Source organism: Budorcas taxicolor, chromosome 20 (genome assembly GCF_023091745.1).
Source record: "Budorcas taxicolor isolate Tak-1 chromosome 20, Takin1.1, whole genome shotgun sequence".
Classification (NCBI taxonomy): domain Eukaryota; kingdom Metazoa; phylum Chordata; class Mammalia; order Artiodactyla; family Bovidae; genus Budorcas; species Budorcas taxicolor.
In genome coordinates this window covers 12,305,651-12,449,829 of record NC_068929.1, presented here as the reverse complement: position 1 = coordinate 12,449,829, position 144,179 = coordinate 12,305,651, and the positions used below count along the sequence as shown (strand labels likewise).

Sequence of the window (144,179 nt, the reverse complement as noted above, 5' to 3'; positions counted from 1 at the left end):
CCTGCCGCCAATCCCTCCCAGCATCAGAGTCTTTTCCAATGAGTCAACTCTTCGCATGAGGTGGCCAAAGTACTGGAGTTTCAGCTTTAGCATCATTCCTTCCAAAGAAGTCCCAAGGCTGATCTCCTTCAGAATGGACTGATTGGATCTCCTTGCAGTCCAAGGGACTCTCAAGAGTCTTCTCCAGCACCACAGTTCAAAAGCATCAATTCTTCGGCACTCAGCCTTCTTCACATCCATACATGACCACTGGACCATAGCCTTGACTAGACGGACCTTAGTAGGCAAAGTAATGTCTCTGCTTTTGAATATGCTATCTAGGTTGGTCATAATTTTTCTTCCAAGGAGTAAGTGTCTTTTAATTTCATGGCTGCAGTCACCATCTGCAGTGATTTTGGAGCCCAAAAAAATAAAGTCTGACACTGTTTCCACTGTTTCCCCATCTATTTCCCATGAAGTGATGGGACCAGATGCCATGATCTTCGTTTTCTGAATGTTGAGCTTTAAGCCAACTTTTCACTCTCCACTTTCACTTTCATCAAGAGGCTTTTTAGTTCCTCTTCACTTTCTGCCATAAGAGTGGTGTCATCTGCATATCTGACGTTATTGATATTTCTCCCGGCAACCTTCATTCCAGCTTGTGCTTCTTCCAGTCCAGCGTTTCTCATGATGTACTCTGCATAGAAGTTCAATAAGCAGGGTGACAATATACAGCCTTGATGTACTCCTTTTCCTGTTTGGAACCAGTCTGTTGTTGCATGTCCAGTTCTAACTGTTGCTTCTTGACCTGCATACAGATTTCTCAAGAGGCAGGTCAGGTGTTCTGGTATTCCCATCTCTTTCAAAATTTTCGACAGTTTATTGTGATCCACACAGTCAAAGGCTTTGGCATAGTCAATAAAGCAGAAATAAATGTTTTTCTGGAACTCTCTTGGTTTTTCCATGATCCAGAGGATGTTGGCAATTTGATCTCTGGTTCCTCTGCCTTTTCTAAAACCAGCTTGAACATCAGGAAGTTCACAGTTCACGTATTCCTGAAGCCTGGCTTGGAGAATTTTGAGCATTACTTTACTAGCATGTGAGATGAGTACAATTGTGCAGTAGTTTGAGCATTCTTTGACATTGCCTTTCTTTGGGATTGGAATGAAAACTGCTCTTTTCCAGTCCTGTGGCCACTGCTTAGTTTTCCAAATTTGCTGGCATACTGAGTGTAGCACTTTCACAGCATCATCTTTCAGATTTGAAATAGCTCAACTGGGATTCCATCACCTCCACTAGCTTTGTTCGTAGCGATGCTTTCCAAGGCCCACTTGACTTCACATTCCAGGATGTCTGGCTCTAGATTAGTGATCACACCATCGTGATTATCTGGGTCGTGAAGATCTTTTTTGTACAGTTCGTCTGTGTATTCTTGCCACCTCTTCTTAATATCTTCTGCTTCTGTTAGGTCCAGACCATTTCTGTCCTTTATCAAGCCCATCTTTGCATGAAATGTTCCCTGGGTATCTCTAATTTTCTTGAAGAGATCTCTAGTCTTTCCCATTCTGTTGTTTTCCTCTATTTCTTTGCACTGATCGCTGAAGAAGGCTTTCTTATCTCTCCTTGCTATTCTCTGGAACTCTGCATTCAGATGCTTATATCTGTCCTTTTCTCCTTTGCTTTTTGCCTCTCTTCTTTTCACAGCTATTTGTAAGGCCTCCTCAGACAGCCATTTTGCTTTTTTGCATTTCTTTTCCATGGGAATGGTCTTGATCCTTGTCTCCTGTACAATGTCACAAACCTCATTCCATAGTTCAGGCACTCTATCTATCAGATCTAGTCCCTTAAATCTATTTCTCACTTCCACTGTATAATCATAAGGGATTTGATTTAGGTCATACCTGAATGGTGTAGTGGTTTTCCCTACTTTCTTCAATTTGAGTATGAATTTGGTAATAAGCAGTTCATGATCTGACCCACAGTCAGTTCTCAGTCTTGTTTTTGCTGACTGTTTAGAGTTTCTCCATCTCTGGCTGCAAAGAATATAATCAATCTGATTTCGGTGTTGACCATCTGGTGATGTCCATGGGTAGAGTCTTCTTTTGTGTTGTTGGAAGAGGAGGTTTGCTATGACCAGTGCATTTTCTTGGCAAAACTCTATTAGTCTTTGCCCTGCTTCATTCCGCATTCCAAGGCCAAATTTGCCTGTTACTCCAGGTGTTTCTTGACTTCCTACTTTTGCATTCCAGTCCCCTATAATGAAAAGGACATCATTTTTGGGTGTTAGTTCTAAAAGGTCTTGTAGGTCTTCATAAAACCGTTCAACTTCAGCTTCTTCAGTGTTACTGGTTGGGGCATAGACTTGGATAACTGATATTCTGACAGAATGTGGTCCACTGGAGAACGGAATGGCAAACCACTTCAGTATTCTTGCCTTGAGAACCCCATGAACAGTATGAAAAGGCAAAATGATAGGATACTGAAAGAGGAACTCCCCAGGTCAGTAGATGCCCAATATGCTACTGGAGATCAGTGGAGAAATAACTCCAGAAAGAATGAGAGGGATGGAGCCAAAGCAAAAACAATACCCAGCTGTGGATGTGACTGGTGATAGAAGCAAGGTCCGATGCTGTAAAGAGCAATATTGCATAGGAACCTGGAATGTCAGGTCCATGAATCAAGACAAATTGGAAGTGGTCAAACAAGAGATGGCAGGAGTGAACATCAACATTCTAGGAATCAGCAAACTAAAATGGACCGGAATGGGTGAATTCAACTCAGATGACCATTATATCTACTACTGCGGGCAGAAATCCCTCAGAAGAAATGAAGTAGCCATCATGGTCAACAAAAGAGTCCGAAATGCAGTACTTGGATGCAATCTCAAAAACGACAGAATGATCTCTGTTAGGTGCTTAGTTGTGTCCTACTCTTTGTGACCCTGTGTACCGTAGCCTGCCTGGCTCCTCTGTCCATGGAGTTCTCCAGGCAAGAATACTGGAGTGGGTTGCCATTCTCTTCTCCAGGGGATCTTCCTAACCCAGGGCTCAAACCTGGTCTCCTGCATTGCAGGCAGATTCCTTACCATCTGAGCCACCAGGGAAGCCCACTGACTATTACTGTTACTATTAAATGTTACGATTTAACTGAAATTTTCAAAGAGAATATTTTGCTAGCCACTTCAATGGATTGTTGGAAAATCAGCTGAGATAATAGAGTAAGGATAGAACAACTTTTAGGAAACTATGTATAAATTATTATCATTACTATCTTGTTAAGGTGGGAGAACGGTAGATAATGGTACAAATGGCATTTAATAGATGGCCTGTGACAATGAATGGTAAGAAGACGAACTCATGTGTATCGAGACTAATTTGGCAGTTAAGTATATCTTAATCCTCACAACCAATGTATGATATTTCTATTTTAAAATACTTAACTGAAGATAACAGAGGTTAAATTACTTGCCTTATAGCCACAAAGTTAATCAAAACCTGAATGGGGCTTAAACACAAAAGAGAGGGCTTAGGAAACATAAGCAGAAAAGTAGCAAGAAAAGGACTGGCCAACCTACATCCCACAGTTGCCTGTCTAACTTTGCCTGGTTCTCTCTTAAGTAAAGAATTTGAGAGTTGTCCTTCTCTAGCCCTTGCAGTTCAGCCTCAGCCCCAGAGACCACCCAAGCACTCTGGACCCTGGCAACTCGACTGTGAGAGTGAGAGCTGGCACTTGGAGGTGGTACCCTGTTGCAGGTCAAGTGTCTGGTGAATCTGCTCTCAAGCCCTGAGGATGCACAGACCCACCAGCTACAGCTTCCTCTGGCCTCCACCATTCTGCCCAGGTGATAAAACTGAGGTTCTAACTGGGCTTTCCCATCTGAGTTCAGGCAGGATGAGGCTTTGCCTCATATGAAGGTCTGTTAAGTCTGCCGTAAATGAAAAGTGCCCAAGGTGAAAAGAGGCTACATGCTGCAAATGCGCAAGAGGGCCACAATTTATCAAGGCATAGCTTGACTGGAGTTGCAGAACAAGAACAGAAGTCTGAGAAGAGGAAGGTACAATGAACTTGTTCCAATTGCTAACTCTGTGACCGTTAGCCGATGTTTTTAGCTTCTTTGGGCTTTACTTTCCTCATCTCTAAAATGAAGGTAAGGATATCCATATGACTAGGTTTTTTGTAATAATTAATTTAGACAATCTTTGTCAAGGATCAGGAACAGAACTAGTTCTGTAAAAGGCATAAATAAATGCCATATATCATAGGTTCTAAAGTGCACATTCATTTTCACATTTTAACATCTCTGAATTGGAATGAATTTTATGTTGTGTTACAGTTTAGTCAACAGGATTTTTCTGCCTTTTTAATGGTACATAATGGTACAGTCAATGGCATCTTAAGTTTGATTAAATATCAAAATATCAAAAAAAATCTTTCTCTTACCACAGACTTCAAGAACATATTTTATTCCCTCCCAAACCTGACAAGTCATATAGCAAAAATAAAGCATAAGTAAAATAATGGACAGTGCCTTATAACCATTTAGAACAATTGAGAGTAATTTTCCACTTATTTTTTGCCATAATTCCACATTTAGGCTTGTGAAAAGAGCAACTGAGATTTTTGTGAAAGGGTAAGATCTTTAAAGAGGGCTCTCTTTTGCCTTTTTCACAGACAGCCTTGGTTTAAAAAAAAAATTGCTAACTCTAGATAATGCAGTTCTATAAGAGGAAATATGTTCACCTTGTCTAAAAAAATGTTCCAATTAGATTATACTGGTTGATTCTTCCAAATCATCACACAGGATAAATTGTTTTGGTCCAAGTCCTGGTTTTAAAACTGATTCATGTGAGAAGAGCCAAGGGCAAATGAGTCTTGCAAACATACCTATACTCTCACTGGTCACTTGTCCCTTTGTTTCTGAGATGCCCTTTCTGCAGTCCTCTCAAAATTGTCATCCCCAAACCACCCAATAAAACAAGAGAGACAAATTTAAATAATAACTATATTTTAATGCTAATAACTATTGTTAAATTTGAGATGAAATAATGGTGAAAGTGAAAATGTTAGTCACTCAGTCATGTCCGACTCTTTGAGACCCGAGGGATGGTAGCCCACCAGGCTCCTCTGTCCATGGGATTCTCCAGGCAAGAATACTGGAGTGGGTTGCCATTCCCTTCTCCAGGGGATCTTCCCAACCCAGGGATCGAACCCAGGTCTCCTGCATTGCAGGGAGATTCTGAGCCACCAGGGAAGCCAGAAATAATGGTACCTAATTCTTTAAAGGTACATATTGAAATTTTTGTAGATAAAATGATATGTCTGGGAATAATCTAGAATTGAGGAAAATGTGTGAAGGTACAGATAAAAAAGTCAGTCATGAAATTATTGAAGCTAGATGTGGGTGCATAAGAGGGGTTCATTATACTGTTCTCTCTAGTTTTGCATATATTTGAAATTCTACATAATGAAAAGAGTTTTTAATATGCCACTGTGGAAAGTACTGCAACATGTTTTACACCTAAGATGAATGAATCTTATAGAATCTTCAGGAAGTACTAGAACGGCATACATGCACATACATAAACTCCCATTCTTTCAAAGTGGTCAAATATTTCAAGATAAAGAAATATCATAGTCTGGAGGAAGGACATATTTAAGTCAACACAAAAGTACTTCTCTCTAGTTTTCATCCAAAAATGCACCTTTGGATAGATTTGGCTCCAAACTCACCAATCTTCCTGCATCATTACTTCCGGAAGATTCGCAATCACCTATAACATTAATTATATTGTTAGAATATCTTGGAAACAATTGTGTGCATTCTCATGAGTCCCCCATGTTAAGGGTTCCCATTGGCACCAGGAGCTCTGTGTCTGCCACCCCATGATTTTACACCTACTAGTGCTAGCAAGTGATTTTATAAAGCTATGCATCCCGGGCTCCTCTTCTGCAGTATTTTGGCTCACGTTTTCAAGACCTTAGGTGCAAAAAAACATTATATTTTCCTAAACAAGTCTGCCAGGGCAGAACCTAGGCCCAAACTGGCAGCAATGATGGCAACTTCAGTGCAAAATCAGCAGCCAAGGCAGCAGTGATCACAGCCACGTGACAAAGGAGGTTTCTGCACACAGGTACCTCTGGGACCCATGGTGGGAGGCTCTCACCCCTTCATCTTTAGAGCCTGACTGGGGCATCTGCACAAATATTAACTCTGGCCTGAGGCTGGGACAGGAACTGCCAGCACATAGGCAGTAAGCTTTGTCAGTAAATTATTACAAAATAAAACTGTACACATGAACGCTGCAAGAAAGCACATCAGGGAGTCATTATAATCTTTTGAAGTGTTTAGAATCCCAGGTTTTCCCCGGAGAAGGAAATGGCAACCCACTCCAGTATTCTTGCCTCAAAAATTCCATGGACAGTGGAGCCCGGCAGATTGCAGCCCCTGGGTTCAGGAACAGTGGAAGCTACTGACCACACACACCCACACAAAGAGAACTGAAAGGGCCTTGTTAATGCAGAAGAGGCTGGCACTTACTTAAATATTTCTCGAATGTTAACTCTTAAGAAGTTGAAGTTATCTTGAAAGGATGAGAGCACTCTAAGTATCATTGGGGGAACACGGATAATCAGATTTTGGTGACTTCATCAGACTTTTTCCAAGACAAATATACTTTTATTTTGATAGTACAAGACTCTGGGACTCTAGGAATAAAATTGGCCCTATGCACACAACTCTGCGGAACTAGGTTCCTTTTATTTTGTGACAGCTGCTACTCTACAGAAAGATGTTGATTTAGTATCTTGTTTTTAATCCCCATTTTTATTTATTTGTGTTTGGTAAGACCTAAGTGTGACAAAAGCTATTCTTCTGCAAATATGAGGTGGTACTGTGTTCTGTTAGAATCTGAATTCATTCATGGAAACATTTATTTTCAGGTTTACCAACTATATATTCCATGCTATTTTATAAATGACAGGATTCCGGGGTGGAAATGGAGCGCTTTTTCTCCTTTTAATTTCTATTTAAAAAAATTATGTCAGTTAAATTCCACTTCAGTGTTGTAGTTTAGCAAACTTGTTTTGCTTTACGGAAGAAGGAGTGTTAAATTTGATATTTTAAAACATGTTTCTTTATGGTTAAACATGATTTCTCAATGTTATTTTTACCTGTATTTTGCTTTTGATATGGCCAGATAGTCAACTTGTTTTTCATAGTTCCTGATTTTCAGAAAAATCAAAATAAATTAGTTCCCTAAAAAAAAAAGAATCTCAGGTTTTGAAAACAGCTTCAGTATTGCAAAGCACATACCACAGACTTAGAAAACAAATTTAAAGATCAAGACATTTGATAGGAAGGTATAGTACTTACTATGAAGCTTCAGATGAACAAATTATTAATGAGGTGGCTAATTAAAAATTATTTTCTTATAGTTGAGCATGCATGGATAGAATGCATAAGCAATCACTTTAAATTTTATACAAATTATGAAGTCACATTTGGTTTCTTTGTACAACCTCCACAAGTTATAAGAAATGTCAGAGGAAATATTAAAATGCCATTGTATAAATTTACATTTTTAATTAAATTTCAACTTACACAAAAATATTTTGTATGAAGAATGAAATATTTTTAGAAAAAAATATTCCATGGAGCTCATTAGCTCTATAGGTGCTAAAATTTTTATTTCAAAATAATTTATCAGAAACTTATCCCAAATATTGTCTATAAAATAGACTACAAAATACTCTTATTAGCTTCAACAATTGCATCAGCAGAAGGATTCTTGTCAAAATTTAAAATTATCAAAAATTGTTTGCAACGTTTCATTTTTCAAGGGCAAGTAATGTTTCTTTGGATTGTATCAATTGAAAATAAAATTGGTAAAGGTATATATTTTAAGAACATTTAAAGTGAATTTTCCTAAAAGAAAGCCACAAAATTAGGATTAAAATACCACATTGATAAAGTATTATTATATTTATTGTCTTACATAAAGTTATGACATCAAAAACATTTTTTGTACTTTGTGAGTTATATTGTTCCTCATACACCACTGTCACCTCTGTTGTATTTTATAAGTAACAAAGTGTTTTTAAAGGAAAAGCTTTATTTGGAATACTTTTAATGGCACTTTTTTCCCGCCTTTTTCAACAAGAGCCTGCTTTTTCATTTTGCACTGGGCCCCTCAAATGATCTAGCTTGCCCTGTTCACAGAAAAGGATATTTTATAGGTTTTACCTGATTAAGGGAATAGCTATATTTCTAGATGTAATCAAGGCCATTAAATCTATTCATGGTGCTGTCATACGGAAGAAGAGAAAAGCTGTCTCTTACAAATGTTTAACCAGTTTCTGGGGTTTTTTTTAATTAATTAATTTATTTATTTTTTTACTTCACAATATTGTATTGGTTTTGCCATACTTCAACATGAATCTGCCACGGGTGTACATGTGTTCCCAATCCTGAACCCCCCTCCCACCACCCTCCCCATTCCATCCCTCTGGGTCATCCCAGTGCACCAGCCCCAAGCATCCTGTATCCTGCATCAAACCTAGACTGGCGATTCGTTTCTTATATGATATTATCCATGTTTCAATGCCATTGTCCCAAATCATCCCACCCTCTCCCTCTCCGTCTGAGTCCAAAAGACTGTTCTATACATCTGTGTCTCTTTTGCTATCTCACATACAGGGTTATTGTTACCATCTTTCTAAATTCCATATATATGTGTTAGTATACTATATTGGTGTTTTTCTTTCTGGCTTACTTCACTCTGTATAATTGGCTCCAGTTTCATCCACCTCATTAGAACTGATTCAAATGTATTCTTTATAATGGCTGAGTAATACTCCATTGTGTATATGTACCACAGCTTTCTTATCCATTCATCTGCTGATGGACATCTAGGTTGCTTCCATGTCCTGGCTATTATAAACAGTGCTGTGATGAACATTGGGGTACATGTGTCTCTTTCAATTCTGGTTTCCTCGGTGTGTATGCCCAGCAGTGGGATTGCTGGGTCATAAGGCAGTTCTATTTGCAATTTTTTAAGGAATCTCCACACTGTTCTCCATAGTGGCTGTACTAGTTTGCATTCCCACCAACAGTGTCAGAGAGTTCCCCTCTTGGCCTTGTGGCTAAGATCAAGTGTAGTATCTGTTCTTATCAGTTTAATCAATTTCTGTAAGCCAAGCATTATGGAAGATTCTAGTTCACTGGGATAGTGGGGACAATAAGATGAGCTATTGTCTTACACAGATAGCAAACCTGCAACAACAAACTAATTTTTTTCAGGGTCACAAGTAGTTTATACTTGGCATTAAATCTCAAGCCTCTCAAATCTACCTGGTATAGTTTTTACCACCAATTCTTTCTGACTGTATCAATAAAAATTCAGAAAAGCAGAAAGTGCTCTAGGTATTTCAAACAGAATAATGTGAGTAATGACCACCAAGGAAAACCCATTCAAAGGCGCTAGAGCAATGGAAGGAAACAGCTATTGCTGGAGGAGAGATACCCCTGCATTCTCCCTTCCTCCCTTCCTCCCTTCCTCTCTTCCTGCCTTTCATCTTTCACTCCAGGTTCCCATTAGCAGAACTGAATTTTAAGTCAGCAGATCGAAGAGCCTGGAAAACTCGGTCTGTAGAAGTCTATGATATTGAGCAGAACAGGGGAAGGGTGAGCAGGGGATTGAAAGCAAATGACTGGTGCACTGAATAAGCCAGGGCTGATAACTTCTTTAGGTCTGAGAGCTTCCTGAAAATCTAAAAAGGGCTGGTAGTCAGCTATTACTGGCAGTCCTCAGTTCCTGAGATAATGCACATAAAGCCCTTAGCGCAGAACAGGGGATAGAATAAGTCGAGCTTACATCCTCCTCCTCCTCATCATCATTACTTATCACTGTCACCACTATTAAATGGGAAGAGGTTCCCTGGTGGCTCAGATGGTAAAGAATCTCCTGAAATACAGGAGACCTGGATTTGATCCCTGGATTGGGAAGATCCCCTGGAAAAGGGAGTGGCTACCCACTCTAGTATTCTTGCCTGGAGAAATCCATGGACAGAGGGACCTTGTGGGCTATACAGTTCATGGGGTGGCAAACAGTTGGAGATGATTGAGTGACTAACACTTTTACTTTACAGAATTATCAAGGAAACAGGAGAGTTTGCCAAAGGATGCTGAGGCCACCATTCAATGTGTGAAATAAAAAGACAAAGCGGAATACAGTGCTGGTCAGCAGTAGTCTCTCAAGCAGAGCCAACTGTTGGCCTTATAAAGGGTCTTTGTTTGGAGCGAACACGAAGTGCCAGGAATTGTCAGATTTTCATGGGTCAAAGTTTTCACTTGTATGCATTGGAGAAGGAAATGGCAACTCACTCCAGTGTTCTTGCCTGGAGAATCCCAGGGACGGGGTCGCACAGAGTCAGACATGACTGAAGTGACTTAGCAGCAGCAGCAAGTTGGTTGACATCAACTGTATTCCATTGCTGCTCAGGTGAGACTGTTGTTGATTAGTCGGCACTCAGAGGTATGTTTATTGGAGTGATTCTGGCAATGATAAGTTGACTTCATGTGGGGCTTACTGAGGCAAGTTATTTTTGACCGAGTAAACGGGTTTAAAACTGGTTTTGTGGCTACTTGTTATCTTTGCTAATAGCAAAAATCAGCCTTTTTCTAAGTTTATGGGAACTTCTTAATTTTTAATACTTCCTTTTGATTGTCATTTAATCGAATCTTCATGGATGGCACAGATCTTTACCACTATTGATTTTCTTTAAAGGTGAGGTTTCATCTGTGGAAATTTTATTTTCAGTTCACATGTCTATCAGCAGGATTTTATCCTGTTCATTTGTTTGGTCTTTAAACAATTTCTTGAATCATCTGTAAGGACAGTGGCTGTACTAAAGTATCCAAGACTCTGGAAAATACACATTTAACAACAGTGAGACAGGTAAGTATAATTAGAAGAGACTGGAAGACATTTCAAAACCATGATCCCAAATTTCCCAGACCTGTTCATGAAAACAGTCTCAAAGATCCTCAAGTCTATTTCAGATAGTTAGGTTACCTTTCCTTTAGCTTAGATAAGGATTGTTACAAATCAATTATAGTACTTGGGTATAACATATAGTGTTAGCAATCTTCCCTGGTTGGCCAAAAGAAAATCCAAGGCCATTCTATTATCTATAACTACTGGGTTTAAAGAATTTAACCTGGTTTGTTGTGCCCCAGAGTTGGGGATGTACTGTTTAATATCTTAGCCAAAGTAATGGAACATATTTTTGATAAATGCCTTTAGTAGTTTAACTCCTCTGGATAGGATCATTATTCTCAGGATTGACTCCCCATCAAAGATTTTATACTTTTGTCCTCTTTTAAAGAAGATCTAGTCCATTTAGGATGTTTGGATTATGTTAGTTATCTATTGTTCTGTAATAAATAATCTCAACCTTGGCAGCTTAAAACAAGAGTATTCAGTTGTTAGAGGGTCAATCTCACATTGTTTGAGAGTCAAGAATCCAGGAGCAGCATATCAGGGTGATTCTGGTTTGCTGATCTACTTTTTTTAGTCAAAAAACCCATTGACAAATAATATTGTCAGCACTTAGTTTTTGAGCCACAAAGAATATTGAATCAGCAGTTGGTACTGAAGTATCCAAAAACTGTTGTAGGGGTGGGAGGTGGGAGGGGGTTCAGGATGGGGAACTCATGTACATCTGTGGCTGATTCATGTCAATGTATGGCAAACCCAATACAGTATTGTAAAGCAAATTTAAAAAAAAAAACTGTTTTGGCCATCAAACTTCAAAAACACAATCAGATACTTCCCTATTGGGTAAGCATTGTAGAGTTGCTGGAATAAGAGTATTTCTCTGATGGATAATAATATGAAATGAATAAAATATTGGTACTTATAACTTACTAATTGATGTATAAATATGAGTGTTTTTCATTAGCAACAAGGAGTTACTGTATACGATAACATCAGGTTTGAAGGTAATCATAGTATAAGATCTGAAGGTGTTTTGATATATTTAGTTGAGGTTCATGACTATTCTGAGGCAACTAACCTAGCATTGGCTACTGTAATAAGAGATTGGCCTTATAATAGGTATTAGGTCTTAAGTGCATGTCATGTTGAAGTGTTAAAACGCATATAGATGAATTTTCTCATGTTCATACAAAAAGAAAAGTTTATATAATCCAGGAAGATTTTTAAGGCCTCTGTTGAAATCTTTCTGTGTCCATGGAATTTTTCAGGGGGTGCTAGTGGTAAAGAACCCACCTGCCAATGCAGAAGAAAGAGACAGGCACTCTATCCCTGCGTTGGGGAGATCCCCTGGAGGAGGACATGGCAACCCACTCCAGTATTCTTGCCTGGAGAATCCCGTGGACAGAGGAGCCTGGCAGGTTACAGTCCATAGGATTGCAGAGTTGGACATGACTGAAGCAACTTAGCACACATCCATGGAATTTTTTTCCTGTTGCAATTCTGAGACCATAGTTATTCCTTCAGTGAGTTTTTAAATCATACATGGTATAAGAATATTATTAACAATATCAGCTATAATTTTATTGTAAGAAATTTTCTGTGATTTTTTAAAAGCAATCCTTTGCAGTACATTTTATCTGGTAATTTCATTTGCAAAGTAAATCCCTACCTACTACTTTCATAGGAATTGTGTCATAGAGAAGAAAGGAACGCCTTTCTGATAATGATTCCAAGGTATCAATAACAGGTTGGGACTTAGGGAAGGACTTAGGATTCTTAGACATTCCCATTCTTTTAGTGCTTCCAATAAATCCATGCTTCCATACTTTACTATATACACTCAAATTTATCTTTTCTTCTTTCACCACCTGGTACAGTCGGTCATTTTTAATTTAAGTGAAAATTTCTCTTTTTTTCTTATTGAAAATCTATTTTAGATTTCAAACAACTTTAAAATTTTATTCTCAGGGATCTGATGAGATTAATGGTAGATGTAGTGGCTCCATAGCAACAAAAAAAGCAATATTAGTCCCTTCAAGAGGTTAGAGAAAGGACAGGGAAATACTTAGGCTTAATGTTACCCTTGCAGTAACATCAGTGGACCAGTTTGGGATAATTATCCCTCTATTCCTTGTGTGCTAAGTCACTTCAGTTGTATCTGACTATTTACGATCCCATGGACCATAGCCCACCAGGCTCCTCTGTCCATGGGATTTCCCAGGCAAGAATACTGGAGTGGGTAGCTATTCCCTTCTCCAGAGGATCTTCCCTACCCAGGGATCAAACCCAGGTCTTCCACATTCCAGGCAGATTCTTTGCCATTCCTTAGCCATTATGAAACTTTGATTCTTTCAGTTACCATTGTATTTGCAATATCCACAGGTAATCCTAACCACAGGCTCCCAATTTTTCAGGGAATGGAGGCTTTTTTAGTTATTTTTATAGTTTATTTTTATTCATTTATTTGACCGCTCTGAGTCTTAGTTACTACACAAGATTCTTAGTTGTATCATGTGGGAGCTAGTTCTCAGAGCAAGGATCAATCCCCCACCCACACACAGACACTGAGAGCATGAGTCTTAGCCACCAAGGAGTCCCTTTAGTTATTTTTTAACTAGCAAGCCAAACGCAACTTTCAGCTCCTTTAGTTCCTAAAACTCTGGCAGTGTCTAGCCACAACTTGACTATTTTCTAGGTTAGCAATTTTACACTTCACTTTCTTTTTTATCATTAAATTACATATTTAAAATTTGACCCCATTTACAACAGAAGACTTGTCTCTACTTTAGTTGTGGGTTTACTCCAGCTTCTAGAATATTTCCTGAAGTATATTTTTCATGTTTGTTTTGTTTACAATTTGAACCTTTTTACAATTTTTTCCCTTAAAATATTATTTCTGAACTTGTCTTATTGTAGGCAGTTTTTAAATTTGCATAGCTATCTTGGGACAATTTTTTAAAATTTATATAACTGGGTGATTTAAATTTTTTCTTTCCTACCTTTCAGCTTATTAAGCATTTTCCATGAGAGGCTAAGCACTAGCCTAACTAATTGGTATAGATGTATAACAGAGAAAGTTAACTGTGTAATAAAATACTAAATTCTGAAACAAATTTCTATCTGTTTTCCAAAGTTTAAGAAAATCTTCAATTATATCCTTTAACTTGGCTCTAGATGATAATTTTAATTCATCTTTTTCATCTAGAAATTTTATAATAGAATTATTCTTTCCCTGAGAAAACCCTCAAAAAAGAACAGCTCATCTAGAAGGTCAAGTAAAACTGAGTAAAAAGCAAGAAAGAAATGCAAGATGAATAGGTTTCCAAAGGTTACAAAGTATTTGAAAGAGACTACCTTGAGTTAAAAATTTTTTGAGGTCTTAGCATGACACTTTAAGAATCTGACTATAGGTATTTTGTCTCCTAATATTATTAAAGTTCTCCTTAATGATATTAATTTAATGCTTTGGACATGTCAAACATGACATTATTAAGTCAAAATAATTATTAAGTCAAAATAATTTTTTGCTGTTTACCAAGAAAAATACAGAAGTTAGATTATAGAGCTTCTTAAAGGAAATAGAAGCTCTTCCAAAGAGAAGGATGAGATTTGGCAGAGACAAACCCATAACACACAAGGAAGACAGGCCACTACAGTCAGTTTACAGTGTGGGCTTTTGAAGGGTATTTGGGTTCCCCAACCAAGCAGAAACTGGGATTGTCAAGTTGACAAAAACCACACAATCCTTGACACTTGGGTATGGACAAAACAAAGTGAACAAATTAACAAGAGAGTACTTCGTGAAGGTTTTAAAGGGGACCCCAGATAAAGTGTTACAAACCTTTTTTTCCCTACAAATTGACTGTTGGTCTAACAGATCTCCAACAATTAGCCCTCAAGTCTGGCTTGCACTGAAAATGTATCAAGCTTATGCTCCCAGCTGTTCCCTATGGAACTCTCCCTTGTACTTCAAAAGCAACAAAGCTTTCAAAGCAGAAATCCAGTGGCAGCTGTAGAAAACAAGTTTATGGTTACCAAGGGGGAAGGGGACAGGGCAGGATAAACTGGAAGGTTGGGATTGGCATATACACACTACTCTTTGCAATTCCATGGACTGTAGCCTGCCAGGTTTCACTGTCCGTGGAATTTTCCAGGCAGGAATACTGGAGTGAACTGCCATTTCCTCCTCCAGGGAATCTTCCTGATCCAGGGATCAACCCTGTGTCTTCTGAGTCTCCTGCATTGGCAGGTGGATCCATTACCACTACTCCACCTGGGAATTGTATAGCATAAGGAACTCTGTTTAATACTCTGTAATGACCTACATGGGAATAGGATCTAAAAAAGAGTGGATGTATGTATGGCTGACTCACTTTGTCTACACCTGAAACTAACAGAACATTGCGTGTCAACTATGCTCCAATTAAAAAAAGAAAAGGAAAAAAACAAAGCAAACCAACCTAGGAGAAAGCAAAACACAAGAAATAAACAGCACCAAAAGCAAGGCAAGCAGCAGAATACGTAGGTTAATAGCAAAAACCATTTCTTAAATGCGTGCTAAGTCACTTCAGTCGTGTCCGACTCTGTGTGATCCCATAGACAGCAGCCTACCAGGCTCCTGGCACGTCTCCAAAACAAAAGGTATAATGATATTATACAAAGACCTCGGCTTAATTTAGTAAATGGTGCATCTCCAAACCAAAAGATCTAATTGCTCCATACAAAGATCTAGGCCTAAACAAAGACATATTTGGTTACAAATTCCTAGAATAACAAATTCAGTGATATAAACTCAGTGAAGCTACTCAGAGATGAGATGATTGTTGAAACTGGCTCACTTGACAACACAGCTGAAGAATAAATAGAATTTGGGCACAATGTGCCCAGTGAGTGTACCTGTTGGCCTCAGGGTTCCCTAGAATGCTCCTAAATGAGGATCTTTAAAAGAATCTAGGTGGACCCTCCAAAAGTGTCCAGTGAAATAAAAAGACAAAGCTAACTTATTGTTTGTGATACTAAGGGATGCTGGTCAGACACTGTGTTAGAATACATTGTCAATTTTATTATATAAGGATTTAGGGAAGCATCAAGTTCAAGAACTGGTGAACTCTCAGAGGTATAATTGGGTTACCATCATCTACAGAGGCATGGTTACTCAGGTTAAACTACTGTTGGTTGGGTACCACTCAGAGGCATGCTACTGGAGTGCATCTGTCACCAACAGGCTGACTTTCAGAAGTGAGAGATTGACAGGAGCATCTGGCTTGTAAAAGTTGTTGACCAAGATGAGTCCTATAACAAAACAGCCTTTAAATTAATTATGGTGGCTGCTTGTTTTATGGCTTTGTTATCAAATGCAAGTTCATGTGCCCAGTGCACAGTGAAGCCAAACAATACCAAAATATCGGAGTCTGGAGCACAGAAAGGTTTATGGTAGGGCCACGCAAGCAGATGGGTGGCTCATGCCTTAAGAACCTTGGAACTCTGCAAAAGCTTTCAGCAGAGCCCTCTTAAAGAAAAGGTAAGGGAGGGGCATGGTTAGTGGTTGCAAACTTCTTGGTGTCAGATCCTTTGTTCTTGAAGTCAGATCACAAGCAGGTCACGATGTTTCTGGACACTTCCACCAAAACAAATGTTATTCTCTGTTCTGACAAGAAAGGGCAAGGTCCCAAGGCTTTCTGAGGTCCACGCCCTAGCTAAAAGGAGAGGTTTCCAGCATCAGCCAGTCACCCTGCCCTGGACTGTTCAACCCACCCCTAGTCTGGGTCCTCCCACCAGTGCCCAGACCCTCCTGAAGAGACAGATCTCAGCCCTCAGTGCCAGGTGCCCAGACCCTGCCCAGCCATCATCACTGAGGGAGCCAGGCACCTGAGACTTAGCCTGCCCTCAGGCTGCCCAGACGGGGACCAGGTCCCAGGGACTGTGACCCGTGGACACTGCAGCCACTATTAGGTCACTGAGGTAGGGATGGGGCAGAGGTTCACTGTTGCTTCAATGCCTGGGTCCAGCCAGTGGGCAACCATGGCAAGGGCTCTGGCCAGTGCACCTCCGGCGCCTCCTCTCCGCTGTATTTTGCTTTGTTTAAAACAGAAAGAAAGAAAGTGGGGGAGGCCAAGGGGCAGGGGACAGAACATGAGGGAGAAACAAAGGTGGTCAGTCGGGGCTGGGGGGTGCCCCGGGCGGGGTTCAGCCCTCAGCCTGTCCCCAGGCCCTCCAACTCACCTGCTGGCCCTGATGATCTGGAAGGCCAGGGCAGAAGGCCTTGGTTGCTTCTCACTACACTCACGGCCCCCAGAGCACTGCCCTGCTGACTGCTGAGGGAGCGGGACCTCTAATGGCTGCTCTAACGGCTGCCCTGTCGTCCCCTCCGCCTCCTGCCCCCAATCCCTAGCAGCACCAGGGTCTTTTCCAATGAGTCAACTCTTCGCATGAGGTGGCCAAAGTATTGGAGTTTCAGCCTCAGCATCAGTCCTTCCAATGAATACCCAGGACTGATCTCCTTTAGGATGGACTAGTCAGATCTCCTTGCAGTCCAAGGAACTCTCAAGAGTCTTCTCCAACACCACAGTTCAAAAGCATCAATTCTTCGGCAATCAGCTTTCCTCACAGTCCATACATGACCACTGGAAAAACCATAGCCTTGACTAGACAGACCTTTGTTGGCAAAGTAATGTCTCTGCTTTTGAATATGCTATCTAGGTTGGTCATAACTTTCCTTCCAAGGAGTAAGTGTCTTTTAATTTCATGGCTGTGATCACCATCTGCAGTGATTTTGGAGCCCCCAAAAATAAAGTCTGACACTGAGTGATGAGACTAGATGCCATGATCTTAGTTTTCTGAATGTTGAGCTTTAAGCCAACTTTTTTACTCTCCTCTTTCACTTTCATCAAGAGGCTTTTTAGTTCCTCTTCACTATCTGCCATAAGGGTGGTGTCATTTGCATATCTGAAGTTAGTGATATTTCTCCCAGCAATCTTAATTCCAGCTTGTGCTTCTTCCAGCCCAGCGTTTCTTATGATGTACTCTGCATATAAGTTAAATAAGCAGGGTGACAATATATGAGTTGGCTGGATGGCATCGCCAACTCGATGGACATGAGTCTGAGTGAACTCCAGGAGTTGGTGATGGACAGGGAGGCCTGGTGTGCTGTGATTCATGCGGTCGCAAAGAGTCGGACAGGACTGAGCGACTGAACTGAATTGAACTGAACCTGCTCTAACGGTTGCGGTCTCCACTAAAGATCTGGCACTAAGAGCTGTACCCCTGTTCCACCTCCATTACAGCTTCAGAATAATCAGTCTTTTCTTCAATTTGTAACAGACTTTTTTTCCTCAAGTTCAAAAATAAGATAAAGTAGAGCTATTAGAAGCTGCCCCAAGTGGTAAAATTGCCCACTCTGAAGTGGGCAGGTGCCACTTTTTGAAGAAGACAGGTGCCAGTCCTTGAGTTAGATGACAGTCTTTGGTACAAGTGAGATCTCTGTGTGTACAGCTGAACTTTATATGGTTGAGCCAGCAGATGAAGGGAAAAAGGGATTCTTATGGAAGAAGAGTTGCAGCTGAAATTAGTACACATTTAATTTCAAATTTCCATTCCCTATTACCATTAACATTTATTGTACACAATATTCCTTTTTAGTAAACTTATGTATAAAAAATCCATGTAAATTTGTTGAGAGAGTATTCCACCTTTACATTCCTTGTTTTTTCTTTATTTCATCGTACAGCAAGGTTCTTTTCAAAGATTTTCATAACTCACCTTTTTTCATATTCAATATTGTAAGCCACTTCTAGTTTTAACTTATGATACCCTCTTCATTTCCAAGGCAACTGGTTATAATGTTATTTGTAACCACAGAGTTAGAACTTTATCATGGAATTAAACATTACAGAAAGTAAGTCTAAATTTATATTTGGAAGAAGTAAAGATAGTATCGGTATGATTCATTGCTTGATTTCTAGACTCAGACAAACCTGAGTTTAAGTCCTGGTTCTTCCATTTATGAGTTGTGTGAGCTGGGGTAAGTTGCTTAACTTCTTCAAGCTTCTGGGTTCTCATTTGTGACATGATAATACTAACTAAACCCACTTTATGGCTATTGAGAGGATTAAAAGCGATAAATTATGTAGAGTGGTTAGCATAGCTTCTGGCATGTGGTAGGTTTCTAATAAATGGGATGTATTATTTTTGTAATTAATAGGAAAAATATGAAGAGATGTTAAAATACATAATTTGTTTTTCTTCTTTTCTTTCTCTTGTTTCTTCTTTTGCCTCTGTGTCAATAAAATTAAATATTTTGAAACTCTTTTACTAACATTTGCAACACAAAACCATGCTTAGATCTTCACAGCCCTTAAGGCAAGAAATGTGTTGTTACTACATCAATATATTTATGGTTAAAAAAAAAAGCTTTATTTGAGTGAGGTAACAGGGGTGGGAACATGAAGTCAAAGAAATGTATGAGTTCATTAAATGTGGCTAAAGTATCCAGGGGAGATGGCAATTTACACTCCTAGGGAATTTCACTCTCACCACATTCAGGTCCATCTAGTGACAAGATAGATGCATCCACGGGCAGCTGCAACAGAAAATAATAGTGTCCAACTGGGGTAGAACCTCCTGAAATTTATGAATGGCTCAAAGAAATAGAGACACCAGGAAGGCTTCTAAAAGGACAAGTATTTGTGAAATTGATGTCCTGTACCAAGAAAAGTCCTGAGCACCTCTGGTTGAATAATTATCTATTGAATGAATGTACTACATTTAACCATTCCCCTGGTCGAACATGTTTTCTTCCAATTTTTTTTTACATTATAAATGATAATGCTGCAAATATCATTGTATGCAAAACTTCTTTTCTTTCATGATGTAGTGATTATGAGTCCAGTCCCAGGAGCTTCAAATATCAGTGATCTTAAGCAATTTACTTAATCTTGATGTCCCTCAGTTTCCTCATCTGTAAAATGGTGATAATAAAAGTACCTACTTCATATGGCTGCAATGAAAATTAAATATGTCAAGCACTTAGAAAAGTGCCTGGCATGGAATAAGCATTCTAGGTGGCAATCACTATTAAAGGTGAAATTTTGCCTTAGGCTGAATCTTCAGTTGTAAAAGAGTGTTTATATTTTTATGCTCTCAGTGTTTAATGCTAAGAATCTTTTTAAGAATTAAATTAAGAATTTAAGATTTAAGAATTAATTTATAGCAACAAGGACAATGTCTGGTTGCTTATTTTTCCATAGCCTCTTTTAAAGTTTTATGATTTTTCTTATGCATACTTTTAAATTCATTAACTGTGAGATTTTAGCTTATTGTTGTTTTAATGCAAATTTATTTAATTGCTAGTGAAAGTATTTTTAAAAGTTTCTTCTTATTCGAATGCTGTTAGTATCCTTTTGTTCTTTAGGGATTTGGTGTTAGGCTTTAGCTTCCACTGAAAACTGATGTATTTAACATTCCATTAGCTCACATATATTTAGTACAAGTACTTCCCTAAGTCTGTTTTCTTTTTTAGCTTCCTTCATTAATTTTCATTTTATAGATACTTAAAATGTTTATATAGTAATATATATCCATCTTTTTCATTTCTCTTTTGATGCTCTTTTTTTCCTTCTTATTTTCTTACACTTTGATTTATTAATACTTAACTTCAAGAAGTGTTCTCCTAAAGAACAGAGACTCTTAGCCATCATTGGATCTATATCCCCAGCCCAGAACGTAGTAGGCAACCAATAAATATTTATGGAATGGACGAATAAGTAAAGGAACAACTGAATTGGCCTCAGTAGTCCACAGACCACACAAAACATAATAAGATCACGTTTTCTTTAATAGTCAAATTAAGAAAACTATGAAGCTGCATTCCATAAGCTGTAAGAAACCCATTCTTCCTTGGGATTTCCCTCCCACAGACCTATCGCACATCCCCCTATTACACATCAGCTCTCCTGATGAGGCAGCATCACTGTTGGAGTCCAGCAGGTCACTCATACTGTCTATAACCAGTTTCTCCAGAACACCCGTCTGTCCAACTGGTTTCTCTCTTAGCATGGACACAGATATCTTCCTTAATTCTCCAAGGCACTAAGAAAATAATTTAAAAATTAACTAAATACACTGCAGATTCAAGAATGAAACAGTAATAACACTGCTAGAAGGAGTTACTATTAGAACACTCAGTACAGCAATGGCCAACTCATTCCCACTAAGAGAAAATCTCAGGCATCTCCACACTCTGGAACAGTGGCCCTATGAACCCCTGTGGTGGAAGTATGAATGGGATTGTGAATATATATGTGCTTGTATATGTGTACTTACACATCATGTGTGTGTGTGCACATATAGAAGAAAGAGAGATGGAGACTTTCCTCTTCAAATCCACGTCCTGTCTCATATGGCTGTTATGAAGATTGAGTTGAAACACTGACAGTAGGAACACCCACCCAGAGAGTAAAATTTGGCTCCATGGCTCAAACAAGGCTACGATAAAGGTCAGCAGTGCTTTACTCAGGTCTGAGTTATTTTGTCTTAAATAACACTATGTGAAAGGCAGTAAAAAATGGTCCAATCTTAATATTAGTGTGCCAAGCCCAGTTCTACTGATTTCCCCTTCACACTTTGAATCTCCAGCATAAAGAGATCAGGTCTACACAATCCTCTTGGCACCCTTCAGTGACATTGCGTACGTGTGTGCTATTGCTTCAGTCTTGTCCGACTCTGCGACCCTGTGGACTGTAGCCTGCCAGGCTCCTCTGTCCACGGAATTCTCCAGGCAAGAATACTGGAGTGGGTTGCCATCTCCTTCTGCAGGGGCTCTTCCCCACTCAGGGATCAAACCCATGTCTCCTGAGTCTCCTTCACTGGCAGGCAGATTCGTTGCCACTGAACCACCTGGGAAGTCCCACTCTGCAAGGACAGTTCAGGCTAAATCCAGATTCCAGGGTGCTATAGTTTGAATATTTGAATCCCCCCAGAATTTGTGTGTGGAAATCCTAATACCCAATGTGATGATATGAGGAGGTAGGGGGCTTAGGAAAGTGCTCAAATTATGAATAAGGAGCCCTCATGAATGGAATCAGTACCTTATAGAAGTTCTAGCAATAGCCTCAGCCCTTTCTACCATATGAAGATACAGTGAAACGTCCACCACACAGAGGAAGGCCCTCCCCAGATCATGTTGGCCCACAGTCTCAGACTTCCAGCCTCTAGAACTGTGAGCAATAAGTTTCTATTGTTTACAAGCTACTCAGTCTGGCATTTTGCGACAGCAGCCCAAACAGATGAAGACACAGATATATTTTTCCCCTCTGATTCTGAAAGGACATATGCCCACCAATAAACCTAAAGTTGTCAGCTTATGGGAGACTTCCATTTCCTCCAAAAGTAACAAGTGAATACTTGTTCTACATCTGTGTAATTAAAAAGAGCCATTTTAGTGACTTTCCCAAAACAAAGGAAGTCTTTCCCAAAGATGAATTGATAACTGCGCCCCTATAAGAAGCAAATAGCTGGAAACTTTTAAGTGATTTAATGCCAGCTTTCAAAAACAGTAAAGTCATAACAGGCAGCTTTTTTTGCAGAAGGGATAGAAATGTAGTGTGAGGTGAAGGTCCAAATTGACTTCTCTTTATATTAATTTGTAGTTTTCTTGAAGGTGAAAGTGTTAGCTGCTCAGTCGCATCCAACTCTTTGCAACCCCATGGACTGTAGCCTGCCAGGCTCCTCTGTCCATGGAATTCTCCAGACAAGAATACTGGAGTGGGTAGTAGTTTTTTCTACTAGTTCTTAAATCATGACGCCTCTCTCCATCATTTGGGTAGACTGAGTTCATGTATTAAAATTACATTATATGCAAACGAGGGCTCCTATTCCTTTCCATTACTCTTTCCTCCATTTTTGAACTAATGCCATGTCATTTCCATTCATTTCCTTAAAAATTCTAGTACCTAGCAAAGATAGTTCCTCTTCATTGTTCTTTTTCCCTCCACAGTCAGTGTAATATTTGCTAATTCTGCTGCTTTGTTTTTCCAAAACAGTTTTGGAATCACTTTATTGAGCTCTATAAAGTACACTTTGCTTCACTGGTGGCTCAGTGATAAACAATTTGCCTGCCAAGCAGGAGACATGAGTCCTATCCTTGGGTCAGGAAGATCCCCTGGAGAAGGAAATGGCAACCCAGTGCAGTATTCTTGCCTGGGAAATCCCATGGGGTTTTTAGTCCATGACTACAGTCCATGGGGCTGCGAAAGACTCAGATAAGACTTAGTAACTGGACAACAGCAGAAAGTTCCCTTTGGTTTTTAATGGCATGTGTTAAATCGGTACATTTATTCAGGAAATATCATTTCTGCTATCTACAGTCATGCTGTGTGTCTGCCTTCATTTGTTTTTCTGAATTGTTTCATTAAGGTTTTTTATAGCTTATTTTATGTTCCTTTAATAGTCCACATGAACGTCCACATATTTTGTAATTCACTGACATTGTGAATAAGATCTCTTTTTAGTTACCTTTCCTCGTTGTTTTTAATAATATTTAGGAAAGATATACGTATTTACACATTTATCTTGTGTTTTCCCATTTCACTGAATGCTTTTAAGGTCTTCAATAGTTTTGTGGAGGGTAGAAATGGCTTAATTAGGGTCTTCTATTTCTTGAAATAGCGTTTTTGTTTCCTCCCCTCCCCAATAGTTAGTTTTCATTCCTTCTGGAGATGCTACTGTGATAAAAACTATTTCTAGCATTATATCAGAAAATAATAGTGAAAAAAGCACCTTTGTTTTCTTCATTTTCTTTTTTTAAGGGAAATGTTCCTAGTATTTACTCCACCATTTACAAAATCAACTTTTAATTTTAAGTTCTTAGTTTTCCCTTTTTTATATCAAAAAAGAGCAACTTTGATCTCACTTTTAAGACTGGATGTTGAAAACAGATGGCCAACAAATACGAGTAAAGATGCTCAACATTGCTTATTATTAGGGAAATACACATCAAAATTACGATGAGGTATCATTTCACACCAGTGAGAATGACCATCATCAACAAGTCTACAAACAATAAATGCTGGAGAGGTGGAAAGGGTGTGGAGGAAAAGGAACCCTCTTGCACTGTTGGTGGGAATGTAAGTTGATACAGTCATTAAGGAGAATAATATGGAGATGCCTTAAAAAACTAGGAAAAACTTAAAACTACCATATGACCCAGCAATCCCACTGTGGGGCATATTCCCTTAGAAAATCATAATTGAAAAAGACACATGTACCCCAATGTTCATTGCAGCACTGTTTACAATAGCTAGGGCATGGAAACAAACTAGATATCCATCAACAGATGAATAGAGAAAGCAGTTGTGGCACATATGTATAATATTACTCAACCATAAAAAAGAAAGCATTTGAGTCCGTTTTAGTGAGGTCGATGAAACTACAGCCTTTTATACAGAGTGAAATAAGTCAGAGAAAAATATCATATATTAATGCATTTATATGGACTCTAGAAAGATGATACTGATGAACCCATTTGCAGGGCAGTAATAGAGGCTCTTCCAGATGTTCAAGCTGGATTTAGAAAAAGCAGAGAAATCAGAGATCAAGTTGCCAACGTCCGTTGGATCATGGAAAAAGCAAGACAGTTCCAAATATATCTAGTTCTGCTTTATTGATTACATCAAAGCCTTTGACTGTGTGGGTCACAACAAACTGTGGAAAATTCTTAAAGAGATGGGAATACCAGACTACCTGACCTGCCTCCTGAGAAATCTGCATGCAGGTCAAGAAGCAACAGTTAGAACTGGACATGGAACTACAGACTGGTTCCAAATCAGGAAAGGAGTATGTCAAGGCTGTATATTGTCACCCTGCTTATTTAACTCATATGCAAAGTACATCATGAGAAATGCTGGACTGGAAGAAACACAAGCTGGAATCAAGATTGCTGGGAGAAACATCAATAACCTCAGATATGCAGATGACACCACCCTTATGGCAGAAAGCAAAGAAGAAATAAAGAGCCTCTTGACGAAGGTGAAAGAGAAGAGTGACAAAGTTGGCTTAAAACTCAACATTCACAAAATTAAGATCATAATATCTGGTCCCATCACTTCCTGGCAAATAGGTGGGAAACAATGGAAACAGTGAGAGACTTTATTTTCTTGGGCCCTAAAATCACTGCAGATGGTGACTGCAGCCATGCAATCAAAAGATGCTTGCTCCTTGGAAGAAAAGTTATGACCAACCTAGACAGCATATTAAAAAGTAGAGACATTACTTTGCCGAGAAAGCTCTGCCTACTCAAAACTATGGTTTTTCCAGTGGTCATGTATGGATGTGAATGTTGGACTATAAAGAAAGATGAGCGCCGAAGAATTGATGCTTTCAAACTGTGATTTGGAAAAGACTCTTGAGAGTCCCTTGAACTGCAAGGAGATCCAAACAGTCCATCCTAAAGGAAATCAGTTCTGAATATTCATTGGAAGGACTGATGCTGAAGCTGAAACTTCAGTACTTGGCCACCTGATTTGAAGAACGGATTCATTTGAAAAGACCCTGATGCTGGGAAAGATTAAAGGCAGGAGGAGAAGGGGACAACAGAGGATGAGATGGTTGGATGGCATCACCGACTCAATGGACATGAGTTTGGGTAAACTCCGTGAGTTGGTGATGGACAGGGAGGCCTGACGTGCTGCAATCCGTGGGGTCGCAAAGAGCTGGACACGACTGAGCAACTGAACTGAACAGAGACTCAGACACAGAGAACGGACTTGTAGACTCAGACACAGAGAACGGACTTGTAGACACAGTGAGGGAAGGAGAGCGTGGGACAAACTGAGAGAGTAGCGTTGAAACATATGCATTACCATATGTAAAACAGCTAATGGGAAATTGTATAATACAGGGAGTTCTGTGACAGCATACAGGGGTAGAATGCAGGAGCGGGTGGGAGGGAGGTTCAAGAACAGGGGAACATATGTATGCTTATGGCTGATTCATGTTGTTCTATGGCAGAAACCAATGCAACATTGTAAAGCGATTATCCTCCAATTAAAAATAAATTTAAAAAAAACACTGGATATTGAATTTTATAAAATATCACTTGGAGCTCTTATTGATATGACTACAGTTTTTTTTTATTTTGTTATTAAAGTTATTGATAGATGTTTTTACTTTATAATTTTCCTTTCATTGAATCACTCATTAATTCAGAATTTCCCTGATTCCCTAATCTTCAGTAGTCTCCCATCACTCTTTATCACATCCCCTATTTTATTCTCTTCATGACAGTTATGCTTATCAGGAATTCTCTTGTTTATTTGTTTACATGTTTACAACTGTCCTTATGCATGGACCCTTACTAGTATTTCTGCTTTGAAATCCTTACTGATCAGATCATCATTGCCATATTAAATTGTGTTATACCCTGATCTAGCATTACAGAACTATCTTAGAGATGATGGACTTCAAATCTGCTCCCTAAATCCTGGTTTTCCCTGTGCATCTATTTGCAAATCACCTCGGGGTAGAAGTTGTCTTTAGTTCAGGAGAAAACACTGTGTGGAACTGATGTTTCTCAATTTCCAAGCTAAAGTTCTGAACTACTGTTAAGTCTTGCTGCCGCAGAACACAATGAGACCAGGGACTTATATGTACTTTTATTCAGAGATTTTTCAAATAAGAACCCATCATCTTTAAAATTTTTTAGCAAAATACAAGCTATTTCTAAGCTGCTGCTGCTGCTACTGCTGCTAAGTCGCTTCAGTCGTGTCCGGCTCTGTGCGACCCCATAGAGGGCAGCCCACCAGGCTCCCCCGTTCCTGGGATTCTCCAGGCAAGAACACTGGAGTGGGTTGCCATTTCCTTCTCCAATGCATAAAAGTGAAAAGTGAAAGTGAAGTCACTCAGTCGTGTCTGACTCTTCGCAACCCCAGGGACTGCAGCCTACCAGGCTCCTCTGTCCATGGGATTTTCCAGGCAAGAGTACTGGGAGTGGGCTTATTTCTAAGCAAATAAGATCAAAATATCAGCACTAGGTAAGAAGTAACACTTGGATTTCAGCCTAGATGTTTTTACTTATTTACCATGTGACTTTGGTCAAGTAATTTATTTTTTTATATTCCTCTTTATAAAATGAGAGGACTGCATTAGATTTATCAATGCCTTCCAGCTGCAATTCCAAGTGAAAAATTTACTAGAGAAAATTATAAAATAAATATGAATTAACTATTCTTTTTATATCTAAGTGGTTAAAATAAACCTTGGTAAACCTTTAAGCACTGCTATTTTACCAGAATATGTTGGTAACTTGGTGGGATTTTTGTGCCCGAGCATCAGATCATCTCTTCCAGCTAAATCTCATGAATCAAATGATTTGGAGATGTACTTTTCCAGTGGAGAACTCAGAAACAGTTTCCTTGGCCCATCTGCTTATCCTAGAAATTGCACTTCCTTCTCTCTTTTCTCCTCCTACTGTTATGCAGCCAGCGCAGGGACGCCATATTGCAAAATGACCCTTCATTCTAGCCACAGTTAATCATTCATGGTCCAAGTTGGGCTCCTCACTCAGTCAAGCCCAATAAGTCTCATCCCCAGCAATTTAGGTTTTAAACAGCAAAAAAAAAAGAAGAAAAAAGATGTAGAGTTGGTCCCAAACACTTGAAACGATAAAATGTAAACCTTGGTTATATCAGGCAGTCATGTTCCTCACAAAAGAGAGGTCCATAAAACAAGAGGCAAGCAGAGTGTCTGACATTTCTGTTCCATAGACAAGCTGTATTCCAATCACTAGAATGGGTAGTTTAGTTTTTTGGATTTTTTTTTTTTTTTTTTTGAGAACTATTCCAGTACACTTTCAATAAGTTCTTTTTGCCAAGCCAATCAAAATCTGGTTTTCTTGCCTTCCTCCCCAACCCCCAGATCAAAAGTGGCACAACTTCTCTACAAATAAATTGAACTCTCTCATCTTCAGCTAATCTCCCTGCCAGGGATGATCACTTCTTTCATAGCCCTGTCCATCTCCATGACTTCTGTAATACTGCCTTGAGTCTTCTACTCACAATCCTCCTTTCTTTTAAATTGAAAGATTTCCATTAGCTCAACTGCTAAAAGAAGTACATTCTCCAGCTAAAATTGACCTGTATGACTTAGAGATATTTTCACCTTATTTCTTTAGTTATAGAGCCTTCCTCCTTCAGATTCTGTTACACAGAGTATTACAGTTTCCTGTAAAAGAAAATTCTATAGACATAATTCAATGATATATATGTATATAACAATAGTAATATACATACTACAGTATATAATATATACTGTTGTATATAGGTACTTCCATCTACTCAGATCTTGAGGAGAGTAAATGGGGGGGGAAATGTGTGATACTTTATAAGAAATAATCCTTTGAACCTAATAAGATACTAGAATCATGGTAAATTATCAAAATAGCAATGTGATGACATCCTCTTTTCCCAGCAACCCAAATTCCATTTGTAAAAATGTAAATATGCCCTTCACATAGTATTGGAAAATCCTTCTGAGGAGGGAACACAAATTAGTTGAGCAAAAATATTGCTAACTGGGGTCTTCCCAGGTGATGCTAGAATAACCTGCCTATCAATGGAGGAAAAGTAAGAGATATGGATTTGATTCCTGGGTCGGGAAGATCTCCTAGAGGAGGGCATGGAAACCCACTCCAGTATCCTTGCCTGGAGAATCTCATGGAGAGAGGAGCCTGGCAGGCTATAGCCATGGGGTCACAAAGAGTCAGACACGGCTGAAGCGACTTAACACCCACGCACACACATTGCTAACTGGCATAGAAAAAAAAAAAAGCATTGATGAGAAAATGGGAAAGGTGGTAAGGGACACAAATTAACAGCATATCCACAGCTATTATTGAAATATTCCTTGTTTTGATTTTCTAGATGTCTTATCAGTTTATATGTACTTCATGATAAAATTCCCTAATGGTTTTTCTTTCTGATTTATGTGAATACATATCCTCACAGAAAAATCCAGTTCCAAGATCAGAAAGCTTTCCTTCTGTTCAGTCCTTAGGGACCATGAGATATGTTTACCCCCATAGGCAATACAAGTCTTGTGAAATGCAGGCAGAGCTTTCATGCCTTACAATTCATTTCTTTGACTGTACAATCATTACCAGCATAAGCAAAGCAAATCCAAATTACCACTTCTACTTCAAGCTAGCTACAGAAGAGACAGCCCTCATTTTTAGAATTCTTTAAATCTGTCCCAACAGAAGTGCTAGGAAAAGCATAACACACGGAATCACACATTGGTCTTTTGACAAACTGCCAATCTAGTGACTCTTAAAGGAAGAACAACAGTGAACACTAAGGAAAGGACAAAACAAAAGCAACAGCTGAGAGATGAAGTTGCAAACTGAACTAAAAATGCAGAAGGTGGGGGAAAGGAGCCAGTCCAGCATACATGTAATTTCAGAGCCCCAAGAGAGACCTGCATAAGGATACATTTTATTGCTTTAAAATTTATGAATAACTTTGTAGCAGAAAGTCCCCATGGTTTGGTGGAATTCTTTGGATGCTTGGATATTTTGACCCCAAAATTTCTGGTGCACAAATTAAAAGTTAGAAAAAGACTTTCCCGTTTTCTGTCTCAAGGGATGATTCATTTTCAAAGATATGCATATGTATTTAATCTACAAATTTTGCTATAGCAATCTGTGTTTAAAAATATAAATCTTTCTGAACAGAATGTCTGTGTTCTTTGAAAGCTGCTGATCCATTTGTAAATTAATCTTATGAAGAATTTTCATGACATACAGAACATGGAAAATTATACGGCAGTTTATTGGCATCAGTCTCCTGTACTATCCCATGGTCTATAGCAAAATCATACCACTGACTCCTAAAATGTCACTGGAATTAAACCTACATTTAATTTTTAAAATATTTAATTCCCAATTGCTAACCTACTGACTCAAAATTACATACATTAAAATAGTCTCTCTCTTACTCAAAATTAAAAATGAAACCATGCCCAGTGTAACATCTAATAGTTACTTTTTAAAAGTAGAATGAAAAATTCTAGTTTAACTTTTAGACATATTTTTCTCTTTTCTGAAATCTCCTGAAAATGGCAGCAAAGGAAAATGTTTCAAAGATCTGATTCACAAGCACAAGGACAGCTAGAAAGATGCTACGGCAGACAAGAAATGTTAAACTTTGTTAACAAGTTTTGTGGAGACAGAAAGCAGATGAAGAAGTGGAAACTGGCTTAAAAGAGAAGAGAAATGTGAAATCAAAATGCCTGACACCAAACAGAAACAAGCTGAGTCTCTCCACAGAGCTCAGGAAGGGCCGAGGAACCGAAGGCATGGGAAGAGGCAGAGACGCACTGACAGCGGGAGAACTGGCCGAAAAAATCCCCGGAACCCTGTCCTACCCCATGAAGCAACATGACAACTCGTCCTGGTCTCACGGTAAGCAAATGGCAGGTTTATTCTCTGCGGCAATTGAACCAGACAGGCCCCAGACGAGAGGAATCCAGGCACAGTGGAGCACAAGGATAAGGCACCAGAATGAAAATAAAGGACTAACCAGATTCAGGCGCAGTAAACAATGAGACCTCCTACTTCCACCCCTATAGCCTGTTCCAGGTCCTAGAACACCAGGAGCCATGCTTATCTCTCCCAATCAAGGCACCAGAGAAGTTGTGGTCACAAAAGTCGTCTCCATGCCTCATCACTGAGGAGAGGTCCATGCTTAGTTGCTCAGTCGTGTCCGAATCTTTGTGACTCCATAGACCGTAGCCCGCCAGGCTCCTCTGCCCTAGTGTTCCTCTAGGCAAGTATACTAGAGTGGGTTGCCATCTCCTTCTCAAGGGGATCTTCCCGACTCAGGGATCAAACTCGTGTCTCCAGTGTCTCCTACACTGCAGGCAGATCCTCTACCTCTGAGCCATCCAGGAAGGCCCCCTGTCCACAAATTCCTCCATCACAACAGCGCTTACAATCTGCTTTTCTGTGCCTTATTCTTATTAATGAAAATGTCTGAATGAAGAGACAGTCTCACCAGACCCTTAAGGAAAGCTCCCAAATAAAAGGCAAAGACAAAAATGAACAGAAGAAAAAGAACCTGCTGTGGGGCGGGGGGTGGGATGCAGGCAGTAGAAGAAAACTTTGTGTTGTTTTTTGTTTTTTGGTTTTTTTGACTCTGATTAACATCCTCCAAGAGGTGAGAGGAGTAACCTGTCTTTCCTATCCATGCCTTCCTTAAAAGAGCTGGCTATAAGATCACTTTGGGTAGCATTCTAGTTAAGTTTTGCCACTATTTGCCATTATTTCTGCCTTGTTGGGGTTAGACAATCTGCCCAACTCCTTTTTTGGAGAGTATAACACAAACACTCAGAACATTTATCAAAAAATAAACATTTTTAAAGAAAAAAGTTTACATTCCTCTATTACACTGTTAATAATGTTCCTCTATTACACTGTTAATAATGTTAGTATGTGTGTGTTAGTGTGTGTCGTGTACAACTCTTTGCAACCCCATGGACTGTAGCCCACCAGGCTCCTCTATCCGTGGGATTCTCCAGGCAAGAATGCTAGAGTGGGATGCCATGCCTTTCTCCAGGGGATCTTCCTGATCCAGGGATTGGACCCAGGGATTGAATCCAGATCTCCCACATTGCAGGCAGATTCTTTACGGTTTGAGCTACCTGGGAGGCTCAATGCTAGTATAATTAGAAGTATTTTCAACTCCCCTGGAAAAATTATTACTCATTCCAAATAGTGGGCATTTACTGAGTGCTTACTTTGTAAGGGCAGCTTGGTGCTGACAAAATCTTTACAAGGTTAATCCTCTCAACAACCCTAGTTAGATGGGCACAACTAATGTTTTCATCACACAGATAAGGAAACCAAGGATCCCAAAGGTCAACTGACATCTCCAAGAAGACAAAGCCATCTGAATCTAGATATGCCTGGAACTAAAGCTTCGCCTTTAACCTCTGTGATCACTATTCCTCAAAACAATTTTAAAAGTACATCAAAGTTGTAATGTGAGAGTACAGGAGAGGAAGTAAATGGTAAATTGGTAACATGTGTCTCTTGATAGATGGTTCCTCAAGTTTTATAAGTTGATAAAAAAATAAACCTAGAAATATTACAAGTGGAGCAGGGCTGTCCTTTAACAGGTCCTCACATAGCACCCTTAACTAGACAGGGTTTTGATAGGGTTACCACGGTCCCAGGGTGGGGTCCTTAGTGCTATTCCAGCAGAAGGTGCAAAACAAGATAAAGGGTCACCTGGAAAGACTCTAAACACAACTGTTCATCTCCCTTTTAGGAGCAAACTCTCATTAACAAAATGTGGGGAGAAACGTGCATTAGAACCAGAATATCAGCCAATGTCCAAATATGATCAGAATGTTGTTTCTCCAATAATCAAATTTTTCTGGGAAGTTAAGTTATAATCAGAAGGTTGCTCAGTGAGCATGGAAACAAAGCCAAGGAGTTGGCTTAGTGTTTCACCAAGTTAGTCATCCATTCATCCATGTATTTATCTACTCTCTACTTACTGAGAACCTACTTTGTATCTGGCATTCTTCTTTACACTGAGAATATGATTGCTGTAAGAAAGACAAAGTTCCCACTCTAATGGAGTCCACGTTTTAGTGAAAGAGATCCTTAAATGAACAGAGAATATGATTTTAGATACTGATACATGCAATGAATAAAATTAAGCATGGTAAGAAGATAGAAGTTTAATATGGTGGTCAAGGAGTAGTATCTAGCAGAATCTTTGAGACCTGAAGAAGTAAGAGGGATCATCGTGCTATGTCTGAGGGGATCAGCAATCCAGCAGAGGAAACAGCAAGTGTAGGGATTCTAAGGTGGAGATGAGCTCACTATGGTTGAGGAACAGTATAGCTGGAACCCAGTCAACAGGTAGAAAGTGTTAGTCGCTCAGTCTATCTGACTTTTTGCAACCCCGTGGACTGTAGGCCGCCAGGCTCCTCTGTCCATGGAATTCTCCAGGCAAGAATACTGGAGTGGGTTGCCATTCCCTTCTCCAGGGGATCTTCCTAATTCAGGGATCAAGCCTGGGTCTCCTGCATTGCAGTCAAATTCTTTACCATCTGAGCCTTCAGGGAAACCTAAAGAAGAGGTGGTCAGAAAGAGGAGGTCAGCAAGGGCCAGATCATGTAGGGCTTTAGAGCTATGATAAGGATTTAATTCTAGGAGTTATTGGAAGCCATTGCAAAGGTTTTGAGAATGATAGAACCCAACTTCTGGGAGTCAGGCTTTGGACTGGAGTAAGAGGAAAACTTAGACTTTTCTCTGGGAATGGAGTTAAGCCCAAATATTAAGCTAGGTATGTGTCATATAACAAGAGACAAAGTTCTAGCTAATGACAAATAAAAGTGGTATGTGAAACTTTTTGAAAGTGAGGTTCTTACATCTCTCCTTTTTTTTTTTCTCTCTCTCTCTTTCCCAATGACTGGATTGTGGTTGTAAATGGCTAAGCTGAAATCTGGTATTCCATACTAGACCATGAGAAAGGGGCTTCCTAAAAAGGATGGAAAAGTAGCAAGATGGAGAAGCCTACATCTGATAATTACGAATCTTCCAGACAAGCTGTGAACTGCCTTTATTGACATGAAAGATAAATCACTATCTTGTTAGAAGTTTTCTGTCACTTGTGGCTGAGTAATCCTAACATATTTCATTCTTAGCTTGTTTGAGATTGCATAATGACTAGAAATTTCAAGCCAGGACACTGACTCGAGTTGTCTCAGAAACCCTGATGGAACATACTGGTCCCTATTTATAGTTTATAATAGGTTCTTCATAACTTGGCAGAACAATTGCTCATTGGGCATCCAAACTCCACTTGATAAGCAGCTCTAGTCTATTCACTGAAGTCTGCGACTTTTATTCTGGTTGATGACTTGATTGGATGGTGTGTTTCTTTAGCCCTTAAGATATACAGATGAATTCTCCCTTCAACCACAAAAAGACTTTCAAACTTGATGGAATCTTGAATTCTTCCTTTACTTAGAATCCCGCAACTTTTATAAACATTAAAGTCATATCCAGTTAAATTTTGGAAAGGTTTTTGATCCAATGGAGAGGCAGAGATTGAAGATACAGGTTAGAGAAGGCAAGAGGAAAAGCAAGCAGAGGGAAGGAACTTTGCTAGGAGAAACCATGGATTGGATTTTTTCCACTTTTCATTCTCTGGAGATTCATCCAAGTTGCTGTGTATATCAATAATTTGTTTCTCTTTATTGCTGAATAGTATTCCACATACTGAGTAGTAGTATGAATATACCACAGTTTCATTAACCATTCATTCATTGAACATCTGAGGTGTTTCAAGTTTGGGGCTATTACAAATAAAGCTGCTATAAATGTACATGGACAGATTTTGTGTGAAAGTAAGTTTTTATTTCTCTGGGATAAATGTTCAAGAGTGCTCATATAGACAAATTCTCATACAGTAGTCGCATGTTTTGGTTTTTAAGAAAGTGCAACTGTTTTCCACAGGGACCATACCATTTTATATTCCCGATAGCAATGTATGAGTGATTCAGCTTCTCTGAATTCTCATCAGATTTTGGTATTGTCATGTTTTTTTCAGTTTCAGCCATTTAGATGAGCATGTAGGGATATCTTATCACCTGTGGTTTAATTTGCATGTCTGTGATAACTAATGTTGATTGGTTTCTGAAAACTGATTTAGCCTTGAATCCCTGGAATACCCATTTGGTCATGGTATATAATTATTTTTATATTTGTAGAATTTAATTTCTACTATTTTGTTTAGAATATTTGAGTCTATGTTGAGTCTATGTTTGAGTCTATGAGAGATACTGGTTTATAGTTTTCTTTTTTATACTATTTTTGTCTGATTTTGGTATCAGGGTAACTATACAACATGAGTTGAGAAGTGTTTTCACCTCTTTTTCTAGGACAGACTGTGTATTCAGTTCAGCTCAGTCACTCAGTCGTGTCCGACTCTTTGCAACCCCATGAATTGCAGCATGCCAGGCCTCCCTGTCCATCACCAACTCCCGGAGTTCACTCAGACTCACATCCATCGAGTCAGTGATGCCATCCAGCCATCTCATCCTCTGTCGTCCCCTTCTCCTCCTGCCCCCAGTTCCTTCCAGCATCAGAGTCTTTTCCAATGAGTCAACTCTTCGCATGACTGTGTATAGTTGGTATTAATTCTTTAAATGCTTGGTAGAACTCTACAGCAAAACCATCGGGGCCTGGAGATTTCTTTTGGAAGAGTTTTAAAATTATGAATTCAATTTCCTTAACAGTTACAAGGTGATTTCAAATAATCTGTTTTATGTTGGTAAGTTATGGTAACTAGAATTTTTCAAGGGATTGGTGTATTTAATCTACACTCTCAAATGTATGTGTGCAAAGTTGTTCATAATATTCCTTTATCATCCTTTTGATTTCTGCAGTGTCTGTAGTGATATCCCCTGTTTCGTTCCTGAGTTTTCAGTAATTTGTGTCTTCTTTCTTTTTCAGTCTTACTAGAGGTTTGTCAATTGTATTGATTTTTTTCCCCAAGATGCATTTTGTCTCATTGATTTTCCTTATTGCTTTTCTATGTTCAGTTTCAGTGATTTCTGCTCTTTATTACTTCTTTTTATTTTAAACCTGCTTGTATCATATTTGAAGTGAGTTTCTTGTAAACATACTTGGGTCATTATTTTAATCCACTCCTGCCAATCAAAATACATTTATGTTTAATGTAATTGATATATTAGGGCTGTCATTTTACTTCTTGTTTTCTGTCTGTTCTTTTTTATTATTATTTACTTTTCCTGCTTTCCTGTGGGTTACTCACACATTTTTTGAATTCCATATAGATTTGCCTGTAATGTTTCTTCATGTATCTCTTTATATAGCTTATTTACTGGTTGCTTTAGGTATTACATTATATATACATATATTTATTTAAATTACATACATATATGAAAGAAAGTGTATCAGCCACTCAATCCTGTCTGACTCTTTGCAACCCCAGGGACTGCAGCCCACTAGGCTCCTCTGTCCATTGGATTTCCCAGGCAAGAATACTGAAGTGAGTTGCCATTGCCTTCTCCAGGGGATCTTCCCTATCCAGGAATCAAATACAGGTCTTCTGCACCGCAGGCAGATTCTTTACCATCTGAACAATCAGGGAACAATCAGGGAAGCCCCATATATGCACACATATATGAGTATAATTAGAAATGTATATATATATAATTTATATATATATATGTTTCTATATGTAAGTTTTCTACACTTCACTTGAATGGTAAAATGACAGCACCAGTATACTCAGAAACATATATGAAGTATAGAAACTGTATTTCCCTTTATGTTTCTTTACCTTTCCATTAATAATACAATTGTCTTAAATATTTCCTCAAACTACATTCAGAATGACATCAGACCATGTTTAATAGTTGCTTCAGCCACCAAATAAAATTTAGAAAACTCAAGAAGAAAGGAAATTGATTACATTTACCTATATTTTTGTTTAACCTGTTCTTCTTTCTTACCAATGATCCTGTATTCCTACTTTTATACTTTCCACCCTGTTTAGAGTCTTCCCTTAACCATTCTTTTAGAAAAAAAGTCTATTAGTGACAAGATCTCTTAATTTTCCTTCATCTGATAATATTGTGATTTTTCCTTCATTGTTTAAAGAGGTATTGTTGCTGAATATAGGATTCTGGGTTGATAGTTCTTTCAACATTTGAAAAACAGTATTATTTCCTTTCAGCCTCCATAGTTTGTGGTGTGAAATTCACTGTCATTCATATTATCTTTTAGGTAAGGTGTCATTTCTTGTTCCCTAAGCTTTCAGTTTTTTCCTTTACCTTTTTAGAAGTTGAACTATGTGTCCTGACATGGATTTTCTTTTTGCTTGATTAATCCTATTTGGATTTCATTTTTATTTTTATAAATAACATAAAAATAAAAATATGTCTCTCTTACTGAGACATGATTTATATATTATGAAATTTCCCCTCTTAAAGTTTACCATAAAGTGTTTTATAGTATATTCATGAGGTTGTGTAACCTCTACTATCTAATTTTAGACTGCTTTCATCCTCTCTAAAGAAACCTGATACCTATCAGTAGTCACCCTTGATTTCCCCTCCAATTTTTGGAAACTCCTAATCTACTCAGTCTCTGTAAATTTGCCTCTTCTAGATATTTCATGTAAATCTGATTATACAATACACAGTCCCCAGTACTGCTTTCTTTTATTTAGCAAAATGTTTTCAAGTTTCACTCAAATTGCAGCATATATTAATACTTTATTCATTTTAAAATACCAATTAATATTCCATTGTATGGATATACTAATTTTGTTTATTCATCAATCAATGGATATTTGAATACAAATAATGCCGCTATGGATATTTGTGCACATGTTTTGTGGAGACATGTTTTCATTTCCATTAGGAATGGAATTTCTGGAAGATATGGTAACTCTTTTTGTTTGAAGAAATGCCAAACTGTTTCCTAAAGCAGTATTAGCATTTTACATCCCCCCCACTTCCCCACATCCTTGCCAGTACTTATTATTATCTATGCTTCTTACTACGGCTATCTTAGTACATGTGGAGTGGTATCTCGTTTCGATTTGCATTTCCCTAATAGCTAAGACTAGAGATCTCTTCAAGAAAATTGGAAATATCAAGGGAACATTTCACCTAAAGATGGACAGAATAAAGGACAGAAATGGTAGAGACCTAGCAGACACAGAAGAAATCAAGAAGAGATGGAAAGAATACACAGAAGAACTGTACAAAAAAGATCTTATTGAACTGGATAACTATGATGGTATGGTCAATTACCCAGAACCAGACATTCTGGAGTGTGAAGTCAAGTGGACCCTAGGAAGCACTGCTGTCAATAAAGCTAGTGGATATGATGGAATTCCAATAGAGCTAGTCAAAACCCTAAAGGATGATGCTGTCAAAGTGTTGCACTCAATATGTCAACAAATCTGGAAGACCCAGCAGTGGCCACAGGACTGGGAAAGGTCAATCCTCATCCCAATTCCCAAGAAGTTTGGTACTAAAGAATGTTCTAACCATTGGACAATTACACACATCTCCATGCTAGTAAGGTCATGCTTAAAATCTTGCATGCTAGGCTTCAGTATTATGCAAACCAAGAACTTCCAGATGTCCAAACTGGTTTTAGAAAAGGCAGAGGAACCAGAGATCAAATTGCCATCATTTGCTGGATCATAGAGAAAGCGAGGGAATCCCAGAAAAATATCCACCTGTTTCATCGACTATGCTAAAGCCTTTGACTGTGTGGATCATAACAAACTGTGGAAAATTCTTAAAGAGAAAGGAATACCAGACCATCTTACCTGTCTCCTGAGAAACCTGCATGTGGGTCAAGAAGCAACAGTTAGAACCCTGTATGGAACAACTGACTGATTCAGGACTGAGAAAGGATTACGACAAGGCTGTCTGCTGTCACTCTGTTTATTTAACCTATACACTGAGCACATCATGAGAAATGCCAGGTAGATGAATTACAAGGTGGAAATAAGATAGGCAGGAGAAACATCAACAACTTCAGATATGCAGATCAGTTCAGTTCAGTTCAGTCACTCAGTCGCATCCGACTCTTTGTGACCCCATGAACCGCAGCAAGCCAGGCCTCCCTGTCCATCACCAACTCCCAGAGTTCACCCAAACCCATGTCCATTGAGTCGGTGATGCCATCCAGCCATCTCATCCTCTGTTGTCCCCTTCTCCTCCTGCCCTCAATCTTTCCCAGCATCAGAGTCTTTTCCAGTGAGTCAACTCTTCGCATAAGGTGGCCAAAGTACTGGAGTTTCAGCTTTAGCATCATTCCTTCCAAAGAACACCCAGGGCTGATCTCCTTTAGAATGGACTGGTTGAATCTCCTTGCAGTCCAAGGGACTCTCAAGAGTCTTCTCCAACACCACAGTTCAAAGGCATCAGTTCTTCGGGGCTCAGCTTTTTTTATAGCCCAACACTCACATCCATACATGACCGCTGAAAAAACCATAGCCTTGACTAGATGGACTTTTGTTGGCAAAGTAATGTCTCTGCTTTTTAATATGCTATCTAGGTTGGTCATAACTTTCCTTCCAAGCAGTAAGCATCTTTTAATTTCATGGCTGCAATCACCATCTGCAGTGATTTTGGCACCCAAAAAAGTAAAGTCACCCACTGTTTGCCATGAAGTGATGGGACCGGATGCCATGATCTTAGTTTTCTGAGTGTTGAGCTTTAAGCCAACTTTTTCACTCTCCTCTTTGACTTTCATCAAGAGGCTCTTTAGTTCTTCTTCACTTTCTGCCATAAGGGATATGTAGATGATACCACTCTAACGGCAGAAAGTGAAAAGGAACTAAAGAGCCTCTTGATGAGGGTGAAGGAGGAGCCAGCTTAAAATTAAATATTAAAAAAAAAAACTAAGATCATGGTATCTGGCCCCATTACTTCATGGCAACTAGAAGGGGAAAAGGTGGAAGTAGTGTCAGATTTCCTCTTCTTGAGCTCTAAAATCACTGAGGATGGTGACTGTGGCCATGAAATCAGAAAACGATTGCTTCTTGGCGGGAAAGAGATGACAAACCTAGACAGTGCGTTGAAAAGCAGAGACATTACTCTGCCGACAAACGTCCATATGCTGAAGGCTATGGTCTCCCCAGTGGTCTCCCCAGTGGTCACATCTGGTTGTGAGAGCTGGACTGTAAAGAAGGCAGAGCACCAAAGAATTGATGCCTTCAAACTGTGGTGCTGGAGGACTCCTTAGACAGCAAGGAGATCAAACCAGTCGATCTTAAGGGAGATCAACCCTGAATGCTCACTGGAAGGACTGATGCTGATGCTGAAGCTCCAGTATTTCAGTCATCTGATGCAAACAGACGACTCATTGGAAAGTCCCGAAGCAGGGAAAAATTGAAGGCAGAAGAGGGCGTCAGAGGTCTCTGTTGCCCTCTTCTTCTGTCTTCAATCTTTCCCAGCGAGTTGGCTGTCAGGAGATGAGATTGCTGGATGGCATCACCAAAGCAATGGACATGAACTTGGGCAAACTTTGGGAGATGGTGAGGGACAGGGAGGTCTGGCATGCTATAGTCCATGGGGTCGCAAACAGTCTAGCTTGCCCAGTTGCCCACAACTGGGCAACTGAACAATGAGACTGAGTATCTTTTCAAATGCTTATTGGCAATCTATGTGTCTTATTTGAAGAGATGCCTATACAGATCTTTTGCCTATTTTAAACTCGATTATTTGTCTTTATATTATTGAAATATGAGTTCTTTATTCTAGAAAAGGTCTATCAGATATGTGACTTGCAAATATCGTTTTCCCATTCTATGGGTAGCCTTTTCACTTTCTTTATGTTATCCTTTGAAGCACAAACATTTTAAATTTTATTGAAGTCCAATTTATCTAGTATTTTCTTTTGCTGCTTACGCTTTTGGTGTCATATCTAAGAAGTCTTTTCCTAATACAAGGTACAAATATCTACTTCCATGTTTTCTTCCAAGAATTTTATAGTTTTAGTTCTTAAATTTAGTTTTATGATCCATTCTGAGTTAAATTTTGTAAATGGTACAAGGTAGGGGTCCAATTTTACCCTTTTGCATATGGATACTCAGTTGTCCCAGCACTATTTGTTGAAAACACTCTCCCTCATTTAGCTGTCTGGGGACCCCCATTGAAAATACACTGTAGATGTATGTCTTTTGTCAAATTTCAGAAGTTTTCAGCCATTCTTTGAGTATTTTTAGGCCCACCTTTCTTTTCTCTTTCCAGGACTCTGATGACATAAATGTTAGATCTTTAATTAGTCACTTAACTCCATGAAACTCTGCTCATTTTTTTTTTAATCTATTTTCTTTCTACTGCTAGATTGGATAATTTCTATTTATCTATCTACAGGTTCACTGATTCTTTCCTTCTACTCCTCCATTGTGTTGTTAAACCTATTCACTTAGTTTTCTGCTGATGTTATTCAGTCACCAAGTCACATCTGACTCTTTGTGACCCCACAGACTGCAGTATGCCAGGCCTCCCTGTTCCTCACCACCTCCCAGAGTTTCCCCAAGTTCATGTCCATTAAATTGGGATGCCATCCAACCATCTCATTCTCTGATACCCTCTTCTCCTTCTGCCTTCATTCAATCTTTCCCAGCATTGGGGTCTTTTCCGATGAGTCAGCTGTTCACATCAGGTGGCCAAAGTATTGGAGCTTCAGCTTCAGCATCAGTCCTTCCAATGAGTATTCAGGGTTGATTTCCTTTAGCATTGACTGGTTTGATCTCCTTGAAGTCCAAGGGACTCTCAACACCACAGTTTAAAGCATTAATTCTTCAGCACTCTGCCTTCTTTATAGTCCAACTCTCACATCCATACATGACTACTGGAAAGACCATAGCCTTGACTATACAGACCTTTGTTGGCAAAGTGATTTCTTTGCTCTTTAATACACTGTCTATATTTGTCATAGCTTTCCAAGAAGCAATCATCTTCTGATTTCATGACTGCAGTCACCATCCACAGTGATTTTCCAGAGCAAGAAGAAATCTGTCCGTTTCCACGCTTTCCCCTTCCATTTGCCATGAAATGATGGGACCAGGTGTCATGATCTTAGTTAAGTATTAAATTTTTAGTTCTAAAGTTTTCATTGGTTCTTTTTAATATCTCTTATTACTTTGCTAACGATTTTCTTTTTCTGTCTCAAGTGTTTTTGTAGCTGTTCAGAGAAGCATTTCTCAGATCTGTCTGTCTGCTTTAAAATCTTTGTCAGATATTCTAACAACCCTCTCATCTTGGTTTTATCATTTATTGTCTTTTTGATATACAGTTTGAAATCTTTCTAGTTTGTTAAATGATCATTGATTTTCAGGTGAAATCTAGATATCGAGGGTATTGTACTATGAGATTTTAGATCTTATTTAAATCTTTTATTTTAGCTGGCTTTTTCTGACACAGCATTCCAAGTGGAAGTGGGGGTGGAGAGCAGGTACCACCTCATTACTGCCAGGTTGGAGAAGAAGCCCAAGTTCCCTATTTGGCCTCCATTGACACCCAAGATAGGAGGCTTCCCATTACTGGTTAGTGGGATCAATGTCCTAACTCCCTACTTAACTTTCTCTGATACCAGAAGAGGCAAGGGGAAGTTGAGGTGAAAGTCTAGGCTCTCCACTAGACCTTTGCTAGCATGAATTAGGGGACAGGAGTCATATTTTTTTCATAGTTTTTGTCTGGAGTAGAACATTTATTGTCTAAATGTTTTCTGTCTGCTATCCTGCCCCTTTACTGGTCCTTCAGCTACAGAGAGGAATATTTTCTTGGGTCTTTCTTGGTCTGCACCATAGACGCTTCCAAGTAGCCAGCTTCTTCAGTCTCAAGTCTGGGATCTGAGGCAAAAAGAAAACTCAGGTAACTAATTTTTATATTCCTTGGGTTTCCAGGACATTAGCTAGTCTGTTTTCGCTCTTTCATGGATGTTTTATGTGTAACACATGTGTAACGTTTTATGTGTAAAATGTATGCTTGTTTTGTGTGTAGCGTTCAAGGATTTCAGCTGTACTTCGTGAGAAGAGCAAAAAGTAGGTCTGCTCCATCTTCTCAGAAGCAGAAGTCTAAGGAGACATTTTTATAAATAGAATCATATTTTAATCACTAGGAGATATTAATAGTTAAAGGAACTTTGAAGTTAATCTTTTCCCGGTTAATAATAATTCCCTTGTATATCTCTCTGTACAAACTATAAATTGGGTTTGCTTTAAGTGAGAAATGCTTATAGATTATTTACAAATATCTGAATATTGAATACAACTGTCCTTTTCCAACATTTGAATTAAATTCCTCTATATAATTACTTTTTAAATGTTTTTATCTTATTGCCAATCTGAACATATTGCAATGGAAGCCAATTCCTTAAACTACCTAGTGTTAAAGGATCTAGTGAGAATCCACAACTTTCCAGAAGTGTAAAACGGAAGCATTTCTCGGAAGTTTTCTATTTTAGAAGCTTCCCTGTATCTAATAGCTAGTTTCAGTTATCTTACTGAGTTTCTATATACTCACTAATAATTGACTATTAAAAATATTTAACAATTTCTGGATTTCCAGACCTATTCTTTTCAATAACCATTCCTCCTCAAACATCTGTTCTTTTATATGTGTTAATACCTAATAATACTATCTTTTATTGCCCTCCAACTATCTGTCAGACACTCTGCTAATAAGCTCCTAATATACTTTATCTTATTTAATCCTGTTTAAGACAAAGTGAAGCTCAGAAGGACCACACTGAAAGTGTCTGTAAGTGCATACAGAGCCTCTGTTTCTGAGATTCATGCTTGTTTTGACAGTGCCACAACCTACAGAGTAAGCATCTTTTCTTTCCAAGGTGAAAGCTTATAGGTATGTTTTCTCCCTTAATACTATTTTGTAACTTCTATCATGCCTTGATTTTATCTTGGTCATGTTTTTACCTAAGAAAGAAATTTTAATACAGAAATTTAAACTATGATATCTGTAATGATTCTGAAGTTAAACTCAAAGTTTATTTACTATTTTTAATTTCAAATATGTCATTAAAAATACCAACAATTCTTAAAAGTTTATCACATGAGCACTGTTGTACTGTATTTGGGTGTGAAGAGAAAACACTCCTGGATTAGATGCTACTTCATTTGGCTAATTGTGCCAAGAGGAAATAATAACAGGAAATTTAAAATAAAATAAGCTATGTTAATAAATCCTTGTTAATGATAAGAAGATTTACTGTTTAAAACACATATTTTTAATTTAACCTAAAGGACAAATATTAAAAGCCTACATGTCTAAATATCTCTGTATCCAATAGAGAACTATTTTATATTAAAATTTTAATTCATTTTCATTTACATTTTATAAAAGAATGCATATTTAATTTGCCTAGTCTCAATTTCAAAACATTGATAATCAGTATTATTTCCTTTCAAAATATCTTGGTCAATAAATCTTCTCACATACATTAAATAATACTTTACTTCTTTCCAATTCAACTATTTCCAAACTATTAGGCAAATTCCTTAGTAATTGCTTAATCAATAAATCTTTACACCTGTCATTATTTGCTAATCCTACACATTTTAAAAGTATTCCTGTTATTTTTCTTTAGTAAAGTAGCATACAAGTACCACATACACCCTGATTTGTAGAGAACAAGGCTCCCTATTCCATGACAGGACTTCTCAAAAGCAGAAATATAATTTTGTTATTTGGATAAATATACATATTTTGGATAAATATCCCTGCAGATATACTGAAATACCAGCTAGGAAGGTTGACATTAAGATTTTTTTTCTTGGTAATCTATTCCTCTTTCAGGGGTCTCTTTTTGCTTCACACTACTGCATGCAACTGCTATTGAATTACCATTAGAAAATGTTAATCATAATTATAAATATTTTAGTTATTTAAAATATTTTTTCTGCTATGTTCAATTTCCTAATGATAGAAAAGCTCCTTTTATACTCAAAGTCTAAGTTAAATAAACATTTTTTCATAAAATGACTGTTGTTGCAAATGAAAATTAAGAAGTTTATTAACAAATAAGATGTCTCAGTATGAAAAACACACTTCTAGTATTGGTACTATACTTTAATCTAGACTATACCTGGAAGGCAACAACCACCACACATTTTCAAAACGTAATGTATACAGCGTTTGCAAGCAGGATAGTCAAAACTGCTGGTATTTTTACACACATTGACCACGTGAGGAAGAATATTATCAGCAGCATCCTCACCTTAGGAAATAATATTTTAAATATTCACATATAGTAAATTTATATGTTAAGAATAATGTGGAGAAGGGAACTATTTATCTACTCACTATCATTATAATAAATGAGTATATAAAACGTCTACCTTTATAGGCTCATTTATATAAAATATAAATATTTTTCTGTTCAGAAAATAGAACATTTTAATTTCTCATGATGGCCTGTTACGGAGAGAGCCTGTTATTTCTAACAGCAAGAAATGACACTTCTATATGAATACACGCCTGAAGACGTAAAACCTAATTTTAGAAAGCATTTAATTTCACCTACATAGCAGTCGATGTGTCAGACACAGCATACCTCAAAAGCTATCCTGTAACATTCGCGGACAAGCGTCCACCCTATCTATCCATTGAAGACATTTCTGCTTTTTACCAGCGGCGACGGAACTGTATTATTGTGGAATATGCGGCACATTCGGTATTAAATAGGCTCCCGGGGAAGGGCTGTCACTTTGGAGTTGGTCCCCGGGAAGGGCCGTTGTGTTCGGAAACAGCCACCCTTGCAGGGCCATTTTGTCCGAGGCCTCACAGGGCAGAGCAGCGTCAACAGCGGCTCCTCTTTGAGCCACAGGCTCGGGCCCGCGAGCCGGCCGCAGGAGGCGCGAGCTGGAGCCCGGCAGCGGGCCGAGGCCCGAGGCCCGAGGCCCGAGCCTGCAGCGCGGGCTCAGAAACCGCTGCCACGCGCCGCCGGGCTCAGGTCCTTAGGCCCCGCAGTCGCCCGGCCGCGGTTTTCCCCAGCCCCGGCGCCGTTGCCAAGGCGACCGCCGCCGAACGTTCCCGCGGCGGGCCCCGCCCCCCGTCCAATCGGACCGGCGCTCGCCGGAGCCCAGATTCTCTTTGTTCCGCAGCCATTTCAGGCCCCGGACGGGAGGCAGCGCCGCTTCGGCAGAGGGCCCGAGCGCCGGAGGCCTCTGGGATGGTGTGGGACCGGGTAGGTGGCGTGAGGGTGCGCGGCCCCTGACTGGAGGGCGGGAACTGGGGCAAGCTGTTCGCAAGCTGCCTGACGGCCGCGGGGAGAGGCGCCGCCGCCTCAGCGGTGCCAGCCTGGCCGTTTGGAGCCCGGCGGCGGCGGCGGCGCGGTTCTAAGCCCAACAGCTGCTGGCCCAGGCGTTCTTGGGGATCCGGACAGGGGGCGGGCGGCGGCTCTTCAGGTGGCCGAGGTTAGGGCCCGTAGCCCCTAAGGGGTGGCAGGAAGAAGGTCTGCGCCTCAGGGAGCTGACTGACTGAACCGCGGCGTTTGAGGGCCCCGGCACAGCTGCTCCCCGCGGGTTCTGGGCACCGTCGGGCGCTGCCCCGGATGCCCGCTCTTTGTCCCGGGCCCGCACCCACCACCGCCTCCACACTCCGACGGCTGATCGCTGTCTCCAGGCGGCTTTTTTCCCCTTGGGGATTCGTGGTTTCACGACATGTTTACATAACTGTACGGGTTTTGCGTGGGTCTGTGTTTTTTGCACTTCTGCCCTTCTGTACTTCTCCCACGCGAACACGCCCCAGGGAACTGCTGCTGAGAAGCGGACCCACGCCACAAGCAACCTGTTTGGGGAGTGGTTTTCTTCCTATTGAAAGCAATCGCTTGTTAACTTGTTTTCAGATTTTAAGAATCAACTGGATTTTACAAGGATTGCATAGTTTTAAGCACGTTACCTTAACCATCACTAATCAGTTCCGTTCTTCCACAGATAAAAATATAGAAAATTAAGTTGGAGATTGTCCACAAATTGATTTTGACAGTTGTGTTAAGAAGCTCAGTAGCAATCCTGCCTTGAAGCTTGTAGCTTGAATGATGAGTGTATAAATGGTGCTTTTTTTTTTAACCTAAAGGAAAGATTTAAAAAAAAAATACAAGTTGCATCGTGTAGTAGGTATTTGAAAATGCAAAACTGTAAAATGGCTGTCCTGACATACTCGTTTTTAGGATAACAAAAGTTACATTTGGTTTTAAGTTTCTCTATTTTGTCAAAGCTTTCGTATTAGAATGGTAAATCAGTTATACTTAATCAGGGGAGGATTCCGTTTTTTTGAAATCAATTCTGTTTTCCGTTTTTACCCTCTCCTGCACCTATTCTTTTTAGAGAATGACTCTGCCAAGTTGAAAACTTGCAACTGCAAAAGAGAAATACTAGCTTGAAGGTGCAGATTTCTTTTTGACTCTGCACTGTATGCAATGCATAAATGCGTAACAGTTTGGCAGTTCACCTAATTTAATAGGAGCCTAATGAACTATTAGTGATTCATTTTCTTTTACCTGAAAGAGGCCCCTACCAGATCAGCCTTGATGTTGTTACATTTTCATCCTAGATATTCAGGGAATGACTGAATTCCTCCCACAGAAGTATCTTAAAATATTTTAAAGATGTATAGCTTATTATCATTGTATATTGTGAGCAGGATAAGATTTTGGTAAAAATATATATGATTCCAGTTGTAAATCTTTCCGTTATCAAAACTTTTTATATCCATTGTTTTTATGACTAGTTTTTTTATATAATGTTAAAGCCATCTCATGAATTCTGTTTTTCTAAATCCTATAAATGAACTGCATTGGGATATAAATGTATTATGTTTAGAGGAATTGCTTGCAGTTAACCATGTTGGATTACTGCAGACACTGTTTTTAAGAAAAGGAATTTGGTTATACAGGAAGCCAAACCAAGTGACATATATAATGAAATAAATTTATCAAATGTAAACTGCAGAGAAGAACACAGCAATAAGTGGGAGTTATTTGTTTTGCCCAAGATATAAATTATGAATTTTTTCCTAAAATTGATATTTGAATACATGTTGGTGCCAAAGAGATGTTGTTCCTAAAAAACAAAAGGGTGAAAAAGCTGAGAAAATCAAAGTGAAAAGTTTTCAGAAACAGTGTAGAGTGATTCCACCTTCAGAAAGGTAGGATCAGAGACAGCTAAGAGACAGCTAAATTCCCCAGGTGTTGAAAATCTTTCCTAGTTGGTTCCATTCAGCCAGTGCTATGATAGCGCTCTGGTGAGTGCTGGCCGGCAGGAGAGGTCTCCTGGATTGTAGAGGGTGGGGAGTTTACAATGGAAGACAGAGATTTGCAGAAGTGGTAACTGTAGATGTGTAGTTCTATAGATGGATGTTGGGCTTCCTCGGTGGCTCAGTGGTAAAGAATCTGCCTGCAATGCAGGAACCTCAGGAGACTCAGGTTCAGTCCCTGGGTCAGAAAGATCCCCTGGAGGAGGGCATGGCAAGCTATTCCACTATTATTGCCTGGAACATACCATGACAGGCTAAATCCATAGGGTCCCAAAGAGTCAGGACATGACTGAAGCGACTTAGCACACAGATGGGCGTTAGGGTGGGAAAGAGTTTTCAGAAGCCATGTTTGCTTATTTCACGACTTCCATACTAGAATTATTTGAGGTACTATGTAATAATGTTAAGAGTTCCAGAATCTTAATGGTTAAATGAGATACTAGAATAGGAGATTAGGGTGCAGATTTGTCTTAGAATTTTCTGCAGTAGATAAAACCAATACAGGAATGGTGGCTACATCTTATTCCAAAATGGCACCTGATAGCTGAGCAAATATTTGAATTCAGAATGGAAGGAAAGCTGAAGGAAATCTGATATCTGAAAGACTATAAGATTTGAATCAACATATGTCTTTTTAATGGTAAAAATTTTAAAACAAAGCAAGTCTTTTCAGTGTAATACCATAAGTTCTTAGAAGTGGGCCTGTCATGTAGTAAACACTTCATAAATAATAACTGTTATTATCATCATCTTTGACATGGTCATTGGTATTTTAGAAAACTATTGAAAGCAACCATAAAATAATAATCACAAATATCAGGACCATGAGGTAATTAAGCCCTTTGATACATTTCCTTCCAATATTTTTTCTCAGTTTATTTGATTTTTATACAGTTGAGACCTTTATGTTAATAATTTTGCTTTTTTCACCTAGCACCTAAGCATTCTGACATGCTGTGAAATTATTTTGTCTGCATCTTTTTAAATGACCACAAGATGTTTTTATGAGTTTCTCATAATTAAACATTTTGCTCTTGGACAGTTAGCAAGTTTCTTTTTTTATTATATTTTTGCAGTTATAATAAACACTACAGTGAACATCCTTATACATAAAACAATTTCTGTGTTTTAGATTATTTCCCAAAGTGAAAATATTGGGTCAGTATATATGAACATCCAAAAACTCAGTTCATATTGCCAAACTGCTTTTACTTAAGGGAATTTAATAATGGAATTAAATTGAGGAGCACAGCATTTATTGCCCTTTTGCTTGAGTTGAAAGGGAAGAGAGAGTGAATTAACATTTTTTTCTATTGTAGGATGATGTAATATGATACTCATCATTTGTAGGCATTTGGCATACATTATTACTTTTACATACATTATGCTCATTATACTAGCCCCTTGTTGCTTTACACATGATAGTTACTTCCATTTTACTTATGGGAGAACTGAAATATCAGTAGGTAAGTAGTTTGCCCAGAGACTCAAGAGTGTTCTTGGCTGAATCTGAATCTAAATCTGCATGATTATGAAACACGTATTCTTTTATTTATAAAATTTTATGACACACATATTCAGAATCTTATAATAAACATGTGTATACATTGAATGAATGCAGAATCTTAAAATGTGTTTTATAGTTCACTCTAACAATGAATCTATTAACTATAGATCATAGACCACATTTTTTTAAAATTTATTAATTATTTATTTTTGGCTGCTCTCAGTCTTCAGTGCTTCTCGGGCTTTTCTCTAGTTGCGGGGAGCAGAGGCTGCTCTGTACTTGATGATGTGCGGGCTTCTCATTGCAATGGCTTCTTTTGTTGCAGAACACAGGCTCTAGGGCGTGCAGACTTCAGTGGTTGTGGTTCCAGGGCTCTAGAGCACAGACTCAGTAGTTGTGGAGCTCAGGGCTTAGTTGCTCTGGCATGTGGGATCTTCCTGCACCAGCGATAGAACCCATGTTTCCTGCATTGGCAAGCGGATTCTTTACTGCTAAGCCACCAAGGAAGCCCCATAGACCACGTTCTGAAGATAGTAAACTGAGCTGGAAGTAATGAATGAATGACTTGCAAAGTTTTAAAACAGGGAAGGTTTAACTATTCTGGTGTATTTTAAAAAGGAAAAAAAAAAAGAACTCCTTACCAGGATGAGGTGTAATTGGTAAGGAGTATATAAAGCTGGTTTCTAAAATGATTGCAGCAAGCATTTGTGGGTTAAATGCTCTTAGTAAAGACCTCTTAGAGGAGGAGAAAACAAATCTATCAAATATGGGGGTTAAGAGAAATGACAAAGGCCCATTAAATAACTAAATTGAAAAACATGTTTAGTGAAATCCCTGGCAAAGTGTCAACTGAAGTCTTAATAGAAAAGAAAAAAATATATGTTGAGGAGAGTAAGAGTATCAACAGGTGTTTGAGAATAATTTTATACTGAAAACTGAAGCAAAAAAAAATTTTTTTAGTTGCATTTTGTAGTTGACTTTGAAGCACTCTGAAACCATTAGTGAAATTATTGGGGAAGTCCCTGTAACCTCAGATACCAAAGTAACCACTACAGTGAAAAGATTGAGCCCAGAAAGGTCAAGATTCCATTGCTTTTGTCTTTACTAAGGAAGGAATTAGGGGAGAGAAATACTTCACCAGATTGTGAGTGTACAAAAAAGGTGCAAATAAATAATTAGGGATAGGTGGTATCCATCAAAATTGTAAGTAAATGAATATAAACATGGATCATTATACTGCCATTAGAAATAATGTTTTTTAAAAATACTTAATGAAGTAAAAATATAGTTTATTTTAGCTGGCACATAGGAAAATGATGGAAAGGTGCCAAATTATGGAGAACTTCATGGGCCCTTTATGCATTTAATGAGCATTTTTAGTGCTAAGATTGTCCCTTTTTCTCAAGAGATTTAGATCCTACTGTGGAGAGAGAGCTGTAAATCAAAAAAGTGCAGTGAAGTGTAGGTAAAGCTTTTATGATATAAATCTGATGAGATCCTGTAAATAGTTTCTGCTTTGTAGACAAACCAAACTCAGCCACTGTAGTGCAAAAGCAACCATAGACAATATGGAAACCAAGGGGTGTTATTAGATTTGATTGGTAGGCTTTAAGGAGAAGAAGGGGACAACAGAGGATGAAATGGTTGGATGGCATCACCTACTTGATGGACATGAATTTGAGCAAGCTCCAGGAGTTGGTGATGGACAAGGAAGCCTGGTGTGCTACAGTCCATGGGGTCACAAAGAGCCGGACACGACTGAGTGACTGAACTGAAGTAGGATCTCTAGTATATAGTAGAAGGATTTTAGGAGGAGATACCTGCTGAACCTTGTATTGCCCTAGCATGAGCCATTAAAAGATTTGAAACAAGAAATTTGTAGTGTTGATTTGTGTGATTCATTAAGAACAGAAAAATAGGTTATTTTTAGGTGCTCTAAACTAATAAGAGGATTCATTTTTTAAATGGGCAAATTCATAGACAAGGAAATACAGCTAGCCAATAAACATGAAATTAATGCTCTACCCCACCAATAGGAGAGAGCAAAGTAAAACAGTGAAAATTTTTTTTACCCATCAGATTGGCAAAAGTGAGAAGAATGTAGAATGTATTTTCCTAGAATGTATTGGTTAGATTGTAGGGAAACTTAAACATTGAATAAATCAGTACAGCCATTTTAAGTTTCAAGTAAAAACTTTTTTTGACTTGAGCAGTTTCTAAGAGAAACACATGGGTATATCAGGAATCATGTATATTCAAGGAAGTCTTTGTCAGTAGCCACAGAACCTCCAGACTTTCAGGTCACCTTATCTCCTCTACTCTCAATCATTTAAAGGTCTATATTTGGCTCTGTTTTTTTTTTTTTTACCCCGCATCCCAGCTCTTCATATTCTTCTCTGTGCGTTCATCTACAAAATCCAAAGCTTGAAAAAGCTACTGTTCTCCCTCCCTTCTGCCTAAAAATCCTTATGTTTTGGATTATGTCCTCGGACTATGTGACTACTTCCCTTTATGATTGCAATCAACTGCTAACATTAAGGTCATTCCTCCTCATTTCTCTTATTTTTGCTCCAGGCTTTTGCCCCTCTCTTCAATACCACTCAGTCTTGATACTGGAATTAGAATGAGCATACCTGATTTTTCCTCCAGTGTTCCTTTCTGCTCTGCCTTATCTCAGTCACTCATTCCCAAAGTGGTTCCCTCTTGCACTGTCAGTGACTGCAGTCCTGTGGTTGCTGTTTCATGCTGTCTGCTCTTTGCCCATGGTGATGGACAGGGAGGCCTGGCGTGCTGCGATTCATGGGGTCGCAGAGTCGGACGCGACTGAGCGACTGAACTGAACTGAACTGAACTCTTTGCCCATGCTTCCTATCTAGTAGTTCACTCCAGCCCTGACTTTCTCTTTGCCCCAGTGGAATCGCCAGTTTGTTGATCCTGTTACTGTCCTTGCCACTCACCCTCTTGATGTTTCTACTTCCTTTCTTACTCAGTTTAAATTCCATGGTTAATCACTCCTTTGGATGACTCCCTTGCTCTTCGCTTGTTTAGTAGAACCACACACTGGTTGAAACCAACTCTCTGCTTTCTTTGCACCTGCCCCGAGGTATCTTAGTATGGCTAGAAGAAAACACAGCCACATATGACCACATGCCTCGTGGGGATTGTTATGCTGCCTGTTGATTATACTGTATTTTCCTAGTCTGTTCACTTTCCCACTTTTCTCAATAACTATTTTGTATCTTCTTTTCTTCACACCTCCAACATGTCTTTTCCCACCCTCATTTTCAGTTCATCACCTTGCTTCCTATTTTGTTAAGGAAACTGAAGCAGTCGGCAAACTTCCACACACTTCCACCGCCCCGTGAACTATGATCATCTGTGTCAATACATGCTGTCTTCTTGCTTGTTATCTTAGATGAGCTGTTCTATGTTCTTGTGTCTGCTTTTGTATTAGATCCCATCCTTTCTCTTCTATCATCTGCTCAAGGAATTCCTTCAGCTTCTGTCCTTCCACATTAAATTTTTCCTTTCCTGGAATATTTCAGTCAGCAAAGAGACAAACTACTATTTCTACTATGTAAAAAAAAAAAAAAATTGATCCACTCTTTACTACCTGTTTCCCCATATTTTTGGTTTCCTTTTGTGGCATTATTCCCTGAAAGAGTTGTCTATATTTGCTGTTGCTGTTTTCTCCTCCCATACTCTGTCAAACCCATTCCAGTCAGGCCTTTGCACCATTCTGAGCTGAGACAGTTCCTTCATTTCTCCAGTAACTTCCATGTGGCCAGATGCCATATGTTATTGAGTCTGTTCATCTTACTTGACCTGTCAGCAACCTTGGATAGAGCTATTTCTCTTAATCTTGAAACTCTTTTCTTCTTTGCTTTGCAGGATAACTCACACCCCTGGTTATCTCCTACCTCAGTGCTGGCTCCTTGTAATTCTCCTTTGCCTTTCTTTACACAGACTTAGTGTTGGAGAGCCCCAGAGCTCAGGCCTTGTTTTTTGTGTTTGGCACATACTCACTCCATTGGTAATCTCATTCAGTCTCATGGCTTTAAATACCGTCTAAATGCAGTATATGCTCAGTCACTCAGTCGTGTCTGGCTCTTCTTAACCCCATGGGCTGTAGCCCACCAGGCTCCTCTGTCCTTGGAATTTTCCAGGCAGGAATAGTGGAGTGGGTTGCTGTTTGCTTCTCCAGGGGATCTTCTCCACCCAGGGATTAAACCTAGATCTTCTGCATTGCGGGCAGATTCCTTACCAGCTGAGCCACCAGGGAAGTTTCCATCTAAGTGTGAGCAGTGCCCAAGTTTAGATCTTTTTCCTCTCTCTCTAATTCTTTACATATTCAACTCCTATTCGACATTTCTACCTAAATGTCTAATGATAGGCCTCAGGCTCAGCTTGTCCGTAACTTACCGCCTAAACTTCCTCCCAGTACTGGCTCTACCCACAGACTTCACCATTTTGGTTTGTCAATGGCAACTCCATCCTCCCAGTACCTCACACTAAAATACTGGAGTTGTTCTTGACTGTGTTGTTTCTTTGACACATCCATTCCATCAAGACAACTTTTTTTCTTTTCCTAGATCATCAAAATATATCCAGAATTTTCCCATGCTTCACCCTCTTCACTCCCCTTATCCTGGTCCCATCCACAGCCATCATATCTTTTTGGATTACTTCCTAGGAGTCTATCTGATCTCCTTGTTCTGTCCTACCCTCCTGCCCGCAGTCTTCCTTCAGTATAGCAGCCAGAGCAAACCTTTTACGGTTTATATAGTCTCGGTCACTTCTCCATTCAAAGCCCTGAGGTTCCCCGTTTGACTCAGAAAATCTAGTCCTTAGGATAACTTACAAGGCTCTACATAATCTACCCAACCCGCTTCCTTTTCTTCTTACCTCCCTGACCTCATTTCCCACTACCAGTTTCCCTTCTTACCCACTGGCCTTTGCTCAGCTCTCACGTTCTCTAAACACTGTTTAAGACTGCATCCTAACCTCCTATCCCCCTTATCCTGGATTCTTTTTTACTTTGTGCATACTACATACCACCTTCTAACACACAATTAGGAGTCAACAGGCTAGATCTCCATTGCCCTGTGGCCTGTTTTTGTACAGCCTATGAGCTAAGAATGGGTTTTTTTTTTTTTTTAATTTTTAAGGATTGTAAAACAGAAAGACTACATAACAGACACATTCTTAGTATTTGGCCTGAACATGGTCTGCAAAGTGCAGAAAATTTGCTTTCTAGGCCATTACAGAAAAGTTAGCACTAAATACTCTGTTTATTGTCTTTCTCTTCTTACATGAATGTAAGCTCCAGGAGAGCAAAGACCTTTGTTTTCTTTATTGCTCTATTTGCAATAAGAACAGTGCCTAGAATATAGACAGTCAGTAAGTATTTGTTAAAAGAATGAATTGCTTGTAATGGTATAAAATTAAAATGAAATGGCAACCCACTCCAGTATTCTTGCCTGGAAAATTCCCATAGACAGAAGAGCCTGGCAGGCTACAGTCCATGGGGTTGCAAGAGTTGGACATGACTTAGCCATTAAACCACCACCAAACCAGAGCTAAATATAATGAGTAGGAAAGTGAAGGCATATTTTAAATGCGTTCTTATAGAACCGAAGTAAAATTCATTTTATTTTGACATAAAGATATGTATTTAAGTGCCCCCAAAACAGCTCTGTAAGGATACAGCATCAAATGAATATTAGAGTACCTAGAAGAGACCAGGATTAGGAGAGGTACTTGAAGGGAACTTGAATTTCATCTGTATTGTTTACTTTAATACAGTGAGAAGCAGCAGATACCAATTTTTCATTTAAAGATTCTTCTAATGAAGAGAAAGGGGGAAAAACAGGTATTGACTAAAGCAGTGAGAAGAAAGAGAGAGTAAGCAGGTAGAGAGAGAGGGAAGAAAACATTGCTGGCCGAATATGACATTTTAAAAAGGCAGTCTGAGAAGTGGGCAGTATCAATATTTGAAGATAGAGCAAGCAAAAGTAAGACTCTTAAGTAGGAAAAAGCATAACATCAGGGAACTATAAGAAAACTGGTGGGGAGCATAGTGGGAAAAGGGGACAGAGTCTGCTAGGAGATTAGTTCAGAGAGAGACAGAATCCCACATTAGGAACAATTTTGTAGGCTACGGTAAGAGTAAGGTGAAAGTTGCTCAGTCATGTGCAACTCTTTGCGACCCCATGGACTGTACAGTCCATGGAATTCTCCAGGCCAGAATACTGGAGTGGGCAGCCTTTCCCTTCTCCAGGGGATCTTCCTAACCCAGGGGTCAAACCCAGGTCTCCCACATTGCAGGAGAATTCTTTAGCAGCTGAGCCACCAGGGAAGCCCATGCTAAGAATATGAGGCTCTATTTTTAATTGTGAAGAGAAACGATTGGACAGTTTTGATAGAGAGAAGATATAATTGCAACTTTAACTTGATCATTTTTGCTGCTTCATCTCAAAAAATGGGGCTGGAAGTGAACAAGAGGGAAGGCCGGGTACTACGTTTGTAGGAAATGGTATCTGGACTGTGGTAGACAGTATAGGAGAAAAGTGGTCAGATTCAGAGAATATTTTAAAGGTATATTTTAAGAGTATACTTCGACAGAACTGACTGATGGTTTAAGTGTAGAATATAAGGAAAATCAAGGATGACACCTTGGTATTTTGGCGTGAACAACTGGATGAGCACTAGGAGCGTTTACTAATAATAGGCAACTGGAGGAGGAACAAATCTGAGTGAGATGAAGAAGGAAATCAAGTTCTGTTTTAGCCAGCAAAGTTTGAGATATCCATTTAATAAACAGGTAAATATATGTCTTACAAGATGTTAGATACTTGAGTCTGCAATTCAAAGGGCTAGTCACTGGCACAAACTGGATAGATTATGTAGACAGGAGAAAGATGCCTGGGATATTTAGGGGTGGGGCGTCAGCAAGGTAAAATGAAAACCAAAGGAGATATATTGCCACAGGCTAAGAGGTGAAAGAATTGTAACCTGTTTTCAGCACTGTGGAGAAATTAAGATGAAGCCAAGAAGAAACCATTTGGTTTGGCAACAAGGAAATCTCAGTCTCATGGAATATAGTTGAGGGGCAGGGGGGGTGATGGGCGGGGAACAGGGTGATTGTACCCAACTTTCAAGATGTTTCTGTGAATGGAAGGGGATAATCGAGCATTAATTGGAAAGAGTGGGTAAATGGAGTCAAAGCTTGTTTTTAAAGATATTTTTAGATAATTTTAAACTTAGAGAAAAGTTATGGGGGGAGTAATTGGGAGAACTGTCATATACCCTTTACCTGCATCAACCCATTTGTAACATTTTGCCACATTCTTCCAGCCACTGCCACATGAGATTATTTTTTTGAGTAGATTGCATACATCTTGCTCTTCTACCCTTTAATACCTTAATATGTACTTCTTAAGAGCCACAGGATATTCTCTTCTGAAACCACATATAGTCATCAACTTCAGAAAATTTAGTGTTTTAAAGTCTGTATTACAACTTTTGTCACTTGTTCTGGTAACATCCTTTATAACATTTTTTTCCTGCAGTGCAGGATCCGGTCTAGGGTTTTATATTACTGTTTGTTGTCATCTTTTTAGACAATGAGTTTTTTTAATTGAATGTAGCCATTTTTCCTCATAATAGCCCCATGAGGTAGAAGTACTATTAATTATCTCATTTTGTAGATCATAGGTTAATTATTCTTCCCATGACTAATAAGTGGCAAAGCAAGAATGCAAAGTCAAGCTAAGGAACAACAGGGTTTGGACTCTTAAGCTGTATACAACAGTGCCTCCCATGTAGTGCATGGAAAAGTCTGGAATTCCTCATTTGACGTGGGCAAATAAGTCAAATATAGAAATCAGAGACAAAGATTCTTATATCAAAAAAGTGATTTTAAATTTCTAGATCTAGGTTATAACTCCTGCAGTGGTGGATCAGAGTGTAATGTCACCTTGATGAGCATCAGGACAGAAGGAAACAAGGAAAGAAAAGTGAAGATATTTAAACTTTATATGTAAATTTTACCAGTGTGTGCATGCATGCTCTGTCATGTACAACTCTTTGCAGCCCCATGGACTGTAGCCGCCAGGCTCCTCTATTAATGGAATTTTCCAGGCAAGAATACAAGAGCAGGTTGCCATTTCTTCCTCCAGGGGATCTTCCTGACCCAGGGATCAAACCCACGTCTCCTGCATTGGCAGGCAGATTATTTACCACTGAGTCACCTGGGAAGCCCAAATTTTACCAGACACATTGTTGGGCTATTGCTGGTTGTTTAGAAAGGTAGAATAAAGTACTTGAGTTCATTCTTTTGTGGTAAAGTTTTAATTTGCAATATATATGGGTATGAACTGGAGAACCCTGACATAAGTTTTGGCTCATAAAATACTGCTTATCAGACCTTTTCTAGAAAATATTAGGAGAATTAATTTAGGAAAAGAGCTTTAAACCGTGAATCATTAAAACCACAGGTGATCCAATGAGCAGGAATTAGAACACTACATTGGATTTTTAGCTCAATAATGTTTTATACAGTTTTTGGTACACAGTTTTGAGGATATAATAGGCAAAGACTTCCATTGGGTAGAAATCCAAGTTATGATGAAAATTTTTGCACATAATGTTTTCAACTAAAGAATGAATTCAATAAGAACTGACCTAAGCCTGGTGCAGTCAGTTCACAGGAGCCCAGGTATTTGCTGAAAGAATCACATGACATGAAATTCTTACTCAAGTAATTTAGCAGTCCCAGAACTACAACTGAGTTGAATACAAATTTCTGTGAAAACTTGGAGGATTTCAGTAGCAAGTATAAAGTAAGGCTGGCTTTGGTATGTAGAATATGACCAGATTCATTATTTACTAAATGTTTTAACTTCTAGAACCTGAAAAGGAGCATGGTCTTTAATTGCTTTGTAAGTAAGGAAGTGAACCAAACAAGTGTAAATGACCTGTACAGGATTGCCCGGCCAGTTCTTTGTGCAGAGAAGAACTGAGACACGCCTTTTTCACTGATGTTATTTTGGCTTGTCATGGCACAGAGGACTTGAAAACCCAAGCAGGTGAAGACCCAAGCAGGTTGTCTTAATGCCTGGTGAAATTACAGTGTCTGGGAGCTGAAGTGTCCGTTTTGCTTCCCCAAATTTCATCCTTCCCTTAGTCTGACACCACCCCCACCATACATCAAGGATGAAACTGGAGAGACTGTAAAGGAAGGAGGCTTTTCTGGAGTCTTGTTTTAGCATAGATAGTAAGCTCAGAAACAAGAGAGTGATACAGTAGTTTCAGATTTAATGTAGGAATTTGTTGGGGAAGCTTAAAAGCCAGTAAAAAAAAATAAAAATTGAGTCATTAAAAAGGAAAAATCTCTAATAAAAAGCCTAGCTTTGTTTTACCCTTACATTCCAGTGGGCTAGAGGCTTTTGTGTTGGTGTTGTTACTTGCTGATCAGGTACACAGCAGGCATTTTTATTTGTTAAACAGAATCTACACCTTCACACTCCGGTGAGATTCTAGTAGAGTTTAAATTGCTCAGCAACTCAGACAAAACTGTGATTTCAGATCAAATTATTATTTGGGAATTATTATTTATTTGAGAAATAAAAACTCCTGTCCATCTCAAATGCTATGGGATCAAGTTCATCAACTGTGTAGCCACATATTGAGTTGTTGAATTGAGTAACATAAAGAAATCTTAGGAATTTCCTAGTTCATCTCTCTTTCTAGGCTTTTATTGTATTTGTAGTTTCCAGATAAAATATCCAGCATATATAAGTGCTGAATACAAGTTTGCTTATTGATTTGATTTCTGGAGTTTCTTCTTTCTAGAACATGCGTGTTACTCCTGTAAGAATGTATAATGAAGAAGTGAATGAAGACTATTTATTTCATTAACTGTAAATAATATGGATTAGTGACTTAATGACAATTTTTTCTTAAAATTAAAATATGACTTAAAGATTTTGCTTTCTGTGTCCCCAGTCCTACTCCAGGGAAATGATTCAGGAAAAATTTGTTTTATAATAAATGAATTTCTCTTTCTAAGGATCAGTTTAGTGTAATAGAAATAGTGTGCACTCTTAAGGCAGTTCATTAGATTCCTGTGTCTATCAATTTTAAGTGTCTGATCATAGCTGTTATCTACCTCATAGACTAGACACAGAACTATACCATTAGTGTCAAGTTATAATTTGTAAGCATTTTTTCCACCCCCATCTTACTACATTAGCTTCCTTAAGGAGAAAAATATATTAAGAATCTGTTGATGAGTATAACATCTTTTTTATCTTAAATGAACAATTTTCATTTACTGTTTTTCAAAAGGTCTTAATTTTGTTTAAAATATTTAAAATTTTTTCTGTTCTTTTAAATTGGAGTATAGTTGATTTACAATGTTGGCTTAGTAATACTTAGAATACTCCAGTATTTCATGCCTGGAAAATTCCATGGACATAGAAGTCTGGCAGACTCAGTCAGTGGGATTGCAAAGAGTCGAGCATGACTGAGTACACATACACTTCCTGTTTGTATTTCTGAGAAATCCGATTGACTTGCTTTATCTTTTTGTGCTGGGATTCATCATATTGACAGTTGAGTGCCCAATCCTGGTTTAATCAGTTGCATTTAGGAAATGCAATCACAAAGTGTCAGCCTTGCCATTAGAACCATTGGTTAGACATGGGCTATAGGCTTCTCTATTTCTTTAGGAAAGACCTTTGAGTTTACTATAATTATCAGAAAATCAGTGCACTGTGCAAAAACAGAGAGAGAAAAGAGCCTCATAATATAGAACCAGATGTTGTTACTATGATTTTTTTTTAAATTTTTTAATTGAAGGATAATTGCTTCACAGAACTTTGTAGTTTTCTGTCACACATCAACAAGAATCAGCCATAGGTATACCCATGTCCCCTCCCTCCCATCCCCCTCCCCATCCCACCCTTCAGCCTGTCACAGAGCCCCTGCTTGCATTCCCTGAGTCACACAGCAAATTCCCAATGGCTGTCTATTTTATATATGGTATTGTAAATTTCCATGTTACTCTCTCCATACATCTCACCTTCCCCCTCCTCCCCTCCTCCCATGTCCATAGGTCTGTTCTTTGTGTCTATTTCTCCATGTCTGCCCTGAATGTTACTGTTTTAAAAAATAGACATCAAATTATTTTCCTTAATTAATTTGTAATGTTGATTTCTGGGTCTTGATTTCTCCATTAAAAAAAAAAGTTAGATACTGTTTATTGCTGTTTTCATTTTGATGATAAGATGTTGGAAGATCTATTTTCTAATTACAGTTACAGTTTAAAGTGATTAATTTCCATTTCATGAGATGAGGGGGATGAATGGTGACATGATACTTATTTGGCTGATGTTTATAAGACACTAATAAGCTTTTTAACCCAGGGTTCAGTTTTAAGGGTATATTCTTAAAACTAAACACTTTCTTAGTATGTATAAGAGATGAACGTTATCTTTTATATGTCTAATATAATCTCAGATTTCCTTGCCATCACACGTTTTGTTCTAGGTTTTGTATTCGTTAATTTTTTAAGGTTTCAATCTTGATTGAGGCTTATTGTTTCTTTGTCATGGTAATAAAACAGACAAACACAGAGTATGTGCTGTTGTTTGTCATACTAAACAATTACTTGTACATACCATGGGTTATACAGCATTATTGCCTGGATTACACAGCATTTTTCCATTGTGGATTATCTGTAGAATTTACTTTGTGATACTCTTTTCCTGTCTCCTTATATACCACAAAGACTGCCTGTGATCACCTACTTAGTTTTCATTCTTGTGAAATTTTTACAAACTGGTTATAATACATTTATATCTGATTTAATACTCACCACTTGATTTCTGTTTCTTTTCTTTGTTCCTGTATTCCTCCAATATTTTTCTTTTGATTTTTCTATTTCTTTAGAATATCACCTCATTTAAATGATGAGTCAAAGAGCCCATTTTCTTATATATTCTCTGCTCATACAAATATAGTTTAAGTAATCGTCATCTTAATTCTACCTGATGATATAAACTATCCTCATTAAATCTGTTTTTTAAATGATAATTTTAATGGGGAGTTAAGTGTGACGGGAATGAACATTAAGTGCCTACGATTGCATCATTTTTTACATTCTCAATTAATCTTCTCTTCAACCCCATTTCACAGATGACTAAACTGTGACTCAAAGTTAAGCTACTTTCCTAAAAAAGACAGTTGGTAGAACTAAGATTGTGTGTATGATTCTGGATCCCATGCTTTGCCTCTATCCTCTTGCTTAGCAACAAAAATAGTGTAGAATAATGTTCAGCTCAGGCACTAAAATTATAAAAATTGACTTCCTTTCATAAGTTTTTTCTGCTGTGTCTTCCCACAGCTGAAATCTGAATAACATATGCCCCTATTATGAGTGAGATGATAACCAACCTACAGGCTGCTTACCATTTGTTACCTTTCTGTTGTACTGTCTAAACTGCTCTGACCCTTCTACCAGTTCAGCCTTGGCCAGGGAACACTGTGCTATGTTCCTTTTCCTGTTTATGCTTAAAAATGTGAAATACTGAATCAACCCATTACCCTTAACAATCAAAGATAGTTTGGGGCATGAATGAGAAACTCACAGGGCCCTCTCACTTGAGAACTTTAGGAGGAATCTTAACTGTAACAAAACAATATACCTGTAATCACTGAAATGATCTGTAGTGGATGTCCCGTGTGCTACCTTGTTTTTCAAAGAACTATCAGCTTAGCTCCCAATCAACTATATAGATGTGTGTCCCTTTATAAACTAAATTCTGAAATATTGAATCATATATATTTTTTTACTTTATAATTTCAGATGTGTTATGTAGGAAAATATGTGGTTATTTGCATCATACCCTTTTTTACCATGTTTTTAAATACAGTAAGTATAGCTGTAATCAATAGCTTGCCTGGTGCTGATATATTTTAATCATTCAATGCCAGAATTTTACCAAGAGCCGACATAGTCTTGCTAGGGCATGTACAGATTTATCTCCATCTTGCATATATGTCCACACATAAACCATCAAGCAAATAATCTAGCAGTGTAGAGTAATGTTACTTTAATCCATTTTGAGTTTATTTTTGCGGTCCTGTTTCGTTCTTTCACGTGTGAATATCCAGTTCTCTCCCTAGGTTTTCCCTGGTGGCTTATATGGCAAAGAATCTGCCTGCAGTGCAGGAGACCCAGGTTTGATCTCTGGGTCAGGAAGATCCTCTGGAGAAGGGAATGTCTACCTGCTCCAGTATTCTTGCCTGGAGAACTCCATGGATAGAGGAGCCTGGTGGGCTACAGTTCATGGGGTCGCAAAGAGTTGGACACAACTGAGAGACTAACATCTAGTTTTCCCAGCACCATTTATTGAAGAGACTATCTTTTCCCCAGAGTAGTCTTGGCTCCTTTGTCAAGTATTATTGACTGTATATGTATGGGTTTATTTCAGGGCTCTCAATTCTGTTCCATTGGTCTGTATGTCTGTTTCTATGCCAGTACTGTTTTGATGTCTTTTGCTCTGTAGTACAGTTTGAAACCAAGAAGTGTGATGCCTCTAGCTTCATCATTTTTTTTGCAGGATTGCCTTGGCTAATTAGGGTCTTCTGTGGTTCCATATGAATTTTAGGGTTTTTTTTTTTTTCTATTTCTGTAAAGAAAAAAGACATTGGAATCTTGAAAGAGATTGCATTATCTCTGGATGGCTTTGGGTATTATGGACACTTTAATAATAGTCCTCCAGTCCATGAACATGGTATATCTTTCTGTTTGTTTCTTCTTCAGTTTCTTTCCTCAGTATGTTATAGTTTTCAGTGTACAGACTTTGGTCTCCTTCATTAAATTTATTCCTAAGTATTTTATTATCCTCTTTGATGGTACTGTAAATGGAACTGGATCTTTTTTTTAGACAGTTTGTTGTTAGTGTATAGAAGTGCATTGGTTTTTGCATGTTGAATTTTTTTATCCTGTAACTTTACAGAATTCATTTATTGGTTTTTTGATAGAATCTTTATAATTTTCTATGTGTAATATCATATTATCAGCAAACAGACAAATATACTTCTTCTGTTCTAATTTGGATGCCTTTTACTACTTTTTTTCTTGCGTGATTCCTCTAGTATTCCGCTGAATTGGAGTTTTGAGAATGGGCATTCTTATCTTATTCCTGATCTCACAGAAAAAGTTTTCAGTCTTTCATTATTGAGTATAATGCTACCTGTGAGTTTGTTATATATGGCCTTTTTTTATGTTGAGATATGTTTCTTCTATATCAAGTTTGTTGAAAGTTTTTATCATTAATAGATACTGGATACTGAATTCTGTATGTTTTTTCTGCCTCCGTTGACATCATTATTCATATCTTTCATTTTGTTAATGTGCTAAATCAATTGATTTGTGTCTGTTGAATCATCCTTTCATCCCAGGGATTAATCTCACTTGATTATGACATATGATTCTTTGAAAGTGCTGTTGAATTTGGTTTGCTAGTAATTTGTTGAAATTTTTTTTCCTATATCCATCAGAGATGTTGGCTTGTAATTTTCTTCTAGTGTTCTTATCTGGTTTTCCTATCAAGGAAATGCTGACCTTATAAATTGTATTTGGAAGTGTTCTTTCCTCTTCATTTTTGGTAAGAGAGAATTAATATTAATTCTTTTAGTGTTTGGTAGAATTCCCCAGTGAAACCATCTGATCTTGATCTGGTCTTTGTTAGGATTCTGTCTGATTCAGTCAGCTTACTCATTATTGGTCTGTTCAGATTTTCTGTTTCTTCATGATTCAGTTTGGTACATCATATATGTTTCTGATAATGTATTTTTTCTAGTTTGTCCAATTTATTTTGTATAATGGTAGTCTCTGGTCATTGCAAGCACCCTCTTCCAACAACACAAGAGAAGACTCTACACATGGACATCACCAGATGGTCAGTACTGAAGTCAGGTTGATTATATTCATTGCAAACAAAGATGGAGAAGCTCTATACAGGCAGCAAAACAAAACCGGGAGCTGACTGTGGCTTAGATTGTGAACTCCTTATTGCCAAATTCAGACTTAAATTGAAGTAAGTAGGCAAACCACTAGCCATTCAGGTATGACCTAAATCAAATCCCTTATGATTATACAGTGGAAGTGACAAATAGACTCAAGGGATTAGATCTGATAGAGTGCCTGAAGAACTATGGATGGAGGTTCGTAACATTGTACAGGAAGCGGTGATCAAAACCATCCTCAAGAAAAATAAACGCAAGAAGGCAAAGTGGTTGTGTGAGGAGGCCTTACAAATGTATAGCTGAGAAAGGAAGAGAAGTGAAAGGCAAAGAAGAAAAGGAAAGATAAACCCATCTGAATGCAGAGTTCCAGAAAATAGCAGAGAGAGATAAGAAGGCCTTCCTAAGTGAATAATGCAAAGAAATAGAGGAAAACAACAGAATGGGAAAGACTAGAGATCTCTTCAAGAAAATTAGAGATACCAAGGGAACATTTCACGCAAAGATGGGCTCGATATAGGACAGAAACATGAACCTAACAGAAGCAGAAGATGTTAAGAAGAGGTGACAAGATTACACAGAAGAACTGTACAAAAAAGATCTTCATGACCCAGATAACTGCGATGGTGTGACCACTCACCTAGAGCCAGACATCCTGGAGTGCAAAGTCAAGTGGGCCTTAGGAAGCATCACTGCGAACAAAGCTAGTGGAGGTGATGGAATTCCAGTTGAGCTATTTCAAATCCTGAAAGAAGATGCTGTGAAAATGCTGTACTCAATATGCCAGCAAATTTGGAAAACTCAGCAGTGGCCACAGGACTGGAAAAGGTCAGTTTTCATTCTAATCCCAAAGAAAGGCAATGAAAAAATGTTCAAACTACCGCACGATTGCATTCAAACTACTGCACAATTGCACTCATCTCACACGCTAGTAAAGTAATGCTCAAAATTCTCCAAGTCAGGCTTCAACATTATGTGAACTGAGAACTTCAGATGTTCAAGTTGAAGTTAGAAAAGGCAGGGGAACCAGAGACTGCCTCATACCCCTTTTACCATCTTTTTTTTTTTTTTTTTTTTTTTTATTATTATTATTATTTTTTTTTAATTTTAAAATCTTTAATTCTTACATGTGTTCCCAAACATGAACCCCCCTCCCACCTCCCTCCCCATAACATCTCTGTGGGTCATCCCCATGCACCAGCCCCAAGCATGCTGTATCCTGCGTCAGACATAGACTAGCGATTCAATTCTTACATGTACCATCTTTTTAAATACAAGAAACAGAATGCCAACATCCGTTGGATCATAGAAAAATCAAGAGAATTCCAGAAAAACATCTATTTCTGCTTCATTGACTATGCTAAAGCCTTTGACTATGTGCATCGCAACAAACTGGAAAATTCTTAAAGAGATTGGTATACCAGACCACCTTATCTGCCTCCTGTGAAACCCGTATGCAGGTCAAGAAGCAACAGTCAGAAATGGTCATGGAACAACAGACTGGTTCCAAATTGGGAAAGGAGTATGTCAAGGCTGTCTATTGTCAGCTTATATTGCCTGCTTATTTAACTTATATGCAGAGTATATTGTGTGAAATGCTGGGTTGGATGAAGCACAAGCTGGAATCAAGATTGCCAGGAGAAATAGCAATAACCTCAGATATGCAGATGACACCACCCTTATGGCAGAAAGCAAAGATGAACTAAAACTCTTGATGAAGGTGAAAGAGGAGTGTAAAAAAGCTAGTTTAAAATTCAGCATGCAAAAAATGAAGATCATGGCATCCGGTCCCATCCCTTCATGGCAAATAGATGGGGAAATAATGAAAACAGTGAGAGACTTTATTGTCTTGGGCTCCAAAATCACTGCAATTGGTGACTGCAGCCTTGAAACTAAGACACTTGTTCCTTGGAAGAAAAGCTATGACAAATCTCTGCTTATTAAAAAACAGAGACATTACTTTGCCAACATCGGTCCGTCCTGTCAAAGCTGTTTTTTTCGAGTAGTCATGTATGGAAGTGAGAGTTGGACAGTAAAGAAGGCTGAGAGAGCTGAAGAATTGATGCTTTTGAACTGTAGTGTTAGAGAAGACTCTTGAGAGTCCCTTGGGCTGCAAGGAGATCCAACCAGTCCATCCTAAAGAAATCAGTCCTGAATATTCATTGGAAGGACTGGTGCTGAAGCTGCAATAATTTGGCTATTGGATGGGAAAAAGTGGCTCATTAAAAACGACCCTTATGTTGGGAAAGATCGAGGGCAGGAGGAGAAGGGGTCGACAGAGGGCAAGACGGTTGGGTGGTGTCACCGACTCAATGGGCCTGAGTTTGAGCAAGCTCTGGGAAACGGTGAAGGACAGGGAGGCCTGGCATGCTGCAGTCCATGGGGTTGCAAAGAGTCCAACACAACTAAGTGACTGAGCAACAGAGGATAGTCTCTTGGGACCTTTGTATTTCTGCGGTATCAGTTATAATGTCTCCTCTTCCATTTATAGTTTTAAGTTCTCCTTTGTTTAGGCTAGTTAAAGCTTTTTGTCAATTTTGTTTATCTTTTCAAAGAACCAACTCTTGATTTTGGTAATTTTTTTATTATTTTGTTTTTCACTGCTTCCTTTATTTCTGCTTTAATTTTTTAAATTCCCTTCTGCTAAACTGGGAGTTAGTTTGTTCTTTTTCTAGTATCTTGAGGCATAGGGTAAGGTTTTTTATTTGATATCTTCATTTTTTTCTTGATGTATGTGGTTTTGTGTGTAAACTTACCTCTTACAGCTGCTTTTGCTGCATCTCATAAGATGTGGTGTGTTGTGTTTTTTACTTCATTTTGTCTGAAGATACATTTTTATTCATTTTTAAATTTCTTTTTTGATCCATTAGTTGTTCAGGGATGTGTTCATTTCTATGTATTTGTAAATTTTCCAGCTTTCTCCCTATTGTTGATTTGTAGTTCCATACCGTTGTTATCAGAAAAGATGTTCGATATAACTTCTGTCTTGAGTTTGTTGAGACTGGCTTAGTTGCCTGCATGTGATCTAACCTGTAGAGTGTTTCAGGTGCACTTGAGAAGAATGTGTGTTCCATTCCATTTTGGGTGGAATGTTCTGTATGTGTTTATTATGGCCACTTGGGCCTCTATGGTGGCTCAAATGGTAAAGAATCTTCCTGCAATGCTGGAGACCTGGGTTTGATCCCTGAGTTGGGAAGATCTCCTGGAGGAGGGCTTGGCAACCCACTCTAGTATTCCTGCCTGGAGAAGCCCCGTGGACACAGGATCCTGGTGAGCTATAGTCCGTGAGGTCTCAAAGAGTCGGCCATAACTGAGTGACTAAGCACGTGGCCATTTACTCTATAGTGTTTATCAGCTCCACTGCCTCCTGATTTATCTGTGTGGATGATCTAGCCTTTGTTAAGAGTGGAGTATTAAAGTGTCCAACTATCACTGTATTATTTCTTCTTTTAGTTCTGTGGTTATATGCTGTATATGTTTAGGTGCTCTGATGCTGGGTACTATATATTTACAGTTGTTACATCTTTTTGATGGATTGATTACTTTATGATAATATGATGAACTTTTTTTTGTCTCTTTAGACCATTTTTAATTTCAAGTCTTATTTGTCTACTATAAGTATAGCTATTTCTACTTTCTTTTGGTTACCGTTTGCTTGAGGGACCTTTTTTCATCCTCATTCTCAATCTACTTGTGTCCTTAAAGATAAACTAAGTCTCTTTTAGACAGTATATTGTGGATCTTGTACCTTTAAAAAATTTTTTAGAAATTTTTCTCCACCATTCTGACTTTTGATTGGATAATTTACCTATTTATGTTTAAGGTAATTATTGATATGTAAGGACTTACTGTTGCCATTTTGAGAATTGTTTTCTAGCTGTTTTGTAAATTGTTCCTTTCTTGCTGTCTTGGTGGTTTGATGACTTTTTGTAGTGTTATACTTTGAATCCTTTATCATAATCTTTTGTGTATTTACTATAGATTTTTCCTTTGTGGTAACCATAAAGCTTACATAAATATAACATCCTATTTTAAACTGATAACTTCAGAAGCATACAGAAACTTTACACTTCCACATATCTCCCTATCACATTTTAGACTACTGATGTTACAGTTTCCATATTTTTATGTTCAATTCAGTCCCTCAGTCTTGTCAGACTCATTGCGACCCCATGAATTGCAGCACGCCAGGCCTCCCTATCCCATCACCAACTCCTGGAGTTTACTCAGATTCATGTCCATCAAGTCGGTGATGCCATCTAGCCATCTCATCCTCTGTCGTCCCTTTCTCCTGCCCCCAATCCCTGCCAGCATCAGGGTCTTTTCCAGTGAGTCAACTCTTCGCATGAGGTGGCCAAAGTATTGGAGCTTCAGCTTTAGCATCATTCCTTCCAGTGAACACCCAGGACTGATCTCCTTTAGGATGGACTGGTTGGATCTCCTTGCAGTCCAAGGGACTCACAAGAGTCTTCTCCAGCACCACAGTTCAAAAGCAATTCTTCGGCGCTCAGCTTTCTTGACAGTCCAACTCTCACATCCATACATGACCACTGGAAAAACCATAGCCTTGACTAGACGGACCTTTGTTTGCAAACTAATGTCTCTGCTTTTCAATATGCTATCTAGGTTGGTCATAACTTTCCTTCCAAAGAGTAAGCTTCTTTTAATTTCATGGCTGCAATATCAAACTATTGTAGCTGTGATTATTTTTAATACTTTGAAAAACACATTTAAACTAGAGTTGTGAATAAATACCACCATTAAAATATCAGTGAATCTGTGTTTCATAATATATTATGAAGCTAGTGGAGGTGATAAAATTCCAGTGGAGCTATTTCAAATCCTGAAAGATGATGCTGAGAAAGTGCTACACTCAATATGCCAGCAAATTTGGAAAACTCAGCAGTGGCCACAGGACTGGAAAAGGTCAGTTTTCATTCTAATCCCAAAGAAAGGCAATACCAAAGAATGCTCAAACTACCACACAGTTGCACTCAACTCACAATGCTAGTAAAGTAATGCTCAAGATTCTCCAAGCCAGGCTTCAGCAATATGTGAACCGTGAACTTCCAGATGTTCAAGCTGGTTTTAGAAAAGACAGAGGAACCAGAGATCAAATTGCCAGCATCCGCTGGATCATGGAAAAAGCAAGAGAGTTCCAGAAAAACATCAATTTCTGTTTTGTTGACTATGCCAAAGGCTTTGAGTGTGTGGATCACAAGAAACTGTGGAAAATTCTGAAAGAGATGGGAATACCAGACCACCTGACCTGCCTCTTGAGAAACCTATATGCAGGTGAGGAAGCAACAGTTAGAACTGGACATGGAACAACAGACTGGTTCCAAATAGGAAAAGGAGTACGTCGAGGCTGTATATTGTTACCCTGCTTATTTAACTTCTATGCAGAGTACATCATGAGAAACGCTGGGCTGGAAGAAGCACAAGCTGGAATCAAGATTGCCAGGAGAAATATCAATAACCTCAGATATGCAGATGACACCACCCTTATGGCAGAAAGTGAAGAGGAACTAAAAAGCCTCTTGATGAAAGTGAAAGAGGAGAGTGAAAAAGTTGGCTTAAAACTCAACATTCAGAAAACAAGGATCGTGGCATCTGGTCCCATCACTTCATGGGAAATAGATGGGGAAACAGTGTCAGACTTTATGTTTTTGGGGTCCAAAATCAGATGGTGATTGCAGCCATGAAATTAAAAGTAGCTTACTCCTTGGAAAGAAAGTTGTGACCAACCTAGATAGCATATTGAAAAGCAGAGACATTACTTTGTCAACAAAGGTCCGTCTAGTCAAGGCTATGGTTTTTCCAGTAGTCACGTATGGATGTGAGAGTTGGACTGTGAAGAAAGCTGAGTGCCGAAGACTTGATGCTTTTGAACTGTGGTGTTGGAGAAGACTCTTGAGAGTCCCCTGGACTGCAAGGAGATCCCACCAGTCCATTCTAAAGGAGATCAGTCCTGGGTGTTCTTGGGAAGGAATGATCCTAAAGCTGAAACTCCAGTACTTTGGCCACCTCATGTGAAGAGTTCACTCATTGGAAAAGACCCTGATGCTGGGAGGGATTGGAGGCAGGAGGAGAAGGGGACGACAGAGGATGAGATGGCTGGATGGCATCACCGACTCGATGGACGTGTTTGGGTGAACTCTGGGAGTTGGTGATGGACAGGGAGGTCTGGTATGCTGTGATTCATGGGGTCGCAAAGAGTCAGACACAACTGAGCGACTGAAGTGAACTGAACTGAGTGAGTTTTGTACATTTATGTTTTTAGGATATTAATTAATATACACTTCTTTAATAAGCATTCTTTACAACTTGAAGAATGTTGTTTTATCGTTTCTTATTCTGGTGGCAATAAAACCCCTCAGCTTTTTTGTTTGCGAATGTCTTTATCCTTTGTTTCTGAAGGAGAGCTTTCTGGGTATAATATTTTGGTTGACAAGTGTTTTTCTCCCTCAATATTGTGAATATGTCATTCCACTCTTTCTGAGCCTGCAAAGTTTCCGTTGAGAAATCTGTTCTCTGTCTTGTGGGGGCTCCCTTGTATGTCAAGAGTTGCTTTTCTCTTGCTGCTTTCAAAATTCTCCATTTATTTTTGACTTCTGACAGTTTAATTATAAATTCTTGATGTAGCCCTTTTTGCATTTAACCTATATGAGATTTGAATGTTCATTTCTCTCCCCAAGCTTGGGAAGTTTTCAGGCATCTAACCCAAGTTTTAGCCTTTACTAAACAGCTGACTTGTGGCAAGTTGCTTAACATAACTGAAGCTTTCCTTAACTCAGTAAACTCAGTTTAGTTTTGAAAAACAGAGATAATATGACAGTACTTTGAAAATTATTAAGCAGTCTGTTTACCTGAAACCAGTTGGCAATGATCAGTCAGCATTCTGAAGTAGAATTTATAATTATGTTGTTAAAAGAATTTTTTTCTTAAATTGATGTCATGGAAATAAAAACCATGCTGCTGCTGCTGCCAAGTCGCTTCAGTCGTGTCTGACTCGGTGTGACCCCGTAGACAGCAGCCCACCGGGCTCCCTAATCCCTGGGATTCTCCAGGCAAGAGCACTGGAGTGGGTTGCCATTTCCTTCTCCAATGCGTGCAAGTCAAAAGTGAAGGTGCAGTCGTTCAGTTGCATCCGACTCGTAGCGACCCCATGGACTGCAGCCCACCAGGCTCCTCCATCCATGGGATTTTCCATGCAAGAGTACTAGAGTGGGTTCCCATTGCCCTCTCCAAAAAAACCATGCTAGAGTACAGTTAACATGTTCATTGAGCATAGTCAGTTGAATGTAGCAATGGGAATATCCTTAGTAAAGCTCATTAATGAATATACAATGCGAAAAGAATCAAGGATCTAATTTACTTATTTTGTATATTTGTATTTTCATGTTTGGGCTTATTATTTAGAAAGATTTTCTTTCACTTTTATAAATGTCTTAATATTGCCATCTGAAGAATGATGTGATTATTATTTGCCAGATAAGTTGATTTGATATATGAATTTAAATCATATTTGGCCAGTCAAGAACCATAATTGTCCAGTATGTTTTACTTAGTAGTTTAATGTATTTAATTTATATAATGACAACTTATTTGTCCCCGTGTATCTTGACTGAAAAGTTTCCATTTCTAAAAACCTAAATGCAACTCCTTACTAAACTCCTTGAATAAATTATGAAGTAAATGACCATTGTACTTCATAGCTTCCAACACATACAGTCCTTACCAAGTAGTGGAAACTGTCATGTGACTTTAAACAGTATGTTCTTATGTTTTGGTTTTCATCAAAGACATTTTTCTGGTGGTTGGAATATTTTCATATTAATCAGTACAGCCTGCAGGCTCGCTCGCTCTTCTGTTTCCTGTCATTTATGGTACAGCCAGGACACTGCTGCTCATTAGGATAAGAAATTCATAAAAATTGCCAAGAGCAGATTTATTAAGTTAATATAATGATTCTCAACTGGCTGTATATTGGAACCACCTGGGAGTTATTCAAACATACCCATGCCTGGGTCTTAGGTCCCACTCCCATGTAGAATCATAGGGAACAGGCATCATATTTTATTAAGCTCCCAATGAGTATAATGTGCACTTAGGACTGAGAACCACTGGTTTAAATAACATACATGGAGAGAGAGACCAATTGTGATATAGTTAAGTCTTGTTTTAAAAATCAACAGGGAATTGGTGTTTTAATGATGAAAATTATGTAACTGAAAGTTAAATATATGGGAAGTATTACTCCTATCAGCCTTTTGTTTTGTTGTGTAATAAAAAGTTTGTATTGAAAAGCAATGTGTAGTTATCATACCTGAACTTAAAGAAAGGAGACCCTTAAGTAACAGAGCTTTTGAGTTCTTGAGAATTCATGAAATAGAAAGAAGAAGATAAGCCTTCCTATGAACTCTAGACCCGAGAGTTCCGTTAAGGGTTAGTCACATGTTCCTGAGGTGGCAGAATTAGAATAATATGGCAGCATGGTTCAGTGCACAGGCTCTGGAGTTCGGTGGATCTGAGCTTGAGTCTCGCCTTTGTTCTTTGCTATCTTTATGACCTTGGACACATTACTCAACTTGTCTGAAGTCTGTTACTCTTCTACAAAATGGGGGTGAAATAGTAATCCCTACTCATGGAATTAAATGAGATCATGCATATATATCATTTAGTATATTTAGTGGCACACAGAAGTGCTCCATAAATGATAACAGGGTTGCTTATTACTAGACACAGTCCATACTTTGGTTTGCCACATACTGGCTGGGCAAGCTACTTAACCTCTTTGAACCTCAGTTAACATAAAGTGGAGTTAATGTCTACCTCATAGTGCTGCTGTGAATATTAAGTAAACTGAACTATATATAAGAAGTAACTGATTGTAGATTACAGTGAGTTTTGAGATCAAGTTTTCCTTCTTGTCACCTGCTCATTTTGATACTAGTCTTTTTTAAAAAATGTTTGTTTGTAAACTTTAGCCCTTGAGTTGCATGTCTAGTCATCTTCAGAGGTCTTCCTGAAAGGGCACTCTAAGAATACATTTATTTAAATCTTCCATAATACTTATCTTCCATTTCCTTTTTCTTTTCTGTTAATCTTTCAGCTCTTAGATGACAATATATTGTGAAGTCAGAGGACTGTAATTTTAACCTCTTAGCATAATTCTTCCAAGTGGTGAACAAGAGCCTAGTCAGTAAGTCAGGAACTGTTTAAACCTACTATGTATCTAGCACCATGTAACATCAGAGGGTCCATATGCTGTGATCCCTGCCCTTTAATCGGGTTGAGCTCATTTCCTCAAGTAGCTTGGCCTCAGTGGTTGCTTTTACTTTTTCCTCTCTTCTTTTTTGATCCTTAATCTCTGATTACTTTATAGAATCTCTTAAAGAACCTTCTAGTTCTACTGATATCTTTTATTTACCAAGCCTGTTGATATTTCATTCTCTGACATAAAAAAAAAAAACCTCATTTTTAAAAAGTTTTAATAATCAGCTACATTTAGACTTTTCCTTTGTCCCCTTCATACCTGAAATTTGGTTCAATTTCTTCTAAAAGTTTTTATTAAATAACTTTTTAAAAAATAACATGATCTTTTTAGCTCTGTAGGCATCTCTGATTTTTTTCTTCCGTGTTCATCGTAGTATTTTTTTTGTAAAGAACCAGTATGAGAGACATTTTATTTTGAAAGATCTGATTCACATTCAGCAAATGATTCAGCAAATTACTTAAGCTGTATTTTGATTTATCTGCTTGTCAAATGAAGATAATACTTGCCACCTACTTACAAGAAAGGGATGTTGTGAAGATTAGACTTAGAATGTTCTGAACTCATTTACTCAAGTGCTATTAAAATATCTCATTTTTATTTTCACACTATATACATACTGCTTTTTTAGATTATTTTTATAATAGTGAAATATGATTTTTACTTTTCTCTTTCACCTCACTACTAGGATATCAAATGGTTCTTTAGTCTCCATGGATTGTAGCCTGCCAGGCTCCTCTGTCCATGGAATTCTCCAAGCCAGAATACTGGAGTGGGTAGCTGTTCCCTTCTCCAGGAGATCTTCACAACTCAGGGATTGAACCCAGGTCTCCTACATTGCAGGAGAATTCTTAACCCACTGAGCCACTAGAGAAGCCCAAAGATATCAAATGGTTCTTTAGTATACAAATGGTTTTCTTTATTATTAGTTTCCAGGTTACAGAAATTGATGTTTCTGTTTAAAAGGCAGTCTTATCAGGTGCCTAGAGACTGAACTCTGGAACCAGGTTTAGTTGGGTTTGAGTCATGGCTTGTCATTTGCTGAGTAACCTTGGGCAAGTTACTTCTCTGTGCCTCAGTTTACTGATCTATAAAATGTAGTTAATATCTTACAGACTTCTGAGGAATAATTAAGTTACATAGTTCTTAGGGCATTGCCTGGCAGTCAAAGAAAATATTAGCTATTACTATAATAGACAAAATAATAAGATATGATTAATTTTGGCTCCTTCTGAAACATGACAGCCCTTCATCTAGCAAACAGCTCCATTTTAAATGTAAATTGGACAGTTAGATATTCCTGTGACTCCTCCTGCCCCTCAAGTGATTTTCCTACACTGCAGCCTGATGGGTTTTTTAAAAACTGATTTTTATTCTGAAAATATTATGCTTATCGTAGAAATTAGCATAATACTGCACAGCAGAAGACCCTGCCCTTCCCCATTTCTACTTCCTAGGAGGAGGAGTCCTTTTCCATATTTTTATTTGATCATATCTTTTATAACTAGTGGTTATGAGTTTATAACCATCTTCACAAGTTTTCTATTAGCCTTAGGATAAAGTCCAAACTTGCTTACATAGTAGTCTGTGAAGCCTTCCTAGCCCTGCCTTCATCTCGCTTTCTCACAGTCTTTTGTTAATTCCTATTGCTGCTGCTGCTAAGTCGTTTCAGTCGTGTCCGACTCTGTGTGACCCCATAGACGGCAGCCCACCAGGCTCCCCCGTCCCTGGGATTCTCCAGGCAAGAACACTGGAGTGGGTTGCCTTTTCCTTCTCCAGTGCATGAAACTGAAAAGTGAAAGTGAAGTCGTTCAGTCGTGTCTGACTCTTCTTGACCCCATGGACTGAAGCCTACCAGGCTCCCCTGCCCATGGGATTTTCCAGGCAAGAGTACTAGAGTGGGTAGCCATTGCCTTAGATCTCAGGTAAAAAGTCACTTCCTCAAGGAATTCCTTTCCTGACCTCTAACTGACCTCTTGGCATAAGGTCCCCACAGCCCTTTGTACTATCCCTTACTGTGTTCATTCTCCACTGAGGCAGTGCTGCTCTCTGGGGGGAATGGGCTAGTAACTAAGGGGCTCCATCACTTAGCAGGTGGAGTTGAGGAGTACTTATGTTCATCTTTAAGAATTGTCTAGAGCCTTGAATGACTTCTGAATGTTCTATTAGGGAATCACATAGGTGAAAAAAATCTGTTATAGCTGTCAGAGCCTAAAACCTAACTTAGTTTCACATTTGCATATGGAATTTTTTTGCAGGATTTTAATTAAATGTTGAGTTTTCCAGGAATAAAACTAGTATTATTTGAAGGAAGATTACACCGAGAATTGAAACTCTACCAAAGAATTGGTCACCATTTTGGGAAATCCTGTCACTGATGGCAACATTTATCACATTCATAGTGATTCTCCATATTAGGTAGAAACATCTGACTGCTCAGTAAATATTTGTTTGAATTTAATTGAAATTAGGAGAGAAAAATACGGGAGAAAAGTACTTATATCTTCCTAGCAAAATGTATTTTCTTTCCTCTCTTTTCCTGTTGTTCATAATTCATATACTTCATTTGTAGACAGTACATCTGACTCTGCCACTGAATGAGAACTTAGAGCAAGGACAGTATTTTACTTACTTTGAGTCTCTAATGCTCACTGAGTACATGGTCGTTGCTCAGATTAATTGAATTAATGGACAAGAGTTCTATTTTAATAATTAACAGCAAGAGTATTTATTTAGCAAATACTTAATAAATTACCATAGTGATTCAAAAAGGGCAAAAAGATAGTCACTGCTGTCAAGGAACACATGATGTGTTGCTAAGACAGACCTGGAAATAATTATAATATGGCTGTTGGTAAAATGGAAATAGCCACAAACTATAGATATGTGATGAAAAAAAAAAAATCAGTACTTAAGTCTTGTGGAGAGGTCCTACAATAATGTTACAGAAAAGAAATAGTATCCAGTATCAATCATAGTGCCAAGGAAGACACTCAGTAAATACTTGGAAACTGAGTAAATGAGCGTATCTCTGATGAGTGAGATGGAGTTTGCCAAATGGTCAGATGTAAAGCGGGCATTCGAGGGCTTCCCTGGTAGCTCAGTGGTAAAAACAAAAATCTGCTGGCCAATGCAGGAAACACAGGATTGATCCCTGGTCCAGGAAGATCTCACATGCTGTGGAGCAACAAAGCCCGTGCGCCATAACTCAAGCCTGCACTCTAGAGCCCAAAAACTGCAGCTGCTGAGCCCATGCACTCCCCCACAGCAAGAGAAACCACCACAATGAGAAGCCCACGGGCCGCAACCAGAGAGCAGCCCCAGCTCCCCACGGCTAGAGAAAAGCCCGTGGAGCCACGAAGACCCAGCCTGGCCAAAAATAAGATTATTATGAATAAATAGGGCGCTCCAGAGAGGCAGTCCCCATGCAGAGTCTTAGAGGTACCAGAGGTGCAGGTGGTATTGCTGGAGCATGAAAGTTGGACATTGAATTGTAAGAAATAAAGCTGTCCTTGGAGGTGATGGGCCAGATCATGAAGGGCCTCGTCCATGAAAAAGAAGAAGTTAGATTATGTTGCAGGCAGCAGAAAATCATTGATGTAACAAACAAAACTGCTAAATTTCAAACCATACTGTATGCCAGGCAAGTACCTATAATCCTATTACAGAGTCAGTATATTCTCATTTTATAGTTGGGACACTGAGGCTCAGAGAGGTTAATTATCTTGCCCAGGTTTTCACAGCTACTAAGTGAAAGAACTAGGGCTTAAATTTAGGTTGGTTGAGTCCAGACCTCCTGTCTGCTTTTTAAACTATATTTTATAACCCCTGTAGCAGGGGAAAAAATAGATATTTTTACTTTTAAACTAGTGTAACTTCTTTACCTCCCATCAACTCTAGTAAATTCAAGTTTTTAATGTAAATTCAAGTTCTTAACAGTTTAGGACTCAAGTAAGTTTTAGTCTTCTGAAGACTACAGTTATTTTACAGTTATTTACCTCTTGCAAACTTTTTATTCTGGTGCCATCTTCTATATAGATAATTCAAATAACTGTCTTGGTTTTTATTGAAATGCCATTTGTGTGGGAGGGGGCACTCACCATTGAATGTCATGGACCAGTCAGCATGGTGGCATCTGGTCCCATCACTTCATGGGAAATAGATGGGGAAACAGTGGAAACAATGTCAGACTTTATTTTGGGGGGCTCCAAAATCACTGCAGATGGTGACTGCAGCCATGAAACTAAAAGACACTCACTCCTTGGAAGGAAAGCTATGACCAACCTAGATAGCATAGTAAAAAGCAGAGATATTACTTTGCCAACAAAGGTCCATCTAGTCAAGGCTATGGTTTTTCCAGTGGTCATGTATGGATGTGAGAGTTGGACTGTCAAGAAAGCTGAGTGCCGAAGAATTGATGCTTTTGAGCTGTGGTGCTGGAGAAGACTCTTGTGAGTCCCTTGGACTGCAAGGAGATCCAATCAGTCCATTCTAAAGGAGATCAGTCCTGGGTGTTCATTGGAAGGACTGATGCTGAAGCTGAAACTCCAATACTTTGGCCACCTCATGCGAAGGGTTGACTCATTAGAAAAGACCCTGACTCTGGGAGGGATTGGGGGCAGGAGGAAAAGGGGATGACAGAGGGTGAGAGGGCTGGATAGCATCACGGACTCAGTGGACACGAGTTTGAGTGAACTCCGGGAGTTGGTGATGGACAGGGAGGCCTGGCGTGCTGTGATTCATGGGGTCGCAAAGAGTCTGACACAACTGAACTGAAAAGAGAAAAATTTGAAGTACTAATTCCATTTCGGAAACATTTCTGAATCTTCAATATGTAAAAAGAATAGTAATTTTAAGAAAATATAATATTAATCTTGATATTCTATTTAATTTATATAGATGTAGTTCACTGCTTAAGTAAATGATTTCTACCTCATAATCCTGGTGTACACATTTAGCTTGAAATACTTCAGATGTTATCCAAATAACCCTGAGATATCTCTGGCTACCTTAAGGTATTATTCTCCTAATTTTAACGACTGTTACTGTAGTAAGTCCTGGAGATAGAGATGGCAGTGGTTGCACAACAGTGAAAATGTATGCAGTGCCACTAAACTGTACACGATGAATGGTTAAAATGCTAAATTTTGTATTACGTATATTTTATTATTGTTGCTGTTGAGTCACTCACTCGTGTCTGACTCTGCCACCCAAGGGACTGCAACATGCCAAGATTCCCTGTCCTCACTGTCTCCCAGGGTTTGCTCAAACTCATGTCCATTGAGTTGATGATGCCATCCAACCAACTTATTCTGTCACCCTCTTCTCCTCCTGCCTTCAATCTTTCCCAGCATCAGGGTCTTCCCCAATGAGTCAGCTCTTAGCATCAGGTAGCCAAAGTATTGGCTTCAGCATCAGTCCTTCCACTGAATATTCAGGATTGATCTCCATTAGGATTGACTGGTTTGATCTCCTTGTAGTCCAAGGGACTCTCGGGAATCTTCTCCAGTACCACAATTCAAAAGCAACAGTTCTTCAGTCCTCAGCCTTCTTTATGGTTCACCTCTCACATCTGTACATGACTACGGGAAAGAGTCGTGTCTGACTCTTTGCAACCTTGTGGACTGTAGCCAGCCAGGCTCCTCTGTCCTTGGGATTTGCCGGACAGAAATACTGAAATGGGTTGCTATTCCCTTCTCCAGGGGATCTTCCCGACCCAGGGATTGAACCCACGTCTCTTAATGTCTCCTGCATTGACAAGTGGATTCTTTACCACTAGCACCACATGGGAAGATAGCTTTCACTCTATGGACCTTTGTCAGCAGAGTGATGTCTCTGCTTTTTAATATGCTATCTAGGTTGGTCATAGCTTTTCTTCCAAAGAGCAAGAGTCTTAATTTCATGGCTGCAGTCACCATCTGCAGTGATTTTGGAGCCCCCAAAATAAAGTCTGTCACTGCTTCCATTTTTTTCCCCCATCTGTTTGCCATGAGTGATGGGACAGGATGCCATGATCTTTGTTTTTTGAATGTTGAGTTTTAAGCCAGGTTTTTCACTCTCCTCTTTCACCTTTTTTCAAGAGACTCTCTAGTTTCTCTTCACTTCCTGCCATAATGGTGGTGGTGTCTACATATCTGAGGTTATTGATATTTTTCCTGGCAATCTTGATTCCAGCTTGTGCTTCATCCAGCCTGGCATTTCTCATGATGTACTCTGCATAGAAGTTAAATAAGCAGAGTGAGAGCATATAGCCTTGATGTACTCCTTTCCCAATTTTGAATCAGTCCATTGTTCCATGTCCAGTTCTAATAATTGCTTCTTGACTTGCATACAGGTTTCACAGGAGGCAGGTAAGGTGGGCTGGTATTCCTGTCTCTTTAAGAATTTCCCACAGTTTGTTGTGATCCATACAGTCAAAGCCTTTAGTTAATGAAGAAGTCAGTGTTTTTCTGAAATTCCTTTGCTTTTTCCATGATCCAACAGACGTTGGCAATTTGATCTCTGGTTCCTCTGTCTTTTCTAAATCCAGGTTGTACATCTGGAAGTTTTCAGTTCACATAATGTTGAAACCTAGCTTAAATGATTTTAAACTTTACCTTGTTAGCATCTGACTTGAACGCAATTGTGCAGGAGTTTGGACATTCTTTGGCATGGCCCTTCTTTGAAAACTGACCTTTTCCAGTCCTGTGGCCACTACTGAGTTTTCAAATTTGCTGACATATTGAGTCCAGCACTTTAACAGCATCATATTTTAGGATTTGAAATAGCCCAGTAGACATTCTACTACCTCCATTAGCTTTGTTCTTAGTAATGCTTTCTAAGGCACACTTGACTTCAACACTCCAGGATGTCTGGCTGTAGGTGAGTGACCACACCACATGGTTATCGATATAACCATGGATATAGTTCTTTTGTGTATTTTTATATAGTTCTTTTGTGTATTCTTACCTACCTTTTCTTAATCTCTTCTGCTTCTGTTAGGTTCTTCTGTTTCTGTCCTTTATTGTGTCCATCTTTGCATGAAATATTCCCTTGGTATCTCCCAAGTTTCTTGAAAAGATCTCTGTCTTCCCCATTCTGTTGTTTTCCTCTATTTCTTTGCATTGTTTACTTAAGAAGGCTTTCTTAACTCTCCTTGCCATACTCTGGAACTCTACATTCAGTTGGGTATACCTTTCCCTTTCTTCTTTGCTTTTCTCTTGTCTTCTTTTTTCAACTATTTGTAAGGCTTCCTCAGACAACTACTTTGTTCTTGCATTTCTCTTTCTTTGAGATGATTTTGACCACCACCTCCTGCACAGTGTTAGGAACCTGCATCCATAGTTCTTCAGACACTCTGTCTACCAGATCTCATCCCTTGAATCTATTCATCACCTCGACTGTATTCTCATAAGGGATATGTTTAGGTCATACCTGAATGGACTCATGGTTTCCCTACTTTCTTCAGTTTAAGCCTGAATTTTGCAATAAGGAGCTCATAATCCGAGCCACAGTCAGCTCCTGGTCTTGTTTTTGCCGACTGTGTGGAGTTTCTCCATCTTCAGCTGCAAAGAATATAATCAATCTGATTTCAGTATTGACCATCTGATGATGTCCACGTGTAGTGTTGTCTCATGTTGTTGGAAGAGGGTGTTTACAATGACCAAGTGTGTCCTCTTGGCAAAACTCTGTTAGCCTTTGCCTTGCTTCATATTGTACTCCAAGGCCAAACTTGCCTGTTTCTTCAGGTATCTCTTGACTTCCTACTTTTGCACTCCAATCCCCTATAATGAAAAGGATCTCTTTGTTTGGTGTTAGTTCTAGAAGGTCTTGTAGGTCTTCACAGAACCATTCAACTTCATCTTCTTCAGCATTAGTGGTTGGGGCATGGACTTGGATTTCTGTGATATTGAATGGTTTGCCTTGGAAACAAACAGATCATTCTGTCGCTTTTGAGATTGCACCCAAGTACTGCATTTCACACTCCTTTGTTGACTGTGAGGGCTACACCATTTCTTCTAAGGGATTCTTGCCCACAGTATTAGATATAATGGTCATCTGAACTAAATTCACCCATTCTGGTCCATTTTAGTTCACTGATTTGTAAAATATTGATGTTCACTCTTGCTATCTCCTGCTTGACCACATCCAGTTTACCTTGATTCATGGACCCAACATTCCAGGTTCCTACGCAATATTATTCTTTACAGCATCAGACTTTCATCAGACTTTACAGCATCAGACTTTACTTTCACCACCAGACACACCTACAACTGAGCATCGTTTCCACTTTGGCCCAGCCTCTTCATTCTTTCTGAAGCTATTTCTTCACTCTTCCCCAGTAGCATATTGGACCACCTACTGGCCTGGGGGACTTATCTGGTGTCATATCTTTTTTGCCTTTTCATATTGTTCATGGAGTTCTTAAGGCAAGAATACTGGAGTGGTTTGCCATTCCCTTCTCCAGTGGACCATGTTTTGTCAGAACTCTCCCCCAATGTGCATCTATTAAAAAATGAAAAGTTAAATCTATATGTAGTGGCCTGGAATGATGGCCATTCAATGTTTGTGTTTAAAAGTTGTAGAGTTATTTAATAATAGAGTATAGTATGTGGCATGATCCTAAAATACAAACCAGAACAATATATATGTTTGAGAATAGAGAAAGGTGTAGATGGATTCATATCAGACTAGTAAAACTGATTCTGTTAGGGCTATAAGTTTAGTGATGGACTTAAATTAACTTTTTGTACAACCATGTTGTTTGATATGTTGTAATATTGTTTTTGTAATTGTTTTTGAAATTTCTGAAGTAAAAAGGCCAGGAGAGAAGGGGGAGTTGTTTTTAACGATAGAAATTATAATAGGGATCACAGTATGAGTTGCTGACCAAGAATGGTACAAGAGAAACCTTGGTACTAGTAGTGGTCTTTATCTTGATGCAGATGTTGGTTACACCAGGTGTATTCACTTTATAAATATCCATCTAGTTTGTACGCTTATGATTTGTACAGGTTATTGTACGTATCAGTTAAACGTTTCTTAAAATTATGGCACAGAAATACAATGGAATACTGTTTTTAAAAATACTTTAAATATTTAATGATATATGGAATTGACCCAGAAACAAGTCTTATCATTATAAAATATATAAACACACAGAATGAAGACTCCAATAAAAAGATGACAATATTATTAATAGATATTATGTCCAGATACCAATTTTCTGTTTGGGGGTTAGGGGTTTGAGTCATTGAGGAAGTTGGTAAAATTTGGTAAAGAAAACCATATGACAGGATATTAAGCAGAAAATAAAAGTGAAGGAGAGAGGGAACGGTTTTTTTTACAAATATAAGAAAGAAAAACAATACTAACTATTGTTAGTTAGTATGTTTTTTTAAACTAACTGTAAGGTCAGGTAACTTTTTTTTAACCCCAGCTAGGAAGAGACTCCTACTAGGAAGGGACTAATTTCAGATTTCAAACTATCAAGTATAATAGTAGATAGTTATGAAAAAGCCTCTCCTTCAGCAAATTCATACTGAATTACAAATAATTCATGCTGGATACTTAAGTTTTGTTTCTGTTTAAGCATTTAAAGAAACTGTCATTGATAGGCTAGTTTCTATTGATTATAGTAGATGCAGCTCATAGTACTCCTCCCAGTTTTAACTAACTATTGTAATTTCCTGTGATCTTTTTGCTCTACAGTTACCACTCAGGGGACAAATAATATCCCCTCCAGCCAGAGTGATAATAAAATAAGAAAATGTATGTGAAAACACATTAATAGAATTAAACACTATCCAGTTGTAAAGTTACATTCTTTTTCTTGTTTTTTCTTCAGCCCAAAGTCATTAGTTATGAATGTCGTTATTTCAGGTGGAGTTTAAGTTCAAAAGTTGAAGTTTATGAAAGAATGCATTTTTTTCAGTCGTTTTGCAAATGTAAATGCCACATGTAGTGTTTATTCAAGTGTGAATTGTGATGCAATCCATTTTTAATATTTTAGACTAAATATTAGTATTTAGTACTTTATATATCAAATTTAACTATAAACATTTGTTTTTTCTTCTAAGTATTGTTGAGCCGTCAGGGGAATTAGCAGGCTTTTTTCCCTATTAACAGTCATTCTTAATTATTAACCATGTTAATTGAAAATGATTAAAATCCCAAATCAGATCTCCAGGTGTCTCGCAGGGGGGTTGCTTTTTTTAGATTAGCCCTTAAATCAGTAATAATCTGGGTGGAACTAGAGTTGGGTTCGGTTGGAGAAAACTGCGTGGCACTAGGACCCAGGGGGCTCCCGTGAGCGGATCTAGGGGCCAGATTGCAAATTCGCGGTGACTCAGTCTGGTCGGCTCCTTGCGCTCAGCGGCCGCGGCGGCAGCAGCAGACGTTGGCGGCCGAGCTGCTAGGATCAGTTCCCCCGGGTTTCACCGTCTGAGACTTCCTTCGGGGCGCCCCAGGCAGGTCCGAGGCGTCCGGGGAGCGCAAAGGGTCGTTGTGGCGGGGAGGAACGGGGGGTGCTCGGCGCGGGAAGCCCTCGGGCCTGTGCACGGGGAGTAACATTTGCTCCGTCTCTTCCTGTGTCTGGCTTTATTTGCAGCAAACCAAGATGGAGTATGAGTGGAAACCTGACGAGCAAGGGCTTCAGCAAATCCTGCAGCTGCTGAAGGAGTCCCAGTCCCCCGACACCACCATCCAGAGAACCGTGCAACAAGTATCCTTTGCGAGGCCTCGCCGCCGCCCGCGCCGCTCTGCCGCGCCGGGCCCGCTCTAGGCGGCCGGGAGGCTCCCGCCGCCCCTCCCCCTCCCCGCTCCCGGATCCCTCCGCCCTCCGCGCGCCCGCCCGCGAGCAAGGCCCGCCCGCCGCCGCCGCCCCTGCCCGGCGCCTCGCGCACGCGGCCCTCGTGCCCCGAGTCCGGGCCCCCGCCTGCCCCGGCGGCTTCCGGCCACGAGAGGCCGGGGGCGCCCGGCCGCTGCCCGCGATCGCGACATGTGCGCCGGTCGGGCGCCACGTCCTCGCTCTCGGCGGGCCGCTCGAGAAGGCGGAGCGGCTGGGTGCCGGCGCGGACCCCCGGCGAGCCGGCCCACACAATGCGCCGGGCGCGGAGGGGGCGGCGGGCGGGCGCGCTGCGTGCGCGGCGGCGCTCGCCGGCCTGAGTGGGGTGGAGCCGGCGCGGGGTTTGAACTCCCTGGGTGTGGGGCCCGGGGTTTCTTCCAGGCCCTGGTCTTGAAGAGCCGACCTAGGAATGCGGGCTCCCAGGACTCACCTCGGGGCTGTTCAGGCTAACACCTGTTGCGAGCTCCCTGCCTCCCAAGTGGGAAATCTGGCTGAAGACGGTCTGCTCAGTTACCCAAGTCTTGACCGAGTTTGCTGGTGTAGCGGTCCTGTTGCTAAGGCTTTACTGGCAGAAAGGCTTAACAGAAGAACCAGAACCTCTGCTGTGTGTGCTCTCTGCAGTGCCCTAAACTGCGGTGAAATGGAGAGCTCGTCCTGCATCTAATAAAGGAAACAAATTCACCCAATTATAAAATAACTTATTTTAAGATGAAGTTAATTGTTTAAAAACTTCAGGTTTGCAAAAAATGTCTCGATTTTTATTGTTAATAAAGAGGGAAAATTGATTAGTATGGAATTTGGTAAGCTCTTTTGGTGTAGTTTGGACTTAAATTTAAAATACGATAAACTTGGGGTTAAATCGAATTACTTGAGAAGCTCTGGTAAATAAAGTTTCTCAAAGTACTGCATTGCTGTAACTTAAAACCTCGAATAGGCGAGTAAATAGCCTTTTGGTTAATTAATACTGCTTATTTTAAAATGGAGGTGTTAATATTTAGGTCTGCTTGGTTTGGTTTGGTTTTTTTTTCTTTCTTAAGCCATTCTGCTAAATACTGCTAGTACTGAGGGAATAGTAGTTGGTTTGGGGTGTAGTGGAGCTTGTATTTGAAACGTTGCTGTTGCTCAGTCTTAATTTGTATTATCATAGCTTTAGAAATGATAGAAGTTGATTTTTGATGAATTATAGGTGTTAGTATGACAGTTAAGTTAGCCAAGTCCCAAACCACATTGTAATTTACTCTGTAGCATTGTATATCATAAGTTCTTGTTTTAGTGCGTTATTAAGTACTCTTTGTATGGTCAGTACTGTGTGTAGGCTAAGAATCAAATTTACAGTTCATTCTGTATGCCTGGAGCATAGTATACTGTCTGCATAAGGAACAATTTAAATTTCAGTAGATAAAGGTTAATAGTATTTTAAAAATACACACTGCTCTATATTTTCAAAGTGCCTAATGATGACCTTGTTCTTTGTTTCCTTAGGAGAGAATGTAATTACTGTTTTCGTATAGACTTGAGCACTTTTAGAAAGACTGTTACAATAATATGGATAGATAGCTTAAGTTCTAAGGAAGTAAACCTTATTAGGAAGTATTTATGAAAAATTATTAGTGTATCGGCATACTGTTAATCGTGGCTGTTCACTAAAGAAATCACTAGGGTTTTTTGGTGAAAGAAAGTACACCTAGAGAAATGTATGTTGACAGTTAATTCATGTCTGGCCACTGAACACTGAGAGTATTCTAGTGTATGATAAATAGCTTGATAGGTGTGCCTGGAGTTTGTATAGTGGATTTAAAGATTTAGGTCTACTGAGAAAATTCTCATGAAACCCAATTAGAGATGTTATTAAAAAGCGTATTAGGGTTTAAAAGGGCATGAAGAAAGACATAGTAGAGCATTATGTCATTGTTGCCTGCCAGCACGATGGAAACCTGCACATGTGTGTCGCTGGTGAGGGCAGATCTTGGCTGGGGTGAGTAGGGGAGAGGGGATAATTGTAGAACTATTGCAGTAATTTCATAATAGTGAAGATTTGATATGTAGACTTGTACATAAATAGCATTTTATCTAAATTTCTTGAATTCTGAAGAAAAAAGATTCTAATGAAAGTGTCTAAGTTAAAAGGCGATTTTTATAAGGTCAGTTTCCGTAAATGATCTCTGAAAGACTTGTTTTTGTTCATTTAGAATGCTTTTCATTTTTGTCATTATTTTATACTTTAACACCTTTCTGATTACGGTTTGGGGTTTTTTTTAAAGTTCAAATAAGTCAAAGAAATTGTTTTGAAAATTTTTTTCATACAGTGTGCACCTGTACTGAAGGTGGAAAGTTGACTTATTTGTATTGAAAATAATTGATGTAAAATAGTTTAAGATTTTAGCCATAAAGCTCGTAAGAGGTTTAACACAGCCATTGGTGTGTTCTAGGTATTGATGGTTTTAATAAGATAACTTTATTCTTACTGAAAAAAAAATGCAGGCCTAAAAATCACAAAAGAGATTCTTGATTTTAGATTAAAAATCCTGAATTCCTTCCTTAGAAGTTTCCTTAACTACTGTTTGTTCTAGAAACTGGAACAACTCAATCAATATCCAGACTTTAACAACTACCTGATTTTTGTTCTTACAAAATTAAAATCTGAAGGTAAGTAGGGTTTGTGTTGAAAGCTTTTTACATTTTTTTTAATAAGTCTTTGAGATGTACTAAAATACATGAAGAGTTACTCATTTTAAACAATTTCATTTTGTAGGAATCACTTGCTTTAAAGATGTGGAACGAAAGTGTTACTGAAGCATTTGGATGCTTTGATGAGCAGTCAGTTGTTAGTTGGGTGTTTGCAAATGAAAAAGCATTTTGCTGCAGTCCTTGAACATGAATGTCAGAAAGAGATTGATTTCTTTTATACACAAATTGAATGTAGGATTTACTAAAAACTTATATATATGTGTGAGCATATTTGTGTGTTAGAAAGTTGCTTCAACCAAAATGAAGTCATGTAGAATCCGATCACCAGGTCATTGTTAATCCCTTAATTCTGTACTTCGGTTATATGGCCATGTACTATTTTAATTGTTAACAAAAAGTAGAATCATTCTATTCATAGACTCTTGTAACTTTTTTAAACCTTCTGACAGTATACATGAAACCTTTTCATTAACTATTCTGCAACCATTTAAAATTACTTCTATAACAAAGCTTGAAAACTAATTTGATTTTTAAATGACATGGTCATTTGATTGTTTCCTATACATGTAATGTGTCTCTCTCGACTTTATTTATTACACGAATATTTATGGAGCACCACTCCTTGCCAGGAAGTTTGCTGGCTCAAGAGCAATAAAAGTGAACAGAATAATGAGAATCTCTGTCCTCGGAGCTTACACTGTACTGAGAGGTGTTCTCAGAGTTGAGTATTCCCTTCCTGGGATGTTGTCAGACACTCAGAATGCACTCGGGTAATTTTTGAGCGACTATTGGCCTCTAAATGAAAGCACTATACTTAGCCTTTTAGAAGTCTTGGTGCTTCATTAGTGCTTCTGTAGTTAGTAAAAGCACTACACTTGGAGTTGGGAAATAAGTCTTAAACTCTGACACTCATTTCATCTCTTTTTCATCTACAAAATGCCTGTGTTGGACTACCAGACCATATGTAAGGTTTCAACTCTAAGCACTAGTGAGCGGGTTAATGACCTTAAAATCTCACTAATCTTGTATTTATTCAGATTTTAATATTTCATGCCAGTGTATAGTGATTTATTTTAAATTATTTTAAAATTTTCTAGTTCATTTTAGGAATTTTAATTTGTGATTGAAGCATGTAAGAGAAACTTTAGAAATTTCAAAATTTAAATTGCAAAAAACTAAAAAGTCCTTTGGCATATCTTTAAATTCAGCAGTTAATATTCCTAGTTTAATAAATACATATTAATGTGATGTGTTATTTCTTAATACAGAAGTTTTATTTTTCCCACATAGAAGTTGTATCAGATAATGCTCTAAGAACTTTATATTTAGTAAAAGGATTTTTCTAAACATACTGTCTTACTTGAAAATTTTATTTTCACCAAGCCATCTATTCTCTGTCCTGTCCTCTTAAATTCTGAATGTTAAGATTTTTATAATGTTATACTCGTTCTTCAAACTTTCTTGGGATATGAGGATATATCAGAAGTATTTTTAAAAGCAGACAGATGACAAACTTAACAATTCAGATAGCAGCAAGAGAGGCTGGTGTGTAACTGTCTCCCAGAAGACCTATGAATTATAAAACCATGAAATGTTGGAAAAGGTTTTATGTAACATTTGCTATTTCTTCCTGTGTTTATTCATTTATTTGGGACACAAGATTGCTATATCTAGTTTTCTGTTTTAAAAAATTAGCATTGTGACCATCCATATTAGAGAAGGAGCATAAGTAGTCTTTAAATCAATATACTTATTTATTTAGGAACCTTTTTGCCTTTCCTGCGGTAAAAGACCTCAGAGGTCAGCTCATCTACTTCCCTCACTCTGCAGATGAGAATTGAGACCTAGTAAAGGGGTGTTTAAGAAAGAGGACATAGTTAGTTTTAACTCCTTTCACCTTGTGATTTTTTTAAAACTCTCCATGTTTTAATTATAGTTGTAAAAATGGCATAGTGTGTTCATTGTAAGTAAATACACATGCCATTTAAAATAAAATTACAAAACTGATTATTGATGGCTCACAAGACAAAAACATGAATTGCTTGAGGAAGTTAAATAGCTGGCTATTCTTTTATTTTATGGAAGTTTTAAACTTTGAAGAGAATTTAGAATTGCTTTTGTTTCTAAGTTACTGATTGAATGGTGGTAATTGAAACCAGGAAGAAAGTTTTAGAGGGTGACATAAAAGGCTCATAGGCTATGTTGTGGTGGTGGCTCTAATGGTTTTTTTGCAAAGAAACGCAGTCTTTTTGTCCCCCCCATGCTGTACCCTTGAAGAGTTCAATACCAGTCAGACTTTGGGAGCATGCTGGACTAACTAGAACAAGTTGGGTTATTTTATTTTTTAATAAAGTATGTAAAACAATAGTGCTGAAATAGCATACTGTGTTCAGTATACCAGCTCTACAGGTCTTCAGCCCTTTAAGACGGGTGATACTATACCATCATCGAGTAGAGGCTCTGGAGACGGACTCCTCAGGTTGATACTTAGGCTTCCACAGCTTGTAGTCTCTTCTGTGTGAGTTAGGCAAAGGCCTCAGTTTCCTTGTTTGTGCCGTGGAGATAAATTAATCTTGTCTCATGAGGTTGTGAGGATTAAATGCAAACTACTACTAAAAAAAAATAAATGCAAACTACTTGGAAAGCACTTAGCAGTGTTTGGTATGTAATGAGCATTGAGAACATGTTGACTATTGCTAATATTGTTGGTGATAATACAGATTCTTAAAGCATCAATTATATTCTACTAATATTAAATTGGTTCTTCAGAATTTGTTAATATCATCTACGGATTTAACTTCTTTTACGTAGATTCTTTTTTATTTAATCTTCTGGAAATTTAAAAATTGTTTTACCCTCTCCCCCCTTTTCTTTTTAGCTCAGAGGCAAGTGAAAAACATGATATAAATGAACGGCAATTATTTGTATGTGAAGGTGATCCCATATGTTCTTTGTCCACTTAATTTTTAATAGGATATCTTTGGTGACTAACACTTTCATATCTGTAATTTGATGTTTGTATCAGGTTCCAATAAAGCTTGAGTACATTGGCCATATGTAAACTTAAATCAGTGGTTCTCAACCAGGTGCAGCTTTGTTGTGTCCCCCCCACCCATCCCCTTCTCACTGCCCACAGAGACATTTGACATTATCTGGAAACATTTTTGGTTGTCACAATTTGGAGAGGTAATGCTGGCACCTATGGTCAGTGATACAGTGCACAGGACGGCACTCCTAAAGAAAGAATTACCTAGCCCAGAATGTCGATAATGCCAAGGTTGAGAAACCCTGACCTGTAAATCATGGAGCTAATCCTTTGTAATCATTTACAGTATTTTCTCCCCTGGTTATAGCAGATTAATGAAATATTACAATCAATTTTTAATATATTTTAAAAGTTACATTCTTGATATATTTTGAAATAAAAACTACTTTAAAACTCAGTAGTATTGTTATTTTATTACAGATGAACCCACAAGATCATTGAGTGGTCTCATTTTGAAGAATAATGTGAAAGCGCACTTTCAGAACTTCCCAAATGGTGTAACAGACTTTATTAAGAGTGAATGTTTAAACAATATTGGTGACTCCTCTCCTCTGATTAGAGCTACTGTAGGTAAGTAATCTGTTACAATTTTGCTCATCTTGTTTGTGACTGGGTTGGTTTCTGACATGACTGATCATTTCCATAGGAATTTTTGCCATCCAGTTCATGTTGAATTGTGATGAGGAAAATTTCTCATTGCTTCTTTTGATATAATGTTAATGGTTACAGTAAAAGTCCTCTTAATCCTATGAGACCAGGTTCACTAGTAGTTGCTTTATCAAAGTTCGTTAAAATGGGGCGTTAAAAAGTGATACTAGTGTAGGACTACTGTTTTTTCTTTGAGTTCTTTAACTGTCTTTCTTGTGTCATACATGGGGTATAATTTCCAGTTTGACTTTCTTTTACATATAAAGAGAAACTTCTTTGTAAGACAATTTATGTGTAGGACTTTAGGTTTTTACTATATCCCCCCTTGTTTTTAATATTTGCCTTGTATACACCTAATTAACATCAATTTTTGAGTCTTTTTAGAGTGTTTCAGCTTGTTTTTAGTGGAAGAACAAATTTCTATCGTTTTATGAAATACTATATTAAAATGCTTAATTACAGTAACTGAAATAAGTAGTTTTAGGAACCAACACAACTGCCTGTTGGTAAGCACACACATCCTCTGGTAGAAGCAGAAACAGACATGTACTATGAATAGCCCGCCAGTGGATAGATTTCATATGCCATAGCGTTTCTGCAGCCATATTTCACAGGGACTTGGAAAGCTGCTGTTAATCAGGTTGGTTAAATGGGATTCAGTTAAGAACTTCCATAATGAATCAGTCATTTTCATTAAAAGTTCTCTGTTTTTGTTATTTTGTCTCCTGGTGGGTTTGAAAAGCCACTCCAGTACTCTTGCCTGGAAAATCCCATGGACGGAGGAGCCTGGTGGGCTGCAGTCCATGGGGTCGCGACTGAGCGACTTCACTTTCATGCATTGGAGAAGGAAATGGCAACCCACTCCAGTGTTTTCGCCTGGAGCATTCCAGGGACGGGGGAGCCTGGTGGGCTGCCGTCTATGGGATTGCACAGAGTCGGACACGACTGAAGCGACTTAGCAGCAGCAGCAGGGTTTGAAAAGTACCTGATTTATCTCTTACTTATAAAACAGAAGCTCTTTGTAATTTCCCTCCAAATATTAAACATTGCCATTATTAACACTCATTTTAAATAGGATATGTAGAGGGCATTTATAATTTGAGAATTGAGGAAAGGGTCTCCCTCCCTAGGTTATTCATATGGACCCTCATGTATGCCTGATTTTCTACCAGACTCTTGACACTGGTTAAAAAAAAAAGATGGTGAATGTATACCAGTCTTAAATTTTTTTTTAATCTTAACTGTGTTTTGGAAATCTTGCCAAGGAAGTGTATTTGGAAGGACCACATTTCAGTGACTATGTGGTAATCCGTTAGATAGACGTAGAATTGTTTCTGTTGTTAAAGAGTGTATGGTTGGTTTGTAATGGGTATTGCTGAGTACTCAGTTTTCACACCCATCTTTGGTAAAACGACTGAGAATTACAGTTTTTCACTTTTTGTAACTATGGAGGCATTAGAATTTTTTTTGTGAGTGGATGCAATTATATGAGACCAGATTAATTTGAATTTGTCAGTCTGCAAACATTCTTTAATACTGTCTTAGCAGTCATACTGTACCAAATTTTATCTTGTGTTTAATTTTTATTATTGCTTGTTTTAAAACATGGCTTGGTTTCCTTTAGGCAGATCCAGAACTTTCTCGTTCCCTCAACTCTTTATGTTTTGACTTTGGGAAAGAATACATGGCAAGAAAGAACAGATTTACTGTTACTCTTGCTACTTTTTGATCTTACCAGAATGTAACTTGCTCTTTAAAATGCTATCAATACAGTGATCCTCACCTTACAGTTTAGTTTTTTCAGTGGGGAGTAAATCCTGGCCAGCAACTTTACTCTTAACATTTTTTAGCTCTTTACCATTAGGAGCAACTTTCTCAAAACTAACAATGGAAGACTCAAAGAGAATTTATGCACACAAACAGTAAAATTTGTTGTTCAGTTATAATTATTATTTTATGCTCTGCATTTTGTGTACATATCACTGAATTCTCAAAATATGAAGAGAGAACTTTTTCTCTTCTAAAAATTTTCTTTTACAGGTTAATAATTTGAAGTACATATAATTTGCCTACTGTCAGTTTATACTCTTTAATTATGGTGCTGAAAGATCTGTAAACACTAAGCATATTATGTTAACTAATATTAAATTTTCTAAGGCAGAGAAAAACACACAAAACTTCTTTATTATATATTTCTGTATTTGCATAATCCTTAACAGAGCTAAGTTACACAACACAGTTGAAATAATCCAGTCAGTCAGAGTGACATGATCACTAAGCCTATGTCACTCAGGCCTCCACAACCCACCATCACCTTGCCAGTGATTCATCCTTGATCCCCATAAGTGGGAACTGTTGTAGGGGTGTATGGCCTGTCTCCAGGAGAGGGATTGTTGCCAAAAGAGTGGGCGTGTAGAAATGTTCTTGACTGATGGTTCTTTGACTTTCTCTACCATGGGTCATGGCTTTGATACTAGGTTAAGTCAGAGAGCTGTTCTTAGTTCTTTGATGTGTTTTTATTTGAATCTAATAGTCATATTCATCACCCAGTACTAAGTGTTGCTGATAACGTTTTGGTGTATTTTCTTTCTGCTCTTTTGTATGTATTTTTTATAAAATAGGAGTAATTTTAATTAGTAAAAGTATTCTTGGCATTGGAGAAGAGCAAGTTGTCTTTTGTACAGATACTTGTTAAAAAGAGGGTGAAGTGTTGGAAAACAAGATTAGAAACGGCTCTGATTTCTGCTGGGATTTTCCACAGATACACTGTGGTGATGCAGGGATCCTTGATAAATATTACTATGGACATGATTTGCAAGTCTTACCATGATTTGGAACATTTAAATGTGTGTGTGTGCACGTGAACCCACTTGCAAGCACATGATGTAAGCACTTGGCATTGGCTTGTGGTTGCCCACGAGGCCATAATGCAGTCACATTTCCTAAACAGACATGTTTTCTTTCAAGGTATTTTGATCACAACTATAGCCTCCAAGGGAGAATTGCAGAATTGGCCTGACCTCTTACCAAAACTCTGCAGCCTGTTGGATTCTGAAGATTACAACACTTGTGAGGTAAGGATTTTTGCTTCATATATAGTTTTTCTTGTCATGTTGTGTATTAGTAATCTTGAGAAAAAAGAATTCCTCTGAAACAAAAAACATCAAAACTTAGAGACCTAAAGTTACCTTTTTGTTTTGAGTGAGTGATCATTTACCTTACTGTTTTCCATAAAGACCATTAAGTTATGAAACCTCTTTAGTATACTTCCTACAGAGAAAAATCTTCTGTTTTTGTATTTTAGAGCTATTCTTGGGTGTGTATATGTATCATCAGCAAAGCTGTTGTCAAGCTTAATCAGTTGTGATATTTTTTGAAGATGGACTTAATTAAATTCACTGAATTCCCAGACCATGGGTACATTTTCAGTGTCTCTAAGTTTTTTGGTGCCTCTTGTATGATACATCTGAGGTACATCTAGTATTGTTTTAATTATAAATTATAGTCTCTTGTTGTTTGCCACTGATCAGGTCAGTAGCAACCTTTCCATTTGGGGGGATAAGAGGGAGTCTGTATGGATTCGTTTTCCTGTAATTTCTCACCTAATGAGGATCTTAACCATCTCTTTCATTAGCAGGTGAAAACAATGTCTTAAATGGAAATCATTTTATATGTTTTGCCTCCTAAGGCAGTGACTCAATCTCCTCAAAAAAGAGCAAGGCTTGGAGGCAGGGCAGGTATAAAAATAACCTAATGTAAAGGAATCGAGTGGTCTTTCTGATTTACCGTTTATTGCCAGGTTGACTTGGGGAAGAGAGGACCAGGGAGAGGAGAAGCTAGCGAAAAGGAGTCTTAAAAAGTCACTCTTCTCCCTTCTTAAAAAAAAGGAAAAAAGCTTGCATTCTCATATATGTTTTCTAGTAATGCCTTGGAAATGCACTAAGATTATAGGAAAATAAAAATAATACTTAGCTGTAGGGTAACAGTTGATGAAAATTTAAATAGCGCTTTGGTATAAAGACAACATAAAAGACCAAAATCTTAAGCAAGCACTTCGCAAGAATAAAAAGTTTAAACTGATGATCATGAAATCGTGGAGCCACTGTCATACAGTACTGAGTTAACTGTACTGTGGCGAATAAGCACCAACGTACTGCTGATGTAATTATAAAAAGAGTAAATGAGGTGGTTGAGGTAACTAACAGGCTAGATGCTGTATACAGGAGCTCTCCAGATAAGCCGCTTGGTTGTAAAATGGTTGTAGGGAAATTGCCAGTTGAATACAGTTTTTATCAGTGAATGATTTATATGTAAATAATTATGATAATTAAGATTTCTTTTGGTATTTCAGAAAGAAGTGATACAGTGGTTAAATAGACTCATACATAAACGTAGAGTATTACATTGTTTTAACAAACCAGTATTTAATAAGAGAAAATTAGTGTTGATTTAAAATTGACAAGAATACTTCAAAAGTTGTTTTTTAACTAGATGACATTACTTACAGTCCCTGCCAACCAGAATTCTAATTCTGAGTCATTTAATGCTAAAATTAAAATGTGCCATTATGTTTAAATTACGGTTTTAAATCAGTGGTATGCTTTTTCTTAAAATTGATGATTAAGTATATGGATTTCATGATGCAGATTTTATGTGGGCTGAGAACATTAATCCATACAAATTAGTTAATATTCCTCAATTTGCTTTTAAAATAGCTTCATTTTTAATTCTAATCATTGAAATGTCTTTTACAGGGAGCATTTGGCGCCCTTCAGAAAATTTGTGAAGATTCTGCTGAGATTTTAGATAGTGATGTTTTAGATCGTCCGCTCAACATCATGATTCCCAAATTTTTACAGTTCTTCAAGCACAGTAGTCCAAAAATAAGGTATCTGTATAGCCAGTATTAAATTCATTTATAAACCCTGATACAAACCTGACCACTCCCTCATTTTGCATAACCTAGTACTTCTGTGATTGCCTGTGTGCTCCGTTGCTAAGTCGTGTCCACCTCTTTGCGACCCCGAGGACTGTAGCCCACCAGGCTCCTCTGTCCATGGGATTCTCCAGGCAAGAATACTGGAGTGGGTTGCCATGCCCTCCTCCAGGGGATCTTCCCAACCCAGGGACTGAACCTGCGTCTCCTGCGTTGCACGTGGATTCTTTACCAGTGAGCCACCTGGGAAGCCCTTTTGAAAGGAATGCATGCCCATTGTTTTTAAATCTAAAATAATTCTCATTACGTTCCCAGCCAACCTCCCACTCTTGAGAGTGAACATGTCCTTTCAGATACTTTTACACTTTCTTACACGTTATTATTCCACAACCTGCATTTTTCACTTGACACAGAAAGAATGTGAGGGATATGTTAATACATAGAGAATTTTGACTCGGTCTTCTTAATGGTGCGTGTGTGCATGTGGCTGTTTGTACACCATAATATTTTTATGGAGGAATTCTTAAATTCTTGCCAGTCTTCTGTAAATGGAAAATAGCTTCAATGAACGTACTTTAAATTCTGCTTCTAGGTCTCATGCTGTTGCCTGTGTCAATCAGTTTATCATCAGCAGAACTCAAGCTCTGATGTTGCACATTGACTCCTTTATTGAGGTAAGAGTTTCCTCCCCCCCACCCCCACCTTACTTTTGAGAAGGTTGAAAAGTGTTAACTGCGTATGGTTTTATAAATGTAGTAAGTTGTAATTATGAACTGGCAGTATTTAAGTTGCTTGTGATCGTATTAAAATTGGATACAGTTAAACTTTATAATTCTCATTAACTGGGAAAAAAAACTACTTTTCCTCTCATACTGAGTTTTTTACTTGTATAAACATTGTGATATATGTTTGTTTGATACCTTGATTATAAAAATTTCTGCTTCAGTGTACTGTTCGAATTGCATATGGAAACTAAGCCTCCAAGCTCATTTGTGATAGGAACATGAAGAGGTTGAATAAACTTACTTTGATAAAGAATCTAAAGGTTTAGACTGGAAGGATAGTACTTCTATTTTTTCCATTGGTTTTCAATGTAAAATGAGAGGTTTGGGAGAAAAATTGATGCATCTTAGTGAGTATTTCTGAAGTTACTTTTTAATAAAAGTGGAAAGACGACAGATGTAGTTTTTTGGCCATTCGGCTCTAAGCAATGGAGTTTCTTTTCAGAATTTCTGCTCAGTAACAGCGATTTTGAAAGGGTTATTAAAGTTCCTTAAGTATTTCACTTTTATTTTCATCATATGAAACTTAATTAAATAGTCTATTCCTTTCCAGCTGTTCTTTAAAAAAAAAAAGATCCTCCAGAGACCATACTGCTGGTAGTCCTGTTGGGAAATTACCAGAAAGAGCTGAGGAGAAATTGTCGTTTTTCCTTATCACTTAAACTGACAAACTTCTTTCTTAAACGACTGAGCGACTGAACTGAACCAGTGAACTACAAGTAGTAGCCATTAGAGTCCTCGAGCCATTTGAAAACTGAAACAAAATTATGCGTCTTCAGTGCATTTTGCTGAGTACCTACTGTGCTTAGTACTGACAGAACATAAATTTTATGCTTCAAGGTGTTTCAGTCCAGTTCAGGATAGAGCGTAGTGGACTACTTCTAATGCAGGTAGTAGTAGAAGTCTGGAGAGTCAGACTGCCTGTGTTCAGATCCCAGCTCCACAGCTTGTGCACCTCATTTAACTGGTATTTTCGGTTTTTCATAAACCTAATAATAGACCTACTTTGTTGGATTGTTATAAAGGTATTTGCTAAAAATGGAACAGTGTCTGATGGAAAGTAAGCACTCCGCATGCTAGCTACTGCCATCATTTTTAGAAGCAGCAGTAGTTTTTGTTGTAATTACAATAGTATTTCCACTCAGTAGTGTTCTTGCATAGCTCTTTAAAGAGCACAGTGATGGATACACCAGCATCTTATACAGAGATGTAATATAGAATAAAATTTTCTGAAAATAAAAACTCCACAGTACCATACTTAGCAAGTGGAACAAAAACATTTCCTGACGTTTAAAATTATTTTCCGTTAGTGTTAAATACCATTATTAACACTTCTTTGCTGCTTGATAATACAGTGAAGCTCACCTGGTTCTTCATCCTTTTCTTCAGTTGCCAGTGGTTTTATCAGGGGCTGAAGTCACACCTCTGAGTCTGGTGGCAGTGATGAAGAGCGGTGTTCAGCCGCCCAACTGTGTCCAGCTCTGTGACTCCATGGAGAGTAGCACACCAGGGTTTTCTGTCCTTCACTGTCTCCTGGAGTTTCCTCAAACTCATGTTCATTGAGTCAGTGATGCCATCCAACCGTCTCAATTCTCTGTCACCCCTGCTTCTCCATGCCCTCAGTCTTTCCCAGCATTAGGGTTTTTCCAGTGAGTTTTTTCACATCAGGTAGCCAAAGTATTGGAGCTTCAGCATTAGTCCTTCCAATGAATACTCAAGGTTGATTGATGAAAAGTGTATTGGTCACTAATAATGGCTATAACATACCTTGATAAAGCTGGGTATTCATGGGTAAGACAGCATCAAATTTAATGAAAGATTGTATATAAGGAGCACCTGCTGGAAAAACAGTACTGTTTCTGACTGTGTAAAATTAAAAGTGCAACTGCAGAGTTTTGAAAGCCTCAGAAATAGAGGCAGGATTTGGAGAAATTAAAGTTCTCAAAATGCAACATACTGTCACATTTGATATTTAAATTATTCTATTGTCTTATCCTTTCTTTGTAATAAGATTTCAGATTCATCTGTTTAGAGACATTTCTGTGGTCCTGGGAAGAGATAGTGGGGCACACTGGATTTTACTTAATTATTTTAGCTCTTTTTTTTGCTGCTTTTAATTTGTGTGTGTGTGTTTGTGTGTAACGTAAAACCTCAGGAGTGAGATGGGGAAGGCTTACTGTTTTTTCTTCTCGAATCTCCACTTGAACCCTTTCAAGAGACAACTTCTAGTGAAGGCTTGTTGGTATAGTGAACTGACTGTGGACTTACCCATAATTTTCCAAATTCAGGTCCCCCACTTGTATGCAGGTTACATGATGTCTAACCTGCATTTCTCTCTCAGTCTATAAAGTTGAGTAACAACATCTTGGAGTTGAGAACCATTCAGATTTTTTTTTCACTTTTAGAGAAACTTGTTGAGAACAGCATCAGATTGATTGCTACCTTTATTATTTTTTAATAGTTTGACTTAGTGAACAACAGTTGAGGGTTAGGTTGTTAGAAACTCTCTGTATATATGTCCCAATTGTTGATTTTTTTTATAGAACATGTGCCTGTTAAGAATCAGTGTTGGTAGGAATACTCTCTTGACAGTAATTTTGAAGGGTAAATCAGATTGTATTTTAATAATTATCTTTACTTCTGGGTGAACTGGATGAGTGCTCCTCTGTCCTAATGACATGGTTTTATTCTCGCAAACTAAAAAATTACTTCAGAACACAGCCACTCATACTCTTGTTTAAAAGAATGGTTATAGATCATTTACTGAAATCATAATTTTGGGCAGTTAGCTTCCTGTGTTTGTCTTTATAATTTAATACTGTGGGCCAGTTAATTCATAAGCCTTTATTTGTGCTATATCTTCTCAGTTTCTTTAAATATTACCACCTGGAACATAATATTATGTATGAACCTTTCTAGTATATTGGAATATTTAACTAGAAGAAACTTTTTCTCGTGCAATAGAATCTGTTCGCCTTGGCCGGTGATGAAGAACCAGAGGTACGGAAAAATGTTTGCCGGGCGCTTGTGATGCTGCTTGAAGTTCGGATGGATCGCCTGCTCCCTCACATGCATAATATAGTTGAGGTAATACAAGCAACTCAAAACTCTCCTCCTCGTCCCCTCGAGGAAATTCTTGGGCACAAGACATGCAGTGTGAGATCACTGGTTTGTGTCTGTCACATTTAGGGGGGGTTATAAAAATTAATTATGATTGCCTTGAAATTATAAGTTACCATTGTGGCGATTTTTCTTTCATGAGATTTCAGATGTTATAGAGAGGAAAGTAATTTACAGGAGTAGATAGCTTTTAACTGTAATGTAGCTAGGAAATATTTAGATTATTTGTATTTACTAGATACAACTTAGGCCAATAAAATTGTAGTAGATAAAAATTTGTTTTCTACACGTTACTGGTAAGTTGATCTGATCAACTTTTGATTTATGATAACAGTGAGATTTCTAAGTCGAAAATTTATGATCTTTATAGTGAGTTCTAGTAGACCATTTAGATTTTAAAAGGTTCTCTTTCTGTTTTTATGTGATTAAAATAATTTTATGTAAGTACATTGATCACTGATCAGCCATAATTAAAGTAAGGAATACATAATAGCTTATTATTAGGACAGTGTAATTTATTGGGTAAGACTCATTGCTAGAAGAGTCATGCCTAATTTTCATATTACTGGACATAGTTGTACTTGAAGGATGGCATTTCTAAGACCTGTTAGAGAAAGGATAGCGTTCATGATGTTAAGCAATTCCTTTTCTAAAACATGAGGAAAAATAGATGCAGTGATAAGGATATGTAGCAGCAAAATGGGAATAAATGACATTTTTGCTGATAAATCTGTTCTCTCTGAAGTGTTTGGAAGAATCAGGTGGCGTTGGTTGAAAATTTCGTTAAAGAGTTTGGAGTTAACCAGAAAATAAAGAAAAATGTTTTATCATTTGTCATGGCACACCTGGGGAACCTAATTTGTGAGGCTGCAATTCTTTCTTCAGCAATGTTCAGCATTGTAGTAGGGAGGGGGTGACCTATCACAGTGGTTGTGTTGCTGTATTTTGTAATATGAAATGTTTTATTCAGGAATTCATCACTTGACCCCAGTTTCAGCCCCAGGTACACTGGGAATTCGTGCCTTTGATTCTTTTGTTTTTGAGTATAAGGTTTTTATGGAGGGGTGGGTTTGCCAAGCTGCACGGCTTGCAGGATCTTAGTTCAAACCCAGGGCCCCAGCAGAGAGAGCACTGCATCATAGCCGCTGGGTCTCCGGGGGATTTCCTGGTTTCGGGATGTTTTTTTAAAGGAGGGTAGGTTTGGATAGATTTGGAGATCAGATAGATGTCCTTCCAACTAAGTGAATTTGGCTTGGTATGTTCAAAGGACATGATAAACCTATTTTATTGGCAACTGAAAATTGCAGTGGACAAATGTCTCTACTTTCTTTAAAAAAAATCTTATATGTTTATATCTTCTTAAATATTGGGAGTATTAAAATATATATAGGTGACCCTTGAACAACACAGGTTATAACTGCATGGGTCCACTCATAGACAGATTTTTTTATATATACTAAATATGTACTACAGTGCTACATAACCCAAGATTGGCTGACACTGCAGATGAGGAGCTGTATATATGGAAGATTGGCTATTTATATGGATTATTTGACTGCTTGAAGGGTTGGCACCCCTACCCTTGGTTGGTTCAAGGGATAGTTGTAATTATAAGAGACAGCTTGGGTAGTTATAAAAAGATTGTCCATTTTATGAAAGGTTTAGTGGAGTTTATTTTGAGAAGCAGACAGACATGAATTGGACACTTTATATTAGGCAACATTCTAAAACAGTAGCTCTTAAGTTTGGCTGCTTTTTAGAATTGATTAGGAGGCTTTTTAAAAAAAAATCCAAACCCTAAATTGAGAACTGCTGTAAAGGATAAGGCCCGTACCAAAGGACTCTTAACTTGCTGAAATTGGATTAGGTTTAATTGTATGCTGTAAACTGATTAATACTAAAGATCTTTTGTTTACAGTACATGCTACAGAGGACCCAAGATCAGGATGAAAATGTGGCTTTAGAAGCCTGCGAATTTTGGCTCACTTTGGCTGAGCAGCCAATATGCAAAGATGTCCTCATACGGCATCTTCCCAAGTAAGTATTTCTTCTTAGCGGTGCTGTCTTGTTAGCAGTGACTCCTTACTTTCATGTTTTTAGGTTGCATACTTACGCCATCGGGTAGTTAAGTTCTGAAGAAGTTGAGCTTAATTTTACTGATGGTATAAGTAAAGACATTTATTTAAGAAGCAATTCCTTTTGTTTCCTAAACTACATGAGGGTGGTTTATGCTGTGAATCATAACTTACTTTGGATAATCCATGGCAGTTTTTTATAATCTTGTAATTTTGACTATGGACTCTTTTCCCCCCTCCAAAGATCTTCGTACTAGTTGTGGTAAGAGTTTTTGGTTAACATATTGTTAAGTCTATTTTTAACCCAATGAATGCTGTTAAGTCAGTTTTTTAAATACATTTTTCCAGTATTGAGATAATTGATGTAAAACTATTATTTTTAGGTAAAAAACAGTGATTTATGAAACATATATGAACTCAATTAAAGTCAGTTACTTTTAAAAGTAGTGCTCACATTCTTTTGAAATTAAAATACGGACCCATAAACTTAATTTTCTACATGAAAACTTAAACTCCATTGGATTTCCACCCCCTTAAGTAATCAGTTGTTATTTTTGGTGTGCTGTCTTTTAATGTGTTTTTTTCCTGTGTTAATACTGTATGCATGTGTGCATGTTCAGTTGACTAAATGGACTGTAGCCCACCAGTCTCCCCTCTCCTTGGGATTTCCCAGGCAAGAGTTCTGGAGTGGGTTGCCATTTCCTCCTCCAGGGGATCTTCCCAACCCAAGGATTGAACCCACATCTCCTGCATTGGCAGGTGGATCCTTTATCCCTGAGCCACCTGGGGTGCCCAGTACTGTATACCAGATGTCATATATCAGTGTTTTAGAAAGAAAGAAGTTTGATGGTATGAATAAGGCATCTGTCTTTACGTTTTGTGGCTGGCCCCTGTCAGTCACTGTAAGTTGTGCCCTTTCCTCCGTGTCAGTAGTCTAAACTTTGAAGTGCTGTTCCATCATGGTATTCCCTAGTGAAGTTGCACCAGTTTATAATGCACTAGCAGTGTCTCGTCTTGCCACAACTTTTGCCATCGTTAGTTACAGTTTTTCTAATCTTAGCCATCTAATACACAAAAAAAATAACCATTTGTTTTAATATGTTGTATTAGTGGAGTCGCACTTTTTTCAGAAGTTAGTATACTCGGATGTTCTCATTTTCATGTAGTCAGTTCTTAGCAAGAAAACAATACCACCTCTATTTTATTCCACCTATATTTAATTCTAGTCAGTCTAGAATTTATTGGGGAGTAAAGTGTAAGGTGTGCTTACACCTCCCACCCCACCAGGAAATTTATTCTTCTCTCTAATTTGTGACGCCACTTTTATGATATGCTTGTTTCTTACTATTGGATCATATAATTCTAAGTCTTATAAAAAGCAGACATTAATTCTTACAAAGCTGAAGAGATTTTATTAATGCAAACCTAGGCTCTAACATTAGGAGATGATAAGAGCAGTTATAGATTGGTGGTCTCTTTCATTACTCTAATAAAATCCAAATTTTTTTAAGCAACCAGTAACTTGGTAGCAGGCTAAAAGATCAGCAATTTTAGCTGATCTTTTGATGAGATGAGATCAAAATGAGATCTCTTATTTCACATAGAAAGCATTAATGTAACAAAGAACAGGATTAAATTCTTTTTCAGTTTCTGGGCTATGTTGTGTGGTTTTTGTTGTTTTTAGCCAGTAGTATGTTCTTTTGGTTATTCAGCATTTGTCATCTGGTAGAACAGGTCTTTTTTCATCAGGATTATTTTGTTTTTTTCCCACCTTTATTCTTACACATAATACATTAATATCTCCTGGGGCTTATTAACGAATTGATCCGTAGAAAACAACCCAGTGGCTGGTATATTTGGTGAAGTGAGGTCGCTCAGTCGTGTCAACTCCGCGACCCCATGGACTGTAGCCCACCAGGCTCCTCCATCCATGAGATTCTGCAGGCAAGAGTATGAACAGTGAGAAAACAAAGTGTAAGAAACCTGTCAAGGATGAAAACCATCATAGCTGCAAGCAGAACTAAAGTTAGTGTTCTGACCTTTACCTAACATGTTTTGATACATATTTTTTTTAGCTAGTCATAAATATTTCAGTATACCTGAAATTCCATGTTTACAGACATCATGGTTCTCTTAAGAAACTAAAAATAAAATTTCTAAACTTTTATCAGACTATGATAACCTTGTCCATAGAACTCTTTCTTCCTTCTTGCCTTATTTCTTTTGAATAAAATCCTTCAAATTTTCTGTTTTTATGTTTTAAACATTATCATCTCTTTTATTAAAAGGAATAGAAATACTGAATGTAGGCTCATTGTAAAAATACCAGCCATTTAGAAATAAAGTAGAAGATGGATATTGTCCCTTTTTAGCCTGCTCACTCAACTTCTGAAGATACCAGTTTATTGTGTAGCTTTCCTGGTTAGTCTGTGTATGTAAGTAATTATATAGGTAATCTTGTTTTTTAAATAATTTTTTATTGGAGGTTGGTTGATTTACAGTGTTCTGTTAGCTTCAGATGTGCAGCAAAGTGAATCAGGCACACATGTACATATATCCACTCGTTTTTAGGTTCTTTTCCCATACAGGCCATTACAGAATTTTAACTAGAGTTCCCTGTGCTCTGCTTAGTCACCTGTTTTCTATATGGTCGTCATACTCAGTCACATCCAATTCTTTTGTGACCCCGTGGACTGTAGCCCACCAGGCTCCTCTGTCCATGGGATATCCCAGGCAAGAATACTAGAGTAGGTTGCCATTTCCTTCTCCAGGGGATCTTTCTGACCTAGCGATCAAACCTACATCTCTTGTATCTCCTGAATTAGCAGGTGGATTCTTTACCACTGTGCCACATGGGAAACCCACTTTATATAAACTGCATTTATTCAATCAATCTCAATCTCCCAATTTATCCTGCCCAACACCCCCCGACCCCCCCGCCATCCCCTGTCCTTGACCATAAGTTTGTTTTCTGCATCTGTGACTTTATTTCTGTTTTGTAAGTTCATTTGTACCTTTTTTTTTTCTTTCCACATACAAGCGATATATTTGTCTTTCTGTCTCTCTGGCTTCACTCAGTATGACAATCTCTAGGACTGTCCATGTTGCTGCAAATGGCATTATTTTTGTTGTTTTTTATGGTGAGCTTCCTTTCATTTGCTCCTTTTTGCCACGTGTGTGTCTTTGGAGAAATGTCTATTTAGATCTTCCACGTTTTGATTGGGTTGTTTTTGTCTTTTTTTTTTTTTTTTTGAGCTGCATGAGCTATTTGTGTGTTTTAGAGATTAAGGCCTTGTTGTGTGCTTTGTTTGCAAATATTTTCTCCCATTCTGAGGGTTGTCTTTTCATTTTATTTATGGTTTCCTTTGCTGTACAGAAGCATTTTAAAGTTTAATTAGGTCCCAATTGTTTGTTTTTGTTTTTTTCATTATTCTAGGCGGTGGATCAGAAAAGATCATGCTGCAATTTATGTCAGTGTTCTACCTATGCTTTCCTCTATGAGTTTTATAGTGTCTGGTCTTAAATTTAGGTCTTTAATCCATTTTAAGTTTATTTTTGTGTATAGTGTTAGGGAGTGTTTCGTTTCATTCTTTTACGTGTATAGCTGTCCACTTTTCCTGGCACCACTTAGTGAAGACACTTCTCTGCATTGTATATTCTTGTCTTCTTTGTCATGGATTAGGTGACCGTAGATACATGGGTTTAGCTCTGGACTTACTATCCTGTCTGACTGAAATATATTTCTGTTTATGTGCCAGTACCATACTATTTTGATTACTGTAGTATTGTAGTATAGTCTGAAGTCAGGGAGCCTGATTCCTCCAACTTTGTTTTCTTTCTCAAGATTGCTCTGGCTATTCAGGGTCTTTTGCGTTTTCATACAAATAATGAGATTATTTGTTCTAGTTCTGTGGAAAATATTATTGGTATTTGTTCTAGTTCTGTGGAAAATATTATTGGTAATTTGATAGGGATTGCAATGAATCTGTAGATAGCTTTAGTGGTATAGTCATTTGACAGTAGTGATTCTTCTAATCAAAGAACATGGGATAACTCTCCATCTGTATCATTTTTTTATTTCTTTCATCAGTATCTGATAGTTTTCTGAATACTGGTGTTTTGCATCCTTGAGTAGGTTTATTCTTAGGTATTATTCTTTTTGATGTAATGGTAAATGGGATTATTTCCTTAATTTCTCTTTCTGATCTTTTGTTGTTAGTATATAGGAATGCATCCTTTTTTACCTGATTGCTGTGGCTAGGAATCTCATTGTTTTTAATACAAATGGATATGAGCTTTTTATGTATTTTGCACCGGTGGTTTTTTGTTTTTCCAATTTCACTGTCGTGTTTCTTTATGACTGTGTGCATCCAAAAATAAAGTCCTTACAGGATCTTAGTTCCCCAACCAGGAATTAAAACCCGGCCCCTACAGTGAAAGTACAGAGTTCTAACCACTAGACTGCTGGGAAATCCCCAGTTATAACTTATTTTTAACCAGGCCCTTACTGATGAACATGTAGATTGTTTCCGTTGTTCTTAGTCTTGCATCACGGAACATCAGTCTTTAAGAATTGGGAATGTTCGTTCATGTATTAAGCACTCCTGACAAGCTATCTTGTCCACTCTGAAGTTCCATCCAGTAGATTCTGTGCATGAGTATGTAAGAGGCCTAAGAGGCCTATTGGGAGTACTCATCATTGGAGAAGGGCAGACATAGAATATGCTATAAGGCAGTGTTAACAGTAGTGGTGGTATTACTAGTATTCATGAGGTTGTTGAGACCTTGAGATCTTTAGATCTTTGTTTCATGAATTTCTGTCTTTATAGGTTGATCCCTGTGTTAGTGAATGGCATGAAGTATTCAGATATAGACATTATCCTACTTAAGGTAAGGAAACTATTGCCTGATGAATAAGGATGTTTATTTTCACTGACTTACAGATCTTTGAATTTGACTAATAGGACATTTATTTAGAGTAGGCTCTATTTAAATAGGCTTTCTGTTATGTAATATGCAATGGAGTTAAAGATAGAAGCAAACATAATGAATTTGACTGGCAGTAGATTCTAGCTTAATTGAAACTAACTAGATGGTGACACTAGTAGAGTTAGCGTGAATTTCCTGTTAATTCTGACTGTTTGGGGTTCATTTTAAAATAATCTTAAAAATATGTTCTGAATTTAATTCAGATACTCTAGATTATACCAGATGTTGGGAAACCATCTTATGTGGTTCAGAATCCCTGATAATCTATCATGGGTTATGTGATAGCCTGTTCTTCCCCTTCACAAAGAGCTATTTTCTACACAGGGGCAAGCAGAAGATGTATACAGCTGACCCTTGAACAATGGGATATTAGGGGCACTGACCTCCAGTGCAATCAAAAATCCCTGTATAACTTCACAGTTGGCCCTTCCTGTCCATGGTTCCATATCTGCAAATTCAACCACAGATTATGTAGTCATCTAATACTTCATTTACTGGAGAGAAATCTGCATCCTGTTTGAACTGGACATGCAGTTCACGCCCATATTGTTCAAGCATCAACTGTATTTCAGAATCATGTCATGCTATCTGTCGGCCTGCAGGTCAAACCCATACTGTTCAAGCATCAGCCATATTTCAGAATCATATGTCATGCTCTCTGTGAATATTCTCATTCTTTTACCCATATACATACTATTAGCTTACATGAATATAACCAGAATTTTCCTTTTAAAAAATACACAGGGTGATGTTGAAGAAGATGAAACAATTCCTGATAGTGAGCAAGATATAAGGCCACGGTTTCATCGATCAAGGACAGTGGCTCAGCAGCATGATGAAGATGGGATTGAAGAGGAGGACGACGACGACGATGAAATTGATGACGATGACACGATTTCTGACTGGAATCTAAGTAAGTCAGAGCAGCACAGTCGCCTGCTTGGATAACAGTTTAGTTGAGAAATAACTCACATCCTACAGTGCCCTCATACACGGTTCACTTAACCATACAAAAGAATACAATTTAGTGGTTTTCCGTGTATTCACAGAGTTGTGCAACCATCATCTCAGTAAATTTTGACACATTTTTGTCACCCTAAGAGAAACTACATGCTTAGTAGTCACTCCCATATTCTGAGCTCCTCTGGACATTTTCTATAAGTGGAATCATACAAAAGTGGCCTTTGTGACTGATTGACCTGTTCGTTAGCAGATGGACGTTTTCTTTCCCCTCTTTGGCCGCTGTCAGTAGTTGTGCTGTGAACAGTGAACGTAAGGTGTATGTGGTCCTAGGTTTTCAGTTCTCTTGGGCATATACCCAGGAATAGGATTACTGGATCGCATGGAAACTTTTATGTTCAATATTTTGAGGTACTGCCAGACTGTTTTTCACACTTACTTTGCCGTTTGCTTTCCCCCAGCAGTGTCTTAAGGGCTACAGGTTCTCCACATGTTTACCAATAATTTTTGAGTGTCTTCTTCTGGGTGTGAAGTAATGATCTTACTGTGGCTTTGTTTTGTTTCTTCCTGATGGATCTGTTCTTCATTTGCTTGTCATGATATTCCTTCTCAGAGTGTTTTGTTGGATACAAAATGTATAGGAAATGTGTTTTGTTGGATGCAAAATGTATGTTTGATGCAAAATACATACGAAATAGGAACATTGGCCGTGGCTTTTCCTGTTTTCGTAACTTATTTTTTTGTATGTCATAATTTGCATGAGGATTGGTTGATTATCATGCATATTTCTAAGATAATGTAAATCCCTTTCTCATCCAGACTTCCAAATAGGCTTTTTAAAATTTCTGTTTTCGATATTAGCTACAAATCCATATCATCTGTTCAGCCTGTGTTGTGGGCCACACACTAATTAGATAACTCTGTGGAGAACCTCGACACCTGTGTTTCGGTTTTGCTTGGTTGCTGGTTTTTAAATCTTTACTTCTGTAGTTCACAGCACATTGTGTGTTTTGGGCCACTGATTCTTTGTTGTGGGCTTGCCCTGCCCATTACAGGATTCTGAGCAGCATCCCTGATCTCTCTCCAGTAGATGGCAGTAGCGCAGGAGATTAGAGGGAGAATACACACACAATTGCGACAAGCAGCAGTGTCTTGAGATATTCCCAGATGGTCCCTGGGACACAAAGTCACCACCAGTTAAGAACCACTCTGTGATTCAGAAGACTGAGATTTCTAATAACTGATGGCATGGTTAAGGACGTAAATGATCGTCATTAACTGTGTCATTCATTTGGAATACTGCTGGTTACTCCCATTTAGTTCCCTGTAACTAACAATTCCTTAGAGTGACCAATGTGCCCAGCCCTAAGCCAAGGGCTTTGTATGCATATCACGTGTAGTCTTTTCAACAGCCTTAGGCAGGCAAAGATACTGCAAAAAGAGAAACTTGCCCAAGGTTAGCATAGCTAGTTCTGGTGGCACAAGTAGTTCTGGAACCCATATGTTACAGAACAGGAAAACCCAAGGTCTTCATTACTATCACAAATTACTTCCCGTTGTATACCAACTGTAAGGGTAGGGGGAGGATGAATTAAGATTTAATGTAGATAACTGAAAAAGTAATAATGTATGTTGCATTGGGGAGGGACTTCTTTTCACTCATCTGTATGTTTTTCCATAAACACCTACAGGCTTACCTTAGTCTGTCACGCTTTGCTTTCTTACTCTTCATGAGTTCAGTCACTCAGTGGTGTCTGACTCTTTGAGACCCCATGGACTGCAGCACGCCAGGCCTCCCTGTCCATCACCAACTCCCAGAGTTTACTAACTCATGTCCATCGAGTTGGTGATGCCATCCAACCATCTCATCCCCTGTCATCCCCTTCTCCCACCTTCAATCTTTCCCAGCATCAGGGTCTTTTCAAATGAGTCAGTTCTTGGCATCAGGTGGCCAAAGGATTAGAGTGAATGAATATTCAGGTCTGATCTCCTTTAGGATGGACTGGTTGGATCTTCTTGCAGTCCAAGGCACTCTCAAGAGTCTTCTCCAACACCACAGTTCAAAAGCATCAATTCTTCAGCGCTCAGCTTTCTTTATAGCCCAACTCTCACATCCATACATGACCACTGGAAAAACCATAGCTTTGACTAGATGGACTTCGTTGGCTAAGTAATGTCTCTACCTTTTAATATGCTATCTTGATTGGACATAACTTTTCTTCCTAGGAGCAAGCGTCTTTGAATTTCATGGCTGCAGTCACCATCTGCAGTGATTTTGGAGCCCCCCAAAATAAAGTTTGTCACTGTTTCCACTGTTTCCCCATCTATTTGCCATGAATTGATGGGACCAGATGCCATGATCTTTGTTTTCTGATTGTTGAGTTTTAAGCCAGCTTCTTCACTCTCCTCTTTCACTTTGGTCAAGATGCTCTTTAGTTCTTTGCTTTCTGCCATTAAGGTGGTGTAGTCTGCATATCTGAGGTTATTGATATTTCAAACCCAGCAATCTTGATTCCAGCTTGTGCTTTGTCCAGTCCAGCATTTTGCATGATGTGCTCTGCATATAAGTTAAATAAGCAGGGTGACAATATACAGCCTTAATGTTCTCCTTTCCCGATTTGGAACCAGTCTGCTACAGTTTTTTCTTACACTTCATAGATAATGCATTTTTTTTTATAAAGTGAAGTTTGTAGCAACCCTGCATTGATCAAGTCTGTTGGTGCCATTTTTCCAGTAGCATTTGCTCGCCTTTGTATCTCTGTCACATTTTGGTAATTCTTGGAATAAGAATTCAAACTGTTTTGTTATTATATTTGTTATGACAGTGTGTCATCTGTGGTCTGTGATGTTAACTGTTATAATTGTTTTGGGACTCCATGGACTGTGCTCATAAGACAGAGAACTGTATGTATGTTTTATGTGTTCTGACTGCTCTGTCCACAGGCGATTCCCCATCTCTCCCCCTCTACTTGGGCCTCCCTGTTCCTCTGAGACACAGCACTGTTGAAATTAGACCAGTTAATAACCTTTCAGTGTCCTCTTGAATGTTCAAGTGAAGGGAAGAGTTGCATATCTCTTACTTTAAGTAAAATTTAGAAATGATTACGCTTAGCAAGGAAGCAATGTTAAAACTGCAGATAATGGTTAGCATTTTTTTAGGTATAAAGTGTGTATCGGTAAAGTATATACCTGGTTTTTTTAGACATAAGACTATTGCACACTTAGTATAAATAACACTATAACTTGAGCATAACTTTTATACGTACTTGGAAACAAAAAGTTTGATTTTACTCACTTCATTGCAGTGATCTAGAATTGAGCCTGTAGTATTTGAGGTATGCCTGCATCTTCTTTTCTGGAGGAGAAGCTGATTTTCCAGAAGTGAAATCAGATTGTGTATACTTTGCTAATTCTTTTCTGCACATCATACAACTCATTCTGTATTAGTACTTAAAGATTTCATTTTGTTTCATGGCAGTGTAATATTTATGAGTGAAACTACCATACAGTTTAACTAAGATCCTTATTGATGAGTAAAGTGTTATTTCTGCCCAGTGTAACAGCTTTATTTTTTTTAAAAATGGTAGTCATATACAAAATATTTTCATGATTAGTTTATTGATTCTTGGTCATAAAGTGTTTTGGTCAATAGAATTTTTTTTTTTCTTGTGATTACCTCCTATTTAATTGAATTCTTTAAAACTTCGTAGAGGTAAAAATGTACAAATTTTATCTACATATAGATAGATTTATAGTTATATAACTGAATGATAGTAGAAGTTAATATAACATTTTTGAATTAAATATTTCCTTAGGAAAATGTTCTGCAGCCGCCCTAGATGTTCTTGCAAATGTATATCGTGATGAACTTTTGCCACATATTTTGCCCCTTTTGAAAGAATTACTTTTTCATCATGAATGGGTTGTTAAAGAATCAGGCATCTTGGTTTTAGGAGCAATTGCTGAAGGTAAGTCTGAGTCAAACTTAAAACTGTCAAGTCCTCAGGTGCTAATGTGACATGGCTACTTTAATTAAGCAGAAATGATTCACATACTTTGTTTACTGATTTGTGTTCCTAGTAAGATAAGACTGTTTCGGTAGATAAGACTGTGATCCGTATTAACCTTAAAAAGGATATTTGAGGTCTAAAAGCCATCTTAGAATGAGTTTGTACTTTTGAGCTAGTTAATTGTTATTAAACAACCATAGAGTGACTTACAGCCCCAGCCAGATATTTTGCAAATGCTTTTGTTGTCGTGAAGAGAACAGAATGAGAGGGTCCTGATCTCAGAAACATCCCTGTTGCTAGAAAAATAACTTCATATGTAGGTGTAAGGAATGTAAGTCAAGTGTCACTGACCCTAGAAAGAATTATTATTCTTTCCTAGCTGTAAATATCTATCTATAAGAAATTGAAGCATTTTGCATAATTTCTGTAGCAGAAGTAAAATGAGCTTTCCTATCCCTACTAGGAACATAGGGAAGCCTGGTGTGCTGCAGTCCATGGGGTCACAGAGTCAGACACAAGGGAGTGACTGAACAATGAACCCTACTAGAAGATACTTAAGAGCAGTTAGCTCTCATTTCAGTTATTTAAAACTTTTGAAACATTATTAAATATACTTATTAGAATAGAAATTATTAAATATTTTTCATTGCTGCATCTATCAGTTTAATATTTAACTTAAATAATTTTAACCAAGTTTGAGCACTTCCTGAAGTATTTGGGGTTTTTTTCCTAGGTTGCATGCAAGGCATGATTCCATACCTACCTGAGCTCATTCCTCACCTTATTCAGTGCCTCTCTGATAAAAAGGCTCTTGTGCGTTCCATAACGTGCTGGACTCTTAGCCGCTATGCACACTGGGTAGTCAGCCAGCCCCCAGACACGTACCTGAAGCCATTAATGACAGAACTGCTAAAACGTATCCTGGATAGCAACAAGAGAGTACAAGAAGCTGCCTGCAGGTAGGACAAATTCATAACAAATTGTTCATGGTGGGAGAAGGGAGTGTGCGGATTTCAGGGAGAAACTAATTTTCAAGCCTATGATGAAATGTTGATATTAAACTATTAATGGGATTTTTTTTGTTATCCGTATCTTCCAGCTGATGGTTTTGCAAAACCAAGTGAGACTCTTAACTAGAGATTTATATTTGCTATTTTCTTCAATTTTTTTTTTTTTTTCCTCACTGCCTATAACATTAGCATTATCTTTCACCCTCATTCCCACAGATATTTGGAGTGGTTGTGGCAAGAGTGCTATTCTTGGAGAAATAGAAAAGTTTGAGCAGGATTGACTTTTTTTAGTCTACAGTCAGCTCCATAACTCCTCAGGAAGTCCCGCAGTGACCACCCATCTGCCACAGTGGTTCAGCTCCAGTAACCACTTCTGTCAGTTGCATTTGGGGTTGTCTGTTCATCAGATCAGTGGTTTCATTACTATGAATATTTCCGTTTTCTGGAAGAAATCTTCATGTTCTAAAAACGCTTGCCATTTATGTTTATAGTTCTTAATTTTTCAAGTAGAATTGCTCCTACTGTTTACTTTGTTAATAAGGAAGAAATAGCTGCTGAAAGAGAGCAAAGTAAGTTTAAGTGTAGGTAGACTCTACCAGATTTGAAAGAGTTCAAATTCATAATGATATGAAAGTTAAACAAGGGAGCTTTGGTGATTAATAGCACCAGTTTTTTTTTTTTCCAAGGGAAGGGAGGGTACACATTATATTTGGTTTCTGGTAGATGTTTCATTCTGCAAGGTTTTTTACTAATTGTTAGACATATATAAAATATTATGTGTATAGTCTCTGCCATCTTAAAATTTATAGGCTAGTAAGTATATAATTATGGAAAGTGTCATGAAAGAAATATAGTTCAGTGTTAATGAACTAGACTTTAATTAACAAATGGCTTAAGCCTATCATTTTAGGAAATTCCTGTCTGGCTAGGAGAGATTACTGTAACCTTAATTTCAAAAATGAAGGGCCAGATACACCTTAAAGTCAAGAAAAATTTAGGTATAAGTTGAAGTAATTGCCCTGAGACCCTAGAGTTTGTTCCTTTCTTGTGTATTTGTCCTAACAAATAAGCTACAAGTAAACAAATTTCTAATAACAAATGCTTTGTGCATTCTCATGTATAGTATAGGGCTTAGAGAAAAAATTTTAAACTTCACTGAGGAAAAATTGACAAACATAATTGCAATACTCAAAGTATACAACATGTTGATTTGATACACATAAATACGGTAGAACACTCACCACGATTAACACAGGTAACTCAGCAGCTTCTGAGTACTCAGTGCTGTATTAACTGTCATTACCATGCCGTGTATTAGATACTTTGGAATTTATTCTTGCAGTTGAAAAGTTGTGGCTGCCAGCACCTCATTCCCTCTCCCACTAAGAGAAGCATTTGAGAGACCATGATACTGCTGTGTTCTCAGACATCTCAAACTCACTGTTAAAGCTGCTTCTATCTTTTTGTGGCGCTTCGTATGCAAATGAAGGTTGAAGAGTTTTTTTGTTATTTTTTTAATTTATTTCTTTATTGAAGGATAATTGCTTTACAAAATTTTGTTGTTTTCTGTCAAACCTCAACATGAATCAGCCATAGGAATATACATCCCCTCCCTTTTGAACCTCCCTCCCATCTCCTGCCCCATCCCATCTGTCTAGGTTGATGCAGAACCCCTATTTGAGTTTCCTGAAACAAACAGCAAATTCCTGTTGGCTATCTATGTTACATATGGTAATGTAAGTTTTAATAGTTTTAATTCTGGTGTCATTAGTCTGGAACATCAGTAAAATGTAAACTCCCTGAGAAAGGGGACATTGTTTTGTTCGTTGCTTTGTCCCCAGCCCTCAGTCACTAAATAAGTAGTAAACACCAAATAAACTTTTGATTGAACCAGCAGTTTTCGACTTTACCATTGTAGTTAAGCAGATACAATCTCTTTGAAATAAGTGGTAAGGAATGGGAAGGAAATGATAAAAATAAGTGTCTGGTGTGGTGAGGTAGGGAGATGTGCGTGTAAATAAGTATTCCTTAAACTCTATACTTAATTTCTTGTCTCTGTTGTGAACTGTTTCTTTTCTACAAGAGTAATCTCTCTCCCTTTTTAAATTATAGTGCCTTTGCTACCCTTGAAGAGGAGGCTTGTACAGAACTTGTTCCTTACCTTGCTTATATACTTGATACCTTGGTCTTCGCATTTAGTAAATACCAGCATAAGAACTTGCTCATTCTTTATGATGCCATAGGAACTTTAGCAGACTCAGTAGGACATCACTTAAACAAACCTGTAAGTATCTGTGATGAACCATTATGAGAAAAATCAAATATAAAGCATAGTTATACTCAATATGTCATATATTTGAAAAATGTTTAGGGAGGTGTGAACACTTAGTGTTTGTGGCTTTAAGAATATAGGGCTGAAAAAGATAGCAAGTGTACTTACTTTTAAATAATATTAAAAAAAAGAAATACGTGCAGGGTGTGAAAATTAGGGCAGCTTTATCACATGAATATACCAACACATTTTAGAGTGACAAAAGGAAAGGGGATAAACGTTTTATACTCTGGATTTCAGAGTTAAGAATAGAAGAGATGGGTGAATCTGATTTGTTTAAATGGGATTTAATATTTGAATTTTAATATAGCTTGAAATCCCCTGCTGAAGAATAGACTTCTTGTTTATGATTACCCTGTAAAACATCTTAAGAAATAGTCTGTGTTTATAGGTTATGCTTAACACTTGGTGCAGGACACTTGTTTGTGGGTTTGCTTTGATGGTTGTTTTGGTTTTGTTTGGTAGGGGGTTTCTAATATCTTAGATTAGACTACTTGGAATCTATGTTCCAGTTTACATGATGACTGTTTATTGATTTGATTGCAGGGATTCTTTCTTAGTAAGAACATTTAAATGATTATGAATCTTTTTCTACAATGTCTTTAATAAATTTATCTGTCATTTATAACCTACTGAACAGCAAGTCATATTACGTATCACAGGTCATGGAACTAAAAAAATTCAAAGAATAAGTCTTAAAATTCTTTCCGTAAAAATTTTATACAATTATTCTAAATGGATTTTAGTTTTCATAGACTTAGTGTGGACTTGTTTACATATGATAGTGGAGCTTTCTGTGTTTTTCGTCATTGTAATTTAGGAATATATCCAGATGCTAATGCCTCCACTGATCCAGAAATGGAACATGTTAAAGGATGAAGATAAAGACCTCTTCCCTTTACTTGAGGTATGCTGTTGACCATGCGTATGTGTGTTCGTCACTCAGCTGCATCAGACTCTGCAGCCCCATGGACTGTAGCCTTCCAGGCTCCTCTGTCCGTGAAATTCCCCAGGCAGGGATACTAGAGTGGGTATTCATTCCCTTCTCCAGAGGTATGCTAAGCTGGCAACAGTTAGTTAACCTGTTTTTCATCAAAAAAAACACATATTCAGACCTATAATGACTATATGTAATAAGTGTTAATTTACATTCTGAACCATTTCTGTTAAAATGCTGAATAAACATGCAGCTCCATATAACTTGACCTGTGTGCTCCATCTCTTCCATCATGTCCAACTCTGCCGCTGCATGTAGGGTAGCCCACCAGGTACCTCTTACCACTGTGGGATTTTCCTGGCAAGAATGCTGAAGTCGGTGGCCATGTCCTTCTCCAGGGGATCTTCCCAATCCAGGCATTGAACCTTGTCTCAGCATTGCAGGCGGATTCTTTACCGCTGAGCCACCAGGGACAAACTATTGAATTTATGTTTTCTAACCTGTTGTACTTGATAGTAAATTATCCTTGGAGATCTTTCCATATAAGTATATATATATATATTTCTACTTAACTGTATTTCTTTATGTAGATATACAGCCATGTCATAATTGATATAGCTTAGATTCTTTTATCGTTTCTGCATATATATACTCATATACATGTGAAGTAGCATCGACACCTTTTTTATATAGTTTGAAGTTTTTTCATGTATTTAAATACTTTTTTTTAAACACCTCCCCCGCCAAGTTTATATGCTATTCAAATAACTGAACACACACTCAGATGTGGCAACTTAAATCTGGATGAATTGATTTTGATAGAGCCATATCAGTCATTCTAGTCTCCCCTGTTATTTCAGGGGTCATCACTTCTGCCTTGAATGGTCCCTACCCAACAAAGTAAAAATTTCTGTGACAAAGAACAATGGCTCATTCTGGGCCCAACAGAATAAAAAGAATAATTATAGCTAAATATATTTATTTCCAGGCAAGGCTCAGAATGTGCCCACATTCTGAGATCTACCCACATTATTGACCAAGATGGGAAGCTAAATAAATCTCTCATATTTGAGGAAAAAAACTAGGAATACTTAATACTGAAATTTGTTCCTGAAAGATAATGTTCATTATAGAAACCTTAACTTTTTTTTCTGAGGAAACCTCCCTTGACCAGCTAGTAAACTTAGCAACAACAACCGCATCCAAAAGAGAGGTTTGAAAAGATAAAATTGCTATACTACAGAAGAGTAGAAATGACCAGGATTTTATTGAGTATGCTTTCAAGCATTTATCATAATCTTAATTATACCTGGAAATGTTACATGCATCTACTTTATCCTTTCCAGTGCCTATCTTCAGTTGCCACAGCTCTGCAGTCTGGCTTCCTTCCGTACTGTGAACCTGTGTATCAGCGTTGTGTAAACCTAGTACAGAAGACTCTTGCACAAGCCATGGTATTTAAAAAAGTTTTTTATATCTCTCCCTTCTTGGCATCAGAAACATTTTTCTAAGGATAGGCATAATGCATAAAAACTTTTTCAGTAATTGCTTTAAAGTAAGTTTTCAAAAAATTGTGTGTAATTCCAGCTGAACAATGCTCAACCGGATCAATATGAGGCGCCAGATAAAGATTTTATGATAGTGGCCCTTGATTTACTCAGTGGCCTGGCTGAAGGACTTGGAGGCAACATTGAACAGCTGGTAGCACGAAGTAACATTCTAACACTAATGTATCAGTGCATGCAGGTGAGATTTACTGAATTAAAACGAGAAACTTTTGGTTCTCTGTGTCAGGTTGGGATTAATTTCTGCTGCTTTCTTGCAGGATAAAATGCCAGAGGTTCGACAGAGTTCCTTCGCCCTACTAGGTGACCTGACAAAAGCTTGCTTTCAGCATGTTAAACCTTGTATAGGTATGAATATTTTCTATTGCTGTGATGTGGTTTTTAACATTATTTTTCATCAGCTGTGGTTTTTATTATTAAACTGAAGTCTAATGAAATCCTGACATGTATTAATGTACATTTTACTGGTTAAATCTACTCTGATTGAAGCAAGTGGTTTGGAAACCCCTATTCTCTTGTTTCCTTGAATTCACCATCATTTCAGTGGCTTATTAGGTGTTCATGTTGAAGAAAAGTTGGAAAAGTATTGCTTTAGAGATAGTTCATAGATACTTCTTAAATGGCCTCTTTCTTATTGGTAGAGGTACCCAGAAATAATAATATAATCAGGTTTTCTCATGATAAATCAGCATAAACTATAGGAAATTTCAGTTTTCTTAAAAGTAAATGAAATTTTTTTTCCCCTGTTTTAGTGGCGTAGTGTTTGTCTTAGCCTTTTGTGAAGATAATAAGCAATTGCTTGAATAATGTAACCTGAATTACTGTCAGACCCATAGATTAAATCAAATTTTGGTTACTTTTCTTCATTTCCGTATCCGATCATTTAATCTTGGTTTAAAATATTCATTTTAATTTTTTTTTTCGTTTGATACAGTGTGCTTTGGGAGGCCCCCCTCCAGTTTTGTTTTTTTTTTAGGATGTAATTGACATATGTCAAGACTTGTGTGTGGATTGAGAACTTTTAAGATCTACTATCTTAGCAACTTTCAAATAAACAATACAGTATTGTTAACTGTGAACTTCCCAGGTGGCTCAGTGGTAAAGAATTTACTTGCCAGTGCAGAGGCTGTTGGTAGGAAACACAGGTTCTATCCCTGGATTCGGAAGATTCCATGGAGGAGGAAATGGCAACCCACTCCAGTATTCTTTCCAGGAAAATCTCATAGACAGAGGAGCCTGGTGTCCACACAGTCCGTGGGGTCATGAAGAGCTGGACATGACTGAGTGACTGCGCGCGCACACGCACGCACACACACGCACACACACGCACACACACACACACACACACACACACACACACTCACTCACTCAACTGTAGTCATACTGTGGTAGACTACATCCCCCAGAACCGAACTTATTTTAGAACCCAAAGGTTTTATCTTTTGACCTTCACTCAATTGCCAGTTGTATTTTTCAGTAATGTGTTTCTGAACTTGAATAATAACATTAATTATGATGTATTAAAGTAAGGCATCAAGTTTAAGCCTACCTACTCTAAATGAAACTGTGGTGAATTATTGCTTTAGGGAAGACCTTGTTCTGCAGATACTTTCCCCCTGATTGAAGTTTTTGAGTTTAAATTTGTACAAAAAGATTTTTTTTTTTTTTTGAGACTTTATAGGTCAGGTACCTTCTTCAAGAGATACACAATGTCTGATTGTTTTCTGTTTTTAATGTTACAAACTGGATTATTTTCTAGGTTAGTTTTCTCAAGAGTAATTTGGCAATATCTGGAGACACTGTTACACAGGGGAGGTGTTACTGGTGTCTGGTGGGTAGGGGCGAACGATGTTTCTAAATATCCTATAATACATGAGACAGCCCCTTACAATAGAATAATCTGACCCAGATTATCAGTATTGCTGAGACGGAGAAATTGTGAAATCAACTGGTTTATTAGGGATTAAAAAATGATATTCTAAGTCTTCATTCAGTAGAGAGAATACTTAACGTAGAGATATTCCCATATCAATAAATTATTGCCCATAGGTGGCTCAAACAGTAAAGAATCTACCAGTAATGCAGGAGACCCAGCTTCAGTCCTCGTGTGGGGAAGATCCCCTGGAGAAGGGAATGGCAACCTACTCCAGCATTCTTGTCTGAAAAATCCTATGGACAGAGGAGTCTGGCAGGCTATAGTCCATAGGGTCGCAAAGATTTAAACATGACTGAGTGCCTGACTTTGTTCATATAGAACAGGCAGGATTATTGCTTGTTTCTTTTATCTTTATTTACCAGTTTTGAAGGGAACGAACTGATTTCCAGCATCTTGCACAAGTCCTGTATTATATTTCAAGAGTTTAGTTTTTGTTTGTGTTAGTTATTTGAGTGTCAGCATGAACTCCTAACATTCCATTTTTCCTTTTAAACGGAAGATGATATTCAGAGACCACAATCTGACATTAGAGTAAATGTTACAATAAAAACCAAAATCATTGATATAAAAAATTCTTTGTGTGTGAAAAACCAGCTTTGAAGAAGGTCCTGTTGTATCATATTTTCACTTTTAAAGTGAAATATTTAAAGTTAAATTTCTGTCTGATGCCAAGAGAAATTACTCTGACCAACTCTTTTTAATGATACTTAAAATGAAACCAAACTGGGGCTACTTCACATGAAAGTTCAGTGGCTAGATATTTCCTCCTTCATTTTCTTAAGATAATTATTGCCAACACTTTGTTTTTTTAAAGGTTATATTTTGCCTAGGTTTCAGTTTCCATCTGGTAGATTTCCTTTAAAGCACAAAACTAAAGCTTTTTTTTTTTTTTTTTTTAACCTAGCTGATTTCATGCCAATATTGGGAACCAACCTTAATCCAGAATTCATTTCAGTCTGCAATAATGCCACATGGGCAATTGGAGAGATCTCCATTCAAATGGGTAAGATTTCCGAACCCCCCCCATAACAATTTTTAGATAACTTAATATTTTTGTAGTTGCCTTTTTCTAATGAGCTTTACCTATGTAAATATATAACATATCACAGTAAAGGGGGCAGCATATTTTCCATTGATATTTTAACAATGAAATGTTTCTTTTTTTGTTTTCTCTCTCGGGGATGATCTAGGTATAGAGATGCAGCCTTACATTCCTATGGTGTTGCACCAGCTTGTAGAAATCATTAACAGACCCAACACACCAAAGACGTTGTTAGAGAATACAGGTACCATACGACTGAACTGTTAACGGTGAAGAGAAAACGATCTGCCTTGTCATTTTAAGTTAAGATGCGTAGAGAAACCAAAGCAAAGCTAGCTTTAGAAACCCAGCTTATTAATTAATGGGTGTTTGGGATTCTCAGTCATGAAATGAACTGTTTGAGCTTCATTCCATAGCCAGTTTCCAGAAACTTTCCAAAAAACACTTTTTCCTCTGCTACAGTGTTTTAATACTCCCTAAAGTGGACCCCAGCTCAGATAACTATATGAATTTTTCATTAATTCAGAGTAACTGCTAGCTGGGGAGAATTTTTTAATATGTAAAAATATAACCCCAAATAGATTGTATTGTGGTAGTTAGTCTGTTAATAATGGCATACGTATTTTGTATTTTGTTGTATACTTTAATTGGGAACTTGAGCAGTATCTTGTGGGATTTTTATTCAGAAGGCTTGTTTCTCTTTTGCATTTATAGAGAGCATGTTTATATTAAAGAATACCTTCCATACTATAGAACACATTGCAGGGTGATTTCTTCTTGCTCTGCCTTTTTGCTAATAATTTTTTAAAGTATGAATTCTGTTTTCAATCAGGCATGTCTTTTTCTTCATATACTAAGACAGCTGCAGCAGTATAGTCATAGCCAATGAATGCCTTACCAAAATACTGGACAAAGACTTAAATAAGTTTTTCTAGATAAATTTATCTTCAAAGGTATTTTAATTTTATGGTTTTTAACTGTAGAAAGTTTTTTATATCCTAATGTGATTATTGGTATGGAAGGAAGTCTTTTAATTATAAAACAGTTATATGGCTGTTTGGCTGTATGGGTACTGTTTGTATCTTAAAGTGGATTAGATTTTCCTGCTAAAAAGCTCAAAAACCTATGTGTAGGATGGTTATGAAATCTTGTCAGGTGTTTATCTCTTTAGAATGCAGTACCTATACATGACATTCAGATCTGAAACACTTGCCATTATAAAATTACTGTTGAACATTAAAAATCTTATTTATTTTTAAATGTGAATGCATAACTGCAAATAAATGTTGAGTGTAATGTATATTAAAGTTTCTTGTGGGATATCAGCTGGTGAATTTGCTGTATAGTTCCTTGAACAAATTGGCTTTATTTATAAGATTATATTCTAAGTATGAATCTACCCTAAGTAAATCAAGAGGTAGTTGATAATGCCTTTCAAGTTGATGGATTGAATTTGTGCCCTTAAGAAATACATTTGGGATTCACTGGATTATTCTTATCGCAAGTGACTGCAGAAAATGCTTCTCTTATTCCTTACCCAAAGGAGAAGAGATTAATTATTAAAATAAAATTGTCTGTGGGTAATATCTGTAGATTTTAGCAACTTAATTATTAATACCATTGTCTTAATATTTCATAAAGTCAGTTCCCTAGTGTCTGCAGTTACTTGGTTTTTCCTGAGTAGTATATCCTACACTGAACTTTTTCAATGGACCATCATCTGCTTTATCGCATGTTTCATTGGATTGTTCATACTTGCCTGTTTAATGAGAATGTTGCATAGTTTGTGTCTTTTGAACATAGGTTTTCTTTCTCTTGCTTCATATGAATCTGCTGGATTTTAGTATTATCTGTGTAGTTTGCTTCAAGTAATCCTTAAACATTTTTCTTTACCCCCCTCCCCCACCCTTTTTTTATGAAAGGTTAACCTGTAAATTTTTGAGAGAACACCATTAAAGCACCTCATGGTTTGTTTTCTGTTTGTATTTTTTTTCCCATTGTGTATAAATGTATTTATATGTACGTACCTATGAACTGCAGAATGCAGTTCTGAGTTGCACTTGTTTTAGCTCTTTGTAAGTTCAAGAACTTAACTGAATTTTGATGGTAAATTTATATTTGATTGATTCCCACTTCAGATTTTTAAAAATAAAATATTAGCATGTTGTAATCATGTGTTTTATTATCTATCATTTTGTGCTGTGCATTTCATAGCAAGGACAAAATATTTGTTCCTTTGGTCCACATATCACATGCCATTACAGTGGACTTAATTTTCTTTTTGTCAAATAGGACTTGAAATTAGAATTGTTACCATCAGAGAGAGGGTTTTTTGGAATGGGATTTTGACATAGCACAGCAATTTTCCAATCCATTTATTCAGTATGTACCGTAACACCTAAAATTTGATAGTTGATTTTGATGTTAGGCAAGAAATGGTCCAGTAGCTTATTTTGGAAATGTTGGTAAACAAACCAAAAATATACCAAAATTTTGATTAAATTCCTAGATAATTGCAAAGAATAAAAGTCACTTTTAAAAAGCAGTATGAAGAAGTGAGAAAGATTTTAACTTCTGAGAAGTATGTTTGAATAGACAGTTCAGAAATGTAATCATTTACATTTACTATTATTTCTTGGAGGGGGGACTAGATTTCATTATTAAACTCTGGAATTTTAACTGACTGTAAAGGAAGAATCTATTTAATCCGCTCATTGTTTTTATTAACAGAATAACACTTGATTGAGCGAGAAAAGCAGTTCATCATGGTTTTTGGTGTTCTCTCAATCTTTAAAGTTTTTTTAATTCCTTTTGTTTTTCTTTTTCCAAGAGTATGCCATATATGTTGCTGCCCCTTATTGTAGGGGGTGGTAATAAACAGCACTGGTGAAATCTTATGTTTATTATCATACACAAATTCTGTTGGTTTCTGTTTCTGAGTTATTTGTTGTTTTTTCTTTATTTTTTCTCCTTCCCCCTCATTTGCTCATGTCTTGGTTGGCGTTTGGTGGTGTATAACCGTGATTGCGTTACCTTAGCAATAACAATTGGTCGTCTTGGTTACGTTTGTCCTCAAGAGGTGGCCCCCATGCTACAGCAGTTTATAAGACCCTGGTGTGTATTATTCAATCTTTTTTTTTTAATTCATTTTTCTTCACTCTTTCTTTCTCTTTCTATCTCACTTTTAGATATATTTTCAGTTGGTTACAAAAATCACAATCCTTAATCATTGCCAACCATGTGACTAATCTTGTCCTATCGGGTTTGTGAGGTTTTCAGTAGCATCGTCATGTATATTTATTTTATGTTGTGGCTAACGACTAATTGATGCATGGGATAAGATTGTCACATGCTTGCTGTGTTAAAAAGCCTGATTATACATAAAAAGCATTTAAATATCCACCAGTAAAATAAAGATGCATGCAAATTCTATAAATTTTAGGTTTCTGCATTATGTTTCCTTTTTAAAATTAATTTGAAAATTTGGATTGCATTAAGAAATACATGTTTAAATTTGTTATGTATAAAAATCTTATTTGCTTGTTAATGTAAAAATTGAACATCTACACCATAAGTTGTATAGTAATAGTTTCTATTGTGGCAGTATATCCTATGTTCTGCTGCTTTCAACTGACAGTCTTTCAATTCAAGTCATTTTTAGTAGTGTTTAATGGAATACAAGTCAATACAGTTTTAAAAATTGATAATTTACCTTAGCTCAAGCTAATTAATAGTGTAAATGGGAGATTAAAATCAGTTGTTATTACTTAGATGCAATCTATTGGTAAGAATTGTGAATTTGAAGGTTTTCACTGTATTAAGACTAGATGGGCCTAACATAATATAGTATGAGAAGCTTAAGCTTTATGAAAATTCTTTGAATATAAACATTATCTCTACTCTGGTGCTTATTCCATTAAATACTGTCCATTAGAATTGTAGTTGAACCTACTTTTTACTTAAATGCTAAACTCAATTCTATAATTTAATAGGTGCACCTCTCTGAGAAACATAAGGGACAATGAGGAAAAGGATTCAGCATTTCGTGGGATTTGTACCATGATCAGTGTGAATCCCAGTGGAGTAATCCAAGTAAGATGTTCATAAGGTTTTAATTTTTAATGTTCTGAATTATTAAACTTTAAAGGAGGGGAGGTATTTTTTAAACTATAATTACGAAGATACTGAAACGTGTTTTCCATGTATATTTCCTAATACCTTGCATTGATAATACCTATTTTTATTTTTTAAATCTTTTTTTCTGTTGTGGCTTATAATAATAACAGATTGAAAGAATAAAAATTATATTCTTGAGTTGAATGAAGCCAAAGGCTCTTTCATCCTTTTAGATCTCATTTATTTACTTTGTAAATGCTTCCTAAAACAGTGAATGCAAATTTCCTGAGTTTGAGGCTCTCTATACTTAAGAGAATGATTAAATAGGAGGATACTCTTTCTCTTCAGTTCAGTTTAGTCGCTCAGTCGTGTCCAACTCTGCAACCCCATGAATCGCAGCACGCCAGGCCTCCCTGTCCATCACCAACTCCCGAGTTCACTCAGACTCAGGTCCATCGAGTCAAGTGATGCCACCCAGCCATCTCATCCTCTGTTGTCCCTTCTCCTGCCCCCAATCCCTCCCAGCATCAGAGTCTTTTCCGATGAGTCAACTCTTCATGTGAGGTGGCCAAAGTACTGGAGTTTCAGCTTCAGCATCATTCCTTCCAAAGAAATCCCGGGGCTGATCTTCAGAATGGACTGGTTGGATCTCCTTGCAGTCCAAGGGACTCTCAAGAGTCTTCTCCAACACCACAGTTCAAAAGCATCAATTCTTCGGTGCTCAGCCTTCTTCACAGTCCAACTCTCACATCCATACAGTAAATAAAATAGAGTACTGAGTCAACCATTATAACTGCTTTAACTTTGATTTATTATCCTTATTTTGTTTCCTATACTAGTTTAGATTATATTTAGACATCTTTAGCATTTAAAGAATTATTTGGCAACAATACCAAACGTGAATCTGATCAAACCTCTGGATCCAGCTTACACGTAAAATGTAAAGGAACATGTTGATTGACACCAAATGTATGAAATCAACAAAATACAGGCTGTGGGCTTTAGAGTAAATGCCCCACATTCCTCAACAGATACAAATTGTAAGGAAAAGAAAGTGTAACAAGGGTTTTCAAGAAAACCTTTCACTTTTAAGAGATGGGTGCTTTGAACATTTTTTAATTGATGTGTAGAAAATAGGCACTGAACCACGTACACGATAGATTTTAGGCACATGCATTTTATTTGTGTAAATATGTGTTTTATGTACATATTGGTATTAGTGAATTTTGGAGTTAATGAGGTTCTCTGAATTTAGGTTCTCTAAAATTTAAAATAGTCAACATCTCACACCATCAGCAATATTTTGTATGTTGAACTGTTTCAGTAAGATAGTTGAGACTGAAAAATACTTAAGTGAAGTATTTCAAGTATATACCTATTATGTTGTTCTTTTAGTCAGAATAACCTGATTGTCTTTTAAATAACAGTCTGAGCATTGGGAGTTTTTTTGTTTGTCTGAGTTGAGTTGGATTAGGTGCTGTTGGTAACTGCATAATTTTTGTTCTAACTTAATGGTCATTTCATTTACATTTCTGCCTGAAGACGGATCTTGAAACTTAGGCCTATTAATTTTCATATACTTTAAATAAAATTGATTTGATATATATTTAACTAGCTTAAAATTATTTCTCAGCCAATCAAAACTGTAAAATTACTGAATTTATAGAATTCTTTAATTCTATAAATGAAGGTTTTTTTGAACTGGTGCTTATTTGGTGCTTTCAGTCTTAGCTGATGTATACATTAGACTGGGGTTTTGTTCTGTAATGTAAAATGAAATACAAGAAGGTACTAAATTCTAATATAAACTGTATGAATTAGAGATTCCTTGATAAGGTGGAGTCTTAAGGACAACCATTAAGAAATCACTTAGAATTCCTTATCATAGCTGTTAAATTTTTTTTTTTTAACCTAGAATTCTCTTGGTATATATTCTGAGGTTTACATGTCTTGTGTTTGACAAGTATAGTATCAACATAAGGTGTATTTTTTGCTCGTTACAGGATTTTATATTTTTTTGTGATGCTGTCGCATCATGGATTAATCCAAAAGATGATCTGAGAGACATGTTCTGTAAGGTAACTAAAAAGTCTTTACGATACATATCTTGTAACTGTTGCAGTCCTAGTTGGGAAATAAATTATCTTTTTATTTCATATGGGACTTAGACTCTTTGAGTCAGTGTTGGTAGACTATGTAACCTTTGTTTTGGTAAAGAAGTTGACTTTCTTTTCTTGATATACAGTCGTGACCTTGTATCAATAGAGCACATACTTTTAAAATGTTTTCTCAAGCAGTACCACTGATTCATGTAGGCCCATTATCCCAGCTATACTAAATAAGTAGTTTGTTAGCTGCCCAGTTGTGTCCGACCCTTTGCAGCCTGTCCTATTGCCAGGCTCCTCTGTCCATGGAATTCTTCAGGAATACTGGAGTGGGTTGCCATTCTCTTCTCCAGGGGATCTTCCCTACCCAGGGATCAAACCTTGGTCTCTTGCATTGCAGGCAGATTCTTTAGCATCCTAGCCATCAGGGAGGCCCATGCAAAGTAGGATATATTTTCAAAAATGACCGACTAAGATTGGAGTATAATATAATCTGTCGAACAAAGTCAGTCTAGTAGTCACAACAAGGATTAAACCTGTCTGTTTCAGTAATGCCCCCCTTGGATTAATTCTAGTCACCCCTCAATAGTGAACTATATAGTTGCAGCAATGAACCCAAAGCTTTGTATATTTTCCATTTGAAAATATGGCATAAAAATTTTAATCCCTTGGGTGGATTCTATACCTTTATTCTTGCTTCTCATTACTATTTAGGTAGAGTTGCTTAGAGTACTTCTTTTGCTAGGACACTTAACTGAATTCTGACCTTCTCAAAGCGAAGTGTGCAGCGTATCTATCCTGTGAGGTGCTTTTGGGCAAGACATGGAATGATACAGATTTCAACAAAAGTTTGAGAATACTTTAAAATGGGTAAAATTTTAGAATAATCAATAGTGTTTGATTTCAGAAGCTATGCAGATACGAGTTCCTCTTTTGTTACTGATTATTTAATGATTATTTACTTTTTGCAGATCCTTCATGGATTTAAAAATCAAGTTGGAGATGAAAATTGGAGGCGTTTCTCTGACCAGTTTCCGCTTCCCTTAAAAGAGCGTCTTGCAGCTTTTTATGGTGTTTAATCTCATATACTTAAGCTGCAGTCCCAAAATTAGGGGTAAGTTGTAAGAAATTTGGAATTTTTCAGGATGGAAAAACTTGTTAGGACTTCAATCTAGAACTACCGTGAATAGAATAAAAGCTGTTTGTTTTCCACAGAGGTTGAGTAGAAGAGTCTTATATTACATTTGACTTAAAATTGACTTATGTGAAGTCTACAGATTGATTTATTTATTTACGAACCAGCAAAGCAAGATAAAATGCATGGTTCCACTTTGAAGCCTCTTAGAAGGAAATCCAAGTTGGTACGCTAGTTAAATTTCAGCCTGTCCTTTTCTTAATTTTTTAAGTATAGCCTTTTATATATCAAAAGCTTTCTGTGTTGTGAGCTTTAGGGAAAACCCAAGTAGAACTGGAGCTCAGTTTGGTCTCAGTAAAAATAATTATTCAATATTTATTCTTTATATTTTATTGAGTCCCTACCTTGTGCCCAGCACGGTTTTTTTTGTTTGTTTGTTTGTTTTTTGAAAGGTTCATTTTTGATTTGGGGTGGTAAAGAGGTAAGTCCACCTGGACTCTTGTTCTTTGAGTTTTTCTGACCCAAGTCAAACTAACAATTCTCGTATTTTAGCCTTAGTTCCCTCATTAGGTTATTTTAAGGATTAAATACTGTGCCAGGACTAGGTATATTGCCTGACACACTAAGTTGGCTCTTTTATAAATATTAGAAATATGGGTGATAATGTTTTAATTCAAGAAATAACGGCTGCCATTGAGATCCATTGTACAAATAGGGATAAAGAATTAGACTCATCATCCCACAAGCCATATTTCGTCTGTTTGCAGTGCTGCGCCTCTCTCTGCCTGACGTCACTTTCTGTGTCTGATGCAGGAGGCAGCTGAGAGCCATAGGAGAAAGAGGCCACATGGCTTCACTGACTAGTGTGATCCTGGGCAGTTGGTCCAGTTTTTTATGTTCTTTAGAGATTGTATTGTTACTTGATTGATTTTATGTTCCACTGGTCTTAAAAAAAGAAACAATTTTGTTTAAGTATAAAATTGTTTTGTTTTCTTACAGGTCCTTCAGTCTTGGAGACTATGAGGGAGCCTCTGCACCCAGGGAAAATGTTACCCTTTACAGGGGGGAAGGGTAAACCAGTAGGGAATACAGTACAATCCCAACCCTACTGGGAGGGGCGGGAGGGAGGTGTTGCCGTCACTGTATTAAGTCGATGTTGGGAAACGTTTTAACATCTGGAGCCTTTGTGGGTGGAAATCTGTCTCCAATTACAACTCTGCACTGGATGTGAAGAAGCAAAAAAAAACCTATCTACTCACAAAACAGTACATTCTGGAATATTATGGGGAATTGTACCAAAACAAGAACCATATAAACGCTGCGTAGGGATAAGAAAGAAGAGAAATTCTATAGCGCACAATAAAGGAAACCTAAGAGCGGGGATTAGAGACAGTAAAGGGTTTTTTTTTCCTTTTCTTTTTTTTTTTTTTTATTTAAAAGGTTTTATAAAATTTCCCACATGATGGGGCCTTGTTTTTTGCATGCTGATGAAGAACTACACAGATGAAAGCTAATCGAGTTAAATCAGCTTGCCTACCCATAGTAGAAGCAGGTTCTTGGAAGTTACAATTTAAGGTACCCCGAAAAGTTGGAAATAAAACAAAACAAATTTAAACAATGAAGCACCCTGTGAAATGCCAAATGAGTCACTCCTTTTACCTTTGTGGGGTGGGCAGGGAGGGAGGAATAAATGGGGCTGGACATATCGAACTGAAGATTGACATCTTGGTTTTTCATTAAGACATTAACGTAGTGGATATAATTTGATGGTTGTACATCATTAGATTTAATTTCTAGGCCAAGATATTGTTCTTTTTAAAGTGCAGTTTAAGGTTCAGGCATGCGTTCTGGCTCATAGTGATTGAAAGTACTTTAAATTAGTGGGGAAGTAGCATGCTTGCATCACATAGAGTGAGATTGGTATTCAGTTACCTCTGTGGCGCCAGTTTGTGTTGCAGTTTACCGATTCAATATAGCCCTGCATTTAAAATTCCTTTTTAAGATTTGTGAATTTTATTTTTATTAAGAATATAGATATAAAGTACTGTAGTTTACAGCTAGGCCTTGAAATAATCTTTTTAGGATCTGTTAGGAATAAGATTGGTATTGTATCGTGTGTAACCTGCACAATGTGGAAAGCTGATATACCTGTGCAAAATCTTTGCCTCTGTGCTGTCAGTGTGGTGTGCTTTCTGCATGGTTATATGCTACTAGTGATTTTATCAAAACTTCTCTAAAACTTAAATTACATGGTAAAGATCTGTAAGAGGCGCATAAATGTTAGTTGGCACATAAAGACAATTGTAGAAGTTGAAGACATGATTGCTATATTTCAATGTTTATTCCCACTCAACATATTGCCTTCTGAGCTTTCTTTTTTTGTTCAAAGCATGATCTTAAAGATATGTTTAAGTTACTGGATGTGATGCAGGGTTCCTACACTGTATTGGCGCATGTTGGTGGCCCTCTGTGCCCTAGATACCTGCACACGGGGTGCAAGTAAAAAGCTACAGAGTGAAAGTGGGTTTGGATCCTCTTCATTTCATTTGTTTAGCTTTTCTGTTATTTTTCTCTACTTACATGTATTCCTGTGAATAAATCCTTGTTAAGTTAACCCTTTACTTTTCCTTCCATGTGTATTTTCTTATATACTGTGAATGTGAAAACCTAACTGGTACACTTGATCTTGTGTCCATATGGAAGTGCAAGTCTTTATTAATTTGGATTGCCTGAACAGTGTATCCCATGATGATGAAGGAAAATGGAGAGATTTTTCTTTTTAACTCTGCTGGTCAGAGATGAAGCCACACCTTTCCATTTTTCAATGCTGCATATTTAATCTGCAACAGAAATGTTAAGCCATAACAACCTTTTTATATTTTAGTTTGTCACCTTTGCATTGCAGAATAAATACTGAATAACCATTTTTGTAAGCAGTTGCTCCTCTTTGCATGGTTCTATTCCTCTAAAGGTGTTGAATGACACAGCCATTGCACTGAAGTCTGAGCTGTGTGCGTGTGAATTTATAAATACCGTTTCAAAAAAATTCAAATGCATGGTAGCATGCAGAAAGGTTTTTGTTGTGTGTGTGTGTGTGTATTTTTTTTAACATGTTCTTTCACCTTCTTTTCTCTACTTTGGCTTTGCAAATTTCAGTCTGTAGAGCCTGAAATTAAATCATATTTTTAGTGTCCACTTGTTTTTAATCGTAAGTTGGATCCAAAGGGTATGTAGCATTTTGCTTTCTAGTACCATTGCCTCATTGGGAGCTCAAAATGTGCTTCCTAGTTAGTGTTTAAAACCTGATTAGGGTAGCTGTTTTATCCTCCACTTCTAGTGATATGTAGTTCTCCAAAACTTTTCAATATGGGAGATATTTTAATATTCTGGAATAAGTAGTAAAGATTTTAAATTGAGATAAAAGACAAAATTCTCAAGAACTCTTAAAATATACAGAAACGGTCTTCAGTAAACCTGTGATTGACAATTCTGTATTGACTGAAAAGCATTATTGTTACCTATTGAGTGGAAAAATTAATTTCTAATTAGATATGTAACCAGTCGTGCCCCTTTTTGTAGTCAGTGTGTTTTTAAATTAAAAGGAAATTTAATTTAAAAATACAACATATAAATAAACAGACTGCAACCTGAGATGAGGTTGGGTTTTGGGGTTCCCCCCACCCCCGCTTGAGGTTATAGTTTCTTCCTAATTGTATTTCAGATACATAGTATAACATAGGAATTTGCAGAAGCCATTTAAGTTTAAGTTATCTTTTGAGGTAAGCTCTGATTTAGCATTTATTCTGATAAAACTTAATACATCATGGGATATATATATATATATATAAAGCAAGTTAATTCTTGTGGTGTAGTCTTAATAGTTTTGAATGTTGACTGAATGTCTATGAAATTGTGAGTTTGTCTTTGTTACATTCCAGTGTTTCTGCCTCTTGGCATGCTTAAAGCACGGCTCACTTCATCTGCTCCTTACACACTGAAGTGCTGTTAGTGTGCTCAACTACAGAAATAGCCGCTGCTCAGTGATGTAGGTTTTCTACTTGAATATTTTTATGTTGTAGGAACCTCAGGAGGTCAGTGTTTACTGTTTTATATATGCCTTCTTTTTCCTGTTTGAGCTTCTCTCTCTGAAGGATTCTAACAGAACAAAAGCTGCTGATCAACCTAAGTTGGAAACAGAAAGTGTATTTAATATAGTTTAAATGCATGTTGGGCAGTTCCATGTTACAGTCCATTAGTAAGTGAACTTAGTGCCACAGATATTCATTTATTCAGGAAAGAATTTTGCTTTTTGTATTGTCTAATCTCTTTAATAACTTCATACTGTGTAAAAAAAATCACACTTTTTTATATTTTTTGGTTGGTTATTTTCCAAATAATCAACATGTAAATAATCTTTAAGAGCCAGTCCTGATGCTTTACATTATTGCTACTTGATTTTGTGACGCAAGTTAGATTTCAGAAGAATAGATTTTAAAACACTTAACCAAGCCATTACATCTTAAAAACAAAATAAGTAGCATACATTTTGTAATTAACATATTGATAAACACTGTGATTTTTTTTGTTAAGACTTTTTCATTGATCTGAATTGCTTAAATTGCATATATTGTAAAATAGGGTCAGATGTATATTTTAAAATAATCTCAACTGACTTTCCTCTATTGAAATGCTTTGTCTACTCAGTTATAAAATATTCAGATACAAGTTTTATCTCAGGTGAATACTCTTGTATCCTTCTTTGTTTGGTGACATATGCTTATAAAGGGTCGTCATACTTAAATTCTTTGGTTTTGTTTTTTAGTGTATTTCATGAAGACTCTCCATTTAGTCTGATTTTGTAATTCTTAGTCTAGCAGACCATGGCAGTGTAAGTCCTTCCTGGCGAGCCCTTTGGCATGCAGGTTTACCTTGAAAGGGAATTCAGTTTGGTTCTCCTTTTCTCCAAACTCTTTTTAAGATAGTAGAGTGGAACATTTTCTGTCATGTATTAAATTACCCTGCATATAGCTGAAATGCCAGAACTAAACTAATTATGTCTTAAATCTTTTAGTCTAAATTTAACTTAAATCCTTTGCCATAAAGAAAAAAGTAGGTTTTTTTGCTCCATATAGTTCATCTATATTATTCATATTGAATGTATTAACAGATAACGGTGCAAAAACATTCTTCCCAAGAGAAGAGTGTATCATGCATAACTGCAGTTTAAATCCTTTCTTTAGTAGCCCTTTAAACTATACACAGCTTCGCTTATTGAATTATTTTTTCAAATAATACAAGGGGGAAAACACTTAACTGTCACTACTAGTACTGTTACTGCAATGTAGGCATTGAAATCTTGACTCAAACTATGGTCTTCAGGTTAAGGGCCTAAAATAATCTAGAATAAAAGTCAGATCAATAAAGAGCTGTTTAACAATATTATCTAGTAATACCATGCAAATGCATTATATTAGTATTTAGTCATACTGTATTAAATATAGAGATGTGTCTAATGTCTCTTAAAAATTGTTTTATTTAAAATTTTCTTTCACTTGTACACTTCGCAGGTGACTTGTGACTAATTTTTTCTGTCTTACATAGATCTTCCCCCATTGGTATTATGTGAGGGATTCTTTATGCCTAATTATTATGCTTATTTTAAGATACACGTTTATTGTGATTTGTATCCCAGAATGTATTGTGTTTTTTTTAATGTGTGCATGATTTTGAGGGAAGTTAAAGTGGTGATTGTTTTTTTCACCTCTTGTACATTTAAAAATTAAACCAAATCTATTTGCCAAGCATTATATCACTAACTAGGAAAATAGGATTTTTCCCTTTTATTACTATTTTTGTTCATCTACCATAGAATCCCCTTGAAGATGGCTTGGTATTTTTCACAATTAGCTATTTTGCAAGTCCGGTTATCTTCCTAAAAGCTTATACTATAATATGGTTAGCCTATAAGGCAGTGGTGATGTCCTTCCCAATACCAGCCTCATAAAGGGGTTCTGCTGTACTTTCCCCATATTGCCTCATTGTTCCTCTGTGGATATATAACCAAATTAAGATTGGATGAGTTTTATGGAGATAATAATAAGACAATACTGTATAAGTAATTTTACTCAATAGATTATCATCTGTGAGAAGATGTTTAAACGTGGTTAATGACTTCATATTATAAAACAGTTTTACACTTAATACTCATGTTAATATTGGGTGCAATAATTTAGTAGTTATAGCTTTAGTTATAAATAACTGGATCTTTCTGCTGACAACTTAGGTTGTATGAGTTACGCTTAAAAGCTTTAAATCTGGTGTTTCTTGTACCTGCCACACTATGTTAGAATGTGTCCTTCAAACATATCCTCCTGCAACTTCTCAAACTGTACTAAATTGATATTTCTTGAAGTCAAACTCTGTGCTAACAGATCTTCATTTTAAATAGAATACGGTTTTAATTTTTGATAAGCTGCTGAATTTTAAAGAGAGTTTTTTGGGGCCACCAAATATTTTGGATCATGCAGAGAATATATATTGTACTGTAGTAATTTTGTATTTACATTTGTATGATGTGACATAATAGATGTGAATGTTAATCACTGCTTGACTATGTTAATAAAGTTGTTTAACTATAGATGTTTCACTCTGATTTTTAATGACAGGAAATGAGCTTTCTTCCCCCCACTCCTCCCCCCATTTTGGGTCCAGATAGGTCTTGTGTTCCTTGTTTTTTGTTTTGAGGGTCCTTTTTTTTAGCTTACACTTTAGTACACTCTTGTTTGACACCATCTATTTTTTAAAATTGAGTATTAGTTGTATAGTGTAGTAAAAAACCTATATTCCCCACATTTAACTTCTATTATTGATGTATTTCTACAGAGTTGATTCTAGGTTCAACTTCCAGTGGGGGAGGAAGAAAAGATGATACTCTGCAAAAAAAAAAAAATCTAAGTGAAGTCATGAATAAAACGTTGAAAAGGATAGATTGCATGAATGTGTATGAATGTGTTGGCCTATTTAGGCTTTCTGGTCATCCTCCAGAAAAAATAAAGACATAATTTTGGAAATTAATATTTAGAAAAGCAGTAGTTTCCTCTTAAGGTTGTGACTCTTTAGTTGCATGTTATTAATTAAAAATATAATTATTTCAGAGGAAATGTGTACATAACTGTCAAGTGCTTTTTTTTTTTTGATTTGGAGCAGGCAAAGTGCCTGAGGTTAGATTAGTGCAACCCAGAAATTTTAAGAGAAATGGGACTTGGGATTTTTTTTTTTTTTTTTCCTTTTGTTACCTGTGCATGGAAGCATTGAGATACCTTACTTGTGTTGGAGAAGAGGGGGAGGGGATGACATCTGGCTATCATGCTGTTTTAAACATCAAGAAAGATTCCAGGATTTAGGTTGGGGAAGAAGATAAAACCAGCCTAATCCTTAAGTTTTTCATCATTCTGATTTGCTGCTACGGTCTTAAAATGTGCCTGAATCTAAAAATCTTTTGTTAAGTCTTTAACATTGTAATGAAACTAAAGTACAACTTTTAAGATGTTTTCACTTTATACTCACTGTTGCAGATGGGTGTTTGTTATCTTTCAATGAGTTTGTTATCACCCTGACTGCGGTCATTTGCGTGACATGTGGTTCTTTAGGAATGATTGGAAAAGCAGCAGGTGGCCCTCACAGCTCTGAGGTTGGACTCCCTTACTGCTCTGGTGAACGCGGAAGCTGCTGTCTTGTCCTTAACCTCAGAGTCTTGTGCTGACCTGATGTAAAAGAACCTGCTGAATCATCCTCATAGGTCTCCAGTGTTGGACACAATTTACAAATTACAGTTTAGAAATTCAACCCAGTTTCTAAATCATTGGGAAGAGTAATACCAGAAAATTCTTACATGAAGAACCTTTAAGATTTTGTTTTTAGTGTAATTCATTTTTATGCATATTACAGCCATTTTGTTAAGACAATTGAAATTTTATACTGAGTATTCCTTTTCAAGTTTATGTGACCTTTTGAGGAACTTCATTAAACAGTTTTAAGAAAACAACTGAACAGTTGTAAATGAATTTCATACAACTACCCAATGATAACAATGACTTGATCTTTCTGTGCACATATGAATAATAAAACTTGCCTGTTAATATGAATGATAGCTATACCATCTTCTATAAATAATTTATACAACCTTATTGTTGGACATTTCAGAAGTTATTTCTCATTTTTCACTCCTGGAGATGAACGCCTCTATACTTCATGCCTACCTCTGCAGCAATTTTTCTGGAATTACCATGTCACAGGAAGTCTCTTTCATAGAAACTTATACTAGTTCTCACACTCAGCAACTTCAGTGAGTTACCATCTGTGCTGTAAATTCTGATTTAAATAGCATGATTTTATAATTTTGTTTTTAGGAAATCCTGCATATAAGATCATTTTCACATTACATACGTAAATATCTGAGCCTTACGTCACAGGCAGTCTTCGAGAGCTTACGTTCTGTTACAGCAAGGTGGATAAGGTGGATAAGGAACTGTTCAGTCACTTGGTCGTGTCCGACTGGGGCCTGCAGCACGCCAGGCCTCCCTGCCCATCACCAACTCCCGGAGCTTCTCAAACTCCTGTCCATTGAGTCGGTGATGCCGTCCAACCGTCTCATCAGTCGTCCCCTTCTCCCGCCTTCAATCTTTCCCAGCAACAGGGTCTTTTCAAATGAGTCAGTGTTACCTGGTGGCAGGTGCCAATGAAATGGAAAGTGATGGTGGAGGAGACGTTTTCAGTGGGGTGAGTGAACAAAGGAAGATCTGAAGGGGGTGTCGTTTGAGCAAAAACTTGGGAGTAAAGGTATGGATGTCTGGGGCCAACTCTCAGGTTTAGTTTGAAGGACGTGGGACCACTTCCAGGGCCCAAAAGGGGGCTTTTAGACGTCCAACAGAAATGAATTGTCCTTGGAGACACATGATGACAAAGAGACTTTATTGGGAAGGGGTACTTGGGCAGAGAGCAGAAGGGTAAGGGAACCCAGGACTGCTCTGCCATGTGGCTCACAGTCTCGAGTTTTATGGTGGTGAGATTAGTTTCCAGATTTGCCTGGCCAATCACACTGACTCAGGGTCCTAACTAGTGGCGTGTGCATCGGCCAGCCAAGAAGGATTCTGGCGAGAAGGATTCTGGGATGTTGGTAAGAACGTGGCATCTTCCTTTGGCCTTTCCTGAATTCTTCCAGTTCAGTTCAGTCGCTCAGTCGTGTCCAACTCTTTGCGACCCCATGAATCACAGCACGCGAGGCCTCCCTGTCCATCACCAACTCCCAGAGTTCAGTCAGACTCACATCCATCGAGTCAGTGATGCCATCCAGCCATCTCATCCTCTGTCATCCCCTTCTGCCCCCAATCCTTCCCAGCGTCAGAGTCTTTTCCAATGAGTCAGCTCTGCGTGAGGTGGCCAAAGTATTGGAGTTTCAGCTTTAGCATCAGTCCTTCCACAGAAATCCCAGGGCTGATCTTCAGAACCGACTGGTTGGATCTCCTTGCAGTCCAAGGGACTCTCAAGAGTCTTCTCCAACACCACTGTTCAAAAGCATCAATTCTTCGGCGCTCAGCCTTCACAGTCCAACTCTCACATCCATACATGACCACAGGAAAAACCATAGCCTTGACTAGACGGACCCTAGTCAGCAAAGTGTTCCTTACCAGGACCTCCTGTTGTAAAATAACTCACGCAAATGGTTACTATGATGCCTGGTCAGGGTGGGCGGTTTCAGTCAAGCGTTTCCCCTAACAAAAGTAACAATAAGGACAAATGTCATGAGACAGTTAAAACGTTTGGTGTGTTGGTTTGGCCTTTGAGTACAATTAAAGGAGCATTGCAGGGTAAGGATGAGCTTTGCTGCTGGCTCAGATGGCAAAGAATTTGCCTGCAATGCAGGAGACCCAGGTTTGATGCCTGGGTGGGGAAGATCCCCTGGAGAAGGAAATGGCAACCCACACTAGTATTCTTGCTGTGAGAATTCCATGGACAGAGGAGCCTAGAAAAAGTCGAACACAGCTGAGTGACTAACATTTCAGGCTAAGGATTCACGATTTGCAAACATCCTAGAAATGGGTTTGAGGAAAGAAACCAAGGATGGCTCTTACGGTGTTTGGTTTGACCTGAGCAGCTAGAGGGATGAAATGTTAACTGAAATATGAAATATCTTAACATTTGGTTTGAGCCATCTATAAAGAGACGTGGAGTAGGTAGTTGGAATTCAGGGGAGATAACATGGCTATAGACAGAAAATTGAAAGTGTGTAAATGTGCTTTAAACCATGAGGTTGAATTAACATCATCTGAGAACAGGAAAAAGGAAAGATGCAAGGACTAAACATGAAACTCCCAACAATGAAGTCTAGAGGCTTCAGTAAAGAAAACAATGGAAGCCTGATGTTCTGGTGTATAGAACGAGACAGAATTTACACTTAGCAACATAGAGGTCATTTGTTTTGGCAAATTTTTTTTTATGGCTGTAGAAGAGTCAGAATGAGGGCTGTCTTCCCTTCCTCCAGAACGCTTGAGAGACCATAGGCTTCCTTTTTCCTCAAGGCCATGTGAAGTAGCTTTGTTGTTTTCTAAAAACTGGATCGTTTAAGAAATGTGGAAGCTTTTGAAGCGTGAACAGGCAAGAGTTGATAGATAACTCCCCTAAATGATTACCAGCATGTAGTGTTTAAATTTGAAATTTAAAACATCCCCAAAGACTAACAACAGTTTTTGTTACTAGACAAAGTTATTTTAGAATGTATATGAAAAAATCAGAGAAGCCAGAAAAATTGTGAAAAACAGGTAATGAGGGTAGGACAGTCTCAAACAGTTGTGTGTTTGTTTGTTTTAATTATGGCTACAGGAATTAAAACAAACTGATTCATGTACTCTGGTAAGTCACTTCAGTCGTGTCCGACTCTGTGCGACCCCATAGACAGCAGCCCACCAGGATCCCCCGTCCCTGGGATGCTCCAGGCAAAAATACTGGAGTGGGTTGCCATTTCCTTCTCCAATGCATAAAAGTGAAAAGTGAAAGTGAAGTCGCTCAGTCGTGCCCGACTCTTAGCGACCCCATGGACTGCAGCCCACCAGGCTCCTCCGTCCATGGGATTTTCTAGGCAAGAGTACTGGAGGGGTTGACATTGTCTTCTCCAATTCATGTATAGGCAGCTTAAAAGAACTAAGACCAGAAATACCTAAATGCTTCACATGAAATTAGGATATGGCATGTAAGTGGGGGAAAAAAAATGGGTTATTTGACAAGTGCTGGAAAACCAGGTTGGCATTCGTTGAAAAAAAAAAAAAAGATTCCTACTTCAACCTCATACTAAAAATTCTTGTTCTTTAGTCGCTGAGTTGTGTCTGACTCTTTGCGACCCCATGGACTGTAGCCCTCCAGCCTGTCTGTCCATGGGATTTCCCAGGCAGGGAGTGGCTTGCCATTTCCTTCTCTAGGGGATCTTCCCGACCCGGGGATGGAACCCATGTCTCCTGCACTGGCATGTGAATTCTTTACCTCTGAGCCACCCCAGGGAAGCCATCAAATGCAGCTCCTTTTACAAAAAATGATTACTTTCCTTCAATTATAAAGAGTTCCTACAAGTCAGTCAGAAAACAGAAAAATATCCAAAGAATATTGAGTTCACAGAAAATTTAACCTTAGATTGCTTTCACATTGGCTAGAGTCAGAAAGGCTTCACAACACACCTATGGAGCATGGTAACAGGAATTCATACATTGCTCAGTTCAGTTCAGTCGCTCAGTCATGTCTGACTCTTTGCGACCCCATGGACTGCACCACACCAGGCCTCCCTGTCCATCACCAACTCCCAGAGCTTGCTCAAACTCATGTCCATTGAGTCGATGATGCCATCCAATCATCTCATCCTCTGTCGACCTCTTCAATATTTCCCAGCATCAGAGTCTTTCCTGATGAGTCAGCTCTTCGCATCAGGTGGCCAAATTATTGGAGCTTCAGCTTCAGCATCAGTCCTTCCAGTGAATATTCAGGACTGATTTCCTTTAGCATGGACTGGTTGGATCTCCTTGCACTCCAAGGGACTCTCAAGAGTCTTCTCCAACACCACAGTTCAAAAGCATCAATTCTTCGGCACTCAGCTTTCTTTAGAGTCCACCTTTCACATCCATACATGACTACTGGAAAAACCACAGCTTTGACTAGAAGGACTTTTGTTGGCAAAGTAATGTCTCTGCCTTTCAATATGCTGTCTAGGTTGGTCATAGCTTTTCTCCCAAGGAGCAAGCGCCTTTTAATTTCATGGCTGCAGTCACCATCTGCAGTGATTTTGGAGCCCAAAAAGTAGAGTCTGTCACTGTTTCCATTCTTTCCCCATCTATTTGCCGTGAAGTGATGGGACCAGATGCCACGATCTTAGTTTTCTGAATGTTGAGTTTTAAGCCAACTTCTTCACTCTCCTCTTTCACTTTCAACAAGAGCCTCTTTAGTTCTTCATTTTCTGCCATGAGGCTGGTGTCATCTGCATATCTGAGGTTATCGATGTTTCTTTCTCCCAACAATCTTGATTCCAGCGTGTGCTTCATCCAGCCCTGCACTTCGCATGATGTACTCTGCTAGCAGGAATGTAAATCAGTATAATATGAAGGACAATTTAAAAACATTGAAATTATAAATATATACATTCTTTGACCTACAAATGATCCCCTATATACTTAACCAATATGATAGCTCATAAACTAATGAAGATACTACATATCCTTTAATAGCCACTAAATTCACAAAAATTGAAAATATGAATTGTTAATAAAGATGCATGATAGAGGAATAGGAACTTTCGCAACACTGATTTAGTATAACTACTTTGGAAACTAGTTGACTATTAACTCAGTAAAGTTGAGCACTTGTATATTTTGACTAAGCAATTATACTACCAGCTCTATACCTTGAAACAACTTCATATGTGTGCCAGAAAACACACAAGACTCTTTGTACTGGCATTGTAATAACAGAATAAACAGGAACAATCCAAATGTCCCACAGGATGGATGAATTCTTAAAAGAATTCTGAGCAAAAGAAGCCAGTTTCAGTAAAATACCTATAGAAAACCATTTATATTAATATAAAATTCAGAAACAGGCAAAACTAAAAACTGCATAGAGATGCAATTAAGTGTGTAAATAAAGATGACTACATCTTGAAAAAAGAGCTGAGGCTGCAATCATGAGGAGTTTGGGCGGTGGGTACATTTTATCCTTTCAATGGTACATGAATGTATACGCATGTATATTTAATATATAACTTTATATAGTACTAGAGAAGACTTACCTAGTACCAACATACTCCTGCAAATTCATATTTTATAATAAAACCAGACAAGTTTATGGTAAGGGTATAGATGTGTTAGCTCAAGTTCATTTCAGTCCAACATACCTGGGGACTAAATCTCCCTGAGAGCTTTTGTTGTTAAACGTCTAAGATATCCAATGCTTCCTACAAGGCCAAGTCTATACATATCTAGATTTACTTTCTGGAATCTTCATTGATTAACTTCTCTACATACTTTGCCTATATATTTTCACTTTGACATTACGTTTTCTCAAACAGAAAAGTTTATATAAGATGTCTGATTAACACGTATTTCCTTATCACAACTTAGACTTTGAAATATTTAACTTGTGTTCAAAGACGCACTCTTTTTTTCCTTGGCCACGCGGTGTGGCTTGCAGAATCTTAGTTCCCTGATCAAGGACTGAAACTGGGCCCTTAGCAGTGAAAGTGCAGAGTCCTAACCCCTTGGACAGCCAGGGAATTCCCCAAAGGCCCTCTCTCTATAGGCAGAGAGGAAGGAATTGATACTTAGGTTGAGCTAGTGGTAAAGAACCCACCTGCCAGTGCTGGCGAAGAAGAGACTCGAGTTTGATCTCTGCGTGGGAAGATCCCCTGGAGGAGGGCATGGCTACCCCTCCAGTATTCTTGCCTGGAGAATCCCATGGACAGAGGAGCCTGGCAGGTTACAGTCCGTAGGGCTGCAAAGAGTTGAACACAACTGAAGCGACTTAGTACACACACAGGTTTTTCTTCCATGTCTGCTAGGATTTTACGATCATTGCTGTTGTGTTAAGCCTCATCCTTTTTTTCAACTGTAAGCATGCACATTTTCTTGAAGCTTCTTAATTTTAGTCCCTGAAATCTTTTTGCTGCTAAGTCGCTTCAGTCGTGTCCGACTCTGTGCGACCCCAGAGACGGCAGCCCACCAGGCCCGCCCCCCCACCCCATCCCTGGAATGCTCCAGGCAAGAACAATGGAGTGGGTTGCCATTTCCTTCTCCAATGCATGAAAGTGAAAGTGAAGACACTCAGTCGTGTCCGACTCTTAGTGACCCCATGGACTGCAGCCTACCAGGCTCCTCTGTCCGTCGGATTTGTACTTAAGTACAAGGCAAGAGTACTGGAGTGGGTTGCCATTGCCCTTAAACAATATCCAACAATGTATAAATTCAAATAACCACCACTAGGTGGCGCCCTTGACCTATATTAACCTGGCTTCCCAGGTATGGTGGTGTAGTTGGTCAGTCCTGTCTTGACCCTGGAACCCCATGGACTGTAGACCACCAGGCTTCTCTCTCCCTGGAAGTTCCCAGGCAAGAATACTGGAGTGGCTTGCCATCTCCTTCTCCAGGTTTGGTCCCAACTCAGAGATCGAACCTGGGTTTCCCGTGCTGCAGGAAGTCTCCTGTATTGCAGGCGGATTCTTCACCGACTGAGCCCGCCTGCCAGTGCAGCAGACGCAAGAGACACGGGTTCGATCCCTGGGTGGGGAAGATCCACTGGAGTAGGAAATGACAATCCACTCCAGTATTCTTGCCTGGAAAATTCCAGGGACACGACTGAGCACTCACACACTCACCTATTAGTACAATATTTTCCAAGAACAGAAAACATGTATGTATAAATAAGATTTCCAGCCCTTTAAGCTCACCTCCATTAACATGACATTTTTACATGAAAATAATCTTGAAAACTGTTAATGCCATTCTTCCCTTTATATTAAAAAAAATCTTAAAAAAATGTTTTCCTAAGTCCAAGTACAGAGATTGCAATCTAAGAAAGGCATCTTAAACTTGAAAGTGCATGCATACCACCTGACAAGTCTTTTAAAATGAAGACCCGGATTCAATAAGTTTAGATGAGGCCTAAGTTTGTGCATTTTTCACTGAGTTCCTAGTGATAACTTGCAGCTTGTTTAGGGATCTTTGACTCGGAAAGGACCTAGAGAATTCTTTGGAACCTGAAGTTCCCTTATGACATCAAGAACGAAATAGTTACTTTGGCCACCTCATGCAAAGAGTTGACTCATTGGAAAAGACTCTGATGCTGGGAGGGACTAGGGGCAGGAGGAGAAGGGGATGTCAAAGGATGAGATGGCTGGATGGCATCACCGACTTGATGGACATGAGTTTGAGTGAACTCCAGGAGTTGGTGATGGATAGGGAGGCCTGGCGTGCTGCGATTCATGGGGTCGCAGAATCGGACACGACTGAGCGACTGAACTGAACTGACTGAAGCTTCACAAGACAGCTGGGGCTTCTGTGTGCATATTTTGTTTGCTCAAATGACTTCAATGCCCTGAGCAATTCCTGAAATAAAAGTTAGGTGCTCAATAATATTTGAGTGAATGAAGACAGTGTTTAAGTGCTTTATGTATATTAACATTTCATTTTTTTTGACAGTCTGTAAAGTCAGCTGATTTGCTATTCCTGTTCACAGAGAATACTGACATTATACATAGTGGAACCAGGATTTAAACTCAAACACTTGAGCTTGTCCCTCTGACTCCAGAGCCTACGCTTTTAACAAAAATACTATACTGCCCTTCATTTTTTAGGGACCCTGTCAATAACAAAGAGATAGTCCCAAGACTGATTCAGAAACTTATTGTCCCAAGGTCTGTTGTCATTTATTTTTCTGTGGTCCTTGTTCCTAACACACTGTAGGGTTCGCTATGCCACAACAGAGAGTCCCAGGGACAGGAGTCACAATTACACACTGTCAGCGGGCAAAGCATCTCCTCTCTCCTAACCTGGCCTATAGAGCGGAGGTGGGGAACAAAAGAGGGACAGCCAGCCCATCGCTCAGGGCCCACGAGGGAGCAAGATGCCACCAGTCCTTACCCAATCGTCTAATTGGGTTAAGTCTTATAGTTTCCTCAGTCAAAAGAATGATTCTCATGATCCCAGACTGCAGAAGATCAATAAAGACAGGAGCGCCTAAAGTGCCCCTGCGCACCCAAC

The 144,179-nt window shown here is 38.0% G+C and overlaps 1 protein-coding gene and 1 non-coding gene across 2 annotated transcripts; both read left to right on the top strand.

The window, feature by feature from the left end:
- Positions 1 to 9,100: 9,100 nt before the first annotated feature.
- Positions 9,101 to 9,294, top strand: LOC128066276 (U2 spliceosomal RNA). Its single transcript, XR_008201185.1, has one exon. It is a non-coding gene; the product is annotated as a U2 spliceosomal RNA (small nuclear RNA).
- Positions 9,295 to 45,684: 36,390 nt separating this feature from the next.
- On the top strand, positions 45,685 to 129,515 carry TNPO1 (transportin 1). The gene is made up of 25 exons (XM_052659008.1): positions 45,685 to 45,747; positions 84,225 to 84,338; positions 87,032 to 87,107; positions 90,616 to 90,765; positions 93,811 to 93,917; positions 95,598 to 95,731; positions 96,372 to 96,453; positions 99,526 to 99,648; positions 101,600 to 101,718; positions 106,586 to 106,646; positions 107,490 to 107,658; positions 111,521 to 111,673; positions 112,449 to 112,674; positions 114,838 to 115,009; positions 115,878 to 115,964; positions 117,341 to 117,448; positions 117,582 to 117,740; positions 117,820 to 117,907; positions 120,400 to 120,498; positions 120,686 to 120,781; positions 123,576 to 123,651; positions 124,530 to 124,629; positions 126,657 to 126,731; positions 127,730 to 127,872; positions 128,893 to 129,515. Exons 1-24 carry the CDS (start codon positions 45,733 to 45,735, stop codon positions 127,835 to 127,837), a joined length of 2,697 nt encoding a protein of 898 aa, XP_052514968.1. The 5' UTR covers positions 45,685 to 45,732; the 3' UTR covers positions 127,838 to 127,872; positions 128,893 to 129,515.
- The last annotated feature ends 14,664 nt before the right edge of the window (positions 129,516 to 144,179 follow it).

Bases quoted from the DNA above. Each gene is read 5' to 3' on its own strand.
- TNPO1 (XM_052659008.1), top strand. The intron at 101,719-106,585 runs GTAAGTATTTCT...CTGTCTTTATAG, and splicing joins CTCATACGGCATCTTCCCAA to GTTGATCCCTGTGTTAGTGA. The intron at 120,782-123,575 runs GTACCATACGAC...GCGTTACCTTAG, and splicing joins GACGTTGTTAGAGAATACAG to CAATAACAATTGGTCGTCTT.